General features: G+C 52.1%; 7 protein-coding genes and 1 long non-coding RNA gene across 45 annotated transcripts in view; 4 read left to right on the forward strand and 4 right to left on the reverse strand.

Moving 5' to 3' along the window:
- The first annotated feature begins 4,281 nt into the window (after positions 1-4,281).
- On the forward strand, positions 4,282-8,488 carry PIM1 (Pim-1 proto-oncogene, serine/threonine kinase). Its single transcript, XM_087761652.1, has 6 exons — positions 4,282-4,503; positions 4,607-4,713; positions 4,811-4,861; positions 5,558-5,924; positions 6,602-6,778; positions 7,063-8,488. The coding sequence occupies exons 1-6, from the start codon at positions 4,422-4,424 to the stop codon at positions 7,218-7,220; spliced, it is 942 nt and encodes a 313-aa protein (XP_087617778.1). The 5' UTR covers positions 4,282-4,421; the 3' UTR covers positions 7,221-8,488.
- A 6,250-nt stretch (positions 8,489-14,738) lies between these two features.
- TBC1D22B (TBC1 domain family member 22B) lies at positions 14,739-35,308 on the forward strand. The gene is made up of 13 exons (XM_009462477.2): positions 14,739-14,985; positions 19,629-19,685; positions 20,631-20,944; positions 21,858-22,037; positions 22,511-22,581; positions 23,019-23,147; positions 23,588-23,653; positions 24,584-24,698; positions 31,692-31,798; positions 32,144-32,219; positions 32,524-32,651; positions 32,895-32,990; positions 33,476-35,308. The coding sequence occupies exons 1-13, from the start codon at positions 14,930-14,932 to the stop codon at positions 33,602-33,604; spliced, it is 1,524 nt and encodes a 507-aa protein (XP_009460752.2). The 5' UTR covers positions 14,739-14,929; the 3' UTR covers positions 33,605-35,308.
- Positions 35,309-35,765: 457 nt separating this feature from the next.
- Positions 35,766-41,304, forward strand: LOC148055244 (chemokine-like protein TAFA-5). 2 transcript variants are annotated; one of them, XM_087761653.1, is made up of 5 exons: positions 35,766-36,117; positions 37,047-37,308; positions 39,615-39,767; positions 40,393-40,520; positions 40,840-41,304. In XM_087761653.1, the coding sequence occupies exons 2-5, from the start codon at positions 37,164-37,166 to the stop codon at positions 40,846-40,848; spliced, it is 435 nt and encodes a 144-aa protein (XP_087617779.1). In that variant the 5' UTR covers positions 35,766-36,117; positions 37,047-37,163; the 3' UTR covers positions 40,849-41,304. The 2 variants fall into 2 exon arrangements, with proteins under 2 accessions (XP_087617779.1, XP_087617780.1); XM_087761654.1 differs by lacking the exon at positions 35,766-36,117 and adding an exon at positions 36,377-36,938.
- A 1,847-nt stretch (positions 41,305-43,151) lies between these two features.
- On the reverse strand, positions 43,152-46,915 carry LOC148055245 (uncharacterized). Of its 23 annotated transcripts, none has more exons than XR_015705648.1 (6): positions 46,671-46,915; positions 46,373-46,571; positions 45,537-45,661; positions 45,136-45,407; positions 44,245-44,665; positions 43,152-43,926 (listed from the first exon to the last, which is right to left on the reverse strand). XR_015705648.1 is itself a non-coding variant. In XM_087761629.1 (6 exons), the coding sequence occupies exons 1-6, from the start codon at positions 46,677-46,679 to the stop codon at positions 43,860-43,862; spliced, it is 744 nt and encodes a 247-aa protein (XP_087617755.1). In that variant the 5' UTR covers positions 46,680-46,915; the 3' UTR covers positions 43,152-43,859. The 23 variants fall into 23 exon arrangements, 17 of the variants coding, with proteins under 17 accessions (XP_087617755.1, XP_087617754.1, XP_087617746.1 ...); XR_015705647.1 differs by having other exon boundaries at positions 45,136-45,474; XR_015705650.1 differs by having other exon boundaries at positions 44,245-44,316; positions 45,136-45,366; positions 46,373-46,584.
- Positions 46,916-46,994: 79 nt separating this feature from the next.
- BRPF3 (bromodomain and PHD finger containing 3) lies at positions 46,995-72,653 on the reverse strand. Of its 9 annotated transcripts, none has more exons than XM_087761606.1 (15): positions 72,324-72,653; positions 69,980-71,382; positions 68,792-68,948; positions 67,194-67,325; positions 65,042-65,170; positions 64,351-64,663; positions 62,965-63,231; positions 62,295-62,795; positions 59,920-60,013; positions 57,370-57,467; positions 55,281-55,378; positions 53,127-53,281; positions 50,195-50,374; positions 47,883-47,978; positions 46,995-47,646 (listed from the first exon to the last, which is right to left on the reverse strand). In XM_087761606.1, the coding sequence occupies exons 1-15, from the start codon at positions 72,384-72,386 to the stop codon at positions 47,361-47,363; spliced, it is 3,972 nt and encodes a 1,323-aa protein (XP_087617732.1). In that variant the 5' UTR covers positions 72,387-72,653; the 3' UTR covers positions 46,995-47,360. The 9 variants fall into 9 exon arrangements, 4 of the variants coding, with proteins under 4 accessions (XP_087617732.1, XP_087617734.1, XP_087617733.1 ...); XR_015705642.1 differs by having other exon boundaries at positions 47,119-47,137; positions 47,538-47,978; XR_015705644.1 differs by having other exon boundaries at positions 47,538-47,646; positions 50,269-50,374.
- Positions 72,654-86,673: 14,020 nt separating this feature from the next.
- MAPK13 (mitogen-activated protein kinase 13) lies at positions 86,674-100,561 on the reverse strand. Of its 5 annotated transcripts, none has more exons than XM_087761612.1 (13): positions 99,613-100,561; positions 98,664-98,872; positions 94,686-94,815; positions 94,247-94,305; positions 92,999-93,107; positions 91,890-91,919; positions 91,408-91,455; positions 90,364-90,478; positions 89,930-90,001; positions 89,323-89,402; positions 88,784-88,862; positions 87,323-87,499; positions 86,674-86,975 (listed from the first exon to the last, which is right to left on the reverse strand). In XM_087761612.1, the coding sequence occupies exons 2-13, from the start codon at positions 98,780-98,782 to the stop codon at positions 86,896-86,898; spliced, it is 1,098 nt and encodes a 365-aa protein (XP_087617738.1). In that variant the 5' UTR covers positions 98,783-98,872; positions 99,613-100,561; the 3' UTR covers positions 86,674-86,895. The 5 variants fall into 5 exon arrangements, with proteins under 5 accessions (XP_087617738.1, XP_087617736.1, XP_087617737.1 ...); XM_087761610.1 differs by having other exon boundaries at positions 98,664-98,867; positions 99,098-100,561; XM_087761611.1 differs by lacking the exon at positions 99,613-100,561 and adding an exon at positions 99,258-99,376.
- LOC148055246 (uncharacterized) lies at positions 92,100-99,112 on the forward strand. Its single transcript, XR_015705654.1, has 3 exons — positions 92,100-92,224; positions 98,257-98,409; positions 98,915-99,112. It is a non-coding gene; the product is annotated as an uncharacterized LOC148055246 (long non-coding RNA).
- Positions 100,562-106,487: 5,926 nt separating the features above from the next.
- The window catches only part of LOC148055247 (uncharacterized), a 145,240-nt gene continuing 136,871 nt past the window's right edge, over positions 106,488-114,856 (reverse strand). For 2 of the 3 annotated variants that reach the window (XM_087761648.1, XM_087761645.1), the window contains 2 exons: positions 108,196-108,358; positions 106,488-107,759 (listed from right to left, as the gene is read on the reverse strand). In XM_087761648.1, coding sequence (XP_087617774.1) covers positions 108,295-108,358 — 64 coding nt within the window. In that variant the 3' untranslated portion in view covers positions 106,488-107,759; positions 108,196-108,294. Of the gene's footprint in view, positions 108,359-114,856 lie in introns of all 3 variants that reach the window. The other variant, XM_087761649.1, reaches the window with a different exon arrangement.

Below are 114,856 nucleotides of genomic sequence, written 5' to 3' on the forward strand. Positions count from 1 at the left end.
CTTTTCTGCTTTAGACATTGTAACCCGAGAGGCTGGAAATGCAGCTCCTTTCATCTTCCATTTCCCACATCCTGAGAGTCTGGGGAGAAGGAGCCCACCCAGATGAAGGAATCCCAAATATGTGGCTCCCTCCACCTCCCCGATCCCCTCCGCCGCCGCCCCCCCGTGCGGCTCCATTCACAAAGCAGATTAGCCATGCTGCCGCCTCCACGCACACCTCGCCCCAAAAGCCCGCGCTAAAAGCCAACACGCTCACACAGACAAAAAACTTAACATTAATAAAAAGAAGAAATCCCCACGCCTGCTCCTCCTGGGGTGGGGGATGGATCCCTGCGTCTCCTGCCCCGCTTGCAGGTCCCACCACCTTGCTAAGCCGGAGGGGATCGGCACCCAAAGGCCCAGGAGCGGGTGCTGGCTTCGAGGGGTTTCGGGGTGCTCCGGCACACCAGCGAGGACCTGTCCCTTCCTGTCCTCGGGTGACTCCAGCCCAGGATGGGACCTGCGGTTCCCAAGCTGTCACCACTGTGTTGGGGTCTCAGATGTGTCTGGGGGGACCCAGAGGATGGGGAGAGGATGGGAAGCAGCACCCAGCCAGCACCCTGTGCATCCATGATCCTGACCCGCATCTGGGGGGAGCCCAGCACCTCTGCAGCCCCCCCGGAGCCTCCACAGACCCCAGGATCGGCCACATCCTGCAAGGTGATGCCCATCGCTTGCACCGCAACGATGCTGGGGAATGCACACACATTTTATTGCATTTCCAAAGTCACCAGTAAGACACCAAGGTGCCTTTTCGCTGCCGTAGAGGTGACTTGAAGCAGGTGATGGCGCATTGGGGGTGTCCCAACCGTGGCACCCATTGCCTGGCCAAGGGCAGCGCCCGCTTCCTCACCGGCGCGGCCAAGGATTGCTCACTGTGTGTAGGTGGGAGCATCTTCACTGGCCTGGCTGAGGAAGGTTTCACGCTTTCCCCGAGGACCGGCAGGTCCGTGCTGCCGCTTCGCCCCACGCCCTGGGCCAGCCGGTTCTGCAGGCAACCGAGCCCGAGCAGAGGGAGCCACGGGCAGACACAGCCAAGGTCACGCAATGACTCAAAGCTCATGCTAGGAAAACCACAGCCTTTCTGTGTCACGGCTTTAATCGCTCCGCAATCCTCCCCTCCCTGCTCCAGGGATGCTGTCCCCTCCGGACGGGGATGCTCGTGGGGCTGATACAGGGGTTGTGCTCCTGGCTTGGCATTGACCTTGCTATTTTGTCTGCAGGACACTGGTGGAAACCTCAATTTTAACCCTCCCCGGGCTGCAAATCTGCTCCCCCTCCGCCCCAGGGACTCCTGGGCAGCAAATTGCCCTCTCTCCTCCCTGGGTATCGCCCTGGCCCTCCCCGTTTTCACCTATTTGCTAATTGTGCTGGCGGGAAAGGCGAGGGGGAGGAAATACAAAAAAGTAAACTGCGAAAGCAACACTGCAGCTCCAAGGGCCCAGCACAGCAATCAAGCGATAAAGCAGTAATTAAGCCTGATTATCATGCAAGGCAGCCCTGGTTAGACTGGAATGCCGCTGAAGAGCCCAAAAGCTGCCGGGATTGTTTGCAGTGCTGAGAACTGATCTTTTGATGTCTGCTGGGAGCTCCTCTCCCGCAGACCTGCCACCAGCACCATGTGCCACCCTGGGGTCCTCCTTCTCCCCAGGCACGGTCCTGCTTGGGTTTTTTTTCCTCCTTGCAAGCCGTCTCCTCTGAGCTGCAAACTGCTCCCCGGGGGCTCACGTCGAGCGTTAGGTTTGATCCAGGGGTGGAAAGAGGCAGCCTGGGCCAGGGATGCTGCTGCCTGGTCGGGGCAGGACCTGCAGTCCTGCTTGGACAACCACGGGTCCCTGCAAGTGCAAAGCGTACTAAAAGATGCGGGCTGTTCTCCCGCGCCTGCCATCCTCGGCGGCTTTCGTCCCGGAGGAAGAGGGTTGGGAAAAGAGGGGATCCCTACAGACGAGGGGAAAGCGGGTAGCAAGCAGGATGGGGTTTGTTTCGTGTGAGCTTGAATGTCTGACACATCCCGATGGCCTCGCCTGGGCTGGCAGGGGAAAGGTGAGTACGTGGGACGGGCCTGGGGGAAAAGGTGGCTCCTAGCCCTGCATTGGGGCCATTTGGGGAACAGGGATGCGTCTGGGTGGGTTATTCTGGAAAGAGATGGATACGGCTGGGAAACAGGGCCACATCCCGGCTCCGCACAGCCAGCGCATGGGGAAATGTCTCCCCATCGCCCCCGAGACGGGGGATTTTCCCCAACCCAGAGGGGATGCAACCCCTGGGTGCCGGCAAGAAGAGGCAGCCGCTGACTCAGTCCCCCGGGGAAATTAGCAGTTGGGCAGGTTTACGCACAAGGATGATTTGGCCCCGGATCATCCGGGTTGCAAGACACGCTGCTGCTCCCTTCGACGCTAATTAGCAGGTTTGGGCAGAGCGAGGAAGGCGGCTGCACCTCCCAAGGAGGTCAGGGGAAGGCAGCCCCCAGGAAAGCCCTGCCACTCCCGGGGTGAGCTTTGTTTGTCAATAAAGAGCCTGGGTTTCCAGGGCAGCCCCTTCGCTACCTTTCATCATCCCGGCAAAGAATTTGATAATGAGTTTGGGGCCAGATGCTGAGTCACCTCGTCCCATGGCTGAGCACCGACTGGCAGAACCAGTTGTCCCAAATATGCCCAGGCGTCGGGTGGGAATAAGGCAGGAGAAAGGCGCTGCCCGCCCCTCTCCTCCACCCTCAGCTTGCGTCACCCCAAATAATAACAATAATACATTTAAAATAATAATAAAAAAAAGGGATGAAGGCTGCTGCGTCAGATTCTCCACACTTTTCCCCAAATAAAAATGTCACTTTCTGCGTAAAAACCAATGTAGGTTTTTCAGTTTGTAGGTTTATAGTGTCTCAGCCCCTGAAAGAGGATGTGCCGCGTTCTCAGTAAATCTAAAAGAGGCAACGGTGGTGGCGAGCCCTTCCCGGCCGGCGCGAGGGCTGAGCCGCAGCTCCATAGTCGACTTTGGGGTTTGCGTTTTGGTTGTGTTTTATTATTTTTTTAAAAGAAAGGAATACTAAAGGAGTTGGGAGCTCACCAGCATTTCTAGTAAACCCCATTCGTTTTCAAGCAATTCATCCCACAAGTATGTGTGGGATGCTGGGAACTCCTCGGTCTCGCTCGGGCGCGGGAGCCCAGATGGGCTTCGTCTGGAATAATTCAGCTCCCGGTGGCTGGAGCTCTTTGCTCTAAATGCTAATAGAGTGAGTAATCAGAGACCTCCATCCAGTAAATTATTTATCTTATCTCTGGAACTCGGGAAAGCATCTCAGCCAGCGACTTCTGCGGAAAAAAAAAAAAAAGACTTAAAAAAGGGTTACTCAAGAGTCTCCAGCTGGAATCGCCACTTTTACTAGAAAAGGGAAAAGTTCAGACACCGGATTGCCGGCGATGAAGTCATGGCCGTGTGGGATGAGCCGGCGGGATGGGGTCCGGAGGATGCCGAGCACCGCCGGGAAGCTGTGAGATTGCAGGAAAAAAATGATAAAGTGAAGAATCAGCTAAAACAGCACGGGGATTGTGGGGTGCACCTGGGGACCCCCCCCCGGCTGGCCTCTGCCCCCCGGGCGCGGGGATGCTGCAGCCGGACGGGCGGCGCTGGCAGCGCCCGCGGCCCCGGGAGCCCGATCCCGGGGGCGGGGGGGGGGGGGCAGGGCCGGGGCGAGCCCCGCGTGCCCCCGCGCCACCGTCCGCGGGGCTTCCCCTCCCCCCCCCCCGCCCCACCTCCGCGTGCTTGCGCGCGCTGAACGAGCAACCGCGCCTTCTGTCAAAGCCCCTTGGCAACCGGGGGACGCGGCGGGACTCCCGTTGAGAACGGGGCCGCGATCGCAGGGCCGGAGGGCGGCGGCAGCGGCTCCCCAGGCCCTTTCTCTCGCACCTCCCCCCCCCCCAAATAAAATAAAATAATAAAAAAGAAAAAAAGCCGCCAAGACGGAGCCCCCCGCCCCCCGCCCGCCTTTGGCGCCTTTTCCTTCCCGCCACGTCGTGGCCCGCCGCGGCCTCTCCCCCGCGCGGGGCCCTCGCCATTGGCTGCGGCGCGGCGGGGCGGGCGGGCGCGGTTGGGCCTGGCGCGGCAGCGCCGCCCCCCGGCTCTCCCCGGCCCGCCCCCGGCCCCCGCTACTCCCGGGGCCGGCTGGGGGCCGCCGCGCCACACGGGAGCCCGGCAGAGCGCGGAGCGGCCGGGCCGCGGTCGCTCCCTCCCCGCCCAGCTGCCGTCAGGCTACAACCGCCTGCGCTCCGGGCTCCCCCGCCCGAGCTCCGCCGCTCGGCAGCCCGACCGCCGGACCCGAGCCACCGGTGGCCGGTCCGGTTCGGGAGGTGCCGGGACCGGCCCCGAAATCGGGCGAGGGGGCCGGGATGCTGCTCTCGAAAATTAACTCGTTGGCCCATCTACGTTCTGGGACCGGCGGGGAGCTGCACACCGCTAAACTACAACCGGGTAAGAGAGATACGGGCCCGGTTTGGCTCGGCCCGGTTCGGTTGGGGCCCGTTGGGGGCCGGTTGGGGCCCCGGGCGGAGCGGTGACCGCGTCTCGCCCGCAGGGAAGGAGAAGGAGCCGCTGGAGAAGCTGTACCGGGTGGGCCCGCTGCTGGGGAGCGGCGGCTTCGGCTCGGTTTACTCGGGTATCCGCCTCTCCGACAGCACCCCGGTAAGTGGCGGGGACGGCGGCGGGGCGGAGGAGGAGGAGGAGGGGGAGGCGGCGGGGCGGGCGGCGTGCTCAGCCCGCCGCTCCCCTTGGCTTGCAGGTGGCCATCAAACACGTGGCTCGGGAACGCATCTCCGAGTGGGGCGAGCTGGTGAGTGACCGGGGCCACCGGGGGAAAGCGGGGCATCACGGGTGGGGATAAGCCGAGGTCCGGGAGGGTGGAAACCGGGACACGGCGTGGGGAGCGGGTGTGGGGTCACCGGGGGACGCGGAGCATCACCGGACGGGGGGATGCCCAGGCACCTGTGGGGCCGAGCAGGGGGCACCGGAGCATCCCGGGGGGGGGATGCCCAGGCACCGGAGGGGCTGAGCAGGGGGCACCGGAGCATCCCGGGGCGGGGGGGTGCCCGGGCACCGGAGCAACCCGGGGCGGGGGGATGCCCGGGCACCGGAGCATCCCGGGGGGGGGGGTGCCCAGGCACCGGGGGGGTTGAGCAGGGGGCACTGGAGCATCCCGGGGCAGGGGGATGCCCGGGCACTGGAGCATCCCGGGGCGGGGGGATGCCCAGGCACCGGTGAGGCTGAGCAGGGGGGGCACCGGAGCATCCCGGGGCGGGGGGATGCCCAGGCACCAGTGACGCTGAGCAGGGGGCACCGGAGCATCCCCTGGGCAGGGGGATGCCCAGGCACCAGTGAGGCCGAGCAGGGGGGGCACCGGAGCATCCCGGGGGCGGATGCCCAGGCACCAGTGAGGCCGGACAAGGGAACACCGGAGCATCCTGGGCTGGGGGTACCGGACTCCCAGTGCTGCATCAGCCTTGCTGACGGCATCATGGTCCCCCCGCAGCCCAGTGGCACCCGTGTGCCGATGGAGATCGTGCTGCTGAACAAGGTGGGCTCCAGCTTTCGCGGCGTCATCCACCTCCTCGACTGGTTTGAGCTGCCCGACAGCTTTGTGCTGGTGCTGGAGCGTCCGGAGCCATCGCAGGATCTCTTCGACTTCATCACGGAGCGGGGGTCCCTGTCTGAGGAGCTGGCCCGAGGGCTTTTCCGCCAGGTGCTGGAGGCCGTGCGGCACTGCCACAACTGCGGCGTCCTGCACCGCGACATCAAGGACGAGAACATCATCGTCGACCTCGCCACCGGTGAGCTCAAGCTCATCGACTTCGGCTCTGGCACCTTCCTCAAGGACACAGTCTACACCGAATTTGACGGTGAGCCCACGCCCAGGGGGATGCTCCCGGTACCGGGCATTGCACGGCCCAGCCTGGCCAGGCACCAGAGGTTCCCCCGTTTGCTGGCGGGGGGGGGGGATTAATTATTCAGCCGACTGCCAAGTCGCTTTTTGGCATGGGGCGGATGTTGTGAAACGGGAGCCGGCTCCCGTCCCTGCCGACAGCCTCCGCCACCCACCCTGCCCCGGGCTGGGGCGAGGGGAGCCAGCCCGACAAAAACAAACACCCGTGGGGGTAGCAGAGGGGGGGTTGCAAAGCCCATGCGCCGGCTGGTTTGGTTTGCAGGCACGGGAGGGCTTGGGCTGCTCCGCTCCCCTTGTTTGCCTTGGCTTTTTTTTTTTTTTTTTTTGGCCAAGGCCCACGGCGCGGGGAGGGGGGGGGGAAAGGCGTGGTTTTTCCCCACCCATGGGTTTTATTTTTTGCATGTAACGGTCGGGCCTTCCCCGAGCCCGTGCTGCCCTCTTCCGGCACCGGCAGCTTTTTTTTACAACCCAAAGTTTGTAAACAAGAGTCACGTGCTGGCGAGGGGGTGGCGGGTCACACCGTGTGTGTCCCCCCCCCCATCACCGGTGCAGCCCCCGCATCCCCAGGGATGCTCAGGTGAGGATCCAGGAGCGGGCAGCATCCGCCTGATGAGCTCTGCCTGTATCCCATAGGAACGCGGGTGTACAGCCCACCGGAATGGATCCGCTACCACCGCTACCACGGCCGTTCGGCAACAATCTGGTCCCTGGGCGTGCTGCTCTACGACATGGTCTGTGGGGATGTCCCCTTCGAGCAGGACGAGGACATCATCCGGGGTCAGCTCTTCTTCCGACGGCGGGTCTCTCTAGGTGGGTACCCAGCTTTGCGTCGGAGGGGGGATAATGGGTTTTGGAGGTGGCACCAGGCACACGAGCACCCCGCTTTTACAGCTATGGAGGAGGTTATCTCCTGTGGTAAGCTGGAGGAGGTGGCCGGTGTCCTGCATCCCGCTCTCCTCCAAAACGGATAATCGATGGGGAAGTGTGGGTGCAGCTCTGAGCACACCTAGCATGGCCTGGGCACTGCGGACAGTGGTACAAAGTGGACAGGAGCCTTCTCCGACTGACCGGCAGTTTCTGGTTTCTCTCCCCAGAGTGCCAGCACCTCATCAGGTGGTGTTTGTCCATGCGCCCCTTGGACAGGCCGTCTTTGGAAGACATTTTCAACCATTCTTGGCTGCAAAGCATTCACCTGCCCCAGGAGACAGCAGAGATCCACCTGCACAGTTTGATCCAGGAGCCTGGCAAGTAACAGCTCCACACATCTCCTGGCCATAAGAAGCAAAGAAAACCAGACTTCTTCCTCCTGACCGTAGCACTGAGCAGGGATCATCAGATGGGAACACGCACATCTTGTCCTGGAGCTGGGCTGGAGACCTGGTCTTCCAAGCGCTGGTGGCCACCATCCAACCCAGCTGTCCTGGACTCTGAATGACCCTGTCTCATTTGATGTTTTGCCAGTAATTTTTTTTTTTTTTTTGGTTTTGATTCTGGTTTTGGAGCCTCCCAAGTGTCTTCCTGACCTGCTGAATTCGGGACCGCGAGAGGATCGGAGACCTTACTGCGAGAAAAGCTTCAATGGGGGAACACTGACTGGGGGGAGGGCAGGTACCACGCCGAATGGCTGTCTCTTCTCTGCTGTCACCGTGCTCGAGTGCCTTCAGTTGCGATCTGGGCTGTGCTGGAGGAAATACTTGAATTTTCCTACACTGCTGCTTTTCCAAGACTCGCCTGGGTGTATAGTTCTTTTTCCCTTTTCAAAAAGAAAACAGGTCAGAAGATGCTTGGGAGCGATGCCTCACCTCCCGTGCCTCCATCTCGCATGGATTTTCTGGGGTTCTTTGCTTCCCTGTGCCCTCACGAATGCACAAACAATGCAAACCAACAGAGCTGTAAATATGTACAAAGTTATATAGGAGCAAAGCTTGGTGTACAGTTGTTTATAGTGGTAACATTTTACCTTTCCTTTTTGTTTTGTTTTGGTTTTTGTTTTTCCAGTTTTTGTTTTTAATTTATTTTCATGGATTTGTTTTTGTTTTTTAAAGGAAGAGTTCTAGCTGGTAGGATAACTTATTTATTTATTTATAATTCACGTGGGTTTCCAACCCACACCTTGCTTCCTACAGCTGCTGATCCCCCGGTTTTCCATTCGGGTCTTCCCTCCGTGTCTGTCCTGTGTCCATCCCCGGGTCCGTAAGCGTTTCTGTCGGGTGTCTGGCAAAGGTGCGGAGCGGCTGCCTGCTCCCCAGCTGTCTGTGTACATAGTTCTGGTTGCTGTTGTTTCCTCGCCACGTGCAGATCTCAGTTTGCAGATGAGTTTTGGTTTTCCCCATGGGTGTCTTGTCTGGGGCTGGGGAGGGGGGAGCCGGCCCGGGCTGTCCGCGCTGTCGAGTCTTTACATGTAACCAAATGTGTAGCCGGCGGGTTTTTTGTTAATAGTTAATATTGTACAGGGGAATTCAGAAATCTTATTTTTTTTATGCGGTTTTAAATAAAAACGAACCACTTCATGTGATGGAGACATCCCTTTATTGCGGGACGGGATGAAGGATGCTGGGAGCGCACTGGGTACCAGTGACCACACCATGTCTACCCCAGGGACCGCTGGTCTGTCTCCAGCCGAGACTGATGCCTAAGGTCCCATCCAAAGGCTTGCTGAGCGGTGTTGACCAGGACCAGCCAGCCAAAAGCACTACGGGGAAGGCTGGATCTGGCCCTTGGCAGGGTGTTTCCAGCGCCCACCGCTCCTGGCAGCTCTCTTGGGAGAGATCAAAGGGGTGTGGAGCCCTTTTCGTTTCCATTCATCCGCAGGCTGGTGCGGAGCATGTGCTGGGGATGGCGAGTAAACAAAGATCAAAGCAACCTTATGAAACGCCGGATGTTGTCAGCCAAATTAAATTTTGGTAAGGCAGATCCTGTTGCTCCGGCTCTGTTGGTGCGGAGCGGGTGTTGCATGCTGGGTGCCGGTGGGTGAAGAAAGCTGCCGGCGGGCTGTCCCCACCTCCAGCTCTGCTGCGGTGAACGCGGAGCGAGAGGAAGTCGATCTTCGGATTACGAGAAGTTGGTCGCTATCAGTCAGCAGCGGTAACGCTTCGCTCAAGCTTTTACCCTCCAAACTGTCAAACCCCACTTCCCAGCTCTGCAGCGCTTTGGCTTCAGAGGTGGTGGTTTGCTTTCTTGTTTTTTTTTTTTTTTTCCTTGGGCTTTTTTTTTTTTAATTAATTAAACGTGCTGAATTTTGAAGCTCTGTTCCTGCTTGACCTCATGGAGCACCTGCTGCTGTGTGCACCCAGGGCTGTGTCTCCTACTCCAAAGAAGGGGCACGTTTCCCTTTCTGCAGGTTACTTTGCAAGTCCCCTGGCCAGATCTGATGCAGAACAAGGCGGTCCTTTCCTTGGCTTGCCCCAGGGCTTTCTTGCTTAAAAACCCCTTGCCCAGGGAGTCCCCCCTTTCCACAGCTCACCCTGGGCTTACCAGCACCGTGCTCTGAGCCGTGGGGCTGCTTTTGGAGGGAATGGGGGGTCCTGGAGCCACGTCCCAGCCTCGTGGGGTGGCCTTGTGTGCCTCTGCCTTCAGCAGAAAGTGTTAACTCGGTTGGTTTGTTTGTTTTGCTTTTTGCCTTTTTTTTTTTTTTTTTTTTTTTTTTTTTTTTTTTACTCAGCTGCATCTTTCATCCTCCTCAGGGCTGCTAGAAGCAGGAAGCGCAGCTCCAAACGCCTTCAAAGTTTAGGCCTATTTTGAGATGTGGTTTGTATTTAACCTCCTCTCTTGCTTTTTCCCCCGGACCATCCGGGAAGCTGCTCTTACACGAAAGCAAACCTCTCCACCACGCCGCCTGCTACCGCGAGGAGCCCGAGCCCCTCAGGTGGCCACTGTCCCCCGCAGCGTCACCAAAATGCTATCGCGGCTGTCCCGGCTGCAGGCTGAGCTCGGCCCACCCTTCCCGTAAATGCTTGCTAACTGCTGCGGCGTTTCTTAGAAAATTCACCGCAGAAAGGCCGAGCAGGTCCGGTGCGGGGCTGGGGTGCTGATAGTCACTTTGTTTCCGCCTGTTGCTGATGATTTTGCCCCCACTGGGCTTGTGCTGCAGGAGGGGAACGGTGCCACCGTGTCCCCCGGCAAGATCCCGCTGCCCGGGTATAGTCTTGTCCTACCAGTGCCACTGGCTGCATCCGAGGTTTGGGTGTTGGAAAAGGATCGGTGCGTGTTTGATCCCCTGTGCACCAGCCTTTCTGTGCAGTAATACCTCCGCCTGGCTGAGAGCCACCAGATTCGCGTCCCAGACCTCTGCCACGGGGAAAGGACCATTATAGATGTGATAGGAGGCCCAAAGGTGGGCAGCTGCAGCACTGGCTGCCCGTTGCTTCCCTCCGTGATGCCCATCACCATTGCGTTGTGGCACGGGGACTGCACACAGGGGCTGGAGGAAAGGAAAAGGCCTTTTCACCCCTCATTTCTCCTTGGTGGGGGGATGTTCATTGCCCTTTGGGGCCGTCAGCTATGACAGGAGAGGTTGAAGCCACAAGAGTTACCCAGTGGGAAGCGATTTAGAGGCAGCATCACTCTCCCACCTCCCTTTCACAACTTTTTATTGCTTCCCGGTGTCAGCAGGGGAAGTACCCGCAATTTAGAAAGCAGAAAAAAAGGATGAAGCAGGACCAGGATGAGATTTCAGGCCGTTGGGCCTCCTGTTCCGAGAGCACTGGAGTCCCATGGATGACTGAGGACTTGCAAAGCGCCAGCACTTGTCACACCTGTGGCCTCCTGTCCACATCCATCCCCAGCTAAGGTGCTTGGCTGTGCAGGAGGGACTGGCCAGGGGAGCCTGGAGCCGCAGCAAAAGGGACGTTTCTATTTTCCACGTCCCTTTCTGGGAATGGGAGATGAGCGGAAGTCAAACGTCTGACACGGCTGGAAGAACGCGGCTGAGCACCAATGAGAAAAGCCACCCCGGGAGCGGGGATCTGAAGAGCAGGAGACTCGGAGATGGCATCTTGCCTCTATCCCTTCAAAAGGAAAACATCCAGCTGTCCCCGAAGGCAGTGTCTGAAACCCTTTGGCCCTTCTCGGCACAGTGAGTCACAGGAGCTATTTTAAACACCCGCCTTAGGACGAGGTGAATTATCAGCAAACCAGGTGTCCCACAGCTCCAGCTCTCCAGTAATGAATCCTTGTGGAAGTCAGTCTCCGAATGCTATTGTGGCAATAGCATTATCTCCACGGGGCATGTGGGGAAACTGAGGCACGGAGCCCTGACTCGCTGGAGATCTTTTGTGGTGGAACTTGGGCTTGCCTGCCTTTCCCTGCCCTATCCCTCCTTGGGCTGGGATCGGCCCCGGAGGAGCTCCCAGCTTCAGACCCCCGATGTCCCCACGTCCCCCAGGCAGGGGATTTAGTCCTCCAGGAGCTGAGACCAAAGCTCTGCACCCCTCTCAGCATGAACCTGGGGTGAAACATGTTCCTTCCCAGAAACCCTCCCCGTGCCGCGACGGCGAGGGGGGGCCAGGTGCTGGTTTCAGGCACCTGGAGCCCCGCTCGAGACCAAAGTCTCATGTTTTGGGGTTTATACCGACCTTCCTGAGAATGGGATCTGTGCTAACCCTGCCTCCGTGACACATCGAAACTGCATCACTCAGCCCGAGAGTTGGCGGGGGGTTTTGTGAGGAAAAAACACATTATTCGTTGTAAAAAAAAAAAAACAAACGAAACCGCAAAAACCTTTCCCGTGTGTAAAGCTGAGTCAAACGTAGCAGCTTCAGCTAAAGAAACATATTTTTAAAAGGGGTAATCAGAGTGTTTCTTTCATCCTTTTCCAAGCTTTTGGTCCCCTTCCTCCAGAGTAATATTTTTGTGTCCTTAATCACCGTGTTTATTACAGTTAGGAGGGGGTTAAGTGACCCGAAAAATGAAACAACAGCTCCTGTTTCAAATTGAAGCAGCCACTTCAGTTAACCTGAAATGACACGCAGGCACACGTGTGTGCATTTGAAGGGTGAGCGGGTTACGGGGACGGAGATCTCACCCCGCTGCGAAAGCTGTGAGAAAAACAGGAGCGGCAAAATGTCATTTCAGGTCAAGCCCTGCTGAAATTCTTCATCTTCCCCCCCCTCCCCGAAATAGGCAGGCAGGGCTGGGCCCCCTGGCATACGGGCACAGCTTTGTAAGCCATCGGTACCGACCCCAACGGAAACCGCCCCCGCGCTGCCAACCGCACGGCACGGATGTGCCACGGCAGCCGTAATCTCGGTGCCAGGCTACTACGCGTAGCAGATCGCTCGCTGTAGCATCCCTCTGTGTGTGCACGGCTGCACAGATGCATGGGTGCGTGTAGATCCCCCCAAAGCACATAGATTTGGCTCAATTTGGCCCAGGTTGGCTCCTGCTGTCACTGGTTGAGTCCTGATGGCAATGGATGGCGAGGACTTGGATTTCAGTCCTTTCCCCCATGATCTGGGTGGATTTTCTCTCTTTTTGGGGAGAGGAGCAGGATGTGGGCAGAGTGGAAACAACGAGCCACCTTCCCTTGCCAGGTGTGGAGGGGTCACTCTCCTGTCTCTCTAGCAGGGTGTTTCCAAACAAAGTCTTCGAAAAAGCAGATAAATGAAGCACGAGATAATGACGCGTGAATTGTCATGGAAAAGCGGGAGGGAAAACTCCTCCAAGGAGGATCTGTCCCTCAGGCTGAGGGAACAGCAAAGCCGACCCACCCTGCCTAGACGGAGGGGACAGCAGGCATCCAAAGGAGGCTTTGCAGGGACGCGGGGATGCCGAAAGTGACTCCAGGACAGACGGACAGACTCTCTGGCGTGCTCAGCCTCCCACTGACACCGAGGGCTCTCACTTTGATGTGGGATGGTTTCCATTTCTCAAAGTTTGCAGTCGTGTTATGGGATGAATTGATTTGCGATAACCCTGTTTGTCGCACCTTGTAGCCCACCGTTTTGAACTCTGGGTGGAAGGAGCACCATTTTCACCTTGGATGTCTCCCTTTTGGGACCAGCTCCTTTCTGGAAGCTTTTCTAGTCCAACACAGCACCTCCTGATCAGAAGGGCAGTGATCCTGCAGCTGGGTACCTCAAAATTATCTATTTTTTGCCAGCTCTTGAGTTTCCCTTCTCCGCTTCAGCTTCGGGATGGGAAAAGGAACTGATTCTTCTCTCTCAGCTTTCGTTCTTGTTCAGAATCGAAAGCTGTCAGAGACCCTGGGCTCACTGCCGGAGATCCTGGGCTCGCTGCCACGGTTTTGGGCTCGCTCTGCCCCCCGAAATATCTTCTTGTACTTCAAGAGCAGCTGATGGAAAGAGCAAGAACAGGTTGGGTCAGGGCAAAGCACCCAGGTGCCAGGCCAGGCCCTGCAGCAAGGCGCCAGCGACGAGCCTGTGCCGCCCTCTGCCGTCAGCTCCATCCTCCCAAAACAGGCTGGTTTTGCAGAAATGCGCCTGCTTTTTCATTTTTCTTCCCTTTTTTTTTTTTTGAACCCTCCTGTGTCCCGAAAGGCTCTCCAAGCCTCTCCCCGAGTGCTCGGTGGGAGCCACGATCCCGCCAAGCCAGGCACCCACCCTGCGGGGATGGCCAGAGCCCTGTGTGTCCGCCCTAGCCGGGAGGCTGAGCTGGGGGTGATAATTATCCCTTTTCCGATGACCCCAACACCTGAGGTACCCTGAGGGACGCCCAGCTCCCCTCCCACCATTGCCCTGCCCTTCGCAAACAGGGGAAACCGAGGCACCTAGTGAGGAACTGACTCATGTGGGGCACGGCCATGTCGGTGGCCTGACCATGAGAGGCAGCTGCTAATTCACCAGGGGCCATCGCACGTTTGCCCCAGGAGCAGGAGGTCCCCACGTCCCCACAGCCCGGGGACGCTGGCGACAGCCGGCCGCGTCCCGCTCTGCCCACACCCGGTGCCATCGAGGCCCAGTGGCTGCCGGCCACCCCCATGGCGGGGTTTCTCCTCAGGGCATGAGAGGGATGGCAGCGCCCTGGAGGCTGGCAGAGTCCCATGTCACTTGGGATGTTTGTGTTTTTTTGACATCTGCGGGTTTTTTTTCCCAGTTTATCCCCGTTTATTCAGGGGGTGACTGCTTGCGCCTCACGGCTTGCCCCGTAATGGCGGCTCCTCCCTCACCAACGGTTGTGTTATGAGGGGACACCGCGGCACCGGGGCTCTGCTGGGGGCTGGAAATGGCCCCAAATGGCTTTGAATCCTTGAGGGGACCATAACAGCCGCGGGTGCCAATGGAGCCACCCCGGGGTGCCACAGCTGGGCCTTGTCACCCTGTCACCGCTCGGTGTGTCCCCCCCATCCCGTTCATGGTTCTGTCCACCGGCTTCCCCTCGCGGCCCTGTGAGTGGTTTAACCCGCTTCCCCCCCACCCGCTCTCTCCCGATGGTTTCACCCAGGCGCTTGCTGGGCGTGTCCGTCCGTGTGTTCCCCCCCCCCCGCAGCGTGAATGGTTTCTCCCCTTCCCCAGGGCGGTGTTTAACCCTACCCGCCCTCCTCTCTTCAGGCTCCCCGCTGTCCCCCGGCCCACGCAGGCACCGCCGCCTCAGCGCCGCTTTCCCGCCCCACTCCGTGCCCATCAGTGTTGGTGGTTTGCTCCACCCTCCCCCCTCCCGGGGCGGGATGGTTTATTCCCTCCTCCCCCCCCCAGATGGTCTCTCCCTCTCATACAGCCCCGCCTCCAGCCCCGCAGACCCCGCCTTTTCACTTACGTCACTCCCCATCCCTCTCACGATTGGTCCATCCTCAACGCCTTGCCCCGAAGCGACCAATGGCGGCGCTCTCCCCGCCCGGATCCAAGATGGCGCCTCCGGGGGCTGCGGGCGGGCGGCGGTGAGGCGGCCTGCGGGGGGCCGCCGCCTTCCTCCGCGCTCCGCCGCTGCGCCGCGGGGCCGGCCGGCCGGTGGGCTCCTTCGCTCGCTGGCTGGCCGGCCGGGCCCGCACGTCCCCCCCTCTCCGCCATGGCGGCCGAGAGCGGCAGGCAGTTCTGGAAGCGGAGCGCCAAGCTGCCGGGCAGGTGAGTGCGGGCCTGGCCCGGCCGGTAACCGGTCGTCCCCGCCCCGGGAAAGGGGTGCAAGGGCCGCAGCCCCGCCACCCTCCAGCTGGGGGGAGTTGGGTAGGGGGGCTGGAGCAGCCCCTCCGCCTTGGGAAGGGGCTGTCAGGGGCGCCCACCCTGGCTGTGGGGCTGGGGGCCCCGGGGTTCCCCCCTGCAAGGGTGGGGGGATACCGGGGGTATCTACCCCGGGTATGGGGCAGGGGAGCCGGCTGGGGGCCCCGGGGTTCCCCCCCTGCAATAGGGGGCGTGCCGGGGCTCCGCAGGCTATGGGGCAGGGAAATTTTGCTGGAGGAAGCCCCCCTGTGTAAGAGACAAGGGTGGCACCGGGGTTGTCCCCTCATCCGTAGGGCAGGGCAGGCGGTGTGGGGCTGCAGGGACCCCTGTGTGCACCCTCCGCCCCGTGGGAAGCAGGGTGGAGGGGGTCAGGGCCTTGAAGGACCCCCTGGCGTGGCCTCGGAGCCAGGGCTGTACTATCTTCCTTTCCACAGATATTGAAGAAACCTCATCGCTTCCTGAAGCCCTTAGAGGTGTCGCCTCAGGTGGCAGCAACTCTGTCCCAAACAGGTGCCCCTGCCAACGCATGTGCCCCCCTATTTTTCTCTCTTGTGCGGGGTGTCACTCCTGGTCCACCTCCCCTCAATATGAGGGACTGTGGGGGCTCTCTGTGTGCACCTCCCCTGCGTCGGTTCCTTTGGCTGTGATGTCCTGGTTCTTGGCGAGGCACCCACACTCACCCGGGGATGGGAGAAACAAGTGAAATGTCTGATTCAAGCGGTGTTTAGGAAGAAGAGGCTGGTGGTGGTGAAGGAGATGCTCCCTACAAGGCCTTGGGAGCAAGGCTCCCATGGGGAGAGGGCACCCACCTCTCTGTGGCGGCTTTCACAAGTGCTGTTCCCGTTGGGTGCTCCTCACGTTTGCTCTCATTTGCCTTATCTGAACCCTGCCCTTCCCCTCCTGGTGTGCGAACACAGTCTGAAATGCTTAGTTGGCTTTAAATCCTGCTAGGCCAGTTAAATCTCTCTTTCTAATGTGCTTTCACTCGGTTCTTTGTTGCTGCGCCGGCTCCCTCAGGTTGGTGGGACAATCCAGGTCTGTGGCAAGCAAAGGGAAAGCAACGAGCATTATGCGTTCCTCCTCTTCTACTCATGGGGAAAGAAAATGCTGTGTTCTCCCTGGGTCATTTTGTCTCCCGGTTGCTCCCATCCCATCCCCGGAGGTCACAGCCGTGCCTCCAGCTGGTGGTCTTAGACAGCACCTCTCTTCTGCAGTGGGTGACTTCCAGCTTTGGCTTGGAAAGCTTAAACCAGGTGAACCGGTCTGGGAGGCAGCCAGTCCTGCCTAGACAATACACTCCAACGTCACGTTTTTGGCAAAGTTTTCCCCTGCTCCGAACTGGCTGCTTGGCAGATATCCTGCCGTCCAGGAGCCTTGTTACCACTTCCGAATACACTGCGTGCCAGTCCTTTTCAGGGATAGTTACCAACAGGTCTTGGGCAACACAACCACAAAAGGTGGAGGTGGGATGTGCTGCATTCATGGTTGCTAAACATGAAGCTGCCTTTCTTTTTTGTCTGAGCTTTGAGAGATCTTCCCATACAGATTCTTGGCACTCTCCTTTCTTTGCCCTGACAAGCTGGCAGAGGGAGGCTTTGTAAAGATTTGGAGACTGTGTTAGCTTCCTTTTCCATGACACTTTGTGCATTTGGTCACTTAATTGTATTAGCTTTTAGTTGGTGCTTTTTCCCCTGTAGGTTTAGGGTGGCAGAACTGGTAAATGTTGTTTCATGTTTCCAATACTGCTCTGTGGTTTTTGCATTGGGAATTCTCGCCCCAGTCATTTTCTGGGGATGCGTTGGCAGGTTGGTCTAGTGTTTTACCTTGTGCGATGGGTTGTTTATTTCCTGCTCTTTAGAGAGATGGGCAACCGGGCTTTGGGGGATGGTGTTTAAATGCTGTTTTAAAAGGAAAGAAGCAGAGTCTACTAAGAATAAATGTTCTGTGTCCAAAGTGGCATTGAGGTTTCATGGATATGCTTTCTGCTGCAGTGTCAATAACCCACACCCTGCAATGATCTCCTCCTGAGCGGTGTAACACAGATACTGCAGCCGTTGTACCAGACACTGAACATACGGGTGGCAAGAAATGCCTGTCCCAAAGAGCTTAAACCGAGACAGGACAGGGGACTCATCCAGTCAGTTTGGGAGCACAGCATCAGCTTAGGTCTCGGCTCCTGACTCAGTGCTGTGCATGAGGAGAGGTAGTGCCTGCCCTGAGCTTTCTGTCCATGCAAAAATCAGGTGAAGACAGCTTCAAACAGGGAGTTAAGCTTGGAGGGAGCAGATTCATTTAGCCAAGATGTGTCAGGGAAAACCAGACAAGAGTGAGTAAATAGTTACTGAGCATCACTTGGTGGTATCACTCCCCTGCCTCAATTTTCTCAGCTGTAAAAGTAGGATGTGGTAATGCATCTTTGTGTGGAGCTGTAGGATCTGCTGGGAGTCAGCTACAGGGACCTGAGCTAAAGGAGCATCGAGGGTACCATGGACACTACGGCACAAACTTGCCGTCTGGCAGTTGTCCATGTGCTTGTGTATCTTAGAAGTCACCTGTTGCACACCTTGGAGCATTTGCACTCCTCTTGTCCAGCCTGTTACACCCTCTGCACAGGTGGATAGGGCAGAGAATCTGCAAAGATGGGACAAACACGGGGCAAACCTGCTTCATGCAGTGGTTGGAGCTCATCAATGCAGGACGGTGGTGTTCAGCCCTGCCTCTGTAGCCTGCTGGAAATGAGACTGTCATCTTCAGCTGCTCATGTGGGAGCACAGGCTGATGAGCTGTGCAATTAGATCAGCTTGGGACGCTTTGTTTGGGGGAGCCTGAGTTCACATTCTCTGAAAAGAGCTGCTTGGGAGGTGGGACCCTCTGCAGTTGTATCAGCCGTTAGCCAGTGAAGGCATCAGCCGATTGCTTCAGAGCCCCAGGAAAGGGTTTCTTCACCCAGAGCTGGCCACCACATCCCCTCCTCTATGGCTAACACACATCATTTGTTTGGCTTGTGAACTTCAGGCCTTCACACGTGAATCAAAGCAGTCACCCATCGGCAGCGCGTGGATCCCTGTGCACAGAGGAGCAGCATTGTGACTGCCGTCACAAGACGGTGTGAGCTTGGTGCTGGGTATCAGAGAGGCTCTGCCAGCTCCTCTTCTGCAAGGAGCTGCCATGAGTCATTGGGAAACAGTGCTGATCTGGAGGGGTTTTTTTTCTTACTCCTGATGATCTGCTTGCTATGCCCACCCACGGGGGTGCCACTGCTTAATAGCTGTCCTGACTCCTAGATGCTAATTAGTTAGCAAACTCTTTCCTAGGCTTGATGGCTGGTGGGTAAACACAGTGAGCCTTTTCAGCGTTTCCAGCCGCGAGGGATGGCCGCTGCAGCGGCAAGCCCACCCCTCGCCGGGCTTCACCACCAGGATCTCTCTGTGCTGTGGTTGTTTTCATCCTCTGCCCTGGATCTCTGCATCTCTTCCCTGCCAGCTGGGCCTGTTGCTGCTGCCTCCCCAGTATCAGCTGGTTCCCAGCGTGCTTTCCAGCTGCACCAGGCTGCTGTCCCCCTCCTACATGGCTGGGCTCTGCTCGTTTTACTGCTGGGCACCATCTGCAGCTCCTGGAAACCGGGCCAGCTCTGTTGACCCAAGAGGAGCTTGTCCCTTGTGTGCCAGCTCTGAATGGGCCCTTGTGTCCGCCGTGGGATGCAGGGCTGTGCTGTGTACCAGGGGATGGGGAGAACTTGTTTTCCAGAGATGGTTTTTCAGGGTGGAGTGGCTGTGAATAGTTACCCAAATGGAGGTGATCACTCACGATCCCTGTCTTGCATCCAGAGCCTGTAAAACTAATGATGAGCATTCATCTAGTAGCTCCTCTCTGAGGTGATGCTCCCCATGTAGTGCTGGCAGCCCTCAGGCTCCCTGTCCCACTAGTCCCATTCCCCAGGGATGGAGCCAAGGGACTGAGACATGGTGACTCATTTCAGGCCACATAGGAAGCAGTCAATTAAGCTGGGATTTGGACCCGAGTCAAACCGGGTACTGTACCAGATGCTGCTTTGCTGTAGCCTTGGCTACAAGCCTGAGAGCCAGCGTGGGGTTCAAACCCTCAGGTGTGTTGTGGAAGAGCCCCAGTGTCACTGGCTAGAGTCTTTCCCTGTCCTGCAGGGCTCGGAAGCGTGAACTCCCAAACCTGGAAATCCCCTTGATGCATAAGAGAATGAACGTCAGTGTATAAGGCAGGGGGACTGAGACACATGGTCAGAGTGAATTGGTGGTGCAGAAAAGAGCAGATCTCAAATCCCAGCTCAGGCTGGAGAAAGCCTAAGAGTTTAAACAAGGCTTCTCTTTGCTGGTGCAAAGAACAAATCTTCAGCTGAATGTGGCACTTTGGATCTAAGGCTTTGAAGACAGAAGGTTATTGAAGTTGCTTTTGGTCTGTATTCAGCTCTTGACAGCAAGCAAGAAGTGTGACCCCAGCCTAGGCTGAGGAGATTACTTGTGGGTGCTCTGTGGCTTTTTGCATTGTCATCTTTTTTTTCTATCCTCTTCCTGCAGCATTCAACCTGTCTATGGAGCACAGCATCCTCCACTGGATCCCCAGCTCACCAAAAAGTAAGTGTTTATCTTCTGGAGATGCAGGCCACAACGCTTTGCAGGTTTTTGGCTCAGCCCTGCAGTAGGTGGAGGTCTCCAGCATCCTCTGGCACTGTGATGTTCCAGCGGAGAAGGGCAGCAGTGGTGTGCAGTGCTGTCTGGAGCGCAGGGAAACCTTATTTGCTGGTGCCCTTTATGGACAGAAATCCATATCGTACCAGCCACATCGAAGGAGACGGGTGTACTTTTTTAGCAATGGTGTCTGAGGCCTCTGCTGCCCTTCGGAGATAGAAGAATTAAGGAAAGGGGAGGTAAAGCTGCCTGGCAGCTTTGAGGCTGCAGAATTGCAGCACCTTTCCCGGCAGGAAAAGGCAGAGCTGATCTGAACGGCCTCCTTGTCTCTATCTCGTGCTGTGTAGCAGTGAAGGTTCCCCCTTTTCTGTGACGCTTCAGGTGGTGGACTTTGACTCCTGTAGCTCAAGGGTAAATGCGGAGGCTCCTGTGCCTGAGAAAAGAACCAGGCTGGTCTGTCTGCTGGGAGCCATCGCAGCTCTGTTGGGAGTGTCCGCAAGCAGAGACCGGCTCCGTCTAACCTCTGCCATGCCTCTCCGCAGGTCGCAAGACTACTTTTGGGTGTTAATCTACCTGTTTTCTGTAGGGTGGGGGGAGGCGGAACTAGAGGAATTGTATGTCTCTCCCCTTTGCCCTTCTGAGCTGGGAAGCCTGGCGCCTCTCCAGCTGTCTGCTGGCACTGTGGCCTCCATGCCCTGCCGTCATACCAGCTCAGGCTCTGCCTCCCGGCAGCAGGCAGTCCGGAGAGACTTAACACATTCCTTGGGTTTGGAAGGAGGAACGGGGAAACTGGAAAAAGGGACTGGCTGATTGGAGTGAGGACGCAGGGAAGGAAAGAGAACGGACTCATCTGACAGCATTGCTCTGACACTGTTTCTCTCTGGCTCCCAGCTTCATCAAGGACCGCTCCAAGGTCAACGCGCTGCCTATGAAAAGCAAGAAGGCCTCCAGCTTTCACGAGTTTGCCCGCAACACCAGTGATGCCTGGGACATCGGTGATGATGAAGATGAGGACTTCTCTTCCACCTCTTCTTCTTTGCAAACTCTGAACTCTAAAGTGGCCAAGGCCACGGCCGCCCAGGTTCTGGAGAACCACAGCAAGCTGCGGGTGAAACCCGAGCGGGCCCAGTCCGCTCTCAGCGACATGCCCACCAACTGCAAGGTCATCAAGTCCAGCAGCGAGGCCCAGCTCTCCAGAACATCTGGTAAGAGCCGTCTTCAGGAGCAGCCTCCTGCTCCAGTGCTCTCCTGGTTGACTGCTGAACTCAGCCACTTGCTGCTACTCGCATGGTATGGGCAAGAGGCTGTAGCACAGCCCGTAAGGCCAACAGAGGCTTTCGCCTCCTTGTAGTATCCTGCACTCCAAGGAGCTGTTTTTGGAGTCCTGGCCTTAACGCTTCAGTCTTCTCTGCTGCTCGGTGTCCTGCCATACAGGCACGTCTGTCCCAGAGGATCCTGTGTTCTGGGTGCTAAGGGCTTTTGGAGAGCTGTTAAGTTCTTGCTCGGGGTTGCTCACAGTCTGCTTCCTTTGTGGCCCAGTGTGCTGCTCTTAGTAAAGGTCTGGATGAGGTCCTGTTGACCCCAGGTCGATACAGCTTGGGCAGGGAACTGGGCAGCATCAGCCCCTGCTCGCTCTGCCTTGTCGCAGGCAGACGGCTGCCTGTGCTCTGGAAGTAACCCAGCAGGTCCCTGCTGCCAGCAGGTGGCATTGGCAGCCCATCGCCTCCTCTCTGCGCCAGCAATTAGCTTGATCACTCTTTAGATCAGAGACAAGCAGGGCAGATCTAAAGGTCTGTTCCTCCGGGATTCCCACGGGCTCCTTCTGCCCATGGCATCCCATGTGAAGAGGGAATTCTGATCCACTGGCAGCTAGGTGTCTGGATGCAGGAGGAAGAAAGGGAAAGAGAAATGGGGGGGAAAATGATGGAAGAGGCACAACAAACGCTTGTGAACCGGCTGATCCCTCAGAGTGGGCCAGCGATGCTCTGTTTGCTGGGGCTGGGGAAGAGAAGGGTGAAATCGGCGGTGGCAGATCTCTGACGGTGGCAAGAGGAGTGAGGTAGGGTTGGAGAGGTGCGGTCTCCTTCCCTGCCTCACTGCAGCATCTGCTCCTTGCAGAGGAGGCCTGTGTGCGAACCTCCCTTCAGAAGCAGCAGTCCCTTCCCCTTCGGCCCGTCATTCCACTCGTCGCCCGAATCTCTGACCAAAATGCTTCAGGTGCTCCCCCCATGACAGTGAGGGAGAAAACCCGCCTGGAGAAGTTTCGGCAGCTCCTTTCCAGCCACAACACGGACCTGGGTGAGTGTGGCAAAATGGGGGTGCCTGCGGGTGGGAAGGGGGACGCAGAGGGCGCCTGCTGCCTGCTTCAGGTTGCAATGAGGTCTGCTCCAGGGTGGATAAAATGACTACGTGCAGTGGGATCGTTGTACAAACTGCTCTGCTGGCGGATGGTTACGTCCTCCACCAGCTGCCTCTCTGTTTCCAGTCTTTCTCCATCTTGCAAATGATGGTTGTGATCACTGGGGGTATTGGGCTCTGCATGAGAACTGAGGCTCCGGCAGCCACCAGTCCTGTGGCCAGGCTGAGCTGAAAGCGTCTCTGTTCTCCCTGCTGCAGACCCACATCCCCAGTCACTGCAAATGTGGAGCCTTCCTGGAGGCTCAGTGTCTCCAGAGCCTGCAGGAGCAGACTGGGCTTTCCTCTCCTTCTAGGTGTAGTGGTGCCTGGACGTGCCTAGGATCTAATCCATTGCCACCACTGTCCGTTTGCAGATGAGCTGAGGAAATGCAGCTGGCCTGGTGTGCCCAGAGAGGTCCGGCCCGTGACGTGGCGTCTCCTCTCAGTGAGTACTTGGAGCTATGACGCAGGAATTTGGGGGCAATGTGCCAAGCCAGGGACATGTGCTCCTCGACCTTCGTGTGTCCCGTAACCAGGTTTGCTCATGTTGTGTCTGTGCCCACCCTACAGGTGAGCTGTAGGTTTTTTTGTTTTTTTGTTTGGGGAGTGTAACTGCTACATCCTCTTTGAGCACAAAGCCCAGACTGGTGCTGGGAATACGTGGTTCGCTGTTTTGGGAAACTGAATCCCATGAAGTTGGCTCGCTTCAAGATGAGTAAACACATCAGGGTCTGGGAAAGCCAAACCCCATGAAAGCTCTTTCCCCATCTCCCGAGTCTCTGTGCCCGATGTTTCTGGGAGCACAGCTGTCTGGCAGGATTTCAGGGGATGGTTTGTGGTGAGGTAAGAGGATCTGCCCTGACACAGGTTTTCCTGCCACAGGGTTATCTTCCCGCAAACATGGAGCGGCGAAAGCTGACTTTACAGCGTAAGCGGGAGGAGTACTTTGGCTTCATCCAGCAGTATTACGATTCCCGGAATGAGGAACACCATCAAGACACCTACCGACAGGTACAAGCCCTCTGTCTGTTGCCTGGCTTTCTGCCTTGGTATATCCCTTTCCTTTCTCTTGCAGCTGGGGTCATGCTAGGACTTCCTCTAGCTGTAGCTATTAGGGGTCTTCTCCTTGGGGATGGGGCGCCATGCTTTTGTCCGTTTTCTTACAGGTATTAGTTTAAGCCTTCCCTAAATTGATCTAATAACTCGATTTCAGACCCCAGCTCTTTCCCAGCTCTGGCCACCTGCCCACACCTGAGCAGAGGAGACTGGAGATAAAACCGTAGATGATTTTCTCAGTGCAGCTGTCATCTGTAGCCCTCACTGCGCTTGTCAGCAAGTGCAGATCTCGCTTGGGAGGACACTCAGGGGTGGATTCCCCTCTGTTAGCCTGTGAGGAGCTATTGTGCCCCTGAAGAGCACAGCTGGTGTGTGTAACCCACGCTCTCTTCCAGATCCACATCGATATTCCAAGGACCAACCCTCTCATCCCCCTCTTCCAGCAGCCGCTCGTCCAGGAGGTAAGGGGGAGTGAAGCTGCTGCCCCACATTTGCCGTGGGGGGTGTGTGTGGAGTTAGAGCAGCGCTGCTACTAGTGCGTTAGCTTTGTGGGGAAACTTCCCTGGCTGACAGCTCCTGATGCAAATACCTGCTGAAACTGTTTGGTCTTGTCCCATGTTTCTGAAAGACATCAGACTTGGAGCTTAGGGTTTATGGGATCAGCTCTTTTGTGGCGAGATGTAGCCAAGAGTTAGTAAAAGACCTGAAGCTTTTTCTTTGAGGCAAATTCAAGGCACTTGAACCAGAACAGATCATCAGTTCTGTTTTGCTACGAAACCTCCTTTGTGCGAAGCAGTATGTGAGAAACCCAGGTAGGGATGGGTTTGACAGGTGGCCAGGAGGTTTGGGCATCTGTCCTCTTTGGAAACAAGCTCAGCGTGTGTATGTGGTATGTCAGAGCTTGGTGTCCTGGGGCTGGGGCAGTCTGGAAATAACACATTGGTTGTTGGGGGGAGGCTGCTCTCTTGGGAACTATCCCCATCTGTGATGTTTTGCTGGGAGTACTGTGTGGATAACGGATAACAGCCTTAGCTTTCCACATGATGTTCAGCAAGGTGTGCTGCTCTGCTAAGAAGCAGCCCTGTCCTATGGGTGGAAGGGTCTTAAGCCACCTGGATTGTGAAAAGTTGGGTCTGCATTTCTTCAAGCAGAGGCTTTGCTGGGGAGCCTAGGCTGCGTTGTTCTATGAAGTGTGGGCTGGCCTGTGTGTGGGATCTGTGGATCATACAGGAGTCTCTCCTAGGACTTTTATGCTTCTTATCTTACCCGTATTGCTGCAGAAAAGCCTGTCAGCGCATGATCTCCACTCCCTAAGCTTAGCAGTTATGCTTTTCTGCCTTTCCTTTGTGCACGGCTAATGCAGGTACCTGCTTTCCCTCATTCTTCCCTAGATCTTTGAAAGAATCCTGTTTATCTGGGCCATTCGACACCCAGCCAGCGGCTATGTACAGGGAATCAATGACCTGGTCACTCCGTTCTTTGTTGTGTTCCTCTCTGAGTATGTTGGTAAGTGACATTTGCTGTTTGAAGCACGGTGCTGCCTCTCGACCACGGTGTTTGAAATGGTGTGAAGTGCTGGCATCAGAAAAGCTTGCCTTGCTAGAGGAGATGATGTGTTCTTCCTTCAGCGCCTGTGCCAGGCTGGAGAGGCATCTTGACCTCTTACTGTATCTTTGCTGCCTGGTTGAATTGACTTCAGTTTCATAACCTTGCTGAGCTCCACGGAAGCTGAAGTGCTGAGGGTGATTTGCATTTGAATGTATTTAACATCCTTACAGCTTGGAGGAGAAAGGGGTCTTTTAGGTGCCGAGGGAGATTGGGGGAGGGTCTTGCTCTCAAAGCTTGGGCTTGGAGCTAGTTCTTGTTCTAGGAGGAATGAGTGAAGTATAAAGACACCCTGCTGAGAATGTAAAATAAACTATTTAAATAAATATTCCTGTCCGGTGCTGCTAGTACAGGTGTGTTTCTCAAGCTGAGAGTTTCAGAAAGCAAATTGATTTCTCCCTGCTGTTTTTGGCTTTCTTGTCAGCCAGTTGCTTTTAGCCCGAGATCAAGTCATTTCCACCTATAGCATTTTTATTCTTTCTGCAGCTCTAGCTGTGTTTTGGGGTTGACATTAATGCGGGATGCTGTAATCCCTATGCCTAAAGGCTCTTAGTTTTCACTGTAAAGAGAAAGAAAAAGGAATTTATAGAACTGTATTAGTGACAGAGAAATCCTGTTGAACAAATGTTTTTAAGGTCTGATCCAAAGCTTGCTGAAGTCAGTGGAAGCCTTCCACTGCCTAGCTAAGGCTTTGTAAACTAGTACTGATCTGCCTCTTCTGAGGACCTTGCAAAGAGGTAAGGGTAAGCCACCTCGGTTTCCCCTGTGGTAGCTGGTGTGGCCAGGATTGATCCCTAGGAAGTGCTGTTCCTCCTCACAGCCTGAAGGAGAAGGCACAAAATGTGGCTCTGCTACCAGCTGGTGTAAATTCCCTTTTCTGGGAGGTCAAGAGCCTGTGGAGTCGGGTCTGAGTGGGTTCTGTTTGAGTGGCTTCTCCTGTGCCTTATTGCTCAAGCGGTATCGGTGGCACTTAGTCTTGGCAGAGGCTGGTTGCTCAGGATTGATTTATAGGGTTAGAAGCAGAGCTGTGCACACAGTGAGTTATCTGTGCAAGAAGGGAGCTGGTCTGAAGCACCAGAGCTGCCTGCGGGTATCTGGTGTGACTTCTTGCAGTTCTGTACTGCGTTGGGTGTCGGGGCTCAACTCTCTGCATGTGGCTGCAGAGTTCACGCTGTATCGGACCTCTCTGTCTCTTACTGGAGCCGTGTTGCTCACCATCTTCCAGGGCTGTTTTCTCCTCCAGCTGAAGCTTTCTCTTTGAATGTAGCCTTCCTGTTTCCAGCTATTTCTGAAACTTGTGTTGGAGGGGGAAAAAAAAAAAAACCAACAACCAAAACACAAACCTCTGCATGAGACCTGTTGAGCTGAATTTGGCTGAGCAACATCATGCATCCCCTTCTGTCCCCAGAGCCTGGGATTCAAAGCCAGCCTTTAGGTCACAAGCTGTCTCAGTGGCTACCTGCTCCCTGGTCCGGCTGCATAGCAGTCAGAGTTTAAGGACAGGATCAGTAATTGCCTTGAATGTACGTGGGAAAGAACTGGCAGTGCTCAGTGCCCTGTAACCCCTTTTGCAACAGGATTTAAGTTGCTGGCTTGGAGCAGCTGCTTCTCTACAGCTGCCTTTGCTGACAGGCCCCTGAAGAGCTGGTGCTGGGCAGGGCAGGTCTGGAGGCTCTCCGTGTTGGATCACTAACTCTCAGGATCCCTGGATCAGCCAAGTCTGTGCTGCACCCGAGTCCTTGCAGCAGGAGAGCCAAAAGAGGCCTCGCACAGTTTGGTAATCCTTGCACAGCATGTGCCAAGGGACAACTCACCTTTCCATGGGGAATCTCTTGTTCAAAGGAAATTCTTCGAGCTGTATCCCCCTTGGGAAAGGGGACAATCTGTGTGGCTCCGGCAGCCCCTGCCCACAGAGCCACTGAGGGCTTATACACCTGTGTGTCATCTGAGGGTACTTCCACATTCAAAAGTGTGGGTACAACTGGCCCGAAAAAGTTTCCCTCGCCTTTCCTTGAAAGCTGGCTCTGGGAAGTTGGCACCAGCACTGGCTCCATCCTCAAACCTCGTGGGTTTGCTGCCCCTACTTTCCTGGCTGTGCTGCCAGCTGGCTCCTACTTAGCTGCCCACCATCTTCCCTGGGATGTTTGTGTTAGAGCCTTTGAAGGGCTGCCTCCGGCAGCAGCTGACTCGGCAGGACCGAGTCAGCTCTCCGGGACCGTGGTGTGTGCGTGTGTGATTCAGAGCTGACAGGCGGAGGTGGGAGTTAACAAGCTGTTGACTTTGGTTAGCTGTTCAGCACAAGGCCAGGCTGACACCCTGGTCTTCTACTGTTCAATCTCGTGGCTTCTCACATCGCAGTCACCTCTGGTAACAGGCTGGTCCCCGCCTCCAAGTTCACTGCAGACTTCTAACCCATCATCCTGTGCTTTGGGCAGGCATTGCATTTGCAGACAACAAATCAACATTTGTACAGATAAATTAAAGTCTCCTTGGTGCTCATCAGCTGATTGATGGTGTCTCCACTATACATCAGTTACTAGACCAAAGCTTAAAACATCCTTTAAGAGGGCTTGACTGGCTTCCCACCAAGGGCTAGAGCATGTCCACGGGGAAAAGGTGGGTGGCTTGGGTAGGGGATGGTCTGTAGCCTATCAAACACATTCAGGGAACAATTTGGCAGCTTCCTTTCATTGAAGTTGACACAAGCAGTGAACCAACAGTCAGCAGTAACCCAGCAAACTCCCAGGCCTTTGTGTGCAGAGGGATTAAACACAGCTCGGGGTAGGAGTTAGAGCAGCTTGGCTGGATTTGGGAGCAGGGCCCTGCTGCTGTGTCTTTGACTCAGTGGATTTCCACCCTCTCTGTAGAAGGTGTGGGGAGGAAGGGTGTATGCCTGTCCCAGTCCTGAAGGAGGCAGACAGATCAGTGAGTGAAAAACATTGGCAGGAAGCTATTTCTTTTGGATGCTTAGGGAACTGGATGACCCCGTTATTAACTTGAGTCTCCCTGGCCTCACTGAAAGGGTCCCATTGATATTGCTTCCCTCTTCTTTCCGAGCATTGCCTTGAATCCAGTGTGTGTACCCCTTTGACCAGCTTCAGAAAATACCACCTAGGCTGAAGCAGGGAGAAGCAGCTCTTCCGCAGAGCTCCCACTCCCCGTGTCTGAACTCCCCTGCCCACTTCTCCAGCACCAGTCAGGACCCGTTGCTTTTCCTGTACTTGCACCTAGTCTGGATGCAAAACTATGTGCTCCTTGCAGGTGCTGTGCAGCTGTGAGCCATTGGCAGATGGGATAGATTTAACCGCTGTGTTTTCCCCTTTCCCCCAGCATGGCAAGCTGGCTCACCTTCTCATGTGATGCTCTACCTGCCTTCTGCACGAACACGGCTGCCTCGGCTACTTGGCAGCAAGCATGGGCCCTGTGGGCCCCTGCCACTGCCAGCTCCATAGCTGGAGCTATTCCTCCTCCCAGCTGATCAATGGCTTCTGCCGCAGATTGCTGAGCACTGCTTGTTTTCAGCTGGTGCTGCCATGAGGAAGAGCGCAAGGGAGGTGTTGAGGCTGCAGGAGCAGCTGAGCCTGCTGTTGCTGCCCTCCAGATGTGATGGGTGCAGGCTGCCAGTGCTGCTGGGGAGGCAGAGCTTGAGCGGTGAGGAGGGAGAGAGGCAGTCTGGCATCTGAGGAATTGGGGCAAGAGATGGTACGTCAACACCTGCCAGAGGAAACCACGTGCCCCTTTTTCCAGGTGATCAGAGAGGTCCCAGGAAGCACAGGGATGCTGAGCTGTCAGTCCTGCTAAAACTGCCTCCCAGCTCAGGTCCTGCAGCCCCTCCTGCTGCACTGAGTCACTCCCAGCTCTCATGGCTTTTGTTTGCATTTAAAATGGCAGTGGCAGAGCGCGGAAATGAGTTCAGCATCCGCAGGTAGCGTCAGTGCTGGCCCCTGCACCCTCTCCCAGTGCTGTCTGCCCATCTCGACATACAAGACCACTTCCATCCCCAATTCAAGGCCTTGCTTAAGGGATTGTCCTGGCTTTGGGACCTGTTTGGCATTTCACCAAGTTTATAGAGGGGAGCAGTGCCATGAGAAGTATTGCTCTTTGTTACTAAATCCTAATCACGGTTAAATGGAGACTCTTTTTCCCTGTGAGCAGGAGCAGAAGTGGAGCTTGGATGAAGAGAAGGGGGGAGCCTTCTCCCTGGGTGTTACTAGTCATACTGCGACTGACCCAGCTCAGGCTGTAACATCAGCCCTGTTCTGAACTCCAGTTGTGCCCTGAGCCTGTCGCTCGCTGCACGCGGTGCACACTTGCCCATTGCTGTGCAGAGCTGTGAGCTGAGACTGGGTTTAACTGTTCTCTAGGCATCTAGTCCTGCACCGAGGCCCAGCTGCCAGAATATGGGGAGTCATTAAAGCTCCCCTATGGAAAGCAGGGATGTGGGAGGCTGGAGCCCTGGCTCTTCTAATCTGCTGCAAGCTGTGCCCTGCCTGGCATTTGAGGCAGGGGTTCAAGTGGGACTGTGATGTCCCTTCTCTTGTGTCAGCCCTGAGTCCTGTCAAAATGTCACTCACAGAACTTTGCTTTCCCCAAGCCCCAGCTGCCCTTGGGCACCCTGTGGCACTGGCAGCGGTGTCCCGGCTGCCTCCAACCCAGCCACGGGTGGCTGTCACCGTGCCGCTGGCACCCTTTCAGTCCCTGTCAGAGCCGTATGTTGAATACCTCACTCCTTTCCACGGGGTCTCTTCTGTGGTGCTGCTGAGCAGATGTTTGTGCTGAGCCACACACGCCAGAGACTTGGGTTTTTTTCAAAGCTCCTTGTGTTGGCTCACGCTGGGGATCTCCTACCACGGTTTTGCATTGACACCAGGGCGGTGGCAGGGTTGCTGCTCTTGTCCCCTTACCGGTGCAAGCAGCAGGGTGTTCCCCATCACCTGAGTGGGTCACCACATCCCCTTCTCCATCATGGTCCTCGTGCCTGGTGCTGCACTGGGAGGTCTTCTGCATGAGGCTCGTTCCTGTGTGGCTCAGCCTGCCTCTCCCACCAGTCCTGGCTGTACGCATGCGGCCTTGTCCCACTCCTTTGCCTGCCCATCCTCTGTGGGGGAAGTTATCTAGGGAAGGACATGGGTATTAAACAGATTTTGCCTACCTTTCTTATTACCTGAAATATTTGAGAGTGGCTGTGGAGAAGCCAGCAGAAGAGTGATAGTTCTGGATTATGACCTGCAGCTGGAAAACAGCTTTGCTGCTCTTTCTGCAGTACAAGATTGCCAGACTAATGCAGGGTTAAGCCCTTGCTTGTCCCTAAAGCTCCGGGTGGCAGTTTGCTCTGGAGCTGAGCTCTGCCCCAGGGGAGGAGCAGAGGTGGCAGCAGCATTGGGGTCGCTGGCTCTGCACTTAGCATCCTCCTGCGGGCAGGATCTGTGAGCATCGGTTTTCACGGTGCTGCCAACCTGCGACAGCTGCCCTGCGGCATATCTGAGCCAAGAGGGTGGCCCGGCTCCAGCCCCAAGCCCAGTCCTCTCCCTCTCTTGCTCTTTTCCAAGCAAGATCAAAGATGCTTGTTCAGATTTCCGAGCCTCTGGGTTTGGAAATGGGCCAATTTAGCCCTGGCATCTGTTGATCCGATTTAGCGGCATGACAGCTCCCTCCGAGGCTTCAGCAGCAGCGTGACAGGCGCTCTGCTCCCGAGGAGGAAGGGAGGGAGCTGCTGAGTCGGCTGAGCCAGGAGGGCCAGACCCGTGTCTCCTGACTGCCTCCTCCCTGGCTTCCACTGCCTTCCCATGCCTGTTGCCCTCTACAGCCTCCAGGTTAAGGTGGGCCTGGCCTGGAGCAGGTGATCTCTGCTCCAAACTCAGCCAGCATCACTGCCGTCCCACCCTTGAGGCATCTCATCTCTCCCTTGCCCTTCCTGGGGGTTCATAACCCCATTTAAAAGCGAAGGCAGCCTTTTGCACTCTGTGAGTATGCTTTGGGGACAGAGCTGCTGGTAACCCTTGTGCTCTCAGACCCCCAGTTCACTGGGTTTGAAAAACAAGCTTGCACAAATCTCTGTTTCCCCCCCAGCGAGGCTCTTCCGTGCATGGGGCTGCTGCTGTTTGCTGCAGCTCTCCTGTCAGCCGGGCTCAAGGAGGAGAGGCTCTGTGAAGCTGAGCAGTCTGTTTGCCGCATGGCCCTGCTGTCAGGCTCTGTGCTGGATTTAACTTGGAGCCTTTTGCTCTCCAGGAAGATGTTTGTGTGCTTTTGGGTCCTTGCAACTGTGCCCAGGAGTCCTGCTCTCCTGTAGAGGTTTCTGAGGCTTTGGCAATTCTTCTTCATGGGTCCGCAGAGTTGGCAGCCGCTTTTTGGGTGCCTCTGTTGTGCTTCAATCCTGGGATGGTGCTGATGAATCCGACCGGGAGTGGGAACTGAGGTCCCTTGTGCTGCCCCAGGCCAAAGGCAGCCTTTGCTTCCCTGGTTTCTGGCTGCAGCGAGGGATTCGCCTCTCCCGGTTCTCCCTGTGGTGCTGCCAGCTGGCAGAGACCTGCTGTCACCCAGGGTGGGATGCGCTCCAGCAAGAGGGGTCCCACGTGCCAGGAGCTTTGTCCATGCACATCCCTCGCCCCAGAGGGACAACAGGGGCAGCGCTGGGGGATCCCTCCTGCCATCCACTGGGTAGCTGGGCTGGGTTCAGATCATGGCTGCTGAGTCTTTTGGGGTCCTTCAGCCCTTTGCCTCGGCTGGAGAAGGAGTGCATGGCTGCTGTGCTCTGTGCCAGGCAGGCCACTGCCATCCTGCAGGGAGCCTTGTCGTGCCTCTTGCCCTGCCTTGCTTGATAAAGCCCCTCGGTGTGTCCCGAGAGCCGCCTGGTGTCCCCCGTCCTCCTGATGCTCTTCCCTCTCTGTTTTGCAGAGGAGGATGTGGAGAACTTTGACGTGACAAACCTGTCACAGGATGTTTTACGGAGCATCGAAGCCGATAGCTTCTGGTGCATGAGCAAGCTGCTGGACGGGATACAGGTGAGCCTCTTCTGGGGCCGCGGAGGTTTTTCTCCCCTGGCTGGCATAGCAGTGCAGTCATCTTCTCTCTGTGTTTGGGTGAGCGCTCTGCATGTCCTAGCATTAGGGGGATTTTGCTACTTCACTGAGCAAATCTGTGGGTAAAATCCTGGGGAAATAAGATGCTGCAGCTGTCCAACCGGCGCTGTCCTGACTAGGGACTTCACAGCAGGCAGGTGATCCTGGTGCTCAAGAGTCTGCTTGTCTCGTGGTGATCTCAGCTCCCTGCGAAGCTGGGGATCTGGTTTTGGTCATTTCTGGCTGCTGTTAGAGCTGCTGCTTCTGACTCATGGCCTCTCCCTACAGGATAACTACACCTTTGCACAGCCGGGGATCCAGAAGAAAGTCAAAGCCCTGGAGGAGCTAGTCAGCCGGATCGATGGTAGGTGACAAGGGGATCTGAGCAGGTCACAACAGCGGGGGGCCTCCTTTGCAAGTAGTACCCTTGGGGCAGGGGTAGACACTTGCCTACAGCACATACAGAAGCAGGGCAGGGTAGGGTCAGCCAGAAACCTGCTGGGCACAGGGTTTTTCTGGCTAGGTAGCACAGGGTGAGGAGCGGAGGCATTTGGGAGAGCAAGGTCTCAGCCTGAAAGTGCATGAAAGCAGTGTGTTGGGGGCAGTGCCTTGTGCGGGAGCTGGGGCACCGTGGTCCCCAGATATGTAAGTGAAATGTGCTGTTTCAGAGCAGGTACATAATCACTTTAGGAAGTACGAGGTTGAATACCTGCAGTTTGCCTTTCGCTGGATGAACAATCTGCTTATGAGGGAGCTGCCTCTTCGCTGCACCATCCGCCTCTGGGACACCTACCAGGTACGCAGGCTCCCGCTGCCTCCCCTGCTTGGCTGGTCACTGTGGGGCCAATTCCCTGTACACGGGGGGCCGGAGGTCTTCTGGCAGCACTGTGCAGCTGGGAAGATGAGGGAAACGAAGCAGTGTGGCCCCGAGACATTTGTAGCCAGCTGGGTGATGGGTGGCCCAGCAGGACATCTATGCCCAGGGAAGTCGTGCTCCAGCTGAGCTGCGGGAGCTGACCCAGAGTTTTGCTGTCCACAGTCGGAGCCAGAAGGATTCTCACATTTCCACCTGTACGTCTGCGCCGCCTTCTTGATCAAGTGGCGGAAGGAGATCCTAGATGAGGAAGACTTCCAAGTAAGTCCCTAGGGCTGGGGGTAATTCCCTGGGGTAGAGGGGAGGGAATTGCTCTGGTTGGGAGCCCAGCGTGGACAGAGTCAGCCATCTCAAAGCTGGCTCCAAGATCAGCCAGTCTCAGGATCTTTGCTTAAAAGTAACTCCTGAGCCTCAGCGCTCAGGATAAAGAACTGAGCTGTTGGAGGGTTCAAACATCAAATTCCAGCTCTTCCCTGGGCTCAAGCTTTGATCACGGTAAGTCCCTTCGTGTTTGCCTTCTGGTGTCCAGCTGTGGTAGCACCCTTTATCTCAAGGGGTTTTTGGGCATCTGAGGTGCTTCGCTAATTCGGATCTAGACACGAGCACAACTTAATGCTGTCTCTGAGCCTTTCAGACCTGCGAGTGTGGTGAGCAAAAGTGATTGAGTGCTGCTGCCTCTGGTCGTGCCGCCCTGCTCTGAAGCTGTACTTCAACTGCCCCAAACTAAGCACCTTCCCCTCTTTCAGGGCCTTCTAATGTTGTTACAAAACCTGCCCACAATACACTGGGGTAACGAAGAGATCGGACTCCTGCTCGCCGAAGCCTACAGACTCAAGTACATGTTTGCAGATGCCCCCAATCATTACCGCCGATAGGTGCCAGGACTCGACTCCCTCCTCTCCCCCACGCCCACCCCCTCGTCCTGGCCCGATCTGATCACTGTGGCATTTTTGTCGTCCCAAGTCCTCGGACACTCCGGCTGGGAGCTGCTCCTCGCTGTACAAAGCTCACATTGACTCTTGTCTTAACTCTTAACGCGTGCCTGTCTGCCACTCCATGCGCCTGGATGTGCCACTCCAACGACCGTCAGTATTTCACGCCGTGCCGGTGGCTCGAGCCAGGGAGAGAGGCATGAAGGGGCTGGGGGGGCAGCTTTACAGATGAACTGAGCTGAGGATGAAGCCCTGCTGTCCTCTCCACCCGTTGCCCTGGGCTTCTCCGGCTGGGACCACCTTGGCTTCGCTGCCTCGTGTTAACCTGCCACCACGTGCGCTGCCCCATCTGCTTCCCTCCTCTCTTCCGACACTGTTCACTCCAACTCCCAGACGAAAATGCCTTATCAGAGACCCGCCTGGCCGGAAAAATCCTTCCCCCCGAGGGCGGCAGGGCAAGAAGTTTCTCTCAGGGCCTAGCTTCGCTCCGAGTGTCCAGAGACCCCAAGCACTTTGTGGGTTCACGAGAGAGCCCCTCGCACCTGCCCTCTCTCCTTCTCTCCATCCTCTTCGCCTCCCTCTCCCCCAGGGCACGGGGTGGGCACGGCGTGGGGGGGACCAACTCCATCCACGCACGCCAGCTTGACGGGACTTTTGGTGGCTGATGCGCTGTCGGTACGGCCCCCTCCGGCGTGGTGGGGAGGAGCGGGGTGGGCTGGCAGGGGAGCAGCACCTCCCGAAACCCCCTTGCAAAGCCCCCCGCTCCTCCGAGGCGTTCTGTGTATATTGTGTTCTTGTGTATATGGGTCAAAGATGTACAATATACGTCTTCTGTTTGTAGCAGATAATGATTTTATATTTATAACGTGCACCCCTTGTTCTCCCCATCCTCTCCACACCTGGGAAGGCTGCCTGGGTATGGCATCGCAGGGCTTTGGACCCCTCCAGAGGTGGGGGGCATTTCGGAGCTGCAGGTATTTCTGCCCCAGTGTGGTGTTGCAGTGTTGGATCTGCCAGGAAGAGGTGCAATAGGAATACGGATCTCAAGGCTTCCCCTACAAAGAGGATTCAGGCGTTTAAAGGGGATGGGAGCTCCCAGTGGGAAGCAGGGGAGAGCCGTGTCGAGGAAACAGGGTATCGGGGTTCGTCGGCTGCTGGCACATGCCCCTCGGAGCGCTGCAGGGCACAGCCGTGCCAGTGCCGCCAGCGGGACACTCCGGGGAGGAATGATCCCGGATCCGGCACCGGCTGCCCCCAGTGCTCCCCGGCCCTGCGGACACGTCCTCCCCGGGGCTTCTCCCGCAGGGCCGGCAAGGACCGGGCTGGCCTCGCCGCCGTCTGCTTTTAAATCAACCCAATCGCGAAGGGTTTAACGGGCTGTTTTCTTCCCGCGGGCAAGCGCCGTCCACCTCGTGCCAAGGGCTGGATGTGAGAGGGCGTGGGGGCACAGATCCGGGCCAGCCCGGGCTTCTCCTGGCGCTCCCGCGGGGCGATGTGGGCTATCTTGGCAGGGCGCGGAGGTTCCCGGTCCCTCCGCTTTCCATTGCTGTTCCCGGTGGGAAAAGGCAGCGGGCCACGAGGCCGGAGCCAAGCATGTGAAACGCGGAGCCTTGTTGCCAATAAAACTCCAAACAGTGTCTCAAGAAATCGCTTTCCTAACCTGGAGTTGTTTTTCTCAGGCATTTGGATTTCTACTTTATTTTTGTGTGTGCCTTTTGTTGTTTTCTCTGAGAGGCAGACCTGGCGATCCTCAGTTTAACATGAATTAAAAAAAAAAAAGAGAAAAAAAAAAGCAACAAAACCCAAAACCAACAACTGAACTGTGTGGTCTGGCAAGTGTTTGCGGTGGGGCTGGGGGCGGTGAGTCCTTGTTCGGCCTCAGGAGGGGCTTGGGGCACGTCGCCTACCCCCCGCGTGCCTCAGTTTCCCCACCTGTGAAAGGAGGGGGGAGTTCTCCTCTTTGTATCTTGCTGGGGGAATGCGGTGGTAGCGTTCGAGTTTGCTGTTGGTCAGAGCAGCGTAGGGGAGGATCAACCTTTTATGGGAGGCAAATCTTTACCCCTCCCAGTTGCCTCCTATCCCCTATTAATTGCTTTTTAAAGTTCAATGGAGCCGAACAAATATAATTACTGCTGGGCGAGGCTAATTACCTGCATTTGGTGCCCAGGCTTTGTTATAATTGATTGCGAAGGGCTGGCTCTCCAGCTCCTTCCCCTGGGTCCCACTGGGGCTGCGCAGCCCCCGTCCCCATCCAGGGTTTGTCCCCCACAGGCCCAGGCACCTCCTGCGCCCCCACTTTGCGGAGAGGCTCAGTCGGGGAGCCTTCGGCCCGGCCGGCGCAGGGGAGCCCATCAGGGTTGTTTCTGGTCTCAACGCTGGTGGGAGCTGCTCCAGGTTTCAGACTTGCCTTCTCTGACCGGGCCGGATCCTGCTGCAGGCTCAGCACCCTTTTCGGAGTGAGTGCCCTTTGTCCTTTGGAAACCGAGGCTGTTACAGCCAGGGGGTAACCGTACCCTCGATCCTGCAAGGTGCTGAGCATCCCTGTCCCAGGGCAACCCAGGATGAGGCCGCATCCTGCCCAAGCGGGATTTTTCCTTCCCAGCCTGGAAACACCGGTGTGGCTCCGGATGGAAGGTCTGGTCCCTGCGGGGAGGGGAGCGGGGTGTCCCTGTGGCCGGTGGCACTGGAGGGTGGCCAGGCTGCACTGCCGCTCGTTACTTCTCCTTTAATTATCACCACTAACAGCACCGTGGGTTTGCACCGCGATGTTGCATCCATTTGTGGTCCAGCGATCGAAACGCGACTGCCTCCGTCTCGGGCTGCGGATGAGCAACCCAGCGGCGCTGCGGGCAGGGGCGAGCCTGGCTGGGAGGGAGCAGGACCCCGGCGTCACCAGGGCCAGCCGCCACCGCTGCGGTGACCGCCTCGAGCGCCCGTGTCCTGGCGTGTCCCCACCCGCTCACCTGTGTCCCGGCAGGGTGCAGCCCCTCTCCCGTCACCCGCTGCCAGCGCAGCCTCGCCAAGTAAAACACTTTCAAGTGTGAACAGGAGCGAATTCTCCTGGTCCCGGGGCCGGCGGCGGCGGCTTTTCTGCTCTTCTCTGCAGCAAAGCTGGGATGTTCGAGGGCTGTGAACACCTCGGGAGGGTTTCGTGGAGCCTGATAACCCAAGAGCGAATTTTCAGCATTTTTTTTTCTCTCCCAAATGAAGCCTTTCTGGAATTGACAGGGAAAAATTGCACTACATCCCCGTGCCACCCCATTCGTGACGATAAACGGTGACCATATCTGCAGTCCTTTTTCAGTTGGATGCGACCGGGGTTTTATTACAGCGTGGAGCCTGAGGAGCTGCAGTGACGGAGCCCTGAGGGATTCTTCTGTTGCAGGCAAGTGGGCTGAGATACGTCCCGAGGATAAAATAAAACCAAGAGGAGGGTGGAGGAGAGAGGCAGCCCTCGCGGTGAGACCGGGGCCGCTTTCAGACATGGGCCACATGGGATGAGATGGAAAAGAGCCTTGAAGAGAAGCTGATGGGCTGGAGGAGGAGGAAGAAGAGGAGGAAGAAGGGCTCCCAAGCCCATGTCTCGCTCCGAGTGGAGCCGGGGACACGGGACAGTGGCTCCTGTCCCTCCCATGGTTTCAAACCGGGTGAGTCAAATGGTCCCACTGGGAGCGGGGCTGGAGAGGGCTTTCCAAGTGGCTTAAAAATCCCAGGAGCCCTGCTGCGTCTCGTCCCGGCCCCTTCTCGGGGCCAGAGCCCACCCGGGGAGGTTTGTCTGGCCAATGGGTTTCCCTGGCAAATGCGGCGTGCACCAGCCCTGCCAGAGCCTCGTCCCCCCAGCCCACCCCGCCTCGCTCCTCCGGGCACACGCTGCCTGGGCTGGCCAGTCACTGGATCCTTCTGAGCCTTTTTGGGAGGGGGAAAAAGCTTTCCAACAGCTGGAGATTTTTAGGGTTTCTTTCCAGGAGGTGGAAAGGGCCAAACCAAGCACCTGGAAGTGGGTCCTGTCCCCTTCTCCCAGGGGATGGGGAGAAGGGAGAGATCAAGCAGCAACCTTGGCTCCTGGGGACGGCCGTGCAGCCGGTCGCTTGAGGACAAGGGGATGCTGGCTCCGTTTTCTTCCCTTTTTCTGGGCTCCGGGGGGGCTGTGCTGCCTCTCCCACCCCCAGCCCTGCAGCAGGGGCTGGAGCATCCCCGGTACCCCTGGGCCTGGGGCGGGGGGGCTCCCACCGAGGGGGAGCAACTGGGGGGGCTGGGATAGAAATGGGGATTGGGGATGGAGTGAGATGGGGACGAGGCCTGGGATGGGGACAGAGATAGGGGATTGGGGATGAGGACTGGGATGGGGTGGGGGGCACTGGGAATAGAGAGGGGCTGGGGGCTGAGGACAAGGCGGGATCCCCACCACGGGCTGAGAGCTGCACTGCGGGGGGGGGGGAGGGCACCTCCCCGGGGTGGGGAGGGAGATCTGCACCGGGGGGGGGGGGGGGCGGACCGGGACCTGCACCGGGGGGGGAGCCGGGTCCTGCACCGGGGGCGTGGGGGCACCCCTGCACAGAAGCGGGGGAGGCTGCACCTTCTCCCCTGCGGTGGGGGTGCACGGAGGTGGGGGGCTCCTCCCTCTCCTCCCTCCCGGCCGCTGCGGCCCCGGGGCCGGTGCGGGGCCGGTGCGGGGGCGGGCGGGCCGCAGCGCAGGATGCCGGGCGCCTGGAAGGAGCGCTCCGCCGCCGCGATCGTTTGCTGCCTCCTCCTCCTCCTCCTCTCCCGGCTCCTCTCCCGAGCAGGTAACGCCGCCGCCCCCGGCACCTCCCCGGCCCCCCCCGCCCCAGGGGACCCCTCCGGGGGGCCGCACCCCGTTAGCAGCGTGCGGAGCGGGGCACAAACTTCCCCGCGGGCTGAGCATCCTCCCCCGGGGTATTTTTTTTTTTGGGGGGGGGATATATTCGGCTCTTTGCAGGGGGGGATTGGGCAGGGGGATGCAGATGGGAGCTCCTGGGGAGGCTGAGCTGAGCTGGGCTGGGGGGGCTCTGGGCTCCCCGCTCCCTGCAAGGTCCTCACCCCCCGGTTGTCACCCCGGGAGGGACAGACGTGCCCCCAGATGGGATGGGGGGATGGGAGATTGGGGGGACAGGGCAGGGACCCCCGCCATCGCACCCACCCTGAGCCGTGGGACCCTTGGGGCTGCCACTGGCCCTGCGGGAGGGTGCTGCCCCATGCACCAGAGAGAGAAACCCCAATAAAAGCACCCCAAACCCCATAAAACGCCGCCCTGCCCTCCAACCCGGCTGAAGCTCGCTGCCTTTGAACCGTCCCACGTGCAGCCATGGTCCCCAGTGTCCCAGCAGGACTGGAAAACTGGGAGAAAGTGGTTTAAATCCACTCCCGCGTGGGCAGGAGGGTGCTGGGCAGTGGGCAGGATTGCCCCAGTCTGAGAGGGGGGTGACGGGGGTTTGTGACTATTCCTGACCCAGCAGCTCCCATCCCGCCCCGCTCCCATCCTTGGTCCCGTCTCCCCACGAGGCCGGGGCTGTTTTCGGACCCAAGGTTTGAGAGCGGCGTTTTGTGCATAAAAATCAGTTTAAAAGCAGAAGGAAAATAACCCAAAAGTTCGCTGAGGAGGGGGTCAGCCGACCCGGAGATGACACATGGTGTCTCCTTTGCATTGCGCCGCCCGTGCCATCTAGCCCAAAATTAACTGAGATTGATTTTGCTGGAAAATTTCACCCAAACCGGGTTCATTTGGGGTTCTCCCTCCTGATTTCTGGGGTTTGCCATTAAATTACAAACCCGCCTGGCTGGGCTGGGAGGGGAGAGGGTTTTCCAGCCCTGGGTGAAGCAGCAGCACGTCGCGGTGCAGGGGATGGGTGACCCCCGGCGCTGGAGGGGTGGTTTCAGCCCCCCCTCCGGTTGGGCTCAGCGCTGTAGGTGCCCCCTCGCACCCGTCCCCTTGCAGGGCAGGAGCTGGAGGTGGGGACGTGCGAGATCACGGCGCTGGACTGGGACCTGAGCCACCCACGGCAGACGATCGCCCGGCAGACGGCACGCTGCGCCTGCCGCCGCGGCCAAGCCGCCGGCACTGCCCGAGCCAAGCCGGCCTGCGTGGACGGTAACGGCAGCCCCGGGGGGGTCGGTGCTGCTCGGTGGGGACCCACGGGAGGGGGTTGTGCAAGGGCCCATGGCTGGAGACAGGGGTCCTGGCTGGTGCCATGGGGCCACTGGGTGCTCCGGCCGCGAGTCAGTGGCTGTCCGGCCCTCACAGCCCCTTCTCCGTCCCTTTGCCCCCCCAACCCGCCCTCTCCATCTCCCTCCCCCACTTTCTCCCCATAATTTGACCACGGTCCCCTGCGCGCTTCTCTTTTTGTGGTCCCCAAATTGGTCCTGTGCTGGCTGAGCTCATGTGCTTCTTCCCTCCATCCCTCCATCTCTTCATCCATCCCTCTGCCCATCCCTTCATCCATCCCTTCCCCTCCCGTTCATCCCTCTGTCCTTCCACCCATTCCCCTGTCCATCCACTCATCCCTCCCTCCATCCACACACGTATCCCTCCGGTCATCTACACATCCCTCCCTCCGTCCACTCATCCATTGCCCCACCCTCTATCCCTCCATCCTTCCCTCCATCCCCCTGTCCATCCCTCCATCCGCCCACCCTTCCCTCCATTTCTCCTTCCACCTCCACCTCTCCACACACCTCCACCCTCCCAAATGTCCCTGTCCCCGCGCCCCCGGCAGCCCGGCTCGTTGCCAGCCGGCAGTGGTGTGGGATGGAGCCGTGTGAGGAGGGGGAGCAGTGCGCTCTGCTCCGAAACCGCTCAGGCTGGAGCTGCACGAGACAACTGGGACGAATAAAAACCATCACGGTAAGTCCTGTCCCCCGCCATCCCCTGTGTCCCTGCTCCCACCTCCTGGGGGGAAACTGAGGCAGGGCTGGGTGCAAGGTGGGGGGAGCGCGGAAGGGGCCGGGATGCTGGAGCCCCGAGAGGGGAGCCTTTGGGAGGGTACATGTCAGTGCGGGGGTGGTTTATTAGGGGGGGTGGGGGGCAGAGGGTCCAGTGCCCCCCACGCACCCCCTGGTTGTGTGCGCTGGGACCCCCCCTGCCCCGGTGCGGCCCCGGCTCCCCCCGAGCCCGCAGCACCACTCGGCACCCATGAAATATTCTCCCACTATTTTTCCCGCAGGTGTCCTGACAGCGGCCGGCACGGGAGGACAAGGGGACTCGCTCTGGAGCCAGCGGGATGAGCCCAGGCAGGGAGCAGGGTTTGCTCGGTGCTGCCATGCGATGGCCTTGACCCCCACCCTGGGTGCCCCGGGCCAGCGGAGGGATCAGCCGCTGCGGGGACAGTCACCGGCGGGCGCCGGGTGCTGGGGAGTTGCGATGAGGGCAGGGTGGCTGGCTGGCAGGGTCACCGGGCTCCTGGTCACCCCGTGCCTGTGGAGGGTCCCCCAGGGCCACCGGGCTGAGGAGGAAGAAGAGGCCATTGAGGTCCCAGCTTCCAGCTCCGACTTCCTCTGCACCCATCTGCAGGTCCTGAGTTGAGCAGCGGCAGCACCGGGCCCACATTTGGCCGCCTGTTGGGGTGCGGGGAGCTGCAGGCGCTGGGTGGGGGTCCCAGGGACGGGGCTGCTGCGGGTACCTGGGGGCAGCCCTGCTGCAGCGGGGGGGGGGGGTCGCAGGGCATCTCGCCCCCCGCGGACACGGCTGGGTGCCCTCCACAAGGGGCCGGCGAGGGGAGAGACAAAGCCAGCGGCCTCGAGGTGTCCACGGTGCGAGGGAATAAAAGTCGGATTTGATACACAGCTGTGAAAAGCGCTGGTTTATCTGGGGTGGGGGGGGCAGAAATTGGCCCCCTCCAAGAGCTCCAAAGCCCCCAACCCCCTGCCCCGTCCACTGCACTCAGTCTCCAAGCCGCAAATCGTGGCTCAGCCTGATTACCTCGATGGGCTTGTTGGGAGCTGGTTTCCTGGTGCCGCTCAGCGAGGGGCTGGGGCGATGCCAATGGGGAACCCCCATCACAGACAGCCCACCCAAAAACCTGCGCTGAGACCCCACCCAACTCACTTCATGCCCCTTTGGGCTGCCCCCCCCATCGCCAAGGCCCCCTCTTTGCCCCACCGCAGATTGAATTTCTTGGCGTCACCCCTTGCGCTCCCTCATCTTCCCCACTTCGGGCCGGGGGCGAGCGCCGGGGCGGGCACCGTGCTGCAGCTGGAGGATGCCATTGTCATGGAAACCTTTTAGCCGTAGAGTCATTCAGTAAGTCATCGTTTCATTTGTTAAAAGAGGAAAAGATGGGGTGGGAGGGGGAAGCTATTTTATTAATATCTAACAATTTCATCCCAAAATGCCAGCAGGGAAGTTAATGGCAACGGCTGGGCTGAGGTAGGTCTGCGGCTGCTGGTTTTTGGTGCTTTCCTCTGGAGAAGCAGCTTCCCAGCATCCCTGCTTGTTGCGAAATCCTCGTCTCCCCCGTTCCTGGCAACAGGTGGAAATCATAGGGAAAAAAAAGTGAAGAGCTCCCCTTTTAATACCTTCACCTACAGCTGCAGCTCTCCCTGAGCCAGGGAACCCCGTGCACCATAAAACCTTCCTAGTTACAGGTCTTCAACTTAAGGTATAAAGGCTTGAACGACTGACAGTAAGACTTACCTGTTTTTTTTTCTTTTTTTTTTTTTTTTTTGCAGTCTCCAAAACACCTCACGAAATCCCAGCACAGGTCGGGGGGATGGCAGCAAGGGGAGGAAGCACCCGAGGCCCTGCGGATGCCACAGCAGGTGACAGCCAAGGGTGCGGGGTCTTGGGAAATGAGGGGGTTTTTGCCCATCAGATCAGCTGCCCTCAGGGAGAGGGTAGGAATGGTGCTGGGGAGCTTATTTTTGCTTTAAAACACTAGGGCATTAAAATTGCAGTGCAACAGCTCACAAGGCTGCCAGGAAGGTGGCGAGGGGACGGCTGGAGCATCCTGGAGCCGCGGGACGGGTGCCCGGACCTCTGCTTTCTGTGCTTTTTGCAGCCTTCGGGCCAGGCTGATGCTCCCCTGCCTCCTCCCTGGCTGTGCCCGCTGCTCCTGCAGCTCCTCCGGCTCCCCGGAGCCTCGGCCGCAGCCCACAGCTGGGATCAGACAGGTCTGCCCGGATTCATCTTCCCGCTCCTCACACTGTTCCCTTTAATTTAAATTCACCTGGAGGTATACACAAGGCTTCTAAATCAGCTGATGCCCACCAAAGTCTAAATATCCTTTTCCTACCACCCACCACCCCACTTAATTTCCTGCGGGCTCCCCTACCCTGTCCCCGCGGAGCCTCTTCCCCAAGCCTTCGCCCTCGCTCCGTGCAGCCCCCCCGGGCGCCCCGCAGCCGAGGGAGCGGGGTCCTGCAGAAGGAGCTGGGGTCGGGCGACGAGAAGCAGCTTAAAATTTCCTCGGAAGGCAGAAGAAATAATTTTGCACAGCCCCAACCAGGAATGAGAAATGAAAGTTCACGCTTCAGCAAGCACGTCTGCCTGCAAAATTTATTAAATTTAGCAATGCTAATGGACTAATTAAAATACATTAGCATGACGATTTCATGCCTTTGCTGATCAGTGTCGAAGTAAACAGGCAGAGTGAAACCACATGAGCTACGATGGAAATTCATCACCCGCATCCCCACAGAAGCTCCCAGGACAGCGTGGCGGCGTTAGCAGCCATCCCAGCTTTTCCCTGATGTGAGGAGCTCTCGGTGCCCGTGGAAATGCCCGTGGAAGCGCCCAGCACGTGCTGTAGCCGCAGGGGCGCGCGGTCAGCCGGGCCTCCCCGGCTTGCGGGGCTCCGCGCCTTAGCGCCGGGGTCACGGTGCTGCAGCTCGCGGGGCTGCGTGGCTCCGTCGCCCTGCAAAGCAGAGCCCGACTCCGTTCAACCCGTACCGCGTGCGGGGGAAATTCCTTCTGCCATCCAACCTGGCTGATGGGCAGAAAATCTCCTGCAGCCGAAATAAGGACTTAGGCAAAAGATTTGCCATAGACTGTTTCCAGGATGCGTCGCTACCTGCCCCCATGGCCTTGGACCACCGGTCTCCATAAATCCCCAGGCAAAGCTCCAACATTTATTTCCAGTGCTATCGATCCACCGACAATGTCTTACTCTGGTTCCTTCCTTTCTTTTCCACCGAACGCGCTCTGATGGATGGCGGTGGGGGAGACTGGCCGCTGCTCGGTGCTCTGTTATCGAAGCGCTGCTTTTCGTTGTCTTGGACAACGAGCTGCTTGTTCGCTCCAGCCAGCCAGGGACCTGATTAGCCAGAAAATTAGGATTTAAAATTTAATATTGTGCTTTTTAGAATGAGCTGGGTGGGGTTTTTTTCTGTAATTTTTTACTGGAGGACTTCTTGTAAGAGAATGCCTACGGATGGGAAGAGAGGAGTGATCAGGACAGCGCCAAGAATGAAGTCAACAAACTGGAGAGAAAATCCAGTTTCCCCGTCCACACCAGCACTGCGAGGGGCATCGCTTTCTAGCACTGCCCATCCATCCTTCCTCCCTTTGTCTGTCTGTCCCTCCCCCCAGTCTGGTTACCCCTGTAACTCTGGTGCATCGCTGGAAACCTCACCGAATCCCAATCCAAGTTTTACAGCCTCGGCTTCTCCTTGCTGGGTCAGGACCGCGGGTGAAGGGAGGTTTCCTGTCGGGAGCAGAACAGAGAAGCAGCTGAATCCCGATGGATTCATCGCCCCGGCTCATCCTGGCATCACCTAGGCATCGCCCTACTTGCAGCAAGGATGTCAAACACTACAGTTGTTTCCATGATCAAAAAGGCTCCGATTGGAGCAAATTCTGGGCTTTTCCTTAAGGAAAACACCTGCTGGTTGTGGAGATTTTTCACAAACCCCTTCCTCGGCCCAGCCACGTGCTCCTTTTGCATTTCCCTCGGCAGGGAGCGCAGCCCGAGCTCCGTGTTTACCATCGGCCTCACCTCCCGCTTGGCACGTGCTCAAGTGCTCCTGACCTGCAAACACTGCAAAATGTCTACGCTAAAAAAAAAAAAAAAAAAAAAAATTACTTATAACCATTTCCACAGAATGCAGTAAATAAATAAGGGGAAAAAAAAAAAATCCCTTTTCCCTTTCTTAAACCAGGCTGCAATAAATGCAGGCCTTCAATTACTTGACGGTGTCCGTTTACCATCAGCATTACATCGGCGCATCCCTCAATCAGGGACTGCAGACTCGAGGGCACTAAAACTACACTTGGGAAAAGGAAGTAACTGCATTTTGGAGCCGGCTCCTTGCCAACTTCCCACACAGCCGATGCTGCCCGGGAGCTGACGGTGCGGCTGTTGCAGGGTGCTTTTCCCATGGGAGGTGCCAGGAGATGCCCATTCCCAGCCCCTGGGCTTGGGTGCAAGCTCCAGAGAGGAGCTGTGAAGTGTTGGGAGAAAAAGGGATGCAGCTTGTTAAAGAGAAGAGTGCCAGAAATTTTAATGTTTCCCCTTTTTACACACCTGTACGTGTGTGCGCACACACCAACGCGTGCCAAAAACATTTGCACCATCATTAGCAGGTTCTTGCAAGCCCTGTGCATGGTCCCGGACCGCTGGGGGTCTACACGGCTTCGCCCCAAATGGCACCCAAGGGTTGGGGGTCTGCGGGGACGCACACGGCGTTTCGGGCTGCGGGTCTGTGCCAGACCCTGCGTGCACAGTGGGTTGGGCTGCCTGCGGGCGTGACGGATGCTGCGAATAATGATCACCGCTGATGAACCCCTGCTGTCCTGCTGAGTAATTACAGCGCGTTTCACAGCAAGCATCATCCATCAAACACTGAGAAACACTAAAGAAAAACTAATCACATGCTGGAAGGAGAGCCCCGGCTCCCTCGCCTGCCCCTCCCTCCTCATCCTCACCTTCATCTGCCCGTCCCATCCATCCAGGCTGCTTTTTCTGCCCCATCTCCATCCTTTCCAGGGTTGGACTCCCGTCCTGAGCTGGGTCCCTGGCTTGCTCCGAGGACATGGCCTGCTCATGGCTGCTGTGGCAAGGAAGAAAAACAAAAATGCAGCTCATGGCTTTCCTCCAGCCCTCCAAGCACTGAAGCGCACGTTATGTGTATTACCCACCCGGCACCCGCCCTCTCCTCCCCACCACGGCAGCCCTCGCCCAGGGCAGTGTGGAGACCCCAGCTCCAGGGGCTGCCGATCCCAGACGCATCCCACAACGCATGGCCCAGCGAGCCAGGGCTATTTTGGGAGGCCGGAGCAGGAGAGGATTAATCCTCAGCACGGTGGCACCATTAGGTTTTGTCACCTGCTATCCATCTGCCTTTAAGGAGCTGGCTCCACGCTGCTCCTTCCCTCCCTTCGCTTTTTCTCACACAGAAAAGCCCGAGGCCAAACCCGCGCACAGCGCCCGGTGTGAGCTCCCCTGTCCTCACCAAAGGGGACTGGGACCCCCCAGGGTCTGGCTGAGTCACGCAGAGGAGAAAGCTGCCCCTGTTTTCTCCTGGAGCGTATTTGCATTGCATATATATGCTATGTCTATACAGAAAGTGCTAATTATACTTACAGACAATTATAATTAGCATGGAGGATGGAGGGAGAGCCGTCCCCTGGATGCACCTATATCTGTGGGTGTGTAGTCACTATTTGTGATCGGAAAAAACCTCATCCTGTCTGAGTGCAGAAGCAGCATTTGCCCTAAGGAGACCCGTCCCACAAATAAATGCATGTGTGTGAGCACCCACCTGTGAGTGCCCAGGGCTGGGCATGGCCCCTGCACCCCCTGGCACCCCCTGAGCCAGCGTTGCAGCGGCTGGAGGGGCACGGTCCACCCTGCTCTTGCATTTCGGTCTCCTCTGGGAGGTTTTTTGAAGGGTATATCCACAAACAAGACCCTTCTCTGGGTCTGGAATGTGACTCGTTCTTGGCCGTTACTTGCCATCCCTGCACCCGGCACCTCGACAGAAAAACAAAATTCAGAAAATTAGGAATGGTTGCAGAAATCCAACAAACTTCCCCTCCCCTTGATCAAAATCTGCTGACCTTCAGCATCGCCCCAACACTGGATAAAGAGCCGTGTCCTTGGCCTGCCAGCCTGCCGAGCCAGGGGATCTTCTTGTTTTCACTGATTTTGTTTCATCTTTTTTTGTGACTCCGAAAAGAAACACAGAGAAATGGATGGGGCAAGGCTGGTGGCTGCACCTGAAGCACTGACGACACCAAGCAACACGCACCATGTAATCAAGGGGAAATTAAACTTCTCTGCTAGAACGTTTTGCTTGCAACACTGTGAATTAATGACTGGTTTCAGGCAAAGGTGCCATCGGCGGCAGCCCCCGGGGATGCTGTCGCACCAGCTCCGGAGGGACAGCGGATCTCAGCAGCTCCGGCAGATGCTGCTGCCGGGGCCGGATCCAGGCAGGACAAACCCAGCTTTGCAAACTGGTGCTGGAGAGACCCGTGGCAGCCTTGCCTTCAAAATAGAGGCAGAAGCATCTGAAAGGACAAACCTATTAGGGAGAAAACAAGAATTTAATTACTCAATATTTCAATATCAGTTCAAGATGAGGGTCAGGGACCATGATAGCATGGCAGGCACTGAGGATGGGAGATTATCGGAACCCAGGGCTTTTCATGAATCATGCTGACAATTGTCCGAGCCCGGGAGGCAGAAGACGTGCTGGCAAGGGAGGCAGAGAGGCTGGGCAAGGAGGCGAGAGCCAGGATGAGGCCTCAAAGCAGGTGACTGTATCTGTCCCCTGCAGAACTCGGGGCACTCGGGCTGACAATGGGATGGGAGAAGGGAAGGGAAAAGTGTCCCCTGGTTCCTGCAGGGTTTTGCATCGCGGCGGTGGGTCCGTGCCTCTGGCCCCAGAAGGGCTTCGTGCTCGTGGTGGATGGGAACGATACCTGCATCCTCAGAGAGCAGCAGCCTCCAGCGAAACCCCGGGTCTGCAGAGAGGGGCCGGGCAGCAAAGGGGTCCTGATGGTGCGCAACCACCTGCGGCAACACAAACCTCTGCAGGGAGGAAAATGCATCTTAGGGAAGAGAGATGACACAAGAGCCATGCTAAGATGGAAAACCCTCCCCAGCATGAGCAGCACTAGAGGGGATTCAAGCCCCAAATTCCCAATTCCCATCCCTTTGGGGCTCTCAGCCACCCCCTGGCCAGAGGGCTTCCGTGCATGGCGCCAGGTGGGATCCCATCCTGCAGCACCCAACCCTGTCACCCATTGCACAGGGAATAAACTCACCTCTGGGAGATGTTCAAGGCAGCCCAAGAAATCCCTCCGCGTGTCACTTCCCTATCACTGCTCTTTGTGACTGCTTTACGCCCGCATCTGGGACGACTGGGACGAATAAATACCATCACGGTAAGCAATGTCCTGGACCTCAGGACAACACTAGCACGGAAAGACTCTTTTCTTTTTTATACGTTAGAACATTTATTTCTCGGAGAGAAAATATAGTCTCAGACAATCAGATTATAGTAGGTAAAATTAGCATTTTTTTTCTTTACAAGCATAGATTTTCTTATTACCTCTCTTATACCATCTGATATAAACAATTCTAGAAAGCAAATAAACTCACTTTCTACAATAAATAGAGCGATCTGTGCTTTACAGCAGACTGACAGTAACGTTTAGGTCCCGTAGCAACAGCAGGATTAGCCAATTCAAATTCTAAAATGTCATTTAAAAACAAAACAAAACAAAAACCAAAAAACCCAAATCTCAAGATCATAAAACATATACACGGGTCACAAGTCCACAGCTGAGCTACCATCTGAAAAAGTGTATGTTCCTTTAAATAAATTACACTGTGTGCATATAAAAGACCCAGCAACACAACTGAGGACTTCAAGAATGGTGACAATAGGTCTAAATAATTTAGAACAATATTTTACAACTATATACACAACATCCTTCCCTAGCCACACTCCATAGGCATTATTATTATTATTATTTTTACAAAATCCTATGCCCCATCTCTATATGTTACAGGAATCTTCCTTAAAGTGTGGTTCCATGTCCCAATGTATAAGAAGTGGTATTTTAAAAAAGTAGACCAAGTAGAAATGGCAGTGATTACTCCCCACTAGTCATTATTATTATTATTAATTATTATTATTTTGACCCCACATTCTCTTCAGTATGAAAAAGTTAAAATAATAAAAAAATATTGAGTTAAAAAGCGAAATGATGATATTCAATCTACAATCTTGCTCTGCACCTTTGGTTCTCAAAATGGGAAAGCAAAAAGGGATACACAACAGAAGAGACCAGAGAAATCATAAAGTCCTTGGCTAATAGAAAAGGTTTTGTCATCAAGTTTCCAAACATCAGTTGTCCCCGTTTTTGCAATGCAAACCCAAAAAACCAGGGATTGTCTGCAGAGCTGGGTTTACTTGGGTTTTAATGGATGACAACGCTGGAGACCCACACGCCAGGGAAAGGATATGCGCGTGTGGGAGAAGGCGAAAAGGCAAAATGGTCGTGTGCTCTAGTTAGTGCTTGGTTTCAATCCAAACCGAGTCAGAGGAAAACGTTAGAGAGACAGAAAAAAGGGAAGAAAGGAAGAGGAGCCTTACACCGAATGTGCATAAACCAACACAAAAGATGTATCTCCCTCCAACCCTGATCAACCTCAGTGCCTGCAAAGCTGCTCTGGCTCATTAGACACCTCCAAAATTAGTTTTTCTTCTTAAAAAAAGGAAGTTATCTTTAATGCTTAGACTCAGTACTGTACTAAACCATGATATGAAATGTTACTGGAACAAGCACAGTCACAGAAATCAGAATTTAAATGTGAAACTACCAAATAAATTTCTAGGACATAACACACACACACACAAAAATCAGCTAATTTGCTTTTCGTATTTAAAGCTCTGTGCATCTGTGCATGTAAGTGTGTGCAGCAGAGGAGAAGGTTACCAAAATATCTCAGGCTTTTCTAAATGCAATGAGAGAAATCTAACACGAAAACACTATGTACGTAGGCAGGAAAATCATAACGCAAACTCCCAGCTACGATTTTTTTTAACGTGATGGGACAATCAATGTCATTTAGAAAAATAAAAAGGCCAATAATGGTTAGGGTAAATTTGGCACAAGAAAGTCCAGTTGGGATTGCAGTAAAGGATCCTGGTTCAGTTACAGTGGTGACGGGTTCCCGGGAATTACTCGGGGCTGGCTGACGACTTATAAACCCTGGCGGCACGGGGGAGGCAGGGGCGAGGGAGGGTGCACGAGGTCCAAACAGCCGAGTGCTGCACTCTGCTCACTGCGTCAACTCACCTTGGCTCCCGTCCCCTGGCAGCTTTTCCTAACTACCTTACTCCTGGCCCTGTAGACTATACATTTCATCTCCTGCCAGCTCTTCAACGAGACACATTCAGAAAGAAGCTGGACAGGTTTTTTGGCACATTTCACGGTACTTCGAGGAGTGCTGACAGCTGCTGGGAACAGCGTTCCCCAGCCGCTCAGTGCATGAGACGGTCTGCTCTGCCGACACAGCGAGCACGGGGTCTGGAGGAAAAGGAGGACCGGCCACCCCGACCCCTTACAGATAATTGGACGTAATGAAGGGATGATCTCCCCGCACGCGGCTCATGTGAATCATGGCTCGGTCATATGCCACCTGCACAGACTTGCGGATGCTGGTTTTTCGTCCTTCCATCATCTTTAACTTGTCCACTGTGTCGTCCACGCCGAGAGGGTAGACTTTGTCACGTGGAAGCCACTGCCTGCAATAGAAAGGAGAGCGCAGAGCCCTGTCATCAAGGGCATCGAGAGGGACAATGGGGAAAGAAGAGCAAACACCTGGAGGCCTCTTGCCCTCACAACGCTACGCCTGAGCTCTCTGCAGGAGACTGCTCCAATATGCCTGGCTCTCATACCTGCTCCAACAGGCCAAGGAGTTTGTCCCAAGAGTTTCCAAGACATGGCTAAGTACTCCAGCTCCTCAAGCATTCCCCACATGTCTCAGCAGCAATTACTCCTAGTCATCATCTCCTCCCCAGGAGTAGCTACGTTCCTGTGATCTATTTGTTTATCATTAACACCCCACAACGATGCTACAAATGTTTAAATGCCTGCATTTGACGTGGAAGAACCACCTGTAGCCACAATGTCTTCCTGCACGAGCACAGTTTTATCTCTCCTTGCAGTCCTTACTCAAGGCTTTCAGTGCTCCTTGGAGCTCCAGGGGAAACTTGGAAACTCCTGTCTTCCACAGAGCAGCAATACAGGGACTTCCATGGTGGAAAGTAAGTTTTTATCCCCAAGAAAGCTCTGCCTTGTTCCAAGAGGCTGTAAGCATCAGGGTTTGGGTGACTACAACTGCTGGAGTATCATCCAGAAACAGGTCGCTTCCAGTAGACACGCTCCAAGTTGACTGCAACTGATGACTTAAATTGCAAGTGCCTTTTCTATAGCAAGTTTTTATTGTGCAGTCATTAGCCCAGGTTCGCTAGCACACTCAGAAACACGTCACCTTTCCTAATGAAGTCCAGCCCCTCGGAGTTCAGCTCAGCCACTGCTAGCACAGTTCAATGCATCTCCCAGCCAGCCAACATGGGCAACCCAGGGCAGCTCAGCTTATCTTCACCCAGAAGACGAGGGGCCAATTTCAGTCTTTGTGACCCTTCTGCAGCATCACTGAAGTCAGCAGAATTTGGATCTGGCACTAAGAGGGGTTTTTAGGACTTTCCTGAGGCACCTTAGCTTCCCACAAACTGCAAACAAGGCTCTAAGTGGCCACTTAAGAGTGTAAACATCCACCAGAGCCTGTCTTTAACAAAAGCTGGGCAAAGCCAAGGAAATGCTGATTTTTATTGGGAAGGTAGTTTCAATGACAAGCTTGGATTTAGATTTTTTCAAAACTGATGGCTACAGCAACAGGAAGCAGGGCACTGCCATTGATTTTCAGCTAAAAATCATTAGTACCTCTTTGAAGAACATGCCTGTATCAAGTGGTTCTGGTAATCAGGGACAAGGAAACAATGCGGCATACTAATAACAAACCTCGGGAGGTGTCTTTTGGCACCTCTTTTCCCCAGAGGACACAAACATACTCATCAGGTGATGCAAATGTGGCCCCCTTCTCAGCTTCCCACGAAGACGGCACATGCTTTTCCTTTGCCTGTGTTGCACCTTGCCTCCGTCTCTTTAAACTGCATAAAACACTGCAGCAGCCCCAAAATGTAAGGGGAAACACTCCCCCTTGCTGCTTTACCCCGCTGTGTGTTTGGCTCTGCTCTCTCTCCATGACGCACCTTCCCTCCAGCTGCAACACAGCCTCCAGGCAATGTTTGCCTCCTTCCTCCTGCCCCTGTCCTTCCCTGCTCTTATGGGAGATGCTCTCTCTGCCTGGCTGCAGCCACACTCAAACCCCTTCCAGGGATGCCGGCAAAGACCTTCCCGGGGAGAATAAGGAGGAGAAGGGCTCTCAAAGTACCACGAGGCTCCTTTTTAAGCTCTTGGTATTTTATTTCATAGAGGCAGCAGAAGAAGAGGCAAGCCCATGCTCTCCTCCGTTCCCACGTGCACCCCAACTGCCCAGCATCCGCTTTTTCCGCAGTATAAACTCTCTGGCTCTGTGATCCCAGCTGCACACAGGTATTGTCTCCTGGGTGACAATTTATTTGCTTGGTTCGTGTTCCCATGTGGCATTTGCTGGTTAAATAATCCAGTGGGTCTGGCTTGTGGCTGCCTGCCTCATTACGGGGACTCACCTCTTCCAGCATAATGCTCCAATTTTACAAGTTTCCCATTGTTTCATACACAGATTTCAAAGCCTTATTGCTCATTTTTAAGGCACTTCACTGGTTTGTGGCTTATTATATCTGGCCAGGTTATTGCTACCATGTGAGCCTGGTCAGCCACTGGTATTAAAATCAGCAGATTCAGTCTGTCTGAGACAGAATGGTAAAAGGCCTTGAGATATTTCACTTGCCCCGAACCAGGGGCTTACACCTACATTTTCCATCTTAAACAAATATCTTGATTTGAAAACTGCAGGTACTCAGCACCTCTGAAAAATCAGGCAAGTCTAAATATGGAATAAACCCAACATTTTGAAAATGTTACCCTGGAGATTTTTCGCAAATCTTTTGTGCAGCAGTGGAACTGGCTGCTCAGTCTGCTGGTGTTTAAAGTCAAATGCTCTCTCTAATTTGCTGCAGATTTTGACTACTAAACTGGCTTTTCAGGTACCTCAGTATTTTTGTGGTGATGTGACCCCTGGGTGAAGGATGCTGGGCTATTCACCATGGAAGTGGAGCAGTCAGACGTCATGCTCTTGGGCCAGGGAAAAGCAGGCTGGCTTCCTCATTTAGACTCTTCTTGACTGCTGCATATTTAAATTCTCCAATTTACATGTAACATCATCATCATCATCATAACCCCTGTATGCTCCCATATACCAAAGATTTGACATTATCTTCCCTCTCTGCCACAGCACTCGCCACAGGCCCCCGCCTATCTGCACACACTCACCAGGTTCTCTTGTTGTCAAAGAAAAGGACAAGGAAGAGCTTTTCTCCTGCCTCTGTCTGCCTCTGCTCCCCCAACTTCAACACATCCATGGGTGGTACTGGGATGGGGACTCCATTGTGGAGCAAACCCTCACGCGGCATCTTGGGATCGATTATCTAGTGACACAGGGAAAGGATATTTAAGCACGAAACCCTTCAAGTACTGCAGAGAATGCATTTCTTTTTCTGTTCTTTCAGTCTACTCAAGCTAGACAATTAAAATCTACTTAGGATGGGTAAGCAAAATTGCCTGCACTGTCTCAGTGCAATTTTTAAAGAATTTTCCTGTCCTCGAGGCTTCCCCTGTGGAAGGGAAGCCAGTCAGTCCAAAGGCCAAGCACCCGATCTTAAAAAAGGGCAAGGACATAAGTATGCGGTTCTGTGTGGATGTAGATGCATTTACACTAATTGGTAATTTAGTACAAACTCAGTATTGTTGTGTTCAGCAAAGGGTTTCCTTCCCTCACTCCTAACTTGTACAATAAATGCAACACCATTGCTATACTCAGCAGGCATAATCCGATTTCACGACAGCTCCATTCTGGTGCCATTCAGTTGAATTCAGCGGCATTGCTCAGATTTATACTGCTGTTAGATCAGAATCAGACCCAATGTTTGGAGAGTTGACAGGCAGTGCCAGCTGTATCAGGCCAGAGGAACACAGACTATAGTTATTTTGGAGAGAAGTAACAACACATGCATCGATTCTCCCCATATAAAGCAGAAATGTCAGTGTCCAACATTTGTGCTGTGTGATCACAGGAGGACAACGAAACAGCAAAGGGTGGATGCGATACTCGCTCTCGTCTTCTTCGCCTCCTGCTCTTGGCTTCTAAGAGCTTGAAGAAGCAGCTTGGCTTTGACATTGGCCAGCTGTAGGAATTTATTAAGACACTTTTCCACCACAACAGATTGCTTTTTTTGAGGCAATCTCAGTGTTTAAAGCCATGCTAAAGCACAGTTTAACTTTGGCTGTAGCCACATGAATATCTAAAAATGCTTTGGCGGGCCAACATGGCTAGCAGATCCATAGCTATTCTCTCCTCTGGGCTCCCACTTAGAGTAAGAGCATGGATGAGGGTCACGCTTTTAGCAGAATCTGCCCTTTTTGATGGCATCAGAACTGTGCTCAGCCATGGCCAGGCATACATGCTGTGTCAGCTTACGGATGGTTTCACAGCTCTGCTGCTTGGATGGAGAGACCTGTGTAATTTCCGTGATGAACACACTTGCTTTCACCCCCTGCAATTTCTCAGCAGTCACAAGCGCTGTCTGTCTTAGCGATCCCAACCATAAAGATACTTAAGGGGATGGCTGCAGCCATGCAGAAATTACACGGAGCAGAGACGGCAAGAAAAGCCACGTCTCAAGGGATATATTTAAAAGTAGCAGAAACAACAAAACATAGTCAGCCTATCTCATGTTCTTACTTATATACTTACTTCAGCAACCTCTGTTGATAACTTAACAAGCACTTAAAAGCTTGCAGTGGTACTGGCACTTCCTAGCAATAGCTGCATGTCATGTCTTGCTTTGGAACTGAGTACGGTGCTCACTGAAGCCAGGTTTATGGATTTCACGTTAATATCAAATATCCAAAGACAGATAAATATTAAAGAAATATCGTTGAAAGGACTAGGTGCAAACACATGCATGTATTCTCATATTTAAATAAAACATATGGTTATTGAAGAGGATATATACATCACAAGGCCAGCTGGGCACCTACATATGGAGTTGTACTCACTATATAGGAAAATGTGCGGGCAGTTAGACACCAGTGGAATCTGGTGCCTGCCTTTACAAAATTTAGGTCTTCTCATGCCAACAGTACTGATTACTTTCCCCATACCTGCAGAGTGAACAGGAGAGGAGAGGAAAGATCTCCTCCTATCCCTGGCACCGAGAGACCAATGTTTTATGAATCCTCTGCAATGCTCTGAAACAATGAGCACAGGGAAAATTAACTGTGCAAAGGGGACAGGGGAAAAAAAAGCACATATTGCATGATTTTGGGAAGTCTTCCTTTTCTGTCTGGTTACGCTGCACACCAGCACTGTGTTCTGGGCTACGTGCACTGCAGGTACAGGCTGCGAGAGAGCACCGGGGTACTTACCAAGGCAGGGTAGGAGGGATAGCCGCGGCACTTGGCCCACACAAGCTCCAAGGGCTCCAGCTCAGCCTGATTCTCAAAGGCCATCAGGAGAGTCCTGCCTAAGGGACAGAAGGAGACATGGTTTAGGAGGGTGATTACGAGCAAGGAGGTTACGATAACACAAAAAAACTACACCGTCATCTAACCCAGGTGTGACGGCCTGCATTGTCTCAGTAGCAATCAGCTAAAACAGATGAACTACTGTTGTACTTAAAAGATACTGACAATACTTCCATTTTAATTTTTTAATCTATCTGCTTCTGCAGCAAGCAGAAAGCTGGAATTTCATTTTTTCTTCATAACAAACGTATTGTCCAGCTATTTGTCACGCAAGAGCATACATTTAATCACTACTATGTGCACATAACCGTAATTTCAAACCATTTCTCTTAATCAAGACCTAGTGTAAAATGGAAAGCCACTTATTGTTTGTACCTATATGCATTGGGTATCCAAACCAGAGGTGATAAGACACACATCTCATCTGCAGTGAGTTTATGATAAAATTTAACGTGCAGTGAGATCTGGCCTGGCCACGGTGAATATCCAGCCTTCTTTATGCTCTGTCAATACAGTTCTGTCCCACATTAAGATAAAGCCACACTCTCCTAAATCACGGGTCTAAGTCTGCGTATGCATGTAGCTGCAGATGAACTCTTCAATATGGAAATATTAATCACATTCAGTTCTGGAGTGAAGAGCTGCTATATCACTGAAATCAAATGGGTATGCAAGAGATGAATTTGGTCCATTAGGCTCCACCAAGCCAAATCCATCCTCAATGGAACTGATGAAGCTGTATCCGAGATTAACTTGGACCACTGTTCAGGGAGTTCCTTTTTATTCCTCCTAAATACAAATATCTAGACTATTCTGATGCCATATACTTTGGGGCTATTTGATCTCTGCAGGGAATGCCTGGTTCTAGTTGACAGAATGCTATTAGCCATCAATTTTTTCAAACTGCAAGTCGGATGTATTGCAAAAGATCCATTCAAGACGCGAATAACTAATCTGTCAGCTCCTGGTCCTGGAAAGGGAGTAATCTTCATCAATGTGAATTTTACAGCAAGTAGTGCTTGCTCTGGGGAAAATGGTCAATACACACACACTGGCTTTGCCAGAAGTCAGACTGAATCTAGAAAAGGCTGAATACAACCCAAATGAGCACACTGCCAAGACGGATCTGATGTGCTTCTCCGCTATTGCATTCCAAATGTATTCTTCCATTAATGAAACGATGTTATAAAACACAGAATGGTCCCACTGATTCTAATTCTCCCAGTACCAGCCCTGCTCTGTAAGCTTATCTCCAAAGCAGATTGCTGAGCACGCAGGGTCCAGGATAATAACGGTTCCCAGGGAGACAGGAGCCAGTGCACAGGAGCTGTACAGAAGGGCACAGGCGTACCAGGGAGTCAAAGATGAATTCTGATTTCAGCATAGACCTGCAATAACTCTATCATTGACACACCGTAAGAAAGACAAGAATCTGGTCGTGTGAGCGCTGGAAGATCGGTGTAGTGCCTTGGGTAGTATTAGAGAAGTGTGACTTAATTTTACCGCTGTATAGCACAGTCTGACAAAGATGACTTTGTTACAAAGACCTTGAAAGCAATGATAGCAATACAAGAGGGAACCGCTATGAAGTCATCTCCGGAGAGACCCCTCTTATAATTATGATTTACTGTTTCTACTGCAGTGTCATTAAAGAAAACTAGTCCCAAAACAGGAGAAGACAGTGCCAGGGATATTACACACACCAGACCTACAGAAAGCACCCATCCGAGGAGAACACAGGGCACAGGCAATCAGTAAAAGTGAAAGCAGGAAAACCTTTTGTGCAATAACCTGAATTTGTAACAAAGCAGGTGATAATGCGCAGGCAGGTCAGCAGTCTGATTTTATAATCTGGATAGTTCATGCAGGACTCGTTGCCGGCGTGCATTGAGACCTGCTCCCCCTGGTTCAGATGGATGTCAGCCCTACGGTGCAGTGGGACCACAGCAGGGTGTTCCCCAAAGCGAGGCTGCTGTGCAGCCGTCCTCACCTGAGCTGCTGTAATCGGAGTCTCCATTCACACCTTCCAAGAAGGGCACCCGAGAAAGAGCTGGCTTCCCTCGACTTCGCTTGGGAGGCATCAAACCACTGTTAGAAAGATATAGAAAAATAGCTATTAGGAGAAAACAGATTACCCTTGAAAAGAAAGCCAAGTAAATGGATTCCCCAACTCTGCTTAAAATACTGGAAAATTGACTTGAAAGAACACTGAATACTTCAACAAAATGTCATCAATACATCTCTTCTGGTGCAAGTACACTGGACATCATCCCAGCTTTGCCATGAGCAATGAACAGGGCCTAATAGAAACCAAGCTACGAACATGAGGAAGAAACCCAGCGAAGACTGGAGAGCTGATGCCATGATGCTTGGAGCTTGCATGAGCTCACCCAGTTGTGCACGGGCTTCAGAAATGATAGAGCAGCCCTCCAACACGACTCCAATATATACGCAGTTGGACTCTCTCAGCCCACGTCCTGAACATCCTTTCACCTCATTACTACAAACACTTCAGAAAATGGATGATCTCCACCTCAAGCAATCATATTTTTTCACTTATTGTAATTCTTTTTTTTTCTTTTACAATTTTCTAATAAGCAACCTATTCTGAGTGAATTTGGTGCTCAAAAAGAAAGACTGGAGAAAAAGCAGTAGAGAGAGCTGTTCCTAAATAGAATAATTGTACAAGTTATCCATGAGACAGCAGCTTGTTTTTAATTCCTTGTTTCGTGGGTGTCACATAACTCTAATGTAATTTTTGCTGTGTGAATTGCTTGCAATTATTGTAATAAGCACTTACATCGGACTTTTCATCTTCAAAGTACTATACAAACATCAACTAGCAAGTCCCCACACTCCCCAGGGAATTCAGACTTGTATCCCTCACTTACAGATGGGGAAATGGAGGCAAATACGGTGGGGCTGTAGGGCCAAGCCATGGTTTGAAAGGGAGTTTCTGGCTCCTGGTCCTGTTCTGACAGCATCCTCACTCCATGAAGGACTTCTGCATGACTCAAGAGCCCCCATTTAAATGATGCTGCAACTATGCGCAAATCCAGGTCTCTCCTTTTTGTTCCCTTCGATGCGGCTCCTCGCCTTACGATAGTTTATTGCAATAGCTTCTTGTGAGATCTGCATGGGGGTCATGGTAGTATCCAGCTTACAGAGGAGGCAATGACTGAGCTGAAGGTCTGGACACATAGCCCAGAGAAGAGGGGAGAGATGAAGAAGTGTGTGGGTGTCCCATCTCAGAGAAGAGCTGGAGATCCTGTGCCTCCAAGGGGCTCAGCATGCGCTAGGAGAGATAATTTGCTGGGGTGCCACGCGCTTCCCTCAGGCTTCCCAGAACCTGACTGTGGAGGTGGGATCATTCTGCCGCAGGGAAAAGCCCTCGCACCAAAATTGCTCCTCTGAACCCAGGGCCTTGCCCCTTGTCATGGGCACAAAAGCCTTTGCAAACAGATTTATAATGGAAACACTCATCAAACCTTAGCTACAACTGCAAACTTATGCACCTCTTTTGACAGCTAACACACAGGGTCACTCTGCATGGCAGAGCAAAGTTTTCATTTAAAAAATGCTCCTGGGATTCAACCCTGCTGCAGAATAATTTGTTACACAGCTATTAGTTCTAAACTGTAGCCTCAGTCCTGAGAATGGGTGTGCATGGGGAGCTTTACAATTTTAAGTCATTGCAAGCTTGAGGTCTTACAGGACTAACTGAGCACATGCATTGGGAGGAAGCATAAAATGTCTGAACATATTTTTCTAGTGATGGGCCATCACCCTCAGGGTCATCAAAGACAAGCAGAGGGCAATGACGTGTTCAAGGCACTGAAAATATTACTAAGAATATCAACTAAGGAAGTCTTGTTTCTGCCTGTCCTGGATGATCTTAGCCATCAAAGTCAAGTGTTCTCAGCCTGCCACTCACAACACACACAAACATGATTCTGGCATAATACAGGTTTTGCTGTGCAGTGAAAGGGCTGTGAAATCACTTGAGTCAGTGTTAGGAGGGCTGGATAGGTAGATAAGACCAGAAAATGGATATGGTACTCATGTATGACTACTGCATCTGACCAAAAGATGACAGATGTTTGCTTTAAGTCTGTTTGGTCCTGTCTGAAGTGCCCAGTTCTGCTTTTAAACCTCTGAGAGGAAGAAAGCAGCGATTCAGTAGGTGGTAGAAGTTCAGCTTCACCTGCAGGGCTGAACTGGACATTTGAATTCAAGGTTTTTCTAGCTTTGGCTCTCAAGAACTGCAAGAAGGTATGCATCAGCAGGGAGGATGTGTATGTATTGAGGAACAGAAGTGTAACAGATACCCATTTGCTTGAAAAATCAAGCACTGCTTTTGGGACCTACAGCTTAAGAGGACAGAATGGAATCTCAGAAGGTTTCTGTCTTTTAGGGTCAACACGCAAAATAAGTAACAGTTTGGGCTGGGTTTGAAACAAAGAAGTCAAATGATGAAACCAGGCAGATTAATCCAGACACAGAAGGTGTTATGCGGAACAGTTCTGCACAGGGCACTTACCTGCAGGCTTCAAACACCAGTCCACCACCCAGGCCAGAGCTGCACTCAGAGTCAGAGCCGCTTTCTACGTGTTTCGTGAAGCCGTTAGTCACTCCTGCCAAGGAGACAAACGGAAATCAGCCCAAAGAAGCAGCAGCAACACACAGAGATGCTACCAAGACTCGGGTAGGGTCACCGTCCCTTGACTGCCAGCCACAAGGATGCTGAGTACTTCAACCAGAGAGGGAAATTCTGCACCCAGTTCCCCAGACTCAGCTGCAACCAAAAGGTGACTAACAAAAGGTATTTCTACCCCCAATACATGAAAAATTAGGCTGTCTCTAAAGAAGCAAGTGCTGGAGAAGTGCCTGGGGATGGTATAGGAGAGCTCCACGCAGCATCCAGCTCGCTGGGCAAGCCCAGAGGCCAGGAAATAAACCACTTGCTCATCTGGCTTCAGATGCCATTTGGAAAAGACACAGAGGTTTCATCCTTACATGGACCTCTCCCTGCCTCACCCCAGGCTTATTTGGTTACAGGTTCTTTGCTGAGAGAAAACTGCACTAGGAAAAACTCATTGCTTCAATTTCTGGAAACGGGATTTTCCAGTGGACAGAGCAGACACTGAGGAAGCAAATTCCCCCTGGGTAGAAGGCGGCTCCCCACCACCTTCCTCTCTGGCCGGTACAAATGTCACTGTAGCCGTAAGTGGAATATTTCACTTCTTTGCCCCAGCTGCTGACAGTGCTGGAAATATTCCCTTCACTGCCAGGTTTCCTGCTCTGTGCACCAGAGGGATACCTACACAGAGAGCTGGGATCACTTCCAAGCTGAGACAAGATCCCACAACCAGGAACAGGCAGGGGTGGACAGGGAATGACCCCTGAGGGCATCCCCAAGCCCAGAGCAGGCGCAAAAAGCCAGATGACCACAGCCTTTCCCCATCCAGGGACCCGTCGCCCCCAGGTTCCCCGTGTGCTCATCAAAAGCCCGTCAGCCATAAAAGGGCAAATTCATGCCAAGGCCACTATTGTTTTTCCAGCTATAAATACAGAATGGCCACAAGGAGCACATTTCTAGGAAACACCTTGTTCTGACAATCCCGATCACGCTGACCTGCTCCTGCGGTAACACAGATTTGGCACACCAGACACTCCCTCTGGTTAGGAGAAATCAATTGTGTTTGAAACAGTGGAAGGAGCTGAATCACAAAAGCAGTGCTGCAACTCATTGGAAAAAGCCAACAGTGCTGCTTCAGCAGAGGCAAAATGTCCCTGCCTAGTTATCAGTGATTTCCCAGCACCCTGCCTTTATTTTCCCTTTTTTAATTTCAGCCTCTTATTCTGACCTGTATCCATTGTGGACAACTCCTCTCTGCTTTAATTACTGGCAGATGATGATGGTGAGCCCCTCAGACCTTTGGAGAAGCCATTTGTGTTTCCTTTAACCCGTTCTCGTAAGTCAATCCCCACATTCAATTGCTTTCCTTCCACTCTCGATTTGCTAGCAACCTTCTGACAGCCAAATAACTTTAAGGTAATATTTGAGGTAGGGGCTAAGTCAAGCCTTACAGATGGGAACTCTCCCACGATGGCTGTTAACACAGAATAAAAATGAAATCACATTGTGCTGTCACTCAGATGTTCCTTTTCACCTTGTGTCTTTCCAAATTCCTTCTCAGCTGCTTATTCTCATTTGCAGATCTAGTTTGAAAAGGAACCTGCTCCGTATTCCCACTAATTTTATTTAAACCCCAGAACTGAGGGTACAGCTGATGTAAAAGTAATGTTTAACATCTCATCTTACATGGGTGCTGTGGTACTGTTCCACTGCACACTTCCAACCGAATGCACCATTTCTGCAGCAGGAAACTCTCGCTCCTATGAGTGGCCAAGCCAACGCAAACCCTTCCATGAGGGCAGGCTTCTCAGCCTTTACTGGAGATCCCAGAGTCTCCAGCCAGGCCATTCAACAGCTTTGCAAGCAGCTGGGCATGTTGGTCGGCTTGCCCTACAAAAAACGGCAAACTCTCTCTTACAGTAGCCCTGCTGACTGCTAAAGGGAAGAATTACTTGTGACCTCCCTGGGCTTCATCTTGGCACCTTTAAATGTTTACAATGGAGGTGTCTAGAGCTGAACTAAGTTACCAGAAACTCCACATAGAGTCAGTGGAGAAGAGAGGTGCAACTCATTACAGACGTGTCTTGTCTGCCTTATTTTAGAAATCTGTGGAAGAGTTGAAGCTTTCATCAGGCATGTCTGGTTATGGGGACTATGTTTCCCCCAAGCATAATTTTGCATGCAGACGTCTTTACTTGGCCCCAGGATTCCCACTCCCTCAGCCCCATCTCACAGTTTCCAAGGGTACAGAAGGAAGAGAAATCCCAAGGAATTACCTCTCTGTCCCGCCTGCCTGGGCGACTTCTCTCCATCACTCTCGCTGCAGGTCCTGCTCTGCGGCCGCTTCCGAGCTTGTCGCTCCCCGTCAGGGCGGGAGGGCGAAAGCTGCGCACTCTGCCCATGGTCCTCCCCGTTCTCCAGGGAGCAGTCCAGGCCTCTTTGCAGCTTCACCCCATTCTTAGCTTTTTTAAAAAGGACAGATGTCCGTCGGCCCACGCCGCTGAAGGGGGGGCTGGCAGGGGTGTCTGCAGGCGACAAGGCCAGTCCGTTCAGGCCGTTGTCACTGAGTAGGCGCTGGAAGGCTTGACTCTCCCGCTGCAGCGCCTTCTTGTCAAAGAGTTCCCTGTCCGACATCACCCTCTTCTGTAGCTGATTCAAGGACTTGCTTTCACTGATGGGTCTGAGTGTTGGAGGGTCCTGCAGAGAGTCCAGCTCGGAGAGAGAGGGTGCAGGCCCCGTGGGCTCCAGGGTGGGAGGGTGCGCGGGCTTGGCATCATCTGTTAAAGGAATAAAGAATCTGCTTGAACATTTTAGAAAGAGTTATTGCCAAAAATACCAACAGCCATTCCCATCTTTCACTAGGGCCACGGACAGGAGAAACAGCAGATCTTGACTGTTGACATGCACTAGAAGAGCTGGAGCTAAAATCCTGCTGCAACCTCTCACCTTTCTCCCCTTCCTCGTCCCCTTCCCTTGATGTTTTATCCAGCCCCTCTTCCCGCGGCACAGGCTCCCCGTTGGGCATGGTCTTGTTCTGCTGCTGGGCCAGCTTCTGCCGAATGGAGTTGATCTCCCGTCTCAGGAGCCGTATTCGTCGTGTCCGGGCGCCGCTGGATCGCATGGTGCTCACCATGTCTAGCTTCTCCAGCAGCTCCTTCAGCTGGGCCTCCAAGGAGAGGTGAGCCCGGTTCTCCGGGAGGAGGATGTTATCCACTGCATCAAAAGAGAGCGTAACAGTGAAGGGAAGGAGCACGGCTTCTTGAAGAAGGGAACTCCACTGCTGCATTTGGGATGACTCATTCCCACTGCTGCTATTCATGATCCAACTGCTTTAGTTTGGGGATTTAGGAATTGTTAACCTTGGAGCTTAGACTTCCTTCCTTTGGGTAAAGAGCAGCTGATTTAACTTGCTGCCCTCCAGTTCCCATTGCTGTCCCAGGGGCAACAGTAAAAGACCACATGTCCGCACCCACACAAGACAGCTCACAGTCCAGGTCCTTGGCAGAAACCTATTTCACTGCCAGATTAAATGACAAAATCAGACCACAAAGAGAACTGGCCGAAAAATAACGTTTGCCATTCCTCTGGCTCTGCTGAAGGGCTGGCATCTGCTGAAGCAGGGCAGGCAGCTGAGGGCTGTGCTATCGTACACCAACACAAATTTCATAACAGACTGTCTGTCTGCATCCAAGAGGGCTGCAACTCCGAGGAAACGGACAGCAGACTGCGAGCTCTGCATGCTGGCTGGCAGCAATATTCTGTACTAAGTTTAGCCACGTTATTCAACCAGTGCTTTGGAGCTGCATCTCAAGACAGCTATGGGAATGGATGTGGTCATGTTGTGAAGGGAAAAGCTCGACTAGAAGGACTGCTTGGGTTCCAGTACCTTAACACCACACCATCCCCTCCCAGCCCTCAGTGCTCCGTCTAACCCAGTTGCTCTATACCTTGCCAATTTACAGTGAAACACATGAGCTCTCCTCAGAGCAAAAAATCCTAGATCCACCTTTGTATTGTTCTTTAAAATACCAAGTTTATACTACAGCCATGGCACAAATCAAACAGCATGGGCAGTCACGAGGCTCTTCTGAGGCAGACATGCACTAGGAGAGCTGGAGCTAAGCTGCATCTAGCTCTGAGTGCCCAGCTCACCTGAAATCCTGCTCTTTGAGGCTAAGAAGGAGTTAGATATATGCTTAAGTAAATAGATGGATAGGAAAATTCTTGTATGCTGAGTGATGGCTATGATTTTCACGCAGGCTGAACGACATGCTCAGAACAAAGAACACAGTTATGATCTACCTGAAAAAATAAAGGTTAATGAACACTCACCATCCTCCCAAGAAAAGCGGTAAAAGTCCTCGGTTTTGGGTGACTCGGGCAGGTGAATCCCCACATCAGTGTCAAAGCCGATGTTTTCAGCCTGCCGCCGTGCATGACGCAATATCGCTCCTCCGAGGTCTCTGAGCCGGACAGCTGCTCGGTGGAAAATCGTGTCTTTAGCATTATACCTCATGCAGTTGGTAACTATAAGGTTAAAGTCTTCCTCAAACTCATCCAATGTTCGGTACAGGTGGGACTCCAGCTTCCGCCTCATGGTGGAAAAATCCATTGGGTTGGAAATGAATTCCAGGTAATCTGGAACCTAAACATATAAAACCTGTACAATTACAAAAACCATTTACTAGCCAACTAGAGCGCATCCATCATAAGCACTCTTAATGCCCTTTCCACCGGCAAGGGGCAGCGCCAGAAGTTCATTTCTGTGTCACCCAGTCAAGGCAGACACGTCCTGGCTCTGCAAAACATTACTTGTCTGAGACGTGCTGAAGCTTCCAGAAAATGATACCCTTTTTTGGCCTGGAAGGATACCCACATTGTGAGTCCTCTTTGAGATATTCTTTAGTCCACCAGCAGCTTGCGACAAGGTGGTTTGTGCTTCCAGGGTTATGATAGCACAGGAGCTTCTGCCCAGCAACACCTCATCTACAACCCATTAGACACCTCTAGGAAAGAGACTTGCCTCATTCAGGTTAACAGGCTCTGCAAAGATCTGGGCCGCATCCTTCTCCTGCAGTAGGTCCAGTGTGGTGCGCAGAAGTACGTTGAAAGGGGTCAGCTGTAGCTCCATAGCAGCCTGCTGAACCTTGACCTGGGAACAGGAAAACAGCGATGAGCACAGTTATTGAGGGCAGAGTACATGAGCGGTGTCTTCCTCCGGTTTCACCTGAATCATCACCTCAGCTCTACTCAGTGGTGGAAACCTCAGGTCATCGTACCAATAGCCTGGTACACTCACTGCTGAAGAACTTTTGGCAGACACCCTGTCCCCTCCAGGTGCAGGACGCATGTTAGCAGACAGCAGAGTCTAACTGCACAGTCCAGTCCTTTTGTATGGGGAACTCCTGTTTATCCAATCTTATAAAGCCAAAACAAGAGAAAACCCCATAAAATTAAAAGATAATTCAACTAAAAATGAAAACAGGAAGAAGATTTTCATGCCTGGTAAATTATCCTGTAGAACTCCCTGCCTCAAGATATTATTATGCCAATTAGCAACATTACACAAAAGTTAAAAGTATGTAGGCGTTTACATGAACAACAACATCCATAATTAGACTAGAGAGCATAAACAAAGTTTAAGATATAAGCTCTCACACTTCAAGGCAGAAGGCAAACAACAACAGTGGTTAGATGTTTGCAAATTCCTAATACAGTTTCTTACATCCTTTATGAAGTCTCTAATACTGTCTGATTTCAAGCAACCAAGTTGCAGCACCGGTTTGATCTCTTACACTGAAACTCTATTCAGAGGAGACTGGAACAGGACAGAAGTATTTCTTTCTCCTTTAACGTTTTAATTTCTTTGATCTTATAATCCCTCATTATGTCATTACATCAACCACTTCAGTAGCAAAAGAAAGCAAGTCTGTTTACATAAGGCAAACTGTATTTGATGTGCTCAGCAACAAGACAGCATCAATAAGAGAATGAATGAAGATGGATATAAAGGCCACACTCTTCACCCAAAACAAGAAAGAACCCGAGCAAAGACTGAGGACTCTGGAGCATCCTTCTCCACTCAGCTAAAAGCTGGGCTGAGATAGAGTTCCCACTAGATACCCTTATCCTTTTATAAAGCACACTGTAGTTTTAACAAGCTTTTATGGATTTAGCCAACTGTGATATGGATATATCAAAATATCAAAAGCAAACAAAGCCCAAGAGTGATTTTTTTTTTGATCCTCCTACCTAAAATATGTCCACACAGCAAGCAGGACTGAGCCACTGCTGTAAATCAGGGACAACGTAGCAAATAAACCAGTGCTGGCATCAAAAAGACTCCAGAAAAGCTGTGGGCAGTTTCTGGCCACAAAAAAATAGCTTTCAGAGGGGCTGTGATCACAGAGGATGCTGCTTTCCTTCTGCCTGGCTCCCTGCAGATAGCCTGAGTGCCTAGCAGCAGGGAGAGCACCCAGGCAATGCCTGAGGCCGCGCGTGCAGGCTCACCCTGCACAGGGTGATTCTTTCATGAAGCTGTCCTTGAAGACACTTGTGCCAGAGAGCACAGTTGTGGCTTTGCCGTCCAACCAGGTACGGCAAGCAAAGACCCTCAACAGGCAAAGCTGGCAAGCATGGGAAGTAACAGTGCAACTTTGGAGAACTGCACACAGATCAAAGAGGAAATCAGTAAATGGTGTCCATCTTAAAACTGCATCTTCTCAAAAATGTACTTAGAGGGCAAAACACAGGAATTTTTAGCTTTCAAAAGGCAGAGCAGAATTGTGATTTAGACCTCTTCTCTGGAGTAAGCATTACCAAACTCCTGAAATAAACGTTAAAGAGATCAAACTTCTACTCTGCAAGACACCTGGTCCTTGCCCAGAAACAGAAGGGGTGCTGCAGGTCAGGAATGAAATCTACCGTTAGTTATGCAAATACATTTTCCCAGCACTCCGCAGCCCAGCACCGGTTCTGAGGGCAGAGGCTGAGCAGTGCGAGCCTGTGACTGACACGGGGAGAGATGGCTGCTTTGCACATTCAAAAGTCAGACTCTATGAAAAGAGGAACAGGCTCCAGAAAAACTGTCGTGTTCCTCCTCTGCCTCCTGCAGCACAGGGTGCTTGCACAGGACCAAAGCTAAGTGCAGCAACAGGACAGCCAAAACTACCTACCTGCTCCCGTTTGAGTTTTTCCCTCTTACGGATCAGCTCGATGAGCAGCCGTGCGCGCTCCAAGTCATGCCGCAGTTTTTGCCAGTACTTCAGCTCTTCCTTCACTGCACTGGTCTTCTCATCCTGCTCCTTCTGCAAGACAGAACAGTGGGGTGAGATGAAAAACATGACCGGCTTCCTGCGTTTCCTCCTCTTTCAAGGCATCCCCTGTAAATTGCTCTCATAGTCTTCCTCCTGTCTCTTGTTCAGGCTATGTCCCCTCCTTCCTACAGCATTTAGCTGTCTAACAAACACAACATCAGCCTTTCTGGATTCTATGTTATCTGTGAAGTTAGGCCTAAATCATACTGTAACTACACTCTGGGAACACGCTTCAGTGCATGCTTGTGTACACCCTCCCTGCTTTTACATCCAAGTTCATTACAGTGGCTGGAAGTTCTTTCTGTTGGCTGCTGTGCATCGAAGAGGCAGCCCAAAGCATTTACAGTATAAAGGAAAGGTGAGCAAAAGCATGGGAGAGAAGAGCTATTATTATCCTCTTTGTAACCAATAAGAAATAGAGCCACGGAAAGAGATTTGCCAAATCACAAAGGAACAGCCAACGCTGGGAGATGAGCTCACACCTTCCAAGCCACAATTCAGTGGCTTCGCAACGCAATTATCCTTCCTCTCCTAAATCTGTAGTTTTTCAAATGGTTTTGAGGATACAGCTGAAGTGCATATACTTCCGTGCGATTGCCAAGAGAGGACAATTGCTTCCCAAGATCTTGATGGTTTGTATTTATAGGACATTTGTTTTGAAGAACGAACTTACGGTAAATTGCTAACTTAATACACCAAGGAAATGCTGCACTTCCCAAAGCTCCAGACTGATGAGTGGGAAATATTTTTTTATTAATCACTCAGAGCAGCCCTCATACAAACCAAAAGCCTATAAATTCCTCCAGTTACAGTAAAAACACATGTGCACAACGTGCACAGTGCCTATGGACAGGCTATGTTAGAGCGTAGAGTCCGACTGCTTCATTACTTCACCAACGAGTTCTCGTGCCAAACTGTTTAACAGCATCGAGGTCGAGTGACTCTGGATGCCAGCTCAGAGGAGGAAGCAAAGGAGTCCAGAGATGATGATTATGTCTAAACTTGCATATGAATGTGCATGGGAGGGTCAGAAATTGAAGCAGCAGGAAGAATGACCCAAACTGGAATTTGGCCAGGACTCTGGAGCTAACACCCATTTTCTTGAGGAGGGGATCTTTAATCACTCGTGAGGAACGTGGTTTTATGATTCATCTAAGGGATCAGTCCACCAAGGGCCCATCACACCCTTGCACAATCCTGGGTCTCCTGACCCAGGGGAAAAACTCCTACCTGCTGGCTCATCAACACCAATTCTAGTGGCACGACGGATACCCCGCTGATACACTAACTCGCCTCTTCAGGCACGAGCACACCAAGAGGAGACCAAAAGAGACTTAAATCAGGTCACCCTCTGATCCTTTCACCCTCACTCCCCTTCCTTGCCATGCATCAAGGGCATCTCCCCCCAGAATGCAAGCTCTCTGTCCTCCCATGTGGATTCAGCCGGGGACCAGTACCTGCTCCGCGTTCCTCTGCGACTGGAGGTGCGAGTGCAGGCGCCGGATCAGAGGCACCCCGTTCCTCGCCTGCCGCTTCAGCAGCCAGTAGTTGTGGAGCCTCTGCATGAACTGGTTCTTCCTCTGGAGGGAGAGGCCACTGCAGATTTTGTTCAGCCTAAGGGAAGCAAAGAGGTGTCATGGAGCCAGCTGCAAAGCAACCGTGACTCTGCAGACCCTGGTGATACCATCAGGTTTCCCAACAAAGCTTTGTGGTGGTGTGTCAATGCATGCTCTGAACTGCACATGCAACTGGTACAATCTCCCCGCCGCAAAGATATACGTGCTTACTCTTCACAATATATCCCTGTTTCAGGAGCAGCTTGTCTGGAGGTTCTCACCAAGCACTTGCCACAGAATGGTCAAAGCACGCAATCACCAATTCAGCTCCCAGCCTTAATTTCAAAACTACTTTCAGTGTCAAGAACTTTCCTGGGGGTCATTTAAGTCTGATGTTATTAAGGTGAAATCTGGGAAACTAATGTGACAGGAGCCCAAGAATAACACAGCACCTATTTTAACCTTTTCAAACCATTCATTAGATTATACGTGGTGCTTTATCAGCAGCTTACCAAAGCTTATCTGTGAAAATACTGGCAACACATCACCACACTTCCTCAGGCACCAAACAAAAATTCAGCACTACCTAGTTCTGCATGAGAGAGAGCTGGGAGAAAAAAATACACAGCCAAATTCAAAGCTGCCTGCAACACTGACAGGTTTGACATGCTCTGTAATAAAAGGAGGAATTAAGAAACTATGAAATGAGGAGATTAAGAAAAAATTTAATAGCAGGATGACCCCTATCTGCCTGCCAACTTGAAGTATTTGAAAAACACCCTCACAGCCATCTATGTAAATCTGGATGCTCGATGGGTGTTTGCTGGTAGGGACAACCACGGATTCTGTGTTACATGACAGTTTGGGACGGCTGCTCAGCAAATCAAGGAAACCACAGCATGCCAGCGACACTCATGTGGAAGAACACTGGTCGGGATGACTCTGCAGAGCACGCTTTGAACACGGTTACTGCTATGTCTTGACTGGAGACAGCGCTTCCAAGGTCAACAATGAGAGGGACCGAGTCCTCAAAACAGGCCCTGTCCAGCTCCAGCCGTCCAGTTCCTTCCCTAAACCTGCAACACTCACCTGTAAGAGGGGATTTGTGCGACTGTCACCATGGGCACAGACGAACGCCCGTTGGTCACGTCACCAGGCTCCTTTTTGATCTTCTGCTTCAATTTCACTTGGTTCTTTTTCAGAGACCCTTTGGGAGGGCCAGAATTAGCTTCCTCCTCTCCCTCCTCCTTCACAGTGTGCTCCTGCCCCTCACCGCTAGCAGCTGGAGACCCTTTTTTCACCGTCCCAGGTGGGGAATGACTCTCGCAATAGGCAGTCTTGCGCACGGTGAATGTCGTTCCGTTGATGCTGGTCTCCCTCATGGGTTCGATCTTCATGAAGAGACCAGCCCGCTGGGCACAGGTGACATGGAAGGCAGTGTAACAGTTCACCTTGTGGCATTGGATAGCAGCTCCCATGCCCTTCTGCTTGCAGATATAGCATGTGAGCTTCCACCGGGCCGGGGGGATGTTATTTATCCCTTCAATGGGCTCCAGGAACACAGTGTTTGCAAAGCAGACCTCTGGGATCCAGATGGCACAAACCACGTGAGCCCAGCGGCCATCGCTGGTCTGCTTGAAGGCTCCACCTTTGTTCGGGCAAAGGACACAATCCACAGGCCGAGAAGGGGACTGTAAGCAGCAGCGGCAAAGCCACTGCCCCTCGGGGATATAGGGCACGCCGTAACACTCCTGGTGCACGGCCAGATTGCAGATATCACAGAACAGGATAACGTTGCTGTTGTGACACTCATCGTCCATGCAGACGCAGCAGAAGGCATCCTCATCGATGAGGGACTGCTGAGCCCCGTTGTTCCGGCTCTCAAGGTACGACTCCTTTTCCAACCGGTCCACCAGCAGCTCAAAAGTGTCAGCAGAAACTGTCCCATAACCATCATCCCTTCTCTTCTCGTTGACCATTTCCAGCCACGCCAGATCCTCCTCATCCATGTCATACTCCACCTCTACATCGAGGTCCTCAGGAGGCTTTTCAATGTACCGGTAGTAGGCGGCAGGGAGAGGAGGGGCATCTGGCTGGCTGAAGGAGTCCACCACTCGGAAGTTGGGCTGGGGTAAGTGTAAAGACGTCCCTGGGGCATGTTTGGAGCACGACTCCTTCTTCTTGCCTTTGGAAGGTGTTTTCTTAGATTTGGAAGGGAAAAGGGGCTGCTCGCTGTTTTCCTTGTTGCTGTTGCACTCTGTGATGTCCTGGGCAGTCAGCTCGTCCTCTGTGATGATTTTTAAGGGATCGTAGATGCTGATGCGATGAAGTCGCCCATCGATGTCTACCTCCACAATCCGCTGGGCCTGAGCGTACGTCAGGGTCTCCCGAGTCGGTGAGCACTTGAGGCTGTAGGGCGAGGGGGAACGCCTCCCCTCCAAGTTCTGCCGGGACCTCCTCCGAGGCTTCCTCATCGCTGCGGTCCAGAGACCCTGTAGCAAAACAGGACAGAGGACAGTGTAAGCCAAGGAGGCAAGCAAGGAGCAGCACAGATTCAAAAACTCACTCAGTGTTGCAACAGAGCAACATTTCTACTAGAGACTCCAGCAATTTCAGGCTTGCTGTGGCCTCTTCACCTTCTTACACACAAGCAGGTAATGGATATATCAACCATTTCTTGCAATGTGTATCACAGCAATGCACAGCACCCTCCAACCTTCTCTATTTGCATGCCAGGAGACATATATACCCCCATACCACCAGATGAGAACAGCTGAAATATATTTTACAGCATAGCATCCAAACACTCTGCTGTGCATTCAGCTTAGCAAACCATTCAGATCCCCCAAAATTCCAACAGCGCTTATCACGTCTGCTTGCACCGTTCACATACTAAGTTCACATAAGCCAAGGAGTTCTCCTCTGTTGTTTTGCATGTGGCTTTTCTTTTATATCCCCAATAGCACACAAAATGCGCTGGATGTTTTCCAGGTGGAAAGGAAAGCACTGTTCCTGCCCTGTGAATGCATTTCCCAATTTTTTTTGTCGCTGAGCTCTGTATGAGAAAACTAGCAGTGCTCCCTCAATCCAGGAGGGAGCTCCTCCAAGTTTCCCACCTCAGGGCTGCCACCACCTTCCTTTCCCACACTGCAGATACAGAAAGTCCCATAATGAAAAATCATCCCCCAGCTTTGCTTTCGCTCCTCTTGCAGACGTCGCTGTTCCTTATGCCACTCTGCAGACAGCGTGCGCTGAACGGACCATGTCCTTCCCAGCAGGCAAAATGGGTCACAAAGCCCAAACAGAACCAGAGGATGAACTGAGCAACGTAGCGGATGCTAGATGTGCATCCCTTCTGCTCCTCAGTGAGATCCATGAGGAAGCAAAGGGGAATGAGCATGGGAACGAGCAGCATGGATCCAGATGGACTTACTAGTTTTGGCTCAGCCCCTCCAGAGCCACGATCCGTGTTCAGGCACCTGAGCTGGTTCTGCATGGAGAGTCCATGGGGGTACGAGCAGGAAAGCAGCAAGACAGCTTCTGGATTACACCACGAACCGTGCAATGGTATTTGCTCAGAGCCTTAACAAAAAGCTCAAGCCAGCTCTGCCCTTGCAAACTGCTAATCAGCAACCCAGATAATTATTTGAGGGTCGGCTCCAGACATTAAAGAGGTGCCCATCAAGGGGGAGCGGAGCAGAAACCTGGAGCCGGCACGATGATCTGGGGGAGGATGGAGATGCGGCGGCAGAAGTCCAGCAATCTGAGGGCGAAGGAGGGAGGCAGCGAAGAGGGAAAGCAGAGAGGAAGCCAAGTGAGTAATGCAAGCAAGAAGGGCAGTATCAGGGATGGGAACATGAGTTATGGGAAGAAACGGGCTGAAGCAGAAACACGCCAGAGAGGAGACAAAGAAAAGCAAATGCAAAATCTCCCCAAGAAGATAAGTCAGCCCAGAGCTTATCTGTTGCTACACAGAGGCCTGAACTGGCACCTCACCCTTATTTAGAACAATCCACACTTTCAGCCCCTTTCTGTGGGACTCACAGACAAGAAAACACGCTACAAACCCGTAATTTGTACTTAGCCATTGCATCATTTCTGCTCTGTGAAGGACATAGCTCCACAAGCCCTCAATCGTGAGTCAGAGCAAGCAGCACCTCGCAGGACCAAGACCTAGAAGAAGTCCCGAGGTTATTCCAGAAAGATATAACAAATTCCAGGAGCGACACGTTTCTCTTGAAAGTACTGGCTCTGTGAACCATGAGAGTAAGCCACAGCACAAAATGTGTCCTAAGAAACAAACAGCCTTTGGGAAAAGTTTCCAAACTCTCTTTGCATCCACGGAAATCGGCTGCAGGTGCCAGTTTCAGTACACACCCAACAATGATGGAGCCTGTAGGCACAATTTCATTTCAGATGACAATTGCCACCTGCAAATATAGGTACCACGAATTTCAGGACCTTTGCCTTAAAACTCTAATCAGCCACTTGATCAGCAGACTGCAGACACCCAACTGCACTTGTCCCAGCCGAGCTCCAACAGCTTCAATCAGTAGCAAAAAAGAATTTTAAAGTAAGGGTATAAAGGCAACTTGATCATCAAATGAAAAAACTAGAAAATCCTGCTGACAAACAGCTCTCTTACAATTCAGGCGGGTTATGAGTAAAGAAGATATTGGAGGCAAAAAGATATATGAGCAAAAAGATACTGGAGGATAAAGTAATTAGCATGAGTTGACCACACTCATATTTAATATTGTGTTCAGGAAAAAACAAGGCGTTAGCCGATTGCTGGGAGTGCTGAGGGACGAGCAAAATCCAGCGAAACAAGCACCTCAGGGAAGGGTTATTTCACCTGTTAAGGGGAAAAACAAGGGTACGGCCTTCCTGTTGCTTTAGTGAAACAATCAGTATATTGTCTAGAGAAATTACGCAAAGTGTGCTTTCCACCACAGCAACCGACTGCCATAAACCAACTCATTTGTAAAACACACAATTACTTAGCGCTACGCAGAAGCATCTAAAACGGCATGGAAATTGCTGCCAGCAAGAGCTGAGTGCCTGCGATAAGACATGCACCTGGATATTAGGAGAGACACAGCTATCCACCCCCAAAATACCTTGAAAGCAGCAATGAAATGAACTCAGACACACGGAGCTGAACACTGCGACATTGTCTGCAACACAGAAACTTCTAAGCAGCAATCTAGGAATGTTTTGATCTTCTTGGCACACTTGAAAACACCTCCCAGCCACGGATAAAAAGGAATCCCTCTGCAAACAGCACCCGTGCACGCTGAAATGCTAAACAGACTTGACTTCAGTGGGGTTAAATGCTATGTCAGCCCATGCTGTTTCTGTCCCACCATGGACAAAGGTTGCTGATGTGAAAGCAGAGAGTTCAAACAGTCGTCCTCTCGCCATCGCCACAGTGTGCGCAAGGCTTTCCAAAAACATCCCATCATCCATTTCCACTGGGTATTGCGCCAGGAGCAGGGGGTGAGGTTCCTAGAGAGCACAACTGAGCAAACAATGTGGCTACAACGCACAAAACCACTGGGGATGAACTTATTTCTACCCCAGGAGTTCGCTCAGGAACGGTTCAATTCTCCCTAGCAGCCGTTTTCACACCCGTGGGCCAGAGATGCCTGGGGGGCTGCAAAAGATGACTAAGAACAAGCCCATCATCAGGAGACTTAAATTTACTATAAGGGATTTAAAACTCCACTGAAAAAACCTGGAGAGACCCACATATTGAACAATATCACAATACAGGCCCCTATTGTACACACACTCTGGAAAATCCAGCACGTGGATCCTCTAAAGGAAGGGCTGAACGTTGCTGTGACTTACACCCACGCAATACTGTGTTAGCCCATTTCCGAGGGGCACAGGCACCCTCTCGCACCGCACAAGACCTCTGTCTCCTTCCTACCCCTCCTTCCCACCGCAGTCCTTCTCTCCAGCCTTCCCATGCTGACAACCAAGGATATTCTTTCCAGCACTAGGTTTCTTTGCTAACCTGCAGAGGACCCAAGGCTGGAGCTCAAGGCAGTGCTGCTGGGGGAGCTTCCTGGCCCTTTCCAGCATGGCTCGGGGAGCCCAGGGAAAAGCTAGGTCCCTCGACGATGAAGACTTTCAGTGATTTGCAGCGAGGAGGCGGCCACCTGGACCTCAGCAGGCAGCAGCAGATGGGAACAATGTGGCTCTCGTTCCACTCTGGTGCACCATGATTACTGGCAGTGGCTACAGCTCAAAGAGCTCTAAAAAGTTTGAGGTCCAGCGTTACCAGAGACTGCCTCTCTCTGGGGCACCAAGTCAAACGTGAGGTCTGGAGACGTTCCTCCTCGTCACCATCCTGCGCTGGCAGCCATGCAGCTCCAGGCAGGCGCTTGTTGCTCTTAGCTGGGATTTAAAACCCATTCCCTGTGTCTGTAAAATAAAGGCAACGGATGCCAGAGAAAAGAAACACCCTGGAACAGCCGCAGCCTCCTTTCCACCTTTCTCTCGCCATCCAAAAAGCCAGGCAAAACTCCCACGTCCCTCCATGTTCCCGCCATGTCTGTGCTTGCCATGGGCCCATATTCCCCCAAGTGCCTGCCGAGGGTTTATGCTCCTCGCACCCACACTGATGCCTACAACGAAGTGCGTCAGTGCTCAGCAGAAGTCACAGAGAGCCACTGACCCAGCGCCTGCCCCGGCACACGCAGAGATCTTTATCAACCCCCTGATATTTCTGTAACCAAGCTGAGCTGACAGGAGATGCACTGGGCTGCAGGAGGGGAGCTCTCTCTGGAGCGGGGAGGGTGCAAGACATTATGTCAGGCTGCAGATGAAGTTTAAGGTAAAGCCTGGGCTCAGCAACAGATGGTGTGTGCCGTGAGCTGTGCCTGGCCTCAGCAGCAGTGCCCTGAAGAAACCGTGACACGCCATGAGCTGTGCCCGGCCTCAGCAGCTCTCTGAGGGAACTGTGACACGCCATGAGCTGTGTTAGGTGTCGGCCAGGAGCCCCTCTCAGGAGCTCCCCCTTTGCAAGGAGCCCCAGTAGCAGCCAGAGATCTGGGTCAAGACACAGCAGGGACCCGGACAAAAACAAAGCCGCCCCCGGGGGAGGAGAAGGGGCGGCGCGGTGCGCGCGATGAGCTACGCCGGTCCTCAGCACCAGGCCCTGCCCTGGCGGGCCCACCGAACCCCGGGGAGTGAAAAAAGTCCCCAGAGAGAGGGGGACCAGGGCGGGGCAGAGCGAGAGAAAGCGCACGCACCGCCAGACGTCTACTGGCTCTTGCTACCGTCCATCCCAGCTCCATCACCAATAGCAACGCAAGGCTTTGCGGGACTAAATGGGGGTGCGCTCGGCCCCGCCTGGGCCAATAGCGTGGGAGAAGGTGGGCGGGGCCCCCACAGGCGCCGCGAAGAGGGGGGACCAAGATGGCGGCAAGGGGGGGGCCCGGCTGACACGGCGCTGCCCGTTCTCCCTCCCCAGGCGCTCGCCGCCGCCGCCCCCTCCTCAGTGAGGGGCCGCGGGCCGCTCCCACCGCCCGGGGACCGAGCGGGGACGCGGGACGGGCCCGCAGGCTGCGGGGCACCGGCCTCCCCCGGCTCCTTCCCGCCCGCCCGGTCACCTTCCCGCGACCCCGGCGCGGGGGTGTGTGAGGGAGGAGAGACCCCCTGAGGGAAGGGTGTCGCGGCCTCCCGCGCAGCGCTTTACCTGGCCGCCTCAGCGCGCCGCCGCCGCGGCGGTCTCCACCGTTGCCGCCGCCTCCTTTTTGGGGATTTTTTTTTTTTTGCTTTCTTTTTTTGCTTTCCTTTTTTTTTTTTTTTTTTTTTTTTTAAATCCTCTCTTTCCGCCTCCCCCTCCCCTCCCCTCCCCCCTGGGGCGGACGGGCTCACCCAGCCGGCGGCGGGAGGGGAGGGCACAAGATGTCGGCTCCGTCCGCTCCGGCTACCGCCGCCTCCTCAGCGCCGCCTCCTCATGCCGCTGCCGCCGCTGCTCCCGCCGCTGCCGCTCCGGCCCCGGTGCCGCTTCGCCCCCCAACCACCCTCACCTCCCCCCCTCCCCCCCCTCCCCGGGGCCCCGCTCGCTCCAGCGCCCCCGCCGCTCCCGGTGCTGTGTGGAGGCGAAGGGGGGGAGCAGGGGACACACGCACAAGATGGAGGCGGCGGTGGCGGCGGCGGCAGCGGCGTAGCCCGGCCGAGCGGCGAGGAAAGGCGGCAGCCAGCGGGCAGGCGGGGGAGGGGGCTGCCGCGCTTCGCTCCCCCCCGCGGGCAGGGACCGCCCGCCCCTCCCCGGTCCCTTCCCACCCCCGGGCCGCACGGAGCGGGAGGCCTCCGGGGGCTGCGGGGGGACGGGAGGGGGGTGTCCCTCCGCGCTGGCCTCAAGGCTGGGGGGCGGGAGCCGCTGCTGCCCGTTCCCCCCCTTCTCTCCGTGCCCCGCGGGGCGGAGAGGAGCGGGTGTCCGCCGAGCTGCGGCTTCCCGGACCCCGCTTCTGGCTCCGTGCGGCCGGAGGGGGACTGTCCCCCCTTCCTCGGGCTGGGGGCTCGGGTACAGCCCTGGGGGTCCCTTCCTAGGCTGGTGGCTTGCAGCCGGGAGCGCCCAGGCCTTTGGAGATGGCAGCTTGGATTTTTGCCCCAGGCTCATGGGGGTGACTTCATCCCGCACCCGCTTTTCTGCAGGAGGCATGGGGTCCCCCAAAATGTGCAGGAGCATCGCCAGGCACCAGAGTCTGAGTAAGACTGCAGCCCCAGAGAGCTTGTAGCCTTGTCTCTGCCACCGTTAGCCCAAACAAGCAACAGCAAACAAACGATGGGAATAATAAGATCCCGTATTTATTTTCTAGTCTGATACTTCAGGTCCAGATGGCCTCCTAACGCTTGGAGGTGTGACGGGGTGGAAGGACGGGGAGAGAGGGACCGAGAGGAATGAGCCAGTTACGTTTGCAACGGAGATAAGTGGTGAGATAGGAACTGCAGAGGCTCCCACACTTCTTTTTTTTATAGAGCGTACCACATACTTGGGCATATGTACGCTCCACCTCCCACTCACGATCGTGCAGAGTATTGCATAATATTACCATCTGAATTTATAGAATTAACCGAATTGTTTTCAAAGGAAAAAATGAATGCTATTTTCCCTCATTTACAGTCCAACTATAGATCTTTTGTGTTTTAACATATGTTAACCATGGAATCTGAGAGCAGCCAAACAGTCTATGATGAGTCTGTTTTGCAGAGCCCTTGGGTTGGACCAGAGGTTGTCGAAGCCTTAAAAGCATGGGAAAACATGTTATTTAATGCTGAACAGTCTTACATGTCAACCTCGAAGTACTCCTTTCTGTGTATACTTTTTAAAGAATCTACTGTTAACACAGGAGAACTCAATATATTCTATCCTTGTCCTGCATGAAAAATAACGTATCAAAGATTTAAAAATACAGTCCCAATACTCTCACTGGTTTATACAGGATCTCGCCTAACCTCAAAAGAACAACTATGCAACAGCATGAAGGATAACAAAAAAAAATCTATAGGTGTTTCTGCTTCCGAGTTGGGAAGACAGTTAAACAGTAAATAAAATCATCTCAATAACTGATCAGCAACTTCACTATCTCATTTTCCCTCTTTATGCGAGAACTGAATTTTGATTTTAACAGCGGGTTTTATTTGTTTTTTTCCCTAGCGTTTCTGGTGTCTTGTTTTTTAAATACGACAAACTTCTGCAAACTCTCCTTTTGACCTCAGTTTTGAAACTCTATACTCTTAGATTCGCACTGGAATTGGCTTGTTATAATCACATTAGGTTCCAGTCTCGCAGAGATTTGCATACATGCTTAATGTCAAGCATGTGAATAGCCCTGTTAAGTTCAGTAGGATGGCTCGTGCACAAAGCGATGTACAGACATCTCCAAAGACTGGGGGCCATGTGTTAGAACATCAAAACAAGTTATCCATCATTTAGTTTTATAATAGAGCTGTGGAACTAATGCGTTATTTGAAAAAACATTCTGAACTTATCTCAAATCCCAGAGGCACAACTTAATTCAATTTCTTCGCTCTCCCAGTTTTTAAAGGGTGCAAGTTCAAAACCAGCGATGTCGCTTCAAATGAAAGGAGCAGCCAAGACAGCTCAGACAGAGCTGGGCACCTTCAATCGTATTTTAATTTCCTTCATCTTTATTCAAGTATAAAAAACATACTTAAAAAGGGGAGAAAATTATCATTTGGAATTGGGAACTGACCTTTTCCGTTTGTTGATTCAGTGAGCCTCAAAAATGAGTAATATCTGTACTTCAGCTGTTTGTTCTGTGGCCATTTGCTTCAGAATTGTTGAAATTAATGCAATTGCTAAAAAGGACCTGTGCGCCTTTGGCTTAAAAGCCTGATATCAAAGCAATTGGCCTCAGCTGCAGTTTATTTCAGCTGGATTTGCAAAGTGCTCAGCTGCACTTTGTAAGACCCTGCCTTTGTGCGGAGTACGTGCAACCCTGTTCAGTCCCACTAACTTCAGAGCGGCAACACGAGCACTCACCACTATCACCGCGGTGATGGTCTTTTTTTTAATCGGAACATGCAAATCATAGTTTTAAAACCCTTTTTCAGGTGACGTGTTCTGAAGACAGATCTGAAATTATGACTGATGGTGGAAGAATTTCTATTTTTCCAACCAAACTTGGCTAAAAGGAGTTAACTCACTCCCATTTAACGGAAAATCAATGAGGGTTGAAGATATATACTAACCTTTCGGTATTATTTAATAGAGCACAATCCAACAAAACAGGAGTTATCATTCAGCCAAAGTGCTAAGTGAATCAGTTGTGAAGCAGCACTTTGGCTGAACGTTGCGTTAAAAGCTGTATAAACCCATGTGCTCAGAAAATGGCCTTGTAGAGAGAAATCAGGCAAAACATCCCATTACCACATTCGCTCGGAAACTCTTGCCGTTTTCACAGTGTAGCAATGCTGACGGCCTTGAACATAACTGCAATTAGTGCAGCGAGTGTTCAGCCGTTTGGGGGAAAAATGAATTAGTACTGGCTATTTTGGTCTTCATTCAATCTTTTTCTTTCATGTCTTGTTTCTCTTAGTTGGGAAAAGAAAAAGAGCCGTAATCATGTTACCAGCCAACGCTCCGCTGACCCATGATAGGGGAAACTGCAGAGGATTAGGAACGCTTTCCCTGGCTGCTTAGGCAAGAGTCAGACACGGAAATATGAAAAGGTATTACCGTCCTTCCTACAGCAGCTCACTAGAGTTCTCAGATGTGTTTATAATTTTTTGTTTTTCTTCTCTCCCATTATCACATACTTAAAACCTGAAAATTATTTGTTTAGTCTGCCACCTAGAATGTGAAAAGGTTAAAATGAAAACAGATTCTCTTTCTTTTTCCTATAGGATAAAATAAGCCTACAATTTTCTGAGAGGCTGTAGATCTTTTCAAAGCTCTGCACTGAAAGGTTTCTAGGTGGTGTTCAAAACATGGCAAGTGTTGCGTCTCTGGTAAAAAATCCTGATAATTTTATAGTGTCTCTTAAGAGAAAAAAAAATAATCATTGCTTCATCTGCTTTTTCGTTCCCACTTACATCTGGAACTACCCAATAAATACGTCCCATAAAGTTGCAACTTCACAGACCTAATTAGCTGTCAAAAAAAACTTACACAGAAAGATTGTTTACGATGAAGGCTTCGCTTTCCAAATAAAAATAAATAATGCTTAGGTAATAAACTCAGAAATAAATGCAGGAATAACAAGTAAATAGTATTTCAAGATAAACATCTGTATGTTATGTGAGACACACAATTATATCCATATGAATTTTTATCATACGTCCTTAATATAAACAGCAAACATATTTCTGACTGGCCTAATTTATGGAATTTTGGATGTTCACTTAATGGCTGAGTGATTTTTATCACTCAATTTTGTATTTTTAAGTATGTAAACTACGCAAGGGGGAAAAAAAAACCCATAACGAAAGGAATGTACATCAATTATGCGTCAGTGTGGGTCATCTAATAGGCACACCTGCACCTCAGCTAAGATCATTGCTGCTTTGACTAACAGTGTCTGTCAGGGTCACACACACCCTCTGTTTCTTGTGCTGATTTTAAAGTATTTTAAGCCTTGGCCTGAGTCACTGGCTCTGTCGAGTAGGTGTTTTTCAAACTCCTTTCATGAAATGTGAATGTGTGTTTTTTTTCTTCAAGTAGCTCATTCCTCTTCATTGAGACGTGTCCTCAGATGCCGTACGAACACTAGGACAGTTGGTCTTTACAAACAGACACTGTCTTTCCACAACCAACCTGTTACGTTTCCTGCTATCTATTTTGAGTTCCTGGCTGGTACATACCATGAAAAACAAATACGTTCACACCTCCACGGTTCCTGGGCTTGCAGAGCACCAGCTCCCCACATTTGTCAGGATATTGGGAAGTAGTGCTTGGCTCCTGGACAGTGTGCTGAAGGGTCACGGTACAGGGTTGGTGGGTGAATTAATGAAACCAGAGCGTGGAGCCCACACACCAGCTGTTGAGATTGCTCTTGCAATTTCAGAGCATTCAGTGTAAGCTCACAAAAGAGAAAACCTACTGAGAAACCCAGGCCCTGAAACAGAAGAAGTATATTCAGCAGAAAGACTGATACTGAAGAAACTTTTCAACGTGGGAAAACAAGTAGAGTAGCACTCGCTCTCACTGACAGCAAAACCTGTGTACTCCGTTGTGTTCACGCTTGTTCTTCTAACACCCGTTCGTATCAGAAGTCCCCAGTGCCTCTTCCGTGCTCGTCCTCTGGTCAGACAGACAATTCCCGAAGGGCATCTCAGGTTATTCTCCAAAGCTATGGAGGCTTCTTTTCAACTACCAGCAGATTGCTCAGTATATTACTTTATCATGAAGATGTTTTCTCCCTCAGCCATCATTACAAACAGCCAGCAAACTCCAATCCTCTTCAGGTCCGCCTATCCCCTTTTGAAGAGGGGCAAGATGATGAAGAAATCACGCCCTTAAATTCCCATTTGAAGTGATTTATGAATTCTGTCTGAATGGGTTCTTCACCTTAACAGATGACTTTCTGAAAGAAAGCTCTATACTCCAAAAGCCTCTGTAGATTTGCTCACTTTTTCTCTACAAGACTGAGCTTTTAAGACTTCTCTGCCTCTCTATGTCTATAGCTCCATATAGGCAGGAGGCCAGCCTGCCTCACCCACAGCCCTGAGGCATCTCCCTGTGTGTTCACGCACACTCACCTGGTCGATGACCCTCCACCGCTAACCACCAAGCCTCATTTTACCAGGGCCCAGGCAGTTCTGTACCTCTGCAGCACTCCGAGATGTTTATGGCAGCTGCAGAGTGCTCCTCTCTGACCTCTGTTAAAGATTACGCAGTGGACATGGCAGCCAAGTCAGATGCCAGTTCAAAAGGACAATATTTCAACTGCTGTTTGACTGATGCAGCTGGAACTTCTCCCTTCCACTCTTCAAGGAAAATGCAGGTTGTCTCACACTTCGGAAGAAGAAAGGATGGTCCCTGACTCTCATCAAGCTGGGGTTCTTCAAGACAGAGTCAGCAGGACACCACTGGGTGTCCTCCAGCCCAGCTCTTTGGAGCGCTTTGTAACAAAACCATTGGATTTCAAGGGAACTGAGGGAACACCACAATGGTTCTGTGCTCACCGTCCCTACCTAAGAGCGGAGCGAGGCAAAGGGCTTGTACACAACCCAGAGAGATATGAGCCAAGAGAAACCGCATCTCATCAGCGCGGAGCATCTGTGCAGCTACAGCAGGGTAACGTCAACACTGTCATATCAAAAAGCTGCAGCTGCTGGAGGGTTATCCCGAGTACTACACAGCATGAGCTGCAACAGAGACAGCCAAGAAACACAATGTCACCTTGTCCAGCTCCCAGTGGAGATGACAGCTCAGAAAATTCTGGTCATGTTGCAGTTTTCCCTTATTTGAGGTCCATACAGCAAAACCAGGTATCACTTAAGGCAAAGAAGAAAATTAGAGAGTACTGAAAGCGTACGTCCCGGCTAAACCAAACCAAAATGACTCAGCAGCTACAGAAGGGGTGGCGAGTTGAGAAATACTGCATATATTACCGAGTTCTTATACCTTCTCAACAAATACTTTTCTATAGCCCTGGGGACTGCGTGCACTGAGCTCTCGCACAGAGAACGCACTTGTCTCTTGGCACATGTCCCTTGGGATGGACTTTGGAATGACCAGCTGAACCTGACCGACCGTAGCGGGGAAGAAGATGCCAACTGAGAAGATATTCATGCTGCAGTCCAAAGGTGTTATCACAACTAACAGTCGTACCTGCCTAGCGTTGACTATCATCTAGCGACTATATCAATAAGCTGTGGATCTGCAGATACACCGGATTCAGCACAGGCTGAAAAAATTTCTGAAGATCCTGAGTAAATATTTAGGCAAATTTGCGCTGGGCTCCTTGCTACTTCACCGGCTGCGCTATTAATACCAAGCTCAGTACCTTTAAGCCAGTTCGAATATGTTTGCATGAGCCGCAGTCACCCCTCTGGATTGCAGGGTGGATCTGTGCGTTGCCACCAATGTACAGGAAAGGATTTGGGATGCGATTGCAGCAATTCAGAGATATTTGTAGTTTTTGCTGTCAGCTGCAGGCAGAAAACATTGGCAAGAGACCTTAATAGTAGGACAGCTCGTCGGCAACCAAGCACCTACAATCACAGGGAAAAACTGTAGGTCCGAAACAGATCTATATTTGTGTGCATACTTTTTACATTGTTTTACATCCAACAAACCTACGTTACTACTGCTGGTGAGCCTTACGCTTGATAGCTTCCCGGAACACCCCTGCCAAAGGGACCGACTGCCTAAGCCTGAGCTCCTGTGCAGACTGTCAGACCCCAGAAGGTATTGAACCTGAGTGAATCACGGCTCCGTTACTGCTCAGGCTGTTCTCTGCGCTAACATTAATATGTAGGGACATGTAACCTATCCAGAGGTTCAATAGAGTCCATTCAGGAAAACTAACAATTTCCATCCATCAGCAAAGCTGCAGGTAGATGCCTGATTGGAGAATCACTCTTTATAGATGCCTCTGCATTTGTGTCCTGCTCAGCGTATAACCAGCAGAAAATGAGGTCTTTTTTTTTATAAGTACCTCTATAAATTTTGGGTTAGTAATTAGCATTTCCAGGACTCTGATTATTAAGCGAAGTTGTGTTTAAAGGAATATGTGACAGGTTGGGGGGCATCCTACTACATATTTAAAGATTTTTTTGTGGGAGTGAAGCATACTCATTCATATTTTGTGCAGGAATAAATAAAGGCCTGTCAGAGGAAAAAATATATTCTGTAGCACTGCAGAGAGGGGATAAATAGCCCCCAAAGACCCCATCGTACCTAGGAAACTCTGGCAATTAACTGTTTAGCACATGGACAATGAAAACTGCCAAGCATAGAGGAGGAATTCTCAAAAAAAAAAAAATACTGTCCAATCTCCTGCTCACCTCAGATACCAGTGGTCAAGACCTAGCAGTTAAGTTGCTTTCAAATAAGCCACATCAAGTGTCCGTGGGATGTATTTCAAAAGGACTAACGAGAGGTATTGTCTGCAAGATCATCGAGATGAATTAGAAAGAGAGCCAGGAATTTACATAACAAAAGTGTCAGACTTTGAAACTATCTTGGAATCCCCTTGCCCCCCCAAACCCTGCTCTTCCACATGTGCTACCCCGAAGTCTCCCACCCTGGGGATCAGTTACGCTTGGCTTACTCTGAGCACCAGTATTTAGGTGCTCATATGAGACCCAAACTCACTAAGGCAAGAACCTGCAACCGCAACTGTGATAACACCACAGTCACTTTCAGATCCCATTTGCTTATTTCGTTCTTGTAATTATTTTTCCATCTCTCCTCTGTTCTAATGGTAATAACATTTACAGGAAAAACACATATGTACTTGAGTGGTGGCTTGGGACATACTGACACATACACATCAAAAAATGCCAGGCTTCAGATGCTATCAGTATACCTCCAGTACATCAAATAACTTTAAAGATCAAAACATACTTTTACATTTGAATGAGCTATTTAGCACACTGTAGAACCAAAAGATGGAACAAACTTTCCCTGGAGGGAGGAGCCAGAGGACTGGCTGGTTGGTCTGGGTTCATAAAACAACCTCCCTCTGTTTATGTATCGCACTCGTTTTATCACAATGCTATCTGAACACCTTTCCAAAGCAATTAAATCCAGGCAAGTTGAATAAGCATTTTCTCGCATCGTCCTACATTTTTTCTTGTCCGTATCCAGGAGCAAAAAAGAGATTATTGTGTTGTTTTTCATCTCATATAAAACTCTACATCTCCTAAAGAACCAGTGTGTTAGGGCAGGGCTGGGTGCAGCTGGCCGGGACGCGTGCTCTCCCCAGCCGAGTGCCAGCAGCACTGCACAGTCCCACCCCGTCGCACACAGGGACTCTGAGCATCTCAGAGAAGGCAATTTCTTGTAGCTACCAAGAATTATTCACTAAATAAATGAATGAATTAAAATTTGCATAGACAAATAAGAAATGCAAAACCTCAATGAAAGCACAGTAAAAGGAATCTGTGAAGCTCTTATTCACAAGGACGTTTTCTAGCCTGTAGTGGTTTCTGTGAGATATTCTATTGAATAAGATTATCTTAGATGCAATTTATAATGATGCTGACTGAAGGAGCTAATCTGATACCAAGAAACTAAGATATCCAAAATTATTTTCTGTGCTCGCTGAGTTGAATTATTATGTTCCTCTTTCTGCTAATGCTAGATTGTTCATGCAACATATTTTTATGCTTCCCCCCCCCCCCCCCCAATATATGAACTTTTTGTTAGTTACTTTGAGAACTGAGCCTTAGGACTGACAATTGACTATTTTCCAAACAATCAGTTTAAATGTCTCTTCATACCAAGGAACAAGCAGCCCTTAAAAGAGAACTGAAGCAGAGGATCCCTGGTTTAACTGATCCCACAGGGCAGAAGGAATGAGGATATAAGGGGCCACACGGCTGGGCTACGTAAGGAAACACCAGCCCTGCCGAGATAAAGGCAGCCTGGGGCAGGCAGGCAGGGCGACGCCAGGGAGAGGGTGCTCAGCGAGAGATAAGCCTGGCGAAGAGAGAACCGAAGAGGGAAGTGTTGGGGAAACCAGGCTGAGCAGAAAGACGGGGCAGCAGGACTGTTTGATGATAACCAGCTCCTTGGGATACCTGGTCTATCAGTGTGGGACAGTGGCCTTGAATTCCCAGGACGTGTTTGCAGCTAGCAGTAAGGAGGCGACGGCACTGATCAAAACCCAGGGAATGAAATAAGCAGAGCAAAAAGAGGAGGTGGCGGCCGTCCAGAGGGGGAAGCACCCTGGCAGGGAGCTATGTGTACAGCAAGAGTTTGGAGCTGCTCTGAACACAGACTGATCCCATGATCGACTGGATTCCCATGGTGTCCTGGAGCCGACACCATTCCAGCAACCTCGCTGTGCTGGATGCTGTTTGACTGCTCAGGGAAAGGGGACGCACTCAGAGTTAGACTGGATAAACTCTGGCTATGCTGAATTTCGCTATTTCTGATTATTTTGCTTGGGTAAAATAATTCCCGGACAATGTTACCTTTTTCTTTACCTTATCCATAATGAATGTACTAAAACCTGTGCCTGGAAAGACTAATGAGAAGGGAGCAATGAAACCCCTACTCTCTCAAGGGGACACATATTAAAAAAAATAATAAAAAAGAAAAGAAATACCAGGTAAAATTCTCCCACTTAAAGTTTCAATGAGAATATATTTATCTTTTGTGTTGAAAACTGTTTGGGGTGATTCCCCCTTTAGTAGAACAAAGTCCAATGCCCACAGCACGGCGGCATCCTTGTGTCTGCACACAGAGAAGTCCCACAGGCCAAACGATGGCCACCAGCAAGGCAGCGTGGAGTAAAGCCGATCCGTCATCCAGGAGAAGCAAACCCCAGCCACAGCCGCACCAGTCGCTACAACGACATCCCACTTCGCTTCTTTGAGTCCTTCCGTGCAATGGGACTGAACGACAAGATCTCCTTGTAAATATGCTCTTGAAAAACAGAACAAAATAATCGTGAATATCACTAGCACGTGTGATTTTTGAGGACAGAAATGAAAGTTTGTTAGATGCGCAAAGAGGAGGTGTTCAGTGGAGAGGATACGGCAGGTACAAGCTGGGAGGAAGAGACAGAAAGCAGAGAGGTAAAAAAAGAGTCTGCCTGAAGAGACGGAGGGATCTTTGCTGAACGCATAAAAGCAAGAGCAAGGCAAGGGAGATGTGCACGACCATCGAGGCACCAGCAGGCAGCTGCAGCCTTACTCAGCATGTGCACAGGAAAGAGAGAGGCAGAAAAGTCCCGTGCTAGACAGGAACGTCAAAGAAGAGAAACTTCTTACTTCTCCACTCATCTATCGAAAGCTTTTCATGTTCCAGAGAATCATCATAGGACTCTTGCGCTTCTGTCTCCTCCTCAACGTCTCGGAACTGGTCGAAATAGGGGTGAGCCAACGCCTCCGTCGCTGTAAGGCGCTTTTCCACATCCAGCTGCAACATCTTGTCAAGCAGGTCCACTGCTGTAGAAGACAGGAATAGGGCTCAGCAAGGTGCGACGGAGAACAGGCATCCTGTGCATGAACCCTGCAAGTGATGGGACTAGCGTTTCCAGTACTGCACCTCCAGACCTGAAAATGAGAGATTCCTCAACCTGGCCAAGGTAGCGTGGCGCTCCCATCAGTGGGGATGCAAAATCTGCTCAACAGCAGCCTCAGGGAGCTCTTACTAACAGAAGTGGAGGTGTAAATCGGGCAGAAATAACAAATTAGTCTTCAATGAGCCTTGCTGCGCGGATGGGGCTGCAAGAACATAAACAGCGAGCCAATAGCTTCAAGATATTTTTCAGTTTTAATAATTTGCTTTCGCTCTGACCCCCGCAACTCAAAGTAGTCTTAATATGAGTAATCTATATAGAAATCTATACATCCCTAGTAAACAGGAAGGCAGGAAACTTAGCTACCAACAAGTCTGTCAGCTTTGTTCCCCCTTGGTTTTAACAGCTTAATGCTTTCTTCCTTTCAGCTTTTAGAAGAGTTTTGCTCGCTCTCACCTCTAATCTACTTGGGAAAAGAGCTCCGTGTAAGGGATCAATTTTTACGCTGAAAATCGCACATTTCAGCCGCCTGTTAAGTATCAATAGATCCAGGTGTTCAACAAACAGTTACGATCTAAGCTGTACTCTAAAAAAAAAAAAATTTACTGTGGGGCTCTCCTAGCACTTTATCAAAACCTATGATTTCTTAGATGTGGGGCTGAGAAATAATAATGAAAAAAGAAGAGCTGGTTTGTTTATCTAAATGCTACCGATCCTAGTATCACCTGCTTGGCTACAAGCACCAAGCTCTGGAAGCCAGTATCAGCCAAAATTCATCCCAACTTTCATACCAAGTGGAGCTGATATACGCAACTGTCCTAATCCCGTAATTTGCATCCCACCACCTAGACATCCCGTTATATCCAGCACCCGGTCTCTTCTGGCTCGTTGATACCAGAGTCAGAAGTTTATCTCTTCCTTAAATATTGTATGTTACAGGCCGTGTAATTTTAAAATCAAATAATAAATACAAAATTCAAGTAAATGGCCATGAACAGCAGAACATTGCCATTCTAATGCCAATAAAGAATAATTTTGCTTTTAATTCATACATATTTGCCCTGGGGAGGGGCAGGGGCACAACCTGCAAGGGAGGAAGTAGCAGGAAGTTATGAGAAAGAAGAGAAAGAAAATCGCCACAGCTGTGGCGGTCAGCCTGCCTCCCTTCCAGCTGTGAGCTCGTGAGAAATGCTGGAGGTGACTGACTTACCCTGCGGGTTGGCTTTGGGGAAAAGCACAGACAAATCCTTCTTGGGGATTTTAGGAAGGGACTTGATATAACTCTTAGCCTGAAAGAGAAAGGAAAGCACAGACATTTACTGCACGTGGACAAGTGCCAGGGCAAAGACAGCTCTCAGGTCTCATGATGAGCAAAGGCAAATGAAGAGCAAATCATCCCAGATGTCACATTTCAGTGACCAGTTGGCAAGGAACTATTTTTATCAATTGAGATACAGAAATATTCCTGCTTTAAGGGCCAAACTGGAGAACAGAGGAGGTCAGCGGTTTGCTGGGGCATCAGGCACCTCACCCAGGAGACCCTGCAGTCCACACCAGTTCCCAGCGCAACACCAAATCCATCAGATGTGCCACTAGCAAAGAGAAACATCTTCCTTCCCCGGGGAGAAGATTGCTGTCGCTTCTCTGCTGTAGAAGCCACGCCTCTCCCATCTCAAAGACACGTCCAAGTTAACCTCTCCCCACCACACCTCTGCCAGCAAGACCTGAATCCACAGTGAACCTTCTTACCGCTTTGTCCTCCAGCTTCTCCACGAAGTCTTCTCCTGGATGCCCCGTTACTTTCAGGATCTGAGTCAGTTGATCTAGGTCTAGCAGGCTATGTTAAAGATCACCCAGCTAGGAGTGAGCCTTGGACACCACCCAACAGTTCAACCTGCGGACTGGGTGCAGGAGAGCCCGAGGACCCATGGCAGCTACGAGGAGGTTATGATACAAACCCAACGGAGCCCCACAAGCACAGACTCATTAGACTGGCAAAAAGAGCTCAAAGGCTCTCCTCCCGGGATGCCATTTTCATCAACGGATAATTTTGCTTGCACAACCCTGCCAGGGCATGTGCCCTCAGGTTTCGGGATGGAGCTGTGGCCACACCAGGTTAGACTGCTGATGTAGAATGCAAGCGGCCAGCACAGAGGTGTATTTCTAAGGGTGGCTTGGCCCCCTCCTATCTTCTCTGCGTTTTCCTCACGAAAAAGACCCACTGGTCCCTGCGATTACCTCCTGGTAAACCAGACTGACACCTAGTTCTCTCAGTAGCCTCACTCATAAAAGCCCTTTCACACACGCCAAGAACTATTTACCCCTCCCAGGGAAAAGGTTCAGCTTGAAAGGATACAGTCTTTTCCTTTAAACAGCGTTTTCCCAGTCAGCATTTCTGCCATGATGCAGCCAATAGACCAGATATCCACTGTTCAGAGAGAGAAAAAGGAGAGAAAAAAAAGTAGATTAAAAAAGGACAGTCAAAAGGAAGCAATGATTGCTGGGGCTGTTGCTTGCTTTGTTGCTTGCAGCAAGCACTGATTCAAATTTCAATCCCATTTTCCACCCTCCCCTGTTGTTTCTATGCTGTGAAAATCTCTGCTTTCATCATTTCCCGCAGGCACTAGCTTGGGAGTTGTGCAACAGCTTTGGGACTTGCTCTGCTCCAGGGGACATGGATGATAAAGAAGAAAAACATCTGGAGGATTACGTGATATTTGACCCAGGCGTGACAGTGGGATCCCCGGGCTCGTCACCAGACAGTCACATCGCTGAAGCAAGGCAGCTCACCTGTCTGGTTGTAATGCATCCAGTTCAGAATGACTTCTGGGGCTCTGTACCAGCGCGTAACCACGTAGCCGGTCATTTCAGCATCAGCGTGTCTGGCCAAGCCAAAATCCAAGATCTGCAGTTCACCAAAGGAAGAGGGAGAAGGAAGGGCAGGAAAGAAAAGAGAAATCCTATGGGCAAGTGAGAATCTACTTCAAAAGAGGAAACGAAGCAGATCCAATCAGATGATAATGAAGCTCCAGCTACACCACAGCTACCCACGGGACAGTTCAAAGAAATAACAGGTTTCGCAGTCTTAATTCCACTGTAAATTGCAAGCCAGTTGCAAAACCAGTTGTGTGAAGACCCTGCTGAAAGGCTCAGTGCTGTGTGCTACCTGGAAGGTCACTTCCTTTCTTGAAACTTAAGTTTCAACTCTATGAGCTTCATTTAATTGAGTTGTTCTATAACCTGGCGGTGAAGGCACACTCCCAGGCCACCACGACTCACTCTTTCCTATAAAAACACCTTACAGCTGACAGGGGATGGCCTCTCCCTCAATACTGGAGATGAACATGGCTTGACCCAACGTTTACGAGCAACAGAGCCACTCCCTGTAATATACATTACAGCTACAGCACCGCACCAGCGAGCTGCGAGCAAACCCTTCAGAGCAATACTGGAAGTAACTTTGTCTGGAATCACAACCATCATGTCAGTGAGAACCAAAGGGTAGCTGTGGATGAATCCAGTTATCCTTCAGGGATCTTTCACCTAACGCAAGTATTGCTCAGCAGTATTGAATCTGTTTGGGAAGTCGTTACGAACTGCCGTGCTGCAGGAATTACGGCGACAGGATGTTCATTCCAAGTCTTGGGCCCTGATTCAGCAAGTTACATCAGCAGGTGAGTATTTCCCACTGCCTGCAACCGCTGAGTAATGAAACGCCTCGAATCAAGTCTCCGAAAGCAAGAGAAAACGTGACGGTGCCAAATTCCTGCTGGCAGTGCAGTTCCTCCATGATCTGATATGCTACGTGCTACAAAGTGGGGCTTTTCCACCTACCTTTAGCTGACAGTCTTCATTCACAGCCAGGTTGCCTGGCTTCAGGTCCTACAACAGACAAGAGCAGAATAATAAGGATGTTTTGATTTGCAGCGCATCAACACAAGCCTCAGCCAAACCTCCGCTTGCCTTTGATGGGATCCCATAACATCCCGAGTCCGTACAGCAAAGACACCATGCCTGCTATACTGTACAGCTTTAGATTACTATTTTTGTTTTTTTCTGAAACAGTTTTAATTCAAAAAGCATCATAAAATGATTCACAGCTCGTCAGAAAATACAGCCTTTGCTCAAAATGCTGCACAAACGAGCAAATCCGAACACATATAGGGTGTAGGAGGGAGAAGAGGGAGGACGCCAGAGAGACCTCCGAGCAGACAGGGCTATTAGTGAAATGATGTTTAGGAGTTTATTAGTTTTATGACCAAGCTGTGTTTCCCCTAAACAGACAAAAATCGGAGTAACAGTGCACATGAACTTACCCTGTGGATGATTCCGGCTGAATGAATATACTGCAATAAAAAGAGAAGCCACAGTGTGATCACCAGCAGACAAGACTTTCTGTTCTCCAGCAGAGAAACGAGCGCTACAACCAAGAACTTGCTGAGAACACAACTCTGCAGCCTGCTGCAGGTCCCCGGCCCCCGGGGCAGCAGTTTGAATAGAAATCTCCACACTGAATTTCTGACAATATATGCAATCATATTGCCAGTCTAAAGAAGAGGCATAGAGCAGAAGAGGAGGTATGGAGCAATAGTTCCTTACAGCGAATAACCCAAAAGCTTCAAACTATCAAACAAAGGCATCAGGATTACAGGTAGGAACGTGGTCAGTAGACGGCATGAAAACTTTGTTGGTTTGGGTGTTAAACTGTGGAAAAAGGTCTCATAATGAAAACACCGAATTGGAAATCAGATTCGAGTTGCAAAAACTGACCACATGGCTTCTCTCACACCAGTTAAACCTTTTGTGTGTTCCTCCCCCCTTTATTTAAACTCAAGATACCAGTGATCTGGGGAAAGGGGTTGTTAAGGTGAACTCATGGATGCCTGTAGGCCACTGCTCTGACTCCAGGTGAAGGTTATTACAGAGGGCAGCATTAAGACACTCTCGCTACATCTGAGGGTTTGCAGGGATTGCTTGCTGCTCTCTCAAAGCCAGTTAAAGCAGCATATCCTGTCCTTATTCTATGGAATAGAAAATCATTCCCTCTGTCTTCTCCCCCCGAGAACCACAGTTAGGAATTCAGCAGAAGCTCCCTTTGCTACCAGCCTCTTCCTTTCTACGTAGCGTTTTGCTAAGGGTTTGGGCAAGTCAAAGAGTGACGCAACCGCCGTCACAGAAAAAACATTGTAAGGTCTATGACCGCTGATTGCTTCGATACCTGAATGACTGATGTGAACGAGCAGTCGTTTTGATTGATGTGTGCTGGAAACAAGAGTAGCTCAACAGCAAATACCTGTTCTCAGGGGATGCCGTAAACCCCCAAATCTTCCTATATGGTGCTGGAAGGGGGTTTTGTTATGGTCAGCCCAGAGGTGATGTGTAGAGAAGACACGGGAAGTCACTAAACTCCTCCAGACCCACCTACCTTCAGCCCTTTCAGCATTTGGTAGACCAGGTACTGGATCTTTTCATCACTGAATTCATGTCCCATGATCTTTTGTAAATCTGTCCGCATGTATGGCATCACCAGGTAGCTAAAAGGCAGGAAGACAAGGCCCTGAGTCTAGAAGAAAAACATAGGGAACCAGACCAGTCTTGTTCTCACTTGGTTTGGTTTTTTTTTTTTGGCTGTATAACTTACTGTCACTAAGACGAGTTGTTGTGAGAACGTTCTAGAATGCGATGTCTAACTAGCATAGCCTGCAGTGATGCTGGGATTTCAACCTGCTCTGAAAATTGCCCTTTCTCCTCCCCTCAAATCAGATATCTGACGTCAAGTAAGAACAAGGATCTTCCAAACTTTTAACAGTCCTGAATTAGTTTACTTTAGACCTCAAGTGATGTTCAATTCCGGATGGCTTTACACCATCTGGGAGCTGGAACATCTTGCGCAGCTTTGAAGACTCTTGCAAAACTGCTGCGTTGGCTCCCAAATTTATCTTTCTAATGTTCTCCAGCCCTGCCTCGGAAGACAACATCTAGCTTCCTTCAGTCTTTGGCCTGCCTGCCGAGACTGCTAATTAGCTGACGGTCTTCCAGCAGGAACTGCTCTGAGAACCTTCAAACACTTTTCTTGCAGGCTGCTAACTACCCAGCCATCAGCCAAAAACCCAAACCCAGGTGCACGCTGCTCGTGCCCAAGGATGGGGAAGGGAAAACGACTCGTCCAGCCTGACCATCAACACTGAGGGAGATGCCAAAAAAAACAACCCCACCGAAACCCAAATGAACAGCCAGAATCAAGATGCAAAGAAAGCCAGATCTTTAAAATTCTCAGTTTAATTACCCCAGGGCCTGATGAACAATACTTTTCCCATTCTGAGTGCAGCCTCTTAGCTCAGCAGTCACACAGGCCGTGTGTTAGCATAGGTCACGCTACACGTGATATGCCATGGAATGTAACGCCTCTTGGTCACATACGTTTCTCTCTATATACCGCGTTCTCCCAGCTGTGAGCGTGGCATGGATCTGTTTATGTATTCTCGGTGTTTCAGCCATGGGAACTGACTTGTGCTTTTGATTCTCCTTGTGACTTGGGGATGTCTGGCTTTAGTCTGGCCCCTTTTCAACTCAGTCTGTTGGACTCAACCTGGTCTGTTATCCCGCTGCTAAGTCCCAGGTGTCTTGGGCAATGGCTCAGCCTAGACAGAGGGAATGCAAATTCCAAACTTACAAGTCCTGGAATCCCTGGAAGGAGGTGGCGGAGGTGAAGACATCAAGCAGCCCAATGACCTGATGGAAAAGAGAGGAGTTCACATTTAAACCTGGAAAGCATTTGCTGTGCACGTGGGACTCAGGTAGCAGCTCTCCAAAGGCACATGCACATGGGTGAGCACCAAGAACTCCATCTGAGGAATCCAAGGACTCCTCACTATGCTGCCCAGCTGCTTTTCCTCTTACTAACACACGGGAGCACCCATTACACATCTGCTTCAGCCTGGTGCCAATGGGGCGCAGCAGACAGGTAGCAATTAAACCCCGAGACTGCCTGCACGTGCCAAATGTCGGGACCTCTCAATTAAAATAAAGGTGATGCCACCAGAAAGGACTTGCTCCCAGGTGGCAAGAAAACCCCCTTGTTTCATCAGGAATGGAGAGAAATGAGTACTTACGTTCTCGTGCTGCATGTGCTTCAGCAGCATGAGCTCTCTGTATGCTCTCTTGGCGAAGATCTCCGACTGGAATGGGCGGCAGAGCTTCTTGATAGCCACTTTCTCCCCTGTCTTCTTGTCTATGGCTGAACTGCAGCAGACAAATAAAACCCAGTTCTGACATTGGCAGTAAGTTTTAACAAATTTTGCAATACCAAAGGTCTGCTCCTAGAGAAGAGTGAATTCTGGAGCTCGTGGAAGACCAGCAAAGAAAGGCCTTGAGAAAGCCAGTGGAGCTCTGCCCACCCAGATGTTACCCTGTGTGACTCTGGGCAGCAGAGCACAGCCCGCGCTCTTTGGAGGACTAGGTGGGATACCAAGCAAAGTATTAACGGCTCATCTTTATTCCCCTTAACCTGCAGAAACGAGCTGGAGCTAACAGAGCCATGAGAAGAGGGAAACACGAATGGTTAAAGGTCAGGATTAGTTCTGACTCTGCCTTCTCCTTCCCTAACGCAAGCAGATAAGGGAATAAAGTAATTTCTGCCTTGCCATCTGCTTGGAAGTTGTCATCTTTTAAGGTACGTCAGCCGCCTTCGCTGTATTCTGGAGCAAAGACAGTGGATGCCACATGCTGAAAATACAGGCTGCTGGAATTAACTCTCCTGCATGCGGGATCTTTGATGCTATATGTATGCTGCTGTGTAAAAGCAGGTCTGGCTGAAAATGAGTCTTACAAAGCTAATGAAAACATGGTACAACAGCCGTCGCTGGAGCCGTGACGTGTTGTTCCCTCTGGTCACGTTTACTGTTTGTATCTGGACAGGGCGATCCTGCAACACTTTCTCTGCTTCTGGAGGCTCTTTGATCAGGCCCCGGGTTTCACCAGATGAGAAGTGGGGAGGGAGGTCCTCAGGCAGAGATAGCTGTCGTTTGGGATTCTCGGTGGTGTTTTCTGGGGGGTCTTGGTGCACCCTATTCCACATTGGTGCCTCAGCCCTTCCTTGACCCCTCCAAGAGGCAAACAGATGAAGAAAGGGTTTTTCCTTGCCAAATTGCGCTGTGGGTTTCCAGAGCAGCTCCCCCGACTTTGTAAATCCTTATCTCATCTCCTGGGGAAACGAAAGGGCTGGAGATCGGCATGTTTAGTCCCACGGCTTTTAGCTGCACAGGGTAACCGAACCCACGTGAACGTGGGCATTAGCACTTTGCGCGTGTCCTCCAGCCTCGCACAGACACATTTCCCCTGCTGCCTTCTCCGAAGGGCGGTGTGGTTCACCCCGCCGCCGTCCCTGACCGCCAGACTCCAGCCACCGCTCCTTCCTCGAGGCTCTCAGAGGACCCGAGACGGGGAGGGGCAGGTACCATAAAGCTGTAAAGCAACACTACCATGACGTCCAGGGCCGTCACGCAGAGGCAAGACTTCTTAAATAAACAGGGAAATGCCATCTATAATAACGCAATCAAATTTTGCATGCATTTTGCTGGGTTTAGGGCTGATTGCATTAGGAGAGGTGGGAACATCCCGCTCCACGTGGCTTTCCCTTCGCTTCAGTACTGAGGAGGGGTTAGCAGTTCCTTGCTGCAAATCTTGGAAGCCTCTTGCACAGCTTTCCCTGATTGTCAGCCACAAGCAATCAGTTGTGGTGCGTCCTCTGGCAGTCTGGGCTATCAGCAGCGCTCATCTAGCGAGCAGACACAACCTCGCCGGTACCACTGGGCAACCTCCCTGCTCTTGGCCACTGAGGTCCCTTCCAGTTGCTCTAAGTCGCGTGTGACAAGAGCAGACACATCCTGCGAGAGGTGTGACGGCAATTTCGTCAATGCATTCAGTCGGGAAAAGCAAAGGAAGTGCTGGAACAGCCGCGTGAGGCAGCTTCAGCACTGAAGATGGCATAGGATATCTTAGGAGGACAGCGAAGAGTTGTCTCAGTTTCAGGACGTCAGCGGCTGTCAGCAGAGGGGACAGCTCAGTGTAACGTTTTCTGAGGAGCCAGGGATGTGAGAGGAAGGGACTCGGACCACGAAGTCAAACAGCTTCTGCAGAATTCAAGGCAGGTTTCCTAATCTGAGGGTACATGTTCTTACCTGCCTTCCCAGCTGCCGGCCTACAGAGCATCTAACCCCACCGCTCAGCACAGAGTGTTGGGGTGATGGAGCTTCAGCCTGCCCCGTACAAACAGCATTCCTGTCACCCTTGCCAGGAGGCACAGCTAAGAGTTAATCCAGCTGATGCAGCCGGGACAGCCCACCACGTTCTTCCCAGCACAGATTTAATGAATGGCTGAAGTTCGGGATGACACCGGCCAGGCAGAGCTGTGTCCCTGCCTTGACTGGCAGCGATTGGCAAGACCAGCGTTGGAAGGGTCGGAAGACTCTTCTTCCACAACTACATTCAGCTGGAAGCCAAATCACTACAGATTTTGGCAGAATTAATGAGGGAAGAAACACATCTTTGTTCTTTTTCCTGAGTTAGTTTCTCAGCTGCTTGAGAGCCAGCAGCTCTGAATAACGCTGCGATAAGAAAGCTTCCCAGCAATTCCCAGCAGAGGACAGCAAATCCTTACTCCACACGCTTCCACCTCTGCTTTGTACGGGAATCGGCACCGAACCCTCCCTGCTGAGCACTGTCCATGCAATACCACCCCCCCCGCGGCCCATTTTAACACCCATCCCTCCCTCCCCGAGACCTCCAGAGCAGCCGAGACTTTCACAGGGACCAGTAAGAGATTTGTCTTATTGTTTGTTTTTTTCCGGTGGGCAAGGAAACTTTGCAAGGATTTCCCTCTTCCCTTTTTTGTCCTGTCTATTTTCTTTTAGTCTTCCTGCTTTCCCTTATGATAAAAACCAGAACACACTGTAGAAATGTAAAAAAAGTTCAAGTTTAGTCTTGTCTGATTTTGCAGGACTCATTCAAGCATCTCAGAAGCTTAAATGCACCCGGACAGCAAAGTGGGGAAAGGAAACACTGGGTGCCACTTGGTAAATAGGCAGCCAGGGGACAAGGACAGAACCTGGGCCCCAGGGTGTCTGGATCCGTGGCGGGACAGTCGGCAGATAGACTTTGCCCAACATCTACAAAAGGGGACACACCTGTTTTTAATATTTATTTTAGCTCGGTGTGTTATGAAACAAGGGCTCCATTCAGATCCTATCTATGGGCTGCTTCATAATTAATCGTTCAAAAAGTCTCCCCCAGTTCACCAGTGTAAACCAGGCAAGATCTGACTCCTGCTTGCTCTCACTACAGGCACCTTTGCCCAACTGATTAATTAACAGCAGCTCATGCTGCTCTCTCGTAGGTTGAGGGTTCTCGTCAGCCGGGAAGGAAGTCCCAGTCTGTCACTGATCCTGGTTTACAACAATTCTATCTATTTTACGATTTCGAGCTGGAAGCAGTATCAAGGCGGGGGTTGTATTGTCCAGCTCCTTTCCCCAGGCAGCCCAGCATCAGCTGCCTTGCACTAAGCAGCGAGGACGCACTGCAGCCACCCCGTCCCTGGAGATTCAGTGCTTTGTTCAGCACCCAACTCTGTTATCATTGACAAACGGCTTCCTGACACCCACGTATTTTTTCCCCCTTTGCTGCCAGACAGAAACCCTCCCGTAAGACAAGCTCGAGACCAAGGCAACTCAAAAGCTGCCTGACCCCCCAGCGTCGAGGTGAGACCCCGAGGCGCCCCGCAGCACCTGGCAGCGCTGCCTACCTGGTCCTCGAGTCGCTGCCTAAGGACGCCCCACCGAGGTGAGCTCTGGTGGGAAACTTTCCCCTCTCTGCCCACCCAGGGCGACCACAAGAGGAAACATCTCGGTTCTCGGTTTCTTCAAGCGACCAAGTCTCCAATCCGCTGCCCGCGCTGGAGCAGGAGGCAAACCGCCTTCATCACACATGCAAATGGCCTCTCCTAATGGAGGGGTGCTGACAGGCACCTCCTCATTTCCCCCCCCGGCGCGATACTTTAAACACCCCCAACTCGGCGCAGGCAGGACCCCACTCACCACACCGAGCCGTAGGCTCCGGACCCCACGGGGTGGAGGGACGTGTATCTCCTGGGCAGCTCCCAGAGGGTTTTGTTCACCTCCTGTCTGTAGAAGCCTCTTCTCCTTGCGATGTTCATCGCCCGGCGGGTGTGGGACTGCCACCCCCCCAGAGTCCTGGCGTACGGGAGGGCTTCTGGGGTGAGAGCGGGACAGCGAGGTCTCCTGCGCTGGTAAAAAAGGCTCTAGTGAGTTTCCTTCTCTGTTTTCAGCTGTTGCAAGCGTGAAGGGACATGTCTTTGGGCCCTCCTCCTTCCGCCTCCACATTGGCGGAGGTGAGGCATCAGGATTCTTGACACGCCTCGGTCTTGTGCAGGTGCCTCCGGACCCTGCTATAGGAGCTGAGCACCCAGCCCCATGGCAGGCACACCCCCAGCAGCCCCGCCGTCACCTACAGCTCCCGCTCTGCTGCATCCACCGGGCCGCCAGCCGAGAAATGTCCTCGTGGGGCTCGGAGGAGGTCTCGTGAGAATCCCCGCTCTGAACAAGTGGATGAGTAAGGACTTGTCGAGCCAGGAAATCTGGGGGACAAGCCACAGCGCAGAACACGCCTACCCAAATAGCTTAGACAGCTCAAAGGCTGCAATCGACTGAAGGAACAGCAGAGCACGGACACCAGAGAAACAGGAGCAAGATGAGCTCCCTGAGGAGACATTGCAGCTCATGGATGCCGGCTCCACCCACCACCCTTCCCACAATCCCCTGGGAAAGGGGAGGGGCAAACCACCCGGAGGCATAAAGGCGGCTGGAGGAGCAGTGGGCAGTTTGCTCATCTGCCTTAAGCTTAGAGTGCGCAAAGCACTGGATGGAGAAAGCCACCCTTCCTGGAAACAAGGGTGTCACAAAGCGCAAAGGCTGGCACAGGGGGATCGCCACAGTATATTATAATATACACTGTATTTTAATGTACCTAATGCTTTCTGAGATGAGACTTGTCTGACATGCGGCCCTGCACGTTGGGATGTGGAGACCTGGACAGTTCACGCTGCATCTCTCGTGACTTTGTCGTACCTCCCATCGCCTGTGGGGAGACTAGAACAGAACAGACCTCAGCGAAACCCAAATCCAACGGCAAAACCCATCTGAGAAAGGCTGCCGAACCCGCCTCCCTTTCCCAACCATCCCCTGGGCCCAAAGCTTTAGAAACCACTTCTCTCCTGAACTTTCCGGGAAGGAAGCCTGCTCCTTCCTGACAGCTCCCGCCCCGTATTTGCACCCCTGAACCCCCCGTGTCGGCCGCTCCTCGGGAGCTGCTCTTCCGAGCTGTGCCCTGCCTTCTGCCAGCGCCTTCCATCTTCCCACAGGCCCTGCTACAGGCCCATAAAATAAGTGAAGTCCTGATGCTTGTAATCTCTGAGGGGCCTGCTGCGAGCTGCAAAGGTTCTAGGGAAAACATGGTACTCTGACGGCGACTGGGAAAGGCGACAAGCTGTTGCATACCCGGAAAGACGCTATGCCTTATGTCCCTGCTGCTTTCTTGAGAAATGCTGAAACCCCACGTACAGACGTACAAGATGCCCACCTTAACCCCTGCTGGGTCACCTCACCATCAGGCCTGTTAAGAGATGGCGAGAACAACTTACACAGTAGGCAGCAAAACTCGGGGAGCGGCAGCAGCGGGGAGCCCGCAGAAATGATCTGGATGAGGGGATCGAGGGCACCCTCAGTCAGTTTGCAGGTGACACCACGTTGGGTGGGAGCGTTGATCTGCTGGGGGGCAGGGAGGCTCTGCAGAGGGCCCTGGCCAGGCTGGGGCGATGGGCCCAGGCCACTGGGTGAGGGGCAGCAAGGCTCAGGGCCGGGTCCTGCACTGGGGGCACAGCAACCCCAGGCACCGCTGCAGGCGTGGGGAGGAGCGGCTGGGAGCTGCCCGGCGGGAAAGGGCCTGGGGATGCTGGTCGACAGCCGCTGAACATGAGCCAGCAGTGTGCCCAGGTGGCCAAGGGGGCCAGTGGCATCCTGGCTTGTATCAGGAATGGTGTGGCCAGCAGGAGCAGGGAGGTGATGGTCCCCCTGTGCTGGGCACTGGTGAGGCCGCCCCTCGAATGCTGTGCTCAGCACTGGGCCCCTCACCCCAAGAAGGCCATGGAGGGGCTGGAGCGTGGCCAGAGCAGGGCAGCGAGGCTGGCGCAGGGGCTGGAGCCCAAGGCTGGGGAGGAGCGGCTGGGGGAGCTGGGGGGGCTCAGCCTGGAGAAGAGGAGGCTGAGGGGAGCCCTCATCGCTCTCTGCAACTGCCTGAAAGGAGGCTGGAGCCGGGGGGGTCGGTCTCTTCTCCCCAGGAACAAGCGATGGGACGAGAGGGAACGGCCTCAAGCTGCACCAGGGCAGGTTTGGGTTGGGTATTAGGGAAAACTCCTTCCCCCAAAGGGCTGTCGGGCCCTGGCCCAGGCTGCCCAGGGCAGGGGCTGAGTCCCCATCCCTGGGGGGATTTAAAAGCCGGGGAGATGTGGTGCTGAGGGACATGGTTTAGTGGTGGCCTTGGCAGTGCTGGGTTAACGGTTGGACTGGATGATCTCAAAGGTCTTTTCCAACCTCAGCGGTTCTATGATTCCACCATCCCGCCCTGGGCTCCCTGACAGCCCCTCGCTCGGTGCGAAGGGGGCGCAAATGCAGCCGCGAGGGCAAAGGAGAAGGCGAGGGTTTCTTCAGTCATGCGCGTAACAAGTCCCGGGAGCGGGAGCCTGCCCCTCGCTCCGGTGGGAAACGGTTGGTCTGTCGTCTCCTGGAGCAACGGGCTGCAGGGCACCTGTCTGGGGCACGGGAAGGCCAGGGAGGGCTCCCAAAGCAGAAGGAAAACTGGCTGATGGTGAAGGACACCAAAAAGCACCCAGAAAACTGTGGGAGAGGGGAGAAATCTAAATGGAGAACTTTGTGGCCCGCTGCAGGGCAAACACAGGGCGTGGAGGCTCACCAGAAGGCATGTGGAGGGCTTGCGGGCAACCCAAAACGTGAATTGAGGGTCCTGGGGCACACCGAAATGCAAACGGGGCCACGGGATGCCTCCAAACTTAAGGACAGCAGAAGGCAACCCAGGGGACCCAGAGGAAAAAGGCAGTTCCTGCAGGATGAGTGCAGGCCCGGGGGTGCATGGGAAGGAAAGTGGAAGACCATAAGGCACCCGTCCCTACAGCTTTATCGTCTGTCTGTCTGTCTCTCCCTTCCACCTCGTTGGCACTCTTCCCACCACTCCACCCTCACCTTCATTACTGAGTTTCCCCTGCAAGGACAGCACGGGAGCTGAGACTTTTTGAGTAACCAGCTTTAACGCGCTTGCCTTGCCCGATGGGCAGTGGCTGCTGGGTGAAGAAAACCAAGTCGGAAGCAGCCCTGGGCATTACCAGGGGGGATATGGACGGCAACGGGACAAGAAGCTACGGTTTCACATCTCCAGAAAACCTTGGTGAATCCACATCCTCAGTATCGCGTGCTGTCACGTTCTCTGCATCTTATGAAGGACAAGGTTTTGAGTCGGAAAGGTACAAAGCTACCAAGCTGTGTAAGCCGAGCCTCGACAGGCTGCAGTTTCCAACAGCCCTGACGCTGGAGAGCGTGAGAGGAGCGGACTGCACAAAGCGGCAGGACTTACGTGCTCCTCCTAAGCAGCGTCTCCCGTTGCCACCGGTAGGGACAGGAGACTGGTGTGGACTTACGACGGCACCTCCAGCTCAGTGGGGCGTTTTGTATCTTCTTGGGACATGTGGTACAGAGAAGAATGGAATGGAAAAGTGATGGTATTTGAATTACTTTGACAGCCTCTGTCCTGTGCACCATTCTGCGGACTCTGTTTCTCTCTATCATAGCGAGACCTCTCTCTGCAACAGTCAGTGCCAACCCCAGGGGCTGAAACCCTGAAATGATTAGGACTGCCGTAACTAGATTGCAGAGGAGAACATAGCCGGACATTTTGCAGTCTCCAAACACAACATAGCTCAGAAATAAAGATCAAAATTTTATTTCCAGGTTGGTAATAAAAGTAATTCCATGACTTCTGTAAACCATTGCATAAACGCTATAGTATAGAAGAGCGTTAACAATTTTAAACAGTTCCCTACAATGAAATGAGTACGCATTACGACGACAGTTACACACGCGCAGTGTGACAGTAACAATATTACTACCTATATTTAATACGAGGATACTCCGAATGGCAGTATAGAAGAAAACAAGTATGTCTTTAATAATCTGCTATTCAAAGAAGACTAATAAGTAACACGTAACATGCAGCTTGGGATCTACCTGTAATTAGCATACTTTCGGTTAAATTCCAGCTCCTAACCGTAAAAACCCTGAGAAATCACAATTTTAATCTATTATTCCCTGGCCTAAAGTAATTGTGAGAACATAATGGCATTCACATTAAAAATTATGTTCTTGCATAAATTAACACAGAACTGCGCCAAATACCAAAGTGAATCTTGAAAATCTATTCAGCTTGCTTCTATGGATTTTGTGAACCCAGCAAGTTACCGTACTGGAGTCTCACCACAATATGATTTTCATTTATCTCTAGACAGCGTATATCGTACAAGGCTGAATCCTTACCAAGGTCAGCTTTCCCTTCTGACTTCTTCCAAACACTCGTTTCTAGTCAACTGCGTATATTTTATTATCCTCCATTTTAAACCGCGGCTGTAGAAGTACGTATTTATTTGTATTTGCAGTTGGCTTGCTTTAATAAGACACAGAAAACTTTGCTTATAATTCCTCACAAAAATAATTCTGTGCAGAACAACTGTATTATTTCCACATGACTGCAAGGACGACGACGTATGCGTCAAGCGATTACCTAAGCATTTGTCTATAATTATAGCAAGCCACCCACTCTGAGCGTTTCACACATAGGTACGTTTCTTTGGTACGTGTTTTTTCCTTCCCCACAAAATGGTTTGTCGATAGTTTTTAAATGTGTCCGTAACTCAGCACTGAAGCAGCTTACGGGGAGCACCTCCAAAATTTTCAGTACTGATCTCACTATAGGGCACACATCGTTATTTTTGAGATTCACCACTGTAAAACACAAAACGTAAAACCGTTTAAAAAGCAACAGACTAAATATATTTGTTCGTTGGCTCTAAAAATGCAGCACATACGAACGGCGACCGTCAACATGGCGATTCGCGCCGCAAGCGCTGTGTACAGTCCTTTTTTGTCGGGGTCGCAAGATGAGGAAAATCGCCTGTTACTACCAAAAAAAAGAGACCAAAGGATGGCCCTGGGACCACAGGCCCCAAAATACACATGAAGAACTCCCGACTTTGACAGGACGGCCCAAACCCACGCCGGCGTGCCGGGTGGGTCATGGACGTCGCGCGGCGGCAGGCGGGCAGCGCGGTACGGGCGAAGCCAACGCTTGCGGCCAGGCACCTCCGAGCTGGGGTTGCTCAGCCTGGAGAAGAGGAGGCTCCGGGGAGCCCTCATCGCTGCCTTCCAGCGCCTGACGGCCTGCGAGGAAGCTGGGGAGGGACTTTTTACAGGGGCACACAGTGACAGGACAAGGGGCGATGGCTTTAGACCGAAAAAGGGCAGATTTCGATGAGAGAGAGGAGGAAATTCTTCACCGCGAGGGCGGTGAGGCACTGGCACGGGCCGCCCCCTGCCCGGGAGCGCTGAAGGCCAGGCCGGACGGGGCTGTGAGCACCGCGGCCCGCGCCCGGTGCCGGTGCCCGCGGCGGGGGGCCGCAGCCGGCCCATCCGGTGCCCCCGGCCCAAGCCTCCCGCGGCCCCGCCCGCCGCCAGGCGGCGCCCTCGCTGCCCCCGCTCTCTGCTGCCCCCTGCTGAGCGCGGGGCGGCCCCGCCGCCGCCGCCCGGCGCATGCGCACTGCGCCCCGAGCGGCCGCCCCCTCCGCCGCTCGCACGCAGCCTCGACTCCGCCCAGGCGCCAGGGGGCGGCAGAGGCCGGGCCGCGCGCCGGCCCCCTTCGCGCTCGGCGGCTGCGGCCCCAGTGAGGCGGAGCGGCCGCCCCGGGCACGGGCACGGGCACGGGCACGGGCACCGGGGCGGGCGGCACGCGCCGGCCTGGCCCTACCTGCTCCCGCACCGCTGCAGGACCCGACGGAAGCTGCCGAGCAGCGACGCGCGGGCCCGGACGCCGCACTACGCATGCGGGAGCCTGATGGCGGCGGCCCCGGCCGAAACGCGCATGCTCGCGACGCGCCTGTGGGAAACCGCCGCTCTGCGTCACAACGACGTAGCGGAGAGAGCGGGCCAATGGGAGGGCACGCCGCCGGCGCGGGGCGGGGCGAGCTGCAGGAGCAGAGCGAGGCCGAGGGCGGGCGGACGCCACGGGACCACGCATGCGTCACGCGAGCGCCCGCAGCGTCAGCCTCCGAGCTCAGCCTGCGGCGGGGCCCGGTGGTGCCGCGCTGCGGCCGGCGGGCGCCTGAGGAACGTTCGAGGCCGAGGACGCTCAGGAAGCTCTGGGACGACGCCCTCGGACACGCGGCGTGGCTCGGGGGCGCCCTGCGCGGGGACGGGAGCCGGGCTCGATCCTTGTGGGTCCCTCCCAACGCAGGACGTTCTGCGATCCTGTGAAGCCACCGTTGGTTTCAATGCACGCTCTTTTCCTTTCCTTCCCAGGCCGGGGCAAGCGGCAGTGCTGCCAGGAGAGACCGACCAGAGGCCGCCAGAGTAACACTGCAGGGAGCAGGCGAGGCTGAGAGAAATGGCGCCTTGCAGAGCAGCAAGGGACCACGCTCTGCTCCCCCCTGCCTCCGGCGGCCCCACGTCATCCAGCAAAGCGTGGGCGTGCAGCAGTGCCGGGGCGCTGCAGAGCTGACGCAGTCGTGTCGCAGGCAGCGAGGACCCCGGCGCAGTTTGAGCCCAGCGGGAAGCGCATCAGCCTCCAGCAGGGCCTGTGTTGGCGTCAGACAGGCTGGGAGGCACCTGGCTGAGCCTCGCTCTTGCCCCTGATGTAATCCAACGTTGGTGTTAACTGACAAAAAAAGTGATGTCAAGGACTTGCTTGTGCTTATAGAATCATAGAACCACTTAGGTTGGAAAAGACCTTTGAGATCATCCAGTCCAACCGTTAACCCAGCGCTGCCAAGGCCACCACTAACCCATGTCCCCAAGCACCACATCTCCCCGGCTTTTAAATCCCCCCAGGGATGGGGACTCAGCCCCTGCCCTGGGCAGCCTGGGCCAGGGCCCGACAGCCCTTTGGGGGAAGAAGTTTTTCGTGATGTCCAACCTAACCCTGCCCTGGCGCAGCTTGAGGCCGTTCCCTCTCGTCCTATCTTGTGCTTGTCTGACTGCAAGGGGAAAAGTGCAAGCCAGTGAACCCCGGGGAGCGACCCATCCTCTGCTGGGTCTCTGAATGGTCTGTGCCTCGGTCCCGGCCGTGTCTGGCCATCCGCCCTGTTCTCCTGTGGCACGGGACCGAGGACCACGTGGGCACCAAGAGGCCGACTCCGACCAGTGAAGGGAGATAAAGAGACACCTGGAGTCGTAGGGGTTTGAGGGCCGGATTGTGGGTGGTTTGCGGTTGCTGTGAGTACTGGAGCATTGTTTGGGGGTGGACTTAAGGGGAATGAAGGCAGGACTGGGGATGAGGGGGTTATAGCAGGCTTCAGGGGTGCTGTCAGAGGCATTGGTGGTCTTGGGCAGGGCGTAGGGGGAGTTTTGAGATGGTAGGAGGGGGCTGGTTCAGGTTTGGGGGTGGTTTTGAGGTCCAGGGACTTCAGAGGTTGGTGGTGGTCTTGGGGCAGGTTTTATTGGCTAGGGGCTTCGGGGGCTGGTTTGAGGGCCACCTGCAGAGCCCTCAGGCTGACCGAGTTTGCAAGGAGCAGGTCGGGAGGGGGGTACCTACCTGAGGGGTTCTAAGCACGCGTGGGTGACAGCGCCTTGGGTACTACCTGTGGCTATTGACATCGCAGGAGAAGTCCTGGGCGACCCCAGAAGCAGCGTTGTCTTCAAGGACATTGCAGGGGACCCCAGTGGACACATCAGGGACCTCGTTGGAGATAAAAGCCCACACCCCTTGTTCCTTCAGCCCCATCTCCCATTCCCCTCCACGTGCGTTTGTCACAGAGCAGCCCTGGCCAAGATCTAGCCCTACTCACCCCTCACGCCCTCCAGAAAAAAAGAATGGCCTTTGTGAGAGTTTTGACGACAAGAGGAGGGATTGGGATGGTTTTTAAGCCATTCTAAGGGAAGACTTGTTCAATGTTCGAAGATGAGAATGCCTTTGAGAAATCAGGATGGGATGCCATGAGAAAACGCTGGCTGCATGTCTGAAGACAGCGACAGATGGCTGTCGGTCTGGAACTTGGTGGGAGATGCTGGGAAGGGTAAGGAAGTGAACAGATAGGGGATTCGAAGTCTTCAAGAGCAGCGGTGGAGCTGTGACCGAGGGATGCCAAAGTGTTGAAGGCAGGAATGGGCTGCACTTCCAGGCCGGTCTTCTGGTGCCTTGAGGTACCAGCCAGGTGTCAGGGTGCAAGCTTTTACCCATCTCCCGCTTGAAAAGTTGTTTCTTTTCCGCTTTGCTGCACTGCAGGCTGCAAGCTAGACGCTCATTTCCTAAGTGGTACCCTAAAAACACCAGTGTTGCTGTGACTGCAACTCAATTCTAAAACAGGTGTCCCGAATTAGATCTCTGTACTGTTGTCTAACGTGGTATCGCTATGCAGATAGATTATTTTCTTTCATTTTTAATGGATATCGGCGCTAACGCTGTGCAGGACAAGTGCTAGACGGACATCTCTGCTGATTAAATTAAAAGCATAGACTGAAAATATGTATGCCAAGTGGAAGCCAAGCATCAAAAGTGACTTCAGCCTTTATCTTGAAGAGACAATAAGGCGACAGTAAGTTCTAATGTCCTTCTCAGTGTTCTGAGATTCTTGTTCTTTCTCATTACAAATCAGCTTGTCATTTTGCAGTCCTGCTGCTGACACGAAGTTTGTGGAGGAAGAAATTAAGACCGTAGAGGCTGTGTGTCGTGCTACGCCGACTTCTGAGTCGTCCACTCACACTCTACAAATACTTCCTCTGCCACGTTGCCCGTCTCACAGGGTTACTGTGACAGCAGTTATACCTAGATTTCATGAAAAATGTCTGCAATAAAAATCGCAGGTTAGTGCAGAGAAGAAATACATTAAATAATTTCTGAAGTAAGACACAGACTAAACAGAAAATAAAATAGTTCTTTTTAATAGAGGTGAGTGGTCTGGTAGACATCCTAGGGCTTTATCAGACAATGCTGTATGCGTTTTGACTTTACTGTCAGTTGTTGACGAGGCTCTGCTTAGGATCTCTTCCTTTGTGTTTGACTTTGAGGTTGCTGGTTTTTTAATATGTTGTTTGCTTGCATCATCTTTGGTGCTTAGGAAATTTAACATCAAAATTTTGGTCCTCATGTAATACAATTTTTTTCCTTCTCCTTAAGAAGTAACGAGCATAAGGAAATCATCACCAGCAAGTTGGCTTGAGTAAGCTCAAAACCACTGCCCCCATACTCTCTCCAAAAAGCTACTCCTGCACAGAAACCCACCTCCTGTTCCATCAGACGGTCTTCCTTTCCCCTCCTTTCGTGTTTTTCCCCGATCAGACAGCTCAGCCCAGTCCACGCCTGCAGCCATTGCTGGTGGTGTCATCCTCCCCTTGCCCTAGCACCGTCTGGCAGGGTCATCCTCAGCGGGTGGGCAAGAGAAATCCTGGTGACAAGGAGGAACGTCCTTGCCGTGGCCCTTATCCACCACAGGCAAGGAAAAACCTGCCCCAGGCTCCGGCAAGGTTCAGTTTTGAGTGCTTTGTGCTCCCTGGCATAAAGGCGCTCAAATAAACTATTGTATGTATCGATTTGAATGTGGCTACTCAAGGAGGAAGGGGAATCTCAGGAGACAGGAGAGTCTCTTCTTGCCTCTCCTTTCTCTCCACAGGAGCACCTCTTAAAAGAGAAATACCTAGGCTGGGTTTACACAGGGATGTCCCATCTGACCCCTTCCCACCCCTTCTCTCACTCCAGTGTCTGATCTGTTCTGTGGGCTTCATTAGACGAATGAAGAGGAGGCCGAGGATCAATTAACACACGGTCCCTGACACAGGAGGAGAAAACACCGGTCGGAGCAGGGGTGTTGATCTGTGTGTTATCTCGATTCCACCCAGCCCACTCCCCCAACCAAAGGATCCCCAGGGCCCCCACAGTAATCCAACAGATCTGGGAGCGCTCCCTCCTACACCCCTTAGTGGCCTCGGAGATACTGCACAACCTTGTCCGCGGGACAGCTTGTCCAGGACAACTTGTACCGTGTGCAAGCAGCACACAAGGAGCACCTACACAAGTTAGGAGTATAAAGCAGAATCATTATCACATACAAACAAGAACTAGGATTTAATGGGCTAGCAGGATAAGCATTAATATGCTCACTGCCTGTTTCTCCCATGACCATGCCAACAAAATCCAAAGAATTGCCACTGCCCAGGCAGCTATCAGGCAGAGAAGGATTGGCTTCTGCTCCTGGTGTTTCTGAGATGCTAGCTGCCAATTCCTCAAGTTTTCCTTCAAAATTATTGAGATTTTTACTAATTCAATGCTTTCTCTGGGTGCCTGTGGGTGGGTAACCACCACGAACCCTCTTTCTCAAATCCTTGAGGTACTACCCAGCCCATTTCAGGCTCACGTGTCTCTGCTTCCACTATTCGCATGGCTGTACAGTATCTACTTCCTCACTGCTCTCTCCAACAGCTTAGCAATTAATTCCCTGAGAAGTTTGAGTGCATGTAACGAAGCAATCAAAACCAGGTCTTGAATCAGACCAGAGAGAGATGAACCCTGGATCGTGAGGGAAGAAGATTACAAATCTTACTTAAGGGTTAGAGTTCAAGAGTTGTATCTTTCAGGAGTTTGTAATTTACTTTAGCAAACCACGAAACGCTGAACATAGAGCGTGAATCCTAAATGATAAACCATAAGGCCTGAGACTACAGTGATCGATAAACCATAACCCTTGATCATAGCAATATCCTCTAAGTCGTAAACTCCTGGCAATATATGGCAAACGCTGAAGGCTAAACCATCAACCCTAAGCAATAACCACTAAAGCCGTGTGAAAACCTGGAAATGCTGTTACAGTTTTACAACTTCTTTTTTTTTTGGGGGGTGGTGGTGGTGCAGAATAGTAGCTTCTGGCTGCAAAATGGTATTTCTGAGAAGTCTCATACACTACTAACATGTTGAACCTGTTTACAATTCCAGAGACCTTTTCCTATCCTGAATAAAGGCATCGAACAGTGCTTCGTATCACCAGCCTCAGGAAAAAAGGGGTCAAAACAATGTTGAATTACCTGTGAGGTAATATTAACTCACATCAAAGGTTACTTTTAGCATTCAGAATCAGCAGACTGATTAGTCAAAGGCAAGACAGTTGACTGGTAGCTATTGCTGGTGTAAATGGGTTCCAGGGCAGAACTGGGAGCATACGTTACAACAGCTAAGGGAGAAAAGGTATTGCAGAGAACATTCCCAACTACACACAATTCCTTCGCTATAGCTATTGCAAACAACTTGGAGAGAAAGCTAACGAGAACAACCATACTGGCTATGCACAGGGCACCTAAGGATACTTGTTCATACTACAAAAACAATTCTCTTTAGGGAAAAAAAAACCCTTATGTAAGCTGACACTCTCAACATGAAGTTGAAACACAAAATATCTGTGCCTTTATGTGCATCTTTGCAATAGCTAATATCCCAAAATCAATCCCATAAAAAAATAGGCGTGGATTTTTTTATGGGTAACTAACTGTATGATACTTCGTAGTATAGGCTTAGGGAAGTCTCACAGTACTCCCATATTACCAGAGACACAAAAAAAGGCATTGTGATAAACAGAAAAATAAAAGCCAAGTTATGACCGAATAACACGTCTGAAGAAAGACAAAGAATTCTGACAGACCCAGTAATTTGCTGATGGTTCTTCTCCTCACAATTACTTCATTTTTCACAAAGCAGCATCATCCAGCCTCAACAGCTAAACTCGACAAGCATTTTTGCCTCCTGGGGTTTTCCAGGGGTTATTTTGACTACTGATAAAGCCTGTAGTGTTATGAAATTAAGTCACATTAAATGAATTGAACAGAGAGCATTAATCTGGGCAAATTACTTCCAACAATTAGAGAACCACGGCTGTAGCAAAGTCAGACAATAGTTTCCATTAGAGAACAGAAAAACAATGCCATATATAACCTCCTTTCTCTTAGACCCTACAGCTCAAGGAAGGTTTTCGTTCTACTGTGATACAATTTAGAAAATATTTCCTGGATCTCTGGTAGAGCAGATGCCTCGCCTTCCCAATGAAGTTATCCATACGTGCCTGGGATGATGGGTGAAAACACAACTTTTCTTTTGGAGAACTCTGAGTTCCAGCGGAGGGGGAAGGTATGGGAAGCAAAGAGAAACATGTAGCATTCTTTCATTTCATTTGTTTTGAACAACTGTCTTGGAAGTTAAACCTAACTGGATACACTCCTTGTGCATATTTACAAGCTTTTTTTGGCAGAGATGGTGCCACCTGCAGTAACATCTGTACAGTAGTAAGGCTTGGAAGAAATTATTCATTCTGCATTTAGGCTAGAGATAATACGGAAATAGGAGAAGTTTCCACAGGTCAAAAGCTCCTGTTCTCCCCCGTCCTCTTTTGAGATGTTTCTCCTGTATTTTAGCCATCCGATCAACTGCATTGAATATGCGCTTCTAGTCAAACGCTTCTAAGACTGCCGGAATGCCGACTTCCCACCTATTCCCATGTTCTCCTTGTTTACTGTTCCCGACACCCGCTCGCTTTGCTAAAGATGTATCTGCCGCCCCCAGTGTTTTCAGCCACGCTGGTTCTCCTTCCTCTTTTGCATGCACATGGAAAATGGATCTCCATATTCTGCTAAAAATAGTTCCCTCATTTTATAACAGATGCATCAGATAGACATACAACCTTTGCTTAGATAGCCCTTATTTTTTCCTATGGTGACTGTGCTTTAGTGGCTTTATAAGTGAATTTCAGGCAGTATTTCCATTTCAATTATTTACCATCAAAAGGCTTCCCCCCCCCCCCCCCGACTGAATCTGTAGTGCAGCAGAGAGTTAGAAAAAAGAAAGCCTCTTATCATTGTCTGTCTGTATTATCTATGCAGCCCACAATCACAGAAGATTAAACATCTCCGCACATCAGTATAGACTCTGGGAACAGTCACCCGTGTTATTTCTCTTATTATTAGAAAATGCTTTTGAGACACATTTACAGAAGTCCCCGTATGGAAACTCCCTTGAGTAGTGTGTGTTTCTCCACCGAGTCTCTCTGAATTACCAAGGACAGGGAGTTTAGCAGTTAAATATACTTCCCTATTAGGCCCTCTTGATCTCTGAACGTGTAATCCCAAATTGGCTATCAGTGTGACAGATTATAATGCCAAGTGTCGCAATGGTAAGCTGGGCCGCCTCCTTCTTTTTGGGCTGTCAGTAAAACACAGCAATGGTACTGAGAACTGCCACTCGTGCTTTGTGGCCTTGGACAAGCCTCCCCGTTTGTCCTGTGTGGAGCAAAGAAAAAAGTATGCCATACGACAGACCCAAGCATCCCCCCAAAAAGTGAAAAGTCCTCAAGTCTTACACATAGTATCAGAATGATCTTTCCAAAAGCATTATCGGTGGGACACACGCATCAGGCCCCGTAGAGGAAAAAGGTAGTGGATTTATCCAAATGCTTTCAGTAAATGCTCAGCTCCATCCGCCAGCAAGCAAGATGCCTAAACTGGCAGTACGAGAAGAAAAGTCTCTGTTATGATAGCATTTTTCATTCTGGTCACCAGAAAGTTTGTGCTGAATGTTGAAGAGAAAAACAAAGCCTTCATTGAGGCAAATACGGAGAGTGCCTCATTCATGAGAGAAGGAGAAAAGGAATCAGGAAGATAATATGACATTTCGCAGGCATGCCAATCTCACTAAATAGCAGTGCAAGAGCACTTTTCTGAAACATTATCTGTAGTAAATTGCCTGCACACAGTCTATTCACAGATGTTTTTGCTCTGCCAATCTAAAGTAGCTATTCTCTCAGTAGTTTAAGAGTAAATACACACTTGTGACGCATCCAGATACCACTGACTGCATTCAAGTGTCTGTTGCACAAAACCACTCTTGAGTTCAGCAAGGCACTCTCAGCCACAGAAATTTTTTAGTTCTTAAAGGTCAGTAATGACAGCTTCATTTCACTGTTCTGTGCTGAGGATTTTTTCCACGCAAAGCTCTAGCAGTACAGAGCAGTACAGAACCAGCTCTCCCAGCTGTGGAAGTAGTAATTCTACATCAACAACTTCTGTCTGCTCAAAACCAGCTGTGCCATGGCCCTCAAATGACAGAATCCACCTCAAAAAAGTCACTAGACTATCTGTTCTGTAAGACCAGCTCCCTAGTCGCAGCTTTCTATGGAAAATGCAAGCTGTTTATCGATAGGTCACTCTTCCAATTCTGAATAATTTCAGAGTTACATCTAGAAATAATTACAAAAGGTGGTTCTAGCATGGCAAAACCAAATATACTTCATAAATTCACTTAAGATTCAGTGAGCCTGAGGCAAAGCGATCAGGGCAAGAAGAATGTGTCTTAGGCAGTGTCTTCAGTTCCCCAGCCTCCAAGTACAAGAGTATCTGAAGGTCTTTGCGTAAGCTTCTATTGCATTTTAGGTCTTTAAAGGGCCTGCTGCATTCTGTAGCACTACAGCTAAATTTGAGGTTTCTTGACGCATTATTGTCAAGTGCATTGAGAAAGATGTTTCTTTGGGTAAAAATGTATGTATATGTCCTCCCGTGTTGTCCTGAGTGGGACATCTCTTCTACATTAAGGGGCTTGCGTAAGATACATTTGAGCATCTGAATAACTGAAGAAAAATGTAAGAAGTAAACTGTGGAAATTTGCAGGTGTTTCCTCATCCAGTTTGTACCTAAAATTCCTAAATTACACGCATCAGCATAAGGAAGAAACGGACAATTTGAATGCGTGGAGAAAAGTGGGCCAACCATCACATGTCTCCAGTATGGCGCACTGTCAGTAGAAAACATGGTTTGGGGCACAGGCAGTGACCATAGCCAAGTTTCATTTTTAAACCTTGGCTCGCTATATGTGTCCGGTGAATAAAAGGTCATTGGAATTTCAACTTCAATCAATTAATCCCTTCAGGCCAGTTAAACGATTGCAAGTTAGAAACGTGAATAAGACCTTGTATTGTGTAGAAAAATCACTACAGCATAGCTGCCATAAATTTGATCTAGTAACATTCACAGAAATGTAATGGAACCTTATCTGTGTTTGTTCTTAGGATCATAGGAAAATTCAGGTTGGAAAGGGCCTAAGGAGGTCTCTAGGCTCCTGCTCGAAGCAGGGTCAGGAATAAGGTCAGACCAAGTTACTCGGAGCTTGTGAAAATGAGTTCAAGAAAGCAAGCTCTAAATGAAAACCAAGGGGCAAAATATCCCTTCCCCCTTGATTCCACCACCACCACTGCGTAAAAGACTGTAGAGAACTAACCTTAAAAGTACATTCCCAGCAGTCATTTATCACCTGTATTAATTTATTTGGTTCGAATTATGTAAAATCCCTTGTAAAGGAAGTCATACGTATTAATAGGAGAACAGAGTTAACATCTGGGGAAAAAAAGAAATACAGCTTGCTATTATTCATGACATTCATTAAAATAATCTAATGCTGACAAATTTGAAAAGTGATCTTTTGTCTCTCAGTGTTTTGATGACAAAGTACTGCTTAACGCATTTTTTCATTTACGAAATGCTTTAGAGAGCAGCAAGAAAGTACAATAGAAAATTAAAGATTGATATTCATGACAACTGTTGCTTTAAAGCACAGCCCTTTGAGGAAATAATCCGAATTCTGCTGTTTCGAACTGATGTGCTGTAGTAGCGTGTTTTGGAAACGATAAGTGGGGTGAGAACCTGCCTGCTTTGTACGAGGTCCCTTTTGACAAGCATCCCGAAGGCTGCCGTTTCAGAGCACGAATGAGAAAGACTGACGCACGAGGGACATACTCCATTGCCTCCTTAGTATGTGGAAGCAGGGATTTGCCCTTCTATCTAATTTTTTGCACACATTGCTGTTCCAATACATATAATCAATGCTAAGAGGTTTTGTTTGGAATAAAATCTATTTGTAC

This window comes from Nipponia nippon, unplaced genomic scaffold (assembly GCF_047370975.1).
Source record: "Nipponia nippon isolate SJK-2023a ecotype South Korea unplaced genomic scaffold, ASM4737097v1 scaffold_25, whole genome shotgun sequence".
In the NCBI taxonomy this organism is placed as follows: Eukaryota; Metazoa; Chordata; class Aves; order Pelecaniformes; family Threskiornithidae; genus Nipponia; species Nipponia nippon.

Bases quoted from the DNA above. Each gene is read 5' to 3' on its own strand.
- PIM1 (XM_087761652.1), top strand. From the start codon at position 4,422: ATGCTGCTCTCGAAAATTAACTCGTTGGCCCATCTACGTTCTGGGACC. The intron at 4,714-4,810 runs GTAAGTGGCGGG...CTTGGCTTGCAG, and splicing joins GCCTCTCCGACAGCACCCCG to GTGGCCATCAAACACGTGGC. The intron at 6,779-7,062 runs GTGGGTACCCAG...TTCTCTCCCCAG, and splicing joins CCGACGGCGGGTCTCTCTAG to AGTGCCAGCACCTCATCAGG.
- LOC148055244 (XM_087761653.1), top strand. From the start codon at position 37,164: ATGGAAAAGAGCCTTGAAGAGAAGCTGATGGGCTGGAGGAGGAGGAAG. The intron at 37,309-39,614 runs GTGAGTCAAATG...GTCCCCTTGCAG, and splicing joins CTCCCATGGTTTCAAACCGG to GGCAGGAGCTGGAGGTGGGG. The intron at 39,768-40,392 runs GTAACGGCAGCC...CGCCCCCGGCAG, and splicing joins CAAGCCGGCCTGCGTGGACG to CCCGGCTCGTTGCCAGCCGG.
- TBC1D22B (XM_009462477.2), top strand. From the start codon at position 14,930: ATGGCGGCCGAGAGCGGCAGGCAGTTCTGGAAGCGGAGCGCCAAGCTG. The intron at 22,582-23,018 runs GTGAGTACTTGG...TTCCTGCCACAG, and splicing joins TGACGTGGCGTCTCCTCTCA to GGTTATCTTCCCGCAAACAT. The intron at 32,652-32,894 runs GTACGCAGGCTC...TGCTGTCCACAG, and splicing joins GCCTCTGGGACACCTACCAG to TCGGAGCCAGAAGGATTCTC.
- BRPF3 (XM_087761606.1), bottom strand. From the start codon at position 72,386: ATGCAGAACCAGCTCAGGTGCCTGAACACGGATCGTGGCTCTGGAGGG. The intron at 67,326-68,791 runs GTACTGGTCCCC...TCTGTCTTGCAG, and splicing joins CGCAGAGGAACGCGGAGCAG to AAGGAGCAGGATGAGAAGAC. The intron at 53,282-55,280 runs GTAAGTACCCCG...CTGTGTCACTAG, and splicing joins ATCCCTCCTACCCTGCCTTG to ATAATCGATCCCAAGATGCC.
- LOC148055245 (XM_087761616.1), bottom strand. The intron at 45,662-46,372 runs GTGGGTGCTCAC...TCCTTGCCACAG, and splicing joins CCAGCCCTGGGCACTCACAG to CAGCCATGAGCAGGCCATGT. The intron at 45,408-45,536 runs GTGAGGATGAGG...GTAATTACTCAG, and splicing joins GATGGGACGGGCAGATGAAG to CAGGACAGCAGGGGTTCATC.
- MAPK13 (XM_087761610.1), bottom strand. From the start codon at position 99,357: ATGTCTCCTCAGGGAGCTCATCTTGCTCCTGTTTCTCTGGTGTCCGTG. The intron at 94,306-94,685 runs GTAAGTACTCAT...CTTTTCCATCAG, and splicing joins AGCACATGCAGCACGAGAAC to GTCATTGGGCTGCTTGATGT. The intron at 90,479-91,407 runs GTAGGTGGAAAA...GGTGAACTGCAG, and splicing joins ATGAAGACTGTCAGCTAAAG to ATCTTGGATTTTGGCTTGGC.